At 39.2% G+C, this 144,179-nt stretch overlaps 1 protein-coding gene across 1 annotated transcript; it reads left to right on the top strand.

Moving 5' to 3' along the window:
• Window positions 1–29,390: 29,390 nt before the first annotated feature.
• On the top strand, window positions 29,391–137,934 carry LOC124995082 (cytosolic beta-glucosidase). Its single transcript, XM_047567528.1, has 5 exons — window positions 29,391–29,448; window positions 69,579–69,806; window positions 79,992–80,797; window positions 81,533–81,656; window positions 137,732–137,934. The coding sequence occupies exons 1-5, from the start codon at window positions 29,391–29,393 to the stop codon at window positions 137,932–137,934; spliced, it is 1,419 nt and encodes a 472-aa protein (XP_047423484.1).
• The last annotated feature ends 6,245 nt before the right edge of the window (window positions 137,935–144,179 follow it).

Genomic DNA, 144,179 nt, shown 5'->3' with positions numbered 1-144,179 from the left:
CTCTAGATTGCTGGGCGGAGTATAAGCAGCACCTCTGAATGATGGTAGAATGCAGGTTGCAGATTGCAGAAGGGAGAAGTAAAGCCACACCTCTAGATAGCAGAGTGAAGGACGCAGGATGCAGGATGCACCTTTAAAAAGAAGCAGCAGAACTAAGAAGATATAGATCTCTGAAGTGTAGTTTCTCTCTTAAGCAAAGTCTCTCTTTCTTTATGCAAAGCCTCTCTCTCTCTCTCTCTCTCTCTCTCTCTCTCCCTCCTCTCAAAGCAAGTGAACCTCATTTCCTCTATCCTCTATAAACAAGCAAACAAGCAAGAAAGCAGCCCACTAAAGAGAAAGATAGTAGAAGTAGCTCAGTTTCCAGTCCACCTCCAATAAATACCCGCGCAATTGTTGCTGCAGGCGGTAACAAATTGCCGTGGGCGGCGACAGGGTCCAGCACAAAATCAAATGCAACCCCTCACTTCCATTGAAAAATAGGTTAAAAAATGTTGAAAGTCCCGAAATATAATTTGATCTTAAATATCAGGATTTTTATAGCTTTCTCTCAAAACTTTATGGTGGTTTTTATTTGCCATTTCATGTATCCTGAGTAAAAACTACAATTCACTTTAAACTAATATCACAGATGTTACCACTTTTCTTTATATTGTGCAATGCCAATTACAAAGCAACTGTAAGAACCTTGAACCCATTGGTGGAAACACAAAAATTACATAATTTGAATTTTATAGTTTGTACATATATATCAGCAAAAGGAGTTGGACAATGAGAGGAAGAACACCATTGGTTCTGTGAGATAGTTCTTTGGCCGAAAACTCAGTTTATGAGCCCAGTAAGACACCTATTTGAACTTCTAGAGTTAACCATGGAAGATGGTAGGATGTCCAAAATCCCACAGGAATAGGTACTTCTAAAGACGGGAAATTTGGGCCATCTGTTAAGTATGATATCTATTTTACCTATCAGATAGTGAGCACTAAGGTAATTTGGGATAAATATAAAATGAAAAAAATGGAATAATAATGACTTCCTTATGTTTCTTTATAGATTTGTCACCAAAATGTGCACAATACCACCACAGTTACTGCTGCCTTTCTTTTCATATGCCTTATGAATCTCTCTGTGTTTAAATAGCTTTATTGGGGTATAATTTACATACCATAAAATCTACCCATCATAACTGTACAGTTCAAAGACTTCTAGTGAATTTATAGAGTCATACAACCAGCACCACGATTTAGTCTGAGCCTCTTGGTTAACCCAAATATTCTCTTGTGTCTAGTTAGGGGCTAACTCCCAGGCCCAGTCCTGGCCCTAGGCAACATTGTTTTGCTTTGTGTCTATGAATTGCTATTCTGGAAATTCTATGTAAATAAAGCAATATGTGTAGGTATTTGTGTCTGGCTTCTTTCGCTCAGCATAATGTGTAATGCTTTTCAATGTCATTCATGTTATTGTATGTCAACAAAATCCTTTTTGCTACCGACTAGTATTCTATTGTATAGATATGCCACGTTTTGTTTATCTATTCACCAGTTGATGAGTATTTGGGTTGTTCCCAGTTTTTCCCTATTATGAAAAATGCTGATATGTTCATTCACATCTTTAGGTGGGCTTGAGTTTTCATGTCTCTCAGAAACACCTAGAAACAGAATTTCTTTATTGTATGTTTAAAGTTTTAATAATTGCCCTATTGTTTTCTAATGTTTCAAGCTGTTCTCCTATCAGCAAAGATGGGAAATTCAGTTTTTCAATATCCTGGCTAATAGTTGATATTGTCAGTCTTTTTTATTACAGCCATTCTAGTTGCTGTGAAGTATTGTCTCATGGTGGTTTTAATTTGTCTTTCCCTGATGATTACTGGAGGTCAAATATCTTCTCATGTGCTTATCAATCATCTTCCTTTATGTATTCAAATCTTTTGCCCATTTTTTTTTTATAGCAGGTCATTTTGCTTCTTATTGAGTTGCAAAAATCCCCTCACTTCCCACCTACAACCCCTTCATCAGATATATGTACTACAAATATTTTATCCAAGTCTGTGTCTGTTACCTGTTCATTATTAAATTGTATATTTTGAAGAACAAAATACTGTAATTTTGATCTTAGTTCATGTTGTTTTTACAACAAAAATATCAAGGACTGTATACTTTATAGGAAAAAAGGTTTATTTAGTTAATGATTCTAGTGACTGAAAATTTGTAACAATATGTTGCTAGTGCCTGGTGGGGCCCCCTTGGAGGCATCAGAACATGGCGGAGAGGTGGGCACGTGCAAAGAGAGAGGTCAGGGAAAGAGGCAGGAAGCAAGAGAGAGGAGGGGGCCAGGCTTGCTCCTTCATAATAACCCACTCCTGAGAGACCTGTGTTCTGCTCCCATGACCTGATCACCTTCCACTAGCCCTACCTCCTAACCATCCACCGCCTTTCATATCATTTCATGTGGACCAAGCTTCCAGCATATGAATCTTTGGCGGAGAAACCATAGTAATATACAATTTATCAATTTTTCATTTTATGGATTTTGCCTTTAGTTTCATATCTAAGAAATATTTGTTTAATCCAGTCACAAGGATTACCTTCTATGTTTTCCTCCAGAAGCTTTATAGTTCTGGCCTTGACATTTAAGTTTATGATCCATTTTGAGTTAACTTTCTGATATGGTGCGAGATATGAATCAAAGTTTATCTTTTTGGCCTATGACCGTCCAATTGTCTTGGCACTTTCCTTTCCCCATTGATTTGCCTTGACATCCTTGTCCAAAATCAATTGACCATGAATGTGAGGGCTTAATTCTTTCTATATTCCATTTAATCTCCTTTCTGCTACATCAAGATTTCTGGTCTCAAGGCCACCGGGGATAAAGAATATCTCATATTTACACATGGGCTTATCCTGCATTATATACAGTACTTTCAGAATAACAAGACTAACATTACCAACACCAATATAATTTTCCATTACAGGAGAGAAAAGACATATCTCTTCTTCCCTCTTCACAGGTTCACAGCTGACATCCCTAGAACAAAAGACAGATTAACAAGAGAAAAACATCAAAGATTTATTTGGCAAAAATTTTACATGACACAGGAAACTTCAAGAAATGAAACAGTATTTCCATGGATCGTTGGGTGAAAGTGTAATCATAGAGGATGAAACGGATGTGATCTACTGGTGATATACTGGGAGGAACTTGTCAAATCTATTGGTTCAGATTCTTCTTGGCCTTTGGGTGCAGGACAGGACCCTTGGAATGAGGGTCTTGTGAGTTACTTTCAGGTGAGGTAGGTCAGAGAATGCTTTCCGTGGCCTCAGAACAGAAAGGTGGGAGAATGTCAGAAAAAGAGAAGTCAGACCTTTCTGCTTTTGCAGTTTTCTCAATTTCTTTTAGCATAAAATACCAGTATGCAAAGGTTCCATATTTTAAGGGAGCATTTCTTACATCACCATTTGTTTTTAAAAGTTACAGGCTAAAAAGCTGAGTGGAAGCCCTGGGTAAAGGTGGAGGTTCTCAGGTAGGGGCTTACCTGTGGTGTGATATGGTTGGGTGGTTTTGTCAAGGAACCCCCAAATGCCATTATCTATTGATCTGTTTCTCTCTATTTTTGGGTTCCTCTTAAAAGCCTTCAATTTCCAACCCAGAGATAGTTCTGAAAGACAAGAAAGGACTGTGCCATAAATACATTTCCACATGATCTCCCATTTCATGCAGCATTTCCTTAATTAAGCCTCATGTCCCTGAGCCCTACACTTCTCTGTAAAATGTATTCATAGATTTAAGCAGCCATTCTCTGGTTGCAGAAGAGGGACAGTTCCTCTACTGTTTAGCAGGATCAAACAAGAGCTGGAGCCAGTCTGAACCAGCTCTGGAAATCTGTGCCCAAGTCTTCCCAATTCTGTGTTCAGGAAAGTGTTACTGGTAGCCTGAACTTGGCAGTGGTGACAGTTCACACCAGGGAAACTGGCGAGCAGGGCTTTTCACTGGAGTGAGGTAGGGAGCCGATTGGCAGCAGGGTGTTGGATCTCCCCGCTTATTAGACACATATCAATAAATCCTCCAGGTTTCAGCACCTCCTGCAATTTCACTTTTAGATTTTGGAATTCCAGGGATCAAAGCAGCTTGCTTCTGGGCTGTCTCTTATTGATTTTACTTTTTAGATTAAAAAAAATACATTTATACATGTCAGTAGAATCTGTTTTGTTATATTTACACAAGCACAGACTACATCTTATTCTAATTAGGAGTCCAGTCTTGTGGATGTGCACGCTGCTGAGATTCACTATTGTGGAGTCATATATGAACACAGGAAAATCAGGTCAGGTTCATTCCACTGTCCTTCCCATTCCCATCCCCCCTCCATTTTCTTTGTTCCCCTTTGTCTTGATTTTCTCTGTTCTGCTAAATGCCCTACTACTTGCCCATTGCTTTCCATCTTCTCAAATTTTGTTGCTCTGGTCTCTTCTCATTCTCTTTGACCTCATCAGCGTAACCCTCCATTACTATTTGGAGTTATTTGAAAAAAGTGTGGATTGAGCACAAAGCAAATGAGTGTTCATTTTATCATATTTAACTTTAGTTCCTTTTTAGTTTAAAAAGTTCTCTTGGACTTCCACTGTGCCTGAAAATACATGGGGAGCTACCTCCCATCTATTTGCTCCCTTGGTTCTACTTTGCATACATTAAAAGGAGGTTTAATAATAGCCATTTGTGTCTTAGTGTCAAACACTCAGAGGGAAGATGTAATGAAAGGGGTTTCAAGTGTGCCAGAGAATAGCCGTGATGCTGACAGGATGTATCCTAAATGTTAAATTAACTACTCCAGAGCGGGATTCCTGTTTTCTCACTTTTGCTTTTCAGTCTTTCTAACGTATCTACAATAGTCCTTCAGTATTTTAGAAACAAGAAAAAAGCAAAAGTTGTTTAAAGTTGAAACTCACATACCTATAAGCTGTGCCTATACGCATTCCAAAAGAAACCAAAACATATTAAGATAGAATAATTTCAGAATTCTAGGGAGTTTATGAAGTTAAGAAAGGTGGATGGAGCCTTAGAACAGACCCCTCCTTCTGGTGTCTAACTGCAAGGCGTAGTGTGTATGTCTCTCATTCCCCCTCATTCCTCAACCCTATGCTCTTTGGGATTTCTGAAAGTAGAATATTGTTACAAGTATCATGACAGGAAGTGCCAAGTTTCAAATGGCTGTCACTTTCAGCCACATTCTCTGTGTAAACAGATGAAGACATTGCTGCCTCTTGCCCAGTGAGGTGCCTACAGAGGTGGGCACACACGTGTTTACCGCAGCACAAAAGCTTTCCATTTGTCACCAGCTCTTAGGTCTGTAATACCAGTTTCCCCTGTTCCATAACGTGGGCTTGGAATTCAGGTCCTTCATTCTTACTGTGAGGGAAAATTAGGGAAACAATAGATAGATAGATAGATAGATAGATAGATAGATAGATAGATAGATAAATAAATAAATAAATAAAGGACCCTCTAATTTTCTGGTAATTTCAATTTCCTAGACTTGGTCTCTCCCAAGGATGCTCAGTGATTCAATTGTAGTAGACATGTCTTGGCAATCTCTGCTGGCTATGGTTCTGCCAGTGGCCAACCTGATAGCTTCTTCCTTACTATTTAGTATTAGGAGCCCCAAATGAGAGTACATTTGGATGAATAGCCAGATTCCATTCTGCATGACAGCTTTCAATTTCTGTGGAAGATATGAAACCTAGACATTGAAACAGAACTTGCAAAGGTCAAGGACTCTGGATCTCTAAGCCAGCTGTTCCTAGGGGACCCATCTCTGAGATCCCCCAGGGACTAGTTACTGATATTCTTTCATGGCTGTACTCCTCAGGTTGAATATCAGACCATCAACTACTGGGCAGTACTGGCAGGAAGAGAAGGCGCTTTACAAAATTGGAAGTCTACCAAGGCCTCCCCAAGCAAGAAATTTGACATAGGGAAAAATCCTTGGTTAAGAGTAATAAATCTCTTATTTAACTAAGACGTGGTTGGGATGGTTATTTCGGTCTGAGTAAATCTCTAAGGAGAGAAAAAATTAATTCACTGGACCCCAAGGGGCAGGACTCGTAATTCCATGTGCTAAGATTAGAATCTAAGCCCTTAGCAGCCCAGCAAGAGAAGGCAGGGGGCTTGCGTGATCAGACAAAAGGCCTCCTGGCTCAGAACTGAAATAAGGAGCTTATTGGAATCACAGCTACCGAGGTGTGCTTGGCCTTGAACAGGCTGACAACGTGTACACGTTGTGATTGCTATCATAAGAGACGCTGTCAGTGCAAAGGCTTTGTGCTGTGCCAACGAGCAGCTGTCTTCTGCCATCTTGCTATTTGAGGGGTCCCCTTAACAGCTTCCAATCTTAATCTTTTCTTTTTCGTCTGGGCTTTTAATATATTCTCAAAAGCCAATCTTAATCGAACTTCTTAATCAGGCTAGCTTCTCTTCTTTGAAATGACTTCCCTTTGACAATATCTTAACGGTAACTAAGGCATCCATGCAGAAAATTAGAAATGCATTGCCTGCTCACCTCCCATCCTCATCCCCCCGCAGGAAGCTGGAACGGTGAGTGAGTCCTGTTGGCTGGAGCTCAAGGTTTTGAGAGAGCTGGGGAATGTCTTCAAGAAGGAGGAAGCCTTATTACAATCGTTACCTTCTTGGAGTCCTTCTTCTCTTTGTCCTCCTCCCCATCTCTCTTCCTGTCTCCCCTCCCCCTCTTTCTCAAATATTTAGTATGAAGCTACTAGGCAAGAGGTTCTTTGCTGAGTCGTAGGGGGAGACAGACACACCAGAGCAATAGTTTCTGTTTTAAAGAGCTTCTCAGACTGGTTGGGGAACTACTGAGATGTAGAAATTAAAGATTCAGGATTCACAGTTAGAACAACTTTTCTGTTACTGCTTTTTTATTTCCTGGGCTGAAAGCTCTTGGGCAAAGTATATGCCCTTACTAAACCTCTATTTTCTCATCTCAAAGATGGGTTTAATAACAATGCCCTTCTCATAGGGTTGTAGTTGGATGATTCAATGGCACAGAACAGATTCTGATACATATTAAGCACTTAACGGTGTTGGCAAGTTTTGGAGGGGATGGTTTAAAATAAAGATCATTTAAATAGTCAATATAAAATCATACTAGTGAAAAATAATGAAATGGCTGCACAGAATCAGTTGAGACAATTTTAAGGAAGGCACATTGCAGCATAAATCATAAGAAATGGGCAACTTTACAGTTCATAAAACACAAAACTAAATGAAGTATGTTAAAGGCTCTTCCCACGAGAGTCAAAAATAATAACGTGGTGCTTCATCTCCTTCTTGTCGACACCACAGCTCACTGTCACCCTCGGTGCTGCCATGTTTGAAGTGAGTGAAAGAGGAGAGTCCAAGATAAAGTGGATGCTGGGAAAGACACAAGGGCCTCCAGAAAGTGAAGTGTCTCAGAAAGGTGATGCTGTTAGGCTGTCGGGGCACACATGAGAGAAGGAAGCAGTCAGGGATGACCCACTGAAAGTGCCCTTTCTCTGAAATGGGGTGTTGAAGTCGTACACATGCCCTGGTGAGGGCAGAGCACCAGGGGATGAGAAGATTCAGGTCACCAAGGAAAAGCCATGGCCCTCAGTAAGAATATGCCATGCTTTCAGCCTTGCGCCAGGAACCCATGGGCTCTGAGCCTACCCTCTAACTCCCCTTTCCTCTGTATTTAAAGATAATCTATTTTCTCTGTGTAGTACGTGCTCTTGAAGGAAGGGAGCGTATGCCTCATCCTTGGCTTCATCTCGTCACGGAACCCAGAGAGGTGCTGAGCACCACAGAGATCTAGAAAGTTGAAAAGCCTGGTTCACCCACAGCTTCTGCTTTATAAGTGTCCAGCGTTAGGCCCTCAGCTAATGCCTGTGGGTTGATTGTAGGAATTGAGAAGGGGATTTAAGAAAAGAGGTCTTTCAAAAAATGTGAGATCCAACATTCTTTGTTTTGACTCACAGGAACCTGATGATAGATCATTTGTTCTCCTCCTCTGTAGATTACCTCATTGCACAAAAATAAACTTTAACTATTGGCTCACATTTATTTTCCAGTGCACTTACGCAGAGAAGGAATATATTTGATCTGGATCCTGGGATTCAATTTACAAGGACTTGGAGTAGTGGTGAAATAAAATCTCATCATTACATGAGTGACAAAATGTGATATATAAATGTGTGTATATGCATGTATATGATCTATCATCATTTATAATGATTGTGTCATCAGATCAAGTTCTAAACATTCACTGTAAGTGAAATAATTTAATTGTAGCAACTCTCTGAAGTATGTACCTATTTAATAAATAAGGAGATTGATGTATAATTTCTCCTCAAGTACTTCACAGCTCTCAAGGGAGAGTCTGGATGTGCACTCTTGGGGTAGGGACTGTGCTTGTAACCTTGAACTAATACACCTTACTGTTTTCTTTAAGACAAGAATCTTTAGGGGTCTTGGTTATTAAAAAAAAAAAAAAAAACTTTAAGTAAATTTAGCAGAGTTAGTTGGAGTAAAGTATTCATGAATTAAGCAACTCTGAACCAGAAGAGGTTGAGAGCTTGGTTCTAGCAACATGGGCAGTGGTATTATATAGGTCACCTGTGGAAGCAAAGCAAAGACAGAACCTGATTGGCTACAGCCAGGCGTCTGCCTCATTTGGATGTAATCTGGTGGAAAGTTCCTAGTTAGAAGTAAGTTGTAGGTTTCTGATTGGTTAAGTTTATATTTCAGGTACTGAATGGATTAAATTGGGTTTTGGTTTGTTCCATAGGACCCCAAGGCTCTGAAATTGTCACAGTTCAATGACTCTCAATTATTGTAGCAGTCTACATGTATGCAAAAAAGAAAAAAAATGGCATTTTCAAGACAACAGAACTATTTCTGGGCTAAACTGACTGACTAGTCATGACAATGGCTTAGAATGACACTCACCGTGCAAATCTACACAGGATTTATTTGAAAGTAATAATTCAGATTTACGGGTTTCCTGGTGGTTGTCAGGATGACCTTTGTAGCATTTCATCCTTTTATGAGCACTCTCCACGTGACCTCGAGTTGTGTACCTTCAGAGAAAGTACAAGGCGAGGATTCCAGGTGGTTGTTAGCTACCGTCAGTAATTGTCTCCATTCTTCATGTACGAACACGGTGAGCAGCAATAATCCCTAGGAAACTTTCTGACTCTCTTTCTTTGCTTTCTCTTCACATCATTACTTCATGAGCTGCTATCCCCACTGCCGTGTCCCTTGCCATGGCTACCAGCTCCAGCTTGCTGAGACATCTTCCTGGGGTGATTATACATCAGGAACAGGTCACAGGGCATGATGTCTCCGGGTCTGGGCTGGTCCATTTGCCGATTGAGTACTTTTGAGCCACAGGTGAATGACTTGTCTACCAAAGTCAGAGTTTAAAGTGATGAACAGAAGCATCAAGCTGCGAAAGAGCATGACCAAGACAATTCATGAAAAGCGCTCTCCCTCCCTCCTGCCTTCCTTCCTTCTTTTCCTTTGATGCTTCCTTCCCACCTTTCCTGCCTTACTCAGTGATACAGGAATGCAAGGGCAGGTTCTTTGTTATATCAGAGTGTCCTGTGTGTCCTCCAAAGGCTCATGTGTCGAAGGCTTGGTCACCACCCCATGATACTGCCGAAGATGGTAGAACCTTTAGGAAGTAAAGCCCAGTGGAAGGGAGTTGGGTCACTGGGGCATGCTCTCCAAGAGGGTATTGGAACTATAGCCCCTTCCTGTCTCCACTCTTTGCTTTCTGGCCACTGTGCTTGGCCATACATTCCTGTCATGTTCTATTACGCCACCACAGGCCCAAATTGATATGGCCAAGCATCCCTGGGCTGAAAGCTCCGAAACCATGAGCCCAAATAGATTTTACCTCCTTATAATTTGGTCATTTCAGGTATTTTGTCACAGTCACAGAAAGCTGACCAATACATCAAGATAGTTAAAGAAGGACCCAAGTACTCAAAGAGATTAATATCTACCTATGGAAAGAAATCACAAGCTTCTGCTAGACAAAGGAAGCTTCCTTAGGAGTTAAGTTTTTTAAAATAAAAGTGTCAATAATCCAGAAAATCAAAAGCCAAAGTACAGCGCAACAATGATATCTGTACTGGGGTGTCCAAAGAAGGGGAGGATGAAGCTCCTGGATTTTGGTCTCCAATGACTCTGACACAGTGAAAGTACCACTTTCCCACAGATTGAATCACTTCTCTCACCTGTCAACAGGAATACATAATCTCTCTCTGTGCACTTAGTCTCTTTTTTTACTAGCCATTCTTTGTTCAGAAAAATCTGAATTTTTTTTCCTGAATAAAAAGTGGTGATTTTTTTTTTTAGTGTGTCCTAATGAAAAGACAGACTGGATGGGACCTTAAGGTTGGTTCTCTTGCAAAGGAGCAAAAGAACCAAAGTCTCTACACTCTTCACATGCTGTAGATCAGCCTTAAGTGTTCAGTTGTTTAAGGAAGATTCTGATCTGGGGCAAAGCCAATGTGTTTTATTGTTGAATAGATCCCTATTTTACTCCTTTTCAGTTGGAATCAAGGAAGTTGCCTAACCCTGATGACCCTCCATTTCTAAATCTTTGAAAAGAGTCTAAGACTTCCCACCTTCAGGACTGTAGTGGGGAGAGGGTAAGGCAGTTTGACCAAGTGGCCAGATGAAGCCTGGTCTCTGTTTGGTTCCCTTGCCTCTCCCATCAATCCCTCGTTTCCCTATGGAGACCTTAGGACAAACGGACATGGGTGAGCCTGCCCGAGCCTGAGCTGGCGAACTCAAGTCAGATACACACTGTCAACAGTACAGAAAGAAGGATGTGTTAGCATGACGTGCCCCTATCCCTCAAACTATCTGTAGTTTATCTGTGAATTAGGTGTTTGTGAAGAGAGAGGAGATAAGCAGGTGGTCAGTTCTTGGCTTGAAAACCTGCCCTGCTCTCTTATCCAGACCCCTCCTTGTAGGCAGGACTGCAGAATCAGGCTAAGTTTTGGAATGTAAGTGGAAGTGAAGCAGAAGCGGGGAACTCAAGTGCTCTAGCTGACTCCCTGGGACTTAGAGAAGTGTGCCTTTTCCTGCCCATTGTTGGGGCTCAGAGCCCCATTACTCCAAAGTGTGGCACCTTGGTGCACTGAGGACTCTGGACTAAAGGAGACCGGAAGGGTCTCAGCAGTATGGTCTTTCTGGCTTCTCTAATTTTCCTGTCTCTGCGCCCTTTTAACTTCTTGCACCAAAGCAACACATAGAAACCAGAATTCCTCTCCCAAAGGACAGATCCTAAATTCTATAACCACCCTTCTCTAAACAAGTCCTGAACTGAGGAAGGGCACTATCTCCCTTGAAGACCTCATTTCAGAGGGTTCCTACCCCAGACATAGGAGGGAGGAAGGCTCACAGAGGCCAGGAAGACTCTGAAGGTCAGGCCTTGCTGTGTACCCATTAGTCTTATCTCTGTGTCTGCTTTTTACAGGATCATTCTATTAAAAAACAATTTTTTTTGAAGTATAGTGCTGATTCAACAAGTCAGAGTGCTGGAATTCTGGTTATATGTTGACCCTGGCAAGAGACGTCTCCCCCAAATGTACCGATCATTTGAAATACCCTCTTGGTTTGGAGACCCAGTTCACATTTTCTCGTCAGTGCGCTATCAATTCTTCTTGGGGTTGCCACAGCATCATGGGTTTCCTTCATTCTCATGGTTATTAATCCCAGGGCCAAGTAAATATCAGCACATATTTCCAGATTTGTTTCTCTCTGTGCAATTTTTTACATAGCAGAGAGAAAGGGAAAGGGTAGAGGGAGTAAATCTTTTTTTCTTTTCTTTTCTTTTCTTTCTTTATTTTTACAGGAATAGAGTGAGGAAACTTTGACCAGGAGTGTGGATTCTGTGATCCTTTTTGTTACTGTTGGATATATATGAGAAAGTGGCACCATCAAGTGATGACTAGTATGTGCCTGTATAAAGGAACAGAATTCTCTGATGTCCTCGCAAGTTAAAATATCAAAGAAAAATTTGGCCATCTCTCTTGGTGTAAGAACTCTAAGGTAGGAATGTGCTCTGACTTCTCGATAATAATGGACTGTATGTTCAGATGGAATGAAAACACTGGGAGGAGAGACGGGTCTTGGAATGGGAGACTTGGACTTGAGTTCTGGCGTTGCTGATGTGTAACTGCTTCTCCCGGCAATTCTCCACTTCTATTGTACATCAATGTTGTGCCTCATTAAATGACTTCTAATATTATTTCCTCCTCAAAAGACTCTATGGCCCTTGATGAGGATTCCTCTCAGAACTCCATGAATAAGCCTTTTAGCTCTATGTTTCTGAGTAAAGTGTTCTCCACTTTACCACTGGAGAACAGGAGGAGAGTTCTGGAAGGGACAGTGGGTCATTAACTACTATGCCATATGGCACAAAGAGCAGCTGTACTACCAACATATCTGCATCCTGAAAAAATAAGATATGCTGGAGTGGACAAAGAAAGATCAAACAGCAGAAGGGCCAGGGCCTCTGGAATCTTAGCTTTATTTAGCCCCAAATGATTGGCAGCCGGTTGTGACCTTATTACTCAAAGCATCTATGCTGCCATTCAAAACAGTTGTTGCCAATGCTCAAGCAGGAACAGTGGGTCTGTGTGGCTGTTTTCCTGTCTTCTAGCTGGGTAGACAGGAATGCACACACAACCTGCTTTGAAGAATATTAGTGTCTGTTGATGGTCTGCAGAATTTATATACTCCTCATGTGGTCTCATTTTAAGAAAAATGCTTTTCCTCTTCTGATATATTATGTACACTTACCATGGAACATTTGTAAAAACGCAAAAGTAAATGAAGATAAATATCATCATAACCTCAACACCAAGACAGCCACATCTTCAAAACACATCTTGTAAGAAATCTGTATGTTAGAAGCAGAAGAGGGATGGGTGGTAGGACACACACAACCAGGAAAACGGAGACCTGGAGAAGTCACCTCTGCTACATTGACAGATTCTTTGTGTCACATCATGCTGGCTCAGGGGCTCTGTTAAGCATCTCAGAAGAGCAAAAGCATTGTTGACATTCAAAAGCCAAACTGTGGACTTGGAATAAGGCAATTTTGTTCTCTGAGGGAAGAAAAGAATCACAGTGCACACCAGGAAAATAATTTTGGAAACACAGTTAATTGTGAAGGTAAGGCTGAGCCAGCTCATGGCTAAAGATACAAAGGAAACATTGTTCATTTCCCATAAATGATTTCCCATATGTAAAGTGGGGCCAATCCTAGCAGGTGACTTCAGAGATGTGGAAACATTTAACCACATAGGAATAAATCTTGCAAACATATTTGAAAAAATGCAAAGCATAACCTTTAAAATAAAATCCGTGGCTGTCACATTGAGAGACTGAAAGCTCAAAAAGCAGGGCTTGTTTATAACAACCACAAAGACTGGGGACCTGTGGTTTTATTGGATTTCTCATCCCAAGAAAATATTTACACTTGGAGGAGATGATGAATTTTTAACTATAAAAGCCATACGTAGCATATTTGTGGAAAACATTGCAAATAAAAATGTTATTTCCCCTTAGTCTGACAAAATTGACAGTTCTGCTTAAGGCATCAAAAAATAGGTAATCACAGCTTTTTAAAAATGTTCATGAAGCTTTTCATTTTTAATGGGGCTCTTTATGAATGGTTACCATAAAGGAAAATGATCTTTGGTGAGTGTCCTGATTTCTACTGACAAAATTATAGTCACTGAAGTTTTTGGAAGGATAGAGCTAAATAGAGGAAGAGAAAAGAGAACCACAGGAGAGAGTAAGAAAAAAATTAGCATAGACATAGTTCAATAGACCACAGGCAAAATGGAATGAATTTGCATTGTAGGGAAATAAAGAGAATTTTGAGGAGTTTAACAGTGTTTGCCTTTTAATCATTGACAACCTAATTATTGAAAAGGCAGCATTATTGATTTAGGGGTGAATTTGTTTGGAAGAGGAAAAAATTTTAAAAGCCAATATTAGTTTTATGCATTAGCCATTATGCCCCAAAGTAAAATCCTTATTTTTAGCTGAAGGCTTGAGGCTTCTAAATAACAGAGGCAGAAATAACACAAAAGCTGCATACATCTGGGGAGAGTGATCCAGAAATGGATGTGGCAACACAGACTGGTATTTTGTGTTTCCAAAAGTAATAGCCGAATGCACTAAAATAGAAGGTTCCAGATTTTGCCCTTAATGTTCTCTCTCTTCTCTCATTTTTAGAGCTTCTGATTGTTTCTCTGAAGAATAGGAGAACTCCGTGACAAAACCACATAAAGAACTTCTTAACTCTGCTATAGGGTTAAAGTCTCATTGCGGCAGCTGCTGTGGAGGAGGGGAGTGGATTCGTTATCCCGGGAGTGGGTTCTTCTCTTGCTCTCCTGCCCTTTCCCTCACTTCACCCTCTGCCATGGAGAATGCAACACCAAAACTCTTGCCAGAAATCAGCAGCGTATTCTTGGATTTCCCAACTTCCAGAATCATGAGCCAATAAATTTCTATTGTTTATAAATTTCCCAGTCTCAGGGATTGTTGTTATAGCAGCAGAAAACACATGAAGCCTTTACCCCCTTGGAATTCTGGCCAGGACTGAGAATTAAATGGGCATAAAATAGATGAGCAAAAGAAAACACACAGAATTAACACGTACATGGAAGTCCATCTTGGAAAACCAAGACCCAGCGAAATGGCAAAACCCAAAGGCTTATTACATAGTAGGTTGAACAAAGAGTGACGATTGTGGAAAAGTAACTTAGATGTGTGGGGAGGAACTTAAAAGATGGAAAGAGCTGTTTTAATGAGGTCCGTTTGTGCGATTATTTTCAGCTTCAACTCCCAGTCTCTCGTGACAAGAATCTTCTTTTCTCCTAGTGTAAGAAGGGTGTCTTTTGCACGGGAGTTTTTTCCTCTCTGAATGATTGGAATGTCTCTTTGCTCCTGGTACAAGGAGGGCAGACCAATCCTTTTCTTTCTCTCTTTCTTTTTTTTTTAAAGCATGACATGTTATGACTTTATTACTACTTTCTGATGTCCAAAGTTCTACATGTTAATTAGGGTGAACAGTGGTGAGATTTACAAAGAAATCTTTTTGTTTCTGATGTTAAAAAACATCAGAGGATGGTGGCCTCATTAAAAAAAAAAAAATGCCTTGGCTCAAAATAATCCTTATGCCCAAGTGGCATATTTTGAAAGTGCCATATTCTCCACCCGTTAGTAGTAGGAAACTTTCAGTGGGTTCTTAAGTTATGATGAGGTTCAGAACACACTTTCCTGAAACACGATACCTTGACATTTGGCAAAACAGCAGAGGCAGGAGGTTTCTTGCACCTCCCTTCACCCTTCTCCCCTGACGTAGGTCATGAAACCTAGGAAGGTCTCCATGACCTTTTGCCCTTTCCCCCAGAGCAGGTGATAAAGCTGGCACTTGAGGATACATTCTCTAAACCCAGAAGGAATAAATGGGTCTTATTTCTGAAGATAAAGGAATACAGAGAAAAATCTGAGCCAAAGCAGGACTTGTAGGTCCTCCTGGTTTCTTATCATCAGATCTTGGCTTGGGGCAGCTAGCCTTTTGAAGATGTAATAGTCCAAGGAAAAGAAGACCTGCATAAGCAGGCCGCGCTGTTGTCAATGAGGTACCCACCGTGGGCCTGGCCTTGTTCTCCGAGCTTTGTGCATATCATCTCATTTAATCTTTACAAAAATATTGTGATCTAGGTCTGATGGTTGCTATTTTAGAGATGGGAACAGCTTCTTCCTTTGGAACTGCCAAGAAATATGTCCAAGTTTATATGTCTAGGAACCTGCCAAGCCCTCATGTTGGGCTGGTCAGTTGATATCTAGCCAAGGACCCTGCTCCTGGCTATTTCAGAAAAGAGGTGTCACCTATGTCTTGAAAATGCCTACTTAATATTCTAATTCCAGTCCCAATAAAAATGACCAGAGGCAGAGCTAGTCAACACCTTCCTTCTATGAGAGTACACATTGAGATAGAGGGAGAAGTGACTGTGGGTTTTAAAAGGATGAGGATTTTTCAGACTCTTGGATGCCAGCTTTTAAATTCTGCCAGAGGTTTGAAATGCCTGTTGCCACTTGCTTTACTCTGGCTCAGATTTTTTTTTTTAAATTTAAAATGTATTTGCAAAGGAAAATTTATATCATAGTGGTGAATGGAAAACTAGTATCATTTGTTATACAAGAAAGGTAATCAGAGGAAATATATAATGTAAATAGGGCAAAGTCATTACATTGTGGCGCCCTCCTTTCCATGGCTCCCTCTTTTCTTGGATTTTCCTCTTCAGTTTCCAATGTCCTTTCTTCCTTCAAACTCCTTCTCTTTCAGGCCAGTGGAACAGAGGCTTTCTGTGGGAACTGGCAGGAGTGTTCTCAGGCTAAACACCTTTACAAGTGGATCTCAGCCTCGTTTGAAACTTCTCCAGTTTCTATCCATTTTTGCATGATCTTTAGGTCCTTCAGAAAAGTTATTTTTGGTGTTGTGTTTAGATTGACAACTGAATTTGAAAAAAGGGTAAATCTGTCATTAATAAGCTACTCTGGCATTATCAGAAGACTTAAATTCTGTTTTATTTCCCCAGTTGAGATTCTATTTCTCCATTTTCATTTGACTGTTTGATGTCTGTCTTTTCAATGAAACTCTACTCACATGAAGTGAATATCACAAAACAAATTTTTCGGGATCATCTTTATTTGTCCTAAATTCCCTCCCAATGATTGTGACTGCCACTGCATAGTTAATGGCCTCATCTTGATTTCAGGAAGAATATTAATACACCGTTCACCCTATATGAATTTTGATCATTGTAAATACAAGAAATCATTGCTCAGAATGTAATCACATACAACTCACATGTGGAATGAGAACATAATAATCTTTCATAGTTACTTAAAGTGGATGGATTAAGTTGTAGCTCTAAATGTTATGAATAGAAATGTCTTGTTGAGGGCTGGTGCCGTGCCACGTAGCATCGTGTAATGTAGGGTCCCTGATGAAGGAATGTGAGCACGTATCACATGGAAGGTAGGAGAAGGGGCTTCTAGGCTGAGTGTTGCCCCATGCAGCAAACTTTACATCAGCTGTGCTAAGACTGAGCAGTGTCAAGTGTGTGTGTGTGTGTGTGTGTGTGTGTGTGGTGTGTATGTGCACGTGCTCATGCATGCTGGTTTCGTGGTGCTAAGGATTGAAACCAGGGCCTCGCACATGCTGAGTATATACCCTTCTATTGAGCTACATCCCCAGCCCAAGCTTCAGTTTTTCTAACCAATTCCTCTAAGCAGCATCCTTGCCCACTTCCTGAGCCAAAATCCAAAATTCACTCCATCCTGTGCCCTCAAAGGACTTCTTTCTCCACTGAAGACCTGATGGGCACAGAAGAACAGTGCAATCCTCCACAGATTTTGGGGTACTCTTCCCTGTTCCTTTTCTATTCTTCTCCCCACTCTGGACTCTATAAGGTATCATGAGGAGGCGTGGCCAACAACAAACACATAGGAAACCTAGGTGGGGCTGGCCTTTCTCTCAGATTCTTCCTGTAGTAATCTGGCATAAAACATGGAATGCTCTTAAAACAAAATTAGTGTATTTGTCTGTTTTCTATTGTTAAAACAAACTGCGTTCGGATGACCTATAAAGAAAAGAGGTTTATTTAGTTTATAGTTTTGGAAGCTGAAAGCCTGAGGTTAGACAATGCTGTTGGTTCTGTGGTTGGCAGTATCTTACGGTGGACAGCAAGGAGGGCGCACATACACATTACGACAGGAAGCCAGAGAGATTCGGCAGCCAGCCTTGCTCGTTGTACAACTCACTGTAATGGGAACTAACTGGGCCCCTCAAGAACCACACTAATCCCTTCAGAGTGTGACAATTTTAAGAAAAAATATCCAGAAGAGCAACTGAGCCTTTAATGTTTAGCCTGCCTGATTAAAGTGACCCCTGTAACTCGGAGTAGTTACACACTGATTGAGAAGACAGACAACAAATTAAAAAAAAAAACAGTGATTACAGTATTGTGTTAAGGAGGCATGCAGTGGCCAATGGAAGCATTCAGCACAGAGTCTGAACTCATCTCAGGAATGTGAACTTAAAAAAGTAAACCTAAGCTGGTCAATAGAAGCTAAGTAAGAGCCAGGATAAGAGAGAAACAAGTTGTAGGTGGAGGAATTCGGAAGAATCAGTGCCAGACAATACTCACGTTGGAATCAGCCTAGATGCTCATCAAGGCAAGAACGGATAAAGACAATGGAGATCATTCAGCCAAAAGAACAAAATCATGTCATTTTCAGGAAAATGGGTGAAATTGAAGAACATCATTTTAAACAACGTAAGCCAGATTCAGAAAGACAAATATTGCATGTTTTCTCTTATATGTGGAATCTAGAGTGGAAAAAAAAATAAAAAAGGAAAAGACATGAAAGGGGCAGGAAAAATATCAGGGAAGGGAAAGGGGACAAAAGGGATGGAGAAGAGAGAGCAAGACAGTGTGATAGGGAGTGTGGATACAATCAAAACACCTTATATTCATGTATGGAAATTTCACGAGACCCATTACTTTGCACAATATGCACTCATAATCATGATAGAAATAAAAAAAATTGGAGGAAAAAAATCTGATGAGAAAGAGCATAGTGGATTTGAAAAGAGCATTTAGATTTGAAAAACTGGAAAAAGTTAAAAGAGTTAATGAGAAGAGCGCTGGTGTGAGTGTGAATGGAGCGTTCAGGAACCAGGTGGGGCAGGCTTTGCAGATATCAAGAAGTTTGAGCCATCCGGGGGTGGTGGCACACACCTGTAATCCCAGAAAATTGGGAGGCTGAGGCAGGAGGATAAGTTCAAGGTCAGTGTCAGCAATATAGGGAGGTCGTAAGCAACTTAGTGAGACCCTGTCTCAAAATAAAGATCGAGAGGTCCAAAGGTCTGGGCATGTAGCTCAGTGGTAAAGTACCCCGGAATTCAATCTCCAGTACTAAAATAAAAGAAGCAGCAGCAGCAGCTTGGACTGTTTGTGTGGGAACAAGGAATAGTGTGTGATATTTAGGCAGCTGCTGCTCAGGTGACAGCTGAGTTTGTCGTATGGGACAAAAGTAGGCATGGGGAGTCCATTTGGAGCTTTGTGGGCAGGAAAGAATTTCTGTTGACTTGGAGTAGAGAAGAGGCCACTGGAATGAGGTTAGACTGACATCTGTAAGATACATGAAGGAAGTGCAGTCACCAGGGTTGGAGGTGGGCTGCCTGGGGCAGGGAGGAGGAGGCTGGAGACGGGTCTGGAATAGTATCCTGGGTACAAGACAGCCTTTGATTATGATCCAAGAGAGAAAGGTGGAGGCAGGTTCTCTGCCATCGTCACATGCCACATGGCTGAGCTTGCTTTCCAATCTAGTTGATCTAAAACAAATTTATTTTCAGCAAAGTTGTTCTTCTTCACTCCGGTTTTGTTCTGTATTCAGCCGAATTCTGCTCTTGCGCTTTCTTTCCAGGTCACCAGCCTCCGGCATGTCATTTTATTTACTGTAGGAAGAAAATGCTTCTGAAGTTCCAAACCCAGTCCCTCAGCACACATCTCCCATGTGCAAACACGTGTGGATTTAGGTGGATTAGCTAGAGCCTTCTCCCGAGGCAGACGGCACACCTGTGTGCTGCCACAACAGTTTAGAAATAAAGCCAGTTTGTTGTCTATTGCAAAGCCTTTGAACTCCAGTATTCTCCTTCTGGTGTTTGACACCAGGGCTGGGACAGAGAGCCAGGACTTTCTTAAGTTTTTTCTCCCCAGAGGCACCTACTTGCCTTATCGTAATCCCAGCACACTGGGTCACTGGTTCACATACTCTTGGAATACAGAATGGAGTTCATGGTTTTTAGAGTATGGTTTTTAGGAGGAAGAGCTGAGTTTCTGACATAGCTGATGAACCATGATCATCATCTGAATCATGATGAGGTGGAGGAGTCTCTGGCAGCTGCATTGTGACCAGCATCCTGAAAGGTGTTACTGCTGTAACTGAAACCACAGCTGCGGGTTAGTGGGGAGGCTCCTGAGAGGAATGGAAAGGGCTCTGCTGTGTCTTTTATCCTTAGAGCTCCGTGCTCCACAGTTGGGTTCTGAGTGGTATTGAGTGGTTTTTGTGATTATTTGTATGCCATTGTTAGTAACAGCCTGTCAACACCTTGAAAGGCAGAGCATTTTTTTTTGTTTGTTTAGAAAATTACTCCATAGTAAATCTTTAATTATGTAGCAATATGGCTTTTTTTTGAACTGTTGAGTGAAGCACTGCTGTTGTTGTATATTTCTTTCATGCTAAATCTTATGGGGTGTGCAGTCTTCAATAAATAAATGCAAATAAAGTAATTGAATCTCACTTGAGTCTCCCATTAATTATCTCACGTATATCTTCATTTCCACACTGGTGATCTGTGCTGTGTTGTTTGAAAAACAATCTGGTATAAGTTCCTTTATTTGGAGAGAATTTATGATACCTAGAGATGCATGAACCATATGCACATGTAAGTACATACACACACGAACTTTCACGTTTCTGTGCTCATTTGTGCACATCTACATTTACATGAAACCACAGGTTTGGACAGACCTAACACAAGCACATAAATATGTCACACGTGTACAGGGAACCTTGAAAAATGTGTGGTTAGGGATGTTGACCCCTGTGCAGTGGAAAATCTGTGTACGAACTTTTGACTTCCCCCAAACTTAACTAATAGTAGCCTGCTGTTGACTGGAAGCCTTATTGATAACAAAACAGACAATGAAGCATACTTGTATATTATTATATATGGTGAAAGATAAGAAACACCGTGAGAGATCACTTTTGCTGAAAAATTTACTGGATGATGAACTGATCATGTGGATATGACTAGTGTCACATGGTGGCTTCAGCAGATATTTGTAACACTTGAGCTCCCTGCAGTAGCAACAGGAGGTGGCTAAAAAATTATTACAGTGGGCCAGTGCACACTACAGGTAATTTATGCATTTATAATTTAATACTGTCTCTTGACACTTGTTTACATTTCTCTTGACTGAACAGTGCCATGTGTTTGGGTGGGCAGGTTTTGATGAATTTTAGCTTTTCAAAATAGGTTGGTCTATATTTTATATTAGTAAATGACAAAACAGACTCCTCTCTATACATATTTTATGCATTCATGACATAATGTAATTTTTCAGGTTTTTTTCAATATTCCTAGGCTGCTGTTGTTTTATTTTTAAAATTCCAGCAAATCTCAAAAACTAAACAAAACAAATAACAGCAAATCTCAAAAACTACACAAAACAACCCAAATTCATGTGTGAAACTGTGCCATTCAAATCATGTTGTAAAAGGTTAACTATGTATGTAAAGTATATACTTATACGCAAGCATGTATGTGCATGAACACACAAACACACTGTATCTGAATTTTTTTGGTGGTAGAAAATGGGAAACCCAACCACTTAAACAGACCTAAACTGTAAAGGGAGTTCATAGGTTCTCGAAAGATTTTTCCCTTCCATCTCTCCAGTATGTCCCAAGGCTACTCTTCTTTGTGTTTATGAAGTGGCAGCCCCAAACTTTCCCACTGAGGTGTAGCAGGAGGAATATGCCCTTAAATAGCTTCAGTGGAAGAGTGAGAAACTTCCCTTTCAGAGACCCTGATGGACTGATGGACTTTCTCTCCTGTCATTGAATTGGGCGTGGAGCCCATGTCTAATCTAAACCCTGTAGCCAATGAGATGAGACCCGAAGGTAGACTAAGAGAATCCCTAAAGGTGGTGAATTATTGGGTGGGGCCCGGTACCAGATTTTCTAGAATCATGTAGGCTGCACAGGGCAAAGGCAGATTCTGTTATCAGGAGGCAGGTGACTGAATTGACAAATTGATAAATGCTCTTGGCCCCTGCTCCCACACATGTACACACGTGTACATCATGCCTGTCAGAATTCGCCCAGTCAGAGCTGCCCTTTGTTACTTATTTACTTTATACACTTCATGTTTTGATAGATTGTCTCTAAGAAACTGAGGACATTGTTATAACTAATTCATTTTTGCATTTTTATGCATGAGAAACTGGTATTACCACAGTGAGTTTATATAATTCTAGCCTAAAGCAATAAAATTGACATTTTTAGATAGACTGGGAGACCTCATAGGAAGTAAATGTATAATTATAATTAGAATTATTAAAAAATTAAAAATCGCCAATAACTTACAGGTGTCAGGTTCCCTGTTTGGAAAGCACTTTAGTAAAACGTTTTCTTTGGTTAAAATTTGATTAGATCTTGGCAAACTCAGAAAATGCAGATGAATAATCCCTTGCACAAACGATTGTGTAGGGTAGATTTGCCCTCCCCCAACTCTCCTCCCTGACCCTCCTTGACTTTCTAGTTAACTTCCTTTCTTCTCCAGTAACTGGAGCTCACTGAAGAGGCTCCCCTGCTGGAAGACAGTAATTTGAGGTCATTAAACTGCTTCACTGGGTTTTTTAAAAAAAATTTATAGTTGTTATTCAGAGAGTATATTTATTAGCAACTCCCCAGTCTCAGTGGTTTATGGCAAACTAAGAGTTTAGGTCTTTTTCACACCCTAGTCTGAAGTGGGTGGCCTGCAGGGCAGACACTGGTCCCCATTCCAAGGAGACTCCTGTCTAGGAGGCAGCAGAGCCTTGGAATTTCCCACTGGAGGGAAATGTCATCCCTTCCAAGGGTGAAAGGGGAGTACCACACATGATGACTGTGCAGGCAGGTTTTAGTGAACCAGCCTGCAAGTGCCCAGCTCCACTGCCCAGGACAGTCACGGGGCCATCCCTATCATACACGTGAGGAAACCGACCACTGTCATCCAACCGTGGGGCCCCCATGGAAAAGGAAACAAGGTGGGCTCTGACACACAGGCATCTTTACTGAAATAGTGCTCACTGAGAACTTTGCTTCCCCCTAATACAAATAAATAGGAACATTCAGTTTTGGAGTCTTTGCAATTCAAATTGGGAGGGTCAAGGTCAATTCAAATTGGGAGGATCAAGGTCATGACTAATGGAATTGAATCCTTATTATAGAACTGTTTTGCAGTTAACAGAGAAACAGGTTTTTGTAAGATTTTTTTTTTTTTTTTTAACCATACAGGACAGTTATTTATAATAACTTCACATTCCTGGGGACTTTGAAAAAGAGCACACTCAAAGACAGAATCAAAATGCAAGTAACTTTTATTTGCCCTCAGCTTGGGAAATAGACAGAGGTTGGTAGCTGTCCCCAATAGAAGCGAAGATGGCAGGAACTTAAATGGATCCGTGTGTGGTTGTGGTGAGGGTAGGTGAACATAAGACCTCAGGTTTACAACAGGGGAAGATTGTGTGTCTAAATGGCAGTCAGCAGGCCAGGAAATTAGCTCAGTGCTAGAACCTGTGCGCACCTGTGTGAAACCCTGGGATTGATCCAGCACCTCAACAAACAAACAAACAAACAAAACCTAGCAGTCAATGGTCTTGAAGGGACTGTGGTAGTTTCAGAGAGCGGACATCCTAGTGTTAATCAGTGTTAATCTTCCACATTAAAGGAAAATACCTCATTAGGAGTCTTAATTTTAAGAGTTAAAAAAGTCCTGACACAAAAACTGGGAGGCAGTGGAATAGGCATTGTAAAAAATTTGGTTTTCATGAATCCTAAATTTTCTTGTATGGTCCTACAATCAAGTAGAGGGGATCTGAATAATGACAAAATTTTCATCCAGTCTTTCCAAATGGAGCCACGAAGACCGAACTCTTTGTGTATAAAGAAAATAAAGATGTGCACCATTTGTGTACAATGAATCAAAAGGTAGTCTGTAAAACTAAACAAAAATTTAAAAAAAGAAGAAAATAAAGAAACACAGCGATTCTTTCTTACCTAAGATTAGGGCTGCAAATTCTTGACTTAGAATCATAAAGATCTTAAATCAGAGAACATAAGTGAGACGGGGTTTTGAAAGGTGAGAAAGATACAGAGGAACTACTTCCATAATAATACTAATACATGATTTTCCTTTTCCTTCCTTCTCATTCTTCTGTGAGTTAATACTGGTGTTTCAGAGGCAGCAAATTGAGTAAGAAGAAGACATGAACATCCCACGGTCTTCTACTAAACCAGAGTGATAGAATTTGCAAAAGTGTAAAATAATGCCACTCTTTTCACTAAATTTTTTTTGAATTATAAGATTATCTTTTATAAATATGTTATTTATGTTAATATGCTTTTTATTGTTATTTTAAAAGAGGTCAATTATATGTATATATATAAATTATCAGACTTAATGTCTTTTTTTAATGTTTTATTAGTGCATTATGGTTATACATAACAGTGGGGTTAATTCAACATAATTATACATGCATGGAATTTAATTTACTCCATTTCAGTCCCAGCGCTTCCTCTTTCCCTCCCGTCTTCTCTCTCCCATTCTTCTCTGCTCTGCTGGTCTTCCATTTATTTGTTGCTTTTATAAATTTATATTTTACTATATATTTTAAAATTTAATTTAAGAATCATGTAGTAGAAAAATATTGGAATAATCACTGGAAGGGTCTCTTTTGCATTGATCCTTTGCATTTTTTAATTCTCATTTTCATTAATATCATCTCTGGTCTTAATTATTTCCTATCTTCTGATTTTGGAATTAGTTTGTTTTTCCTTTTCTTGGGCCTTGTGGTATAACATTGGATTATTTACCTGGGTACTTTCTGTGTGTGTTTTTTTTAAATATAGGAGCTCATTGCTATAACCTTTCCTCTTAGACTTGTCTTCGTACTGTCTCAGAGATTTTAATATGTTGTCTTTTTGTTCTTGTTTCTAAGATTCTTAAAAAATTTCTCTGATTGCTTTTGTGACCCTTTCCTCATTCAAAGGTGCATTAGTCTCCAGGTATTAAAATGGGGATAGAAATGGAACAAATTTTACTCTATGCATATACTACTATGTCAAAATGAATCCTGTTATTATGTATAACTTTAATACACTAATAAAAACATTAAAAATAAATTAAACCTGAGAGTTTAAATATATATGTAGATATACATATATATTATTGACTTCTTTTAAAATAGCAATGAAAAGCGTGTTGAAATGGTTTCTTATTTGATCTTATTGTGGATTTCTAATTTTATCCTTTTATGATCTGAAAATATGCACATAATTGTTCCTACTTTTTGTATTTGTTAAGACTTACTTTGTGTCCTAAAATATTTTAAAGACTGTTACATGAGCAGTTGAGAAGAAAGTGATTTTAGTTGTTGATGTATGAAGTATTTTACAGATGTCTATTAGGTCCATTTGGTTAATAACATTTTTATTTCTGAAGAGTCTTAGTTTTGATCTGAATGATGTATCTATTAGTGAGAAAGGTGTGTTGAAATCACACATTATTATTGTATTGAGGTGTATTTTATATTGAATAGGTTTGTTTTGTGTATGTAGGTACACCGATATTTGGGGCATAAATATAATCATTATATCTTGTTGTATGATTCATTTAACCAGGGCGAAGTGACCTCCTTTGTCTGTTTTGATTAATTTTGACTCGAAGTTCACTTTGCCAAATATGAGAGTAGCTATTCGTGCTTGCTCACCTTCTCCATTTGTATGGTATATCTTTTCCCATCCTTTCACCTTCAGTCTGTGAATATCTTTGCCTGTGAGGTTAGCCTCTTGTAAATAACTTATGGTTGGATTTTGTTTTTTTTTTTTCCCTGCCAATCTATGTCTTTTGGCTGGAGAGTTTAGACCATTTACATTCAGTGTTAATATAGAGGATTTCTTTGTATATCCTGCTATTTTGATTTATTTTAAGTGCTTGATTTTCATTTAATTTGATTCTTCTATCTTTGATGTATCCAGGTACCTGCTGGCTTTCTAGTGGGTAATAGGAGATGGTTGCTAATTATCTGTGACTTAGCAGATTGGTTACTTCCTGTGAGGGGTGTGCAGTCTTATGTACCCTCCTGAAGAAAAGTTTCATACATCCAGTGCTGTCAAACCCAATGTAGGTTCCCCATGTATATTTTGGAGAGTGCAGTCTAAGATAGAGATATTGTAGTCTTTGATATAGCATTAGTTGGTCCTTGTGGGGGTATAGTGCTGCTGCCCACCTTGGAATGCATAGGTCACAAGTCAGTGGACTTTTATCTGGGCATACTGGATGGTAGCTGGTGGGATGCTCCTCTGCAAGATCCTTTGTGGGGTATACTGTGTTGTATACGTGCTAAGGTTCTGTGCTTGTTGATTGGAGGTTATCCTCAGGAATTGCCTTCTGTGAATCAATGCATCGGAATGAGAGATATCTGGCAATTCTGGGACTCACAGCAGTGGACCCCACTAGAGATGCGTGGGCACCAGGAGTGACTTCCCTTGTTGTTATGATTTTCTCACCAGCTGGTGCTTGTTAGTCAGTCCTGAGTCTGTGTGCCTGGAGGATGCTACCTCTGCTGGCTATTTCTGTTGGGTACGGGGAGTACTGGGTACAGGGCTCAGGGCTGCCACTGACTGCTATGGATTGCTGAATATCCACTTCCCTCCACAAGGTCTTCTTTGTGGCAGCAAAGAGCTTGGTGGTTGTCTGCAACTGTGGGACCTGAGTGCAGGTTCTCTGTGGGCAGTCTGTGGCACAGAAGCCTCCATCCTGGCTGCTGCAGATCTTTGGTGTTTTACCCGTCGCTGTGACAGGGTAGGGTAGTATTGGCTCATCTTTGCTGGAGTTCCTTCACAGAGGCTGTGGGAGTACTGGGCTGGAGTCAGCACTCCCCAGGAGTGATCAGTACTCAGGTCTGTTCCATCCTATTCCCCTTAACCATGGTGAGGAAGAGGGAACTCCAGTCTCTTTCAGCTAGCAGAAATCCTTCTGCAAGTTCCTTCTAGATGGATAATTGAGAGAACTCATTTCGGAGGTGTTCCCCCTAGTTTTATTCGTTACTATCTATAGGTAGGGAGAAGTTGTATTGACTAAATTTCTTCTAGGGAGACTGACCAGCTGTGGATGCCACAGTGACTGTCCTGCCTGGCACAGAGTTCAGCCCACAGTTTGGGTTGAACTGTGTGATCTCTTCACGGTCTTTGCAGCCCTGTCACAATTTAGCTTGGTCTGCTTTTCTCTACAACACTTGTTAAGGAAGTAAGCTTATGGGATTTTCCTCTCCTTTCTCTCTTTGTTACCCTGCCCTGCTAACCCCACCCGGGTCAGGGTTCAGGGTCAAGGAAGTTTGTTTTTATTTTCTCCTCCAGTAGTCAAATTCCACATCTGTCCAAGTCTCAAGCTGCCTGGTATTGTGTTTTCAAGCGTTTGCTCTGTCATCCATGTCTCTGCTCAGCTGTTCTTCCACAGTGCTGGACGATCTGATTAAAGTTGAGAAAAACTAAATTCTGCTGTGGAAAAATAACTTTAGAGAGTGTGGAGCACTCAGAAGATGGTATTTTTTTCCCCCTGGAGAAGCATCTTGAGAGAGCAGTAATAATGAGCGAGGGGCTACTGGCGTGCACCCTCAGTCCTGGTATACTAGTTTTTAATACCACTTCCCAAGTCGCTTGTAAACCTAAAAAGTTGCAACACTGCCATCTAGTGTTTCACAATGAAAATTTTTTTTCATATTTATTTTTTTCATTCCGTTAACAATAATGGCTTCAGAAATGAATGATTTGGGGTTATATTTAATAGCTTGACCTGCAGTTTTGCTGTTTTTTTTTTAAACCAAAAAAAAGCTTTTAAATATCTTTATCCCTTTCCTTCCACATTGAAGCTCTTCTTTCTTCTTAGGGTTAGAATAACTGGAGAGAGTGGTATTTCAATTCACTCTCCTTCCACATCTTCTGTTCACGAGTTTACACAGCCTAGTATGATCCAGTACCTACTTGGGAAAGCCGAAAGGAATGCTCCTCACTGATTATCCCCAGATCCTCTTCCCACTGGAACTTTTTCAAAAAAATAGAATTCATTTTGTATCAATTTTACATTTGTAGCAAAGTCTCAAAGCTGTTTTCAGTGAGTTTCTGTGGACCAGCCATCTAGTCTCTCCTGCCGTGGACACTGGACATTACTGTGTCACACCCACTGGGTGCCCAGGCCAGAGGAAGAAAAGTCCCATCCCAAGGCACATGTCTGTGAAATTTCAGAAATACAAGCTTGGGGGGCAGTGAGGGAGGGCTGGGGAACAAAACAGGTAAAATATAAAATATATAAAATATAAAATATCCGTTGTCATCAAACTTCTCAATAACTTCACCGGAAGTTAGAAAACCATCAACCAATGCCTTCAAAATTTGGATTGAAAATTATTGCCATGATACAGTCCAGTAGTAAGCAAACTGCTTATCAAGTGTGATGCTAGACTAAAGGCAATTCCAGAACTAAGGGGTTTTGAAATACTTCTCTCCCTTGTCCCCTTTTGTCAGAAAGTCATCAAGGATTTGTTTCTTTGAAAGGGGAGAAGAAACAAAGATGGGGAAAGACAAGGAGAGCGGGGAAGGAAACTCGCTGGAGGACATGAAGGGGACCGTGGAGTATAGCTCTGTAGTAACTTAACAGTGCAGAATGGGGCAGGGGAGAAGAACTGTTTGAACAATCAGAGGTTTATACTGGAGGTGTGGTTGGGATGAGTTAGTGATAGTATAGAGGCAATAAAATAAATATGAAGAGCAGAGAGTTGACCAAGTGCAGAGGAAATAGTTACAGGTGAGCATGGAAGTCAAATGTGGTCACAGTGACACAAACATCGAATTTATTTCATTAGGAAAAGTAACCTTGTGTAGGGTGAATGGAGGAAGGCGGTGGAGAGAGGGGAGAGGGAAGAAAGAGCAATGTACTAGATCCTGCACCCTTACGCTCAGAAGTCGATAGTTACTTAATTAAAAAAAAATTAAGCTGCAGCAGAATGAGCCTAGTATTTAAATTACATGAGAGTAAATACCAGAAGAAATGGCTGAAAATGGTTGTCTCTAGGAAGCAGGGCTCAGGAATTGGGAGAAATTGGCTAAAGGGAAATTCTAGTTGAATTGCATGATTTTTAAAAACAATGTCTATGTGTTACATGAAAAGGTAAAAAGTTAACTTGGTCCTCAGACTGACCAAGCTCTGTTCAGGATCAGGCAGAGCGCGGGAAGCAGGTGCAATTGTTCTCCTGTACAAAGTGATTTGGATTCTTCTAAAGGTGGGATCCTTTAATCTTGTGGCACACATATTTGCATTCTGGGACTTTGGCCTGAGGTGAGAGTTCACTTACTTGCACAGCTGTTTGGTGCCTCTGGCAGAAAGGGTGCTGAGTTCCTGAAGCTGAAGGCCAGGTTGACAGACTCAAGCCATGGCTTTTCCTGAGGGATTTGGATGGGGGGCAGCCACTGCTGCGTATCAAGTGGAAGGTAGGAGAAGCCCCCCTCCTTTGCCAGGGCTGGAATGTATTGCTTCTGGTGGGTTCCATATACCTGGAGATGAGGGTGGGACAAGGAGAAAAAAAGAGAAGAAAAAGTGTCAAAGAATCGGCAACTTTCTAGATGCAACTGTGCCCCTTTTCAGACAGTAGGGGCCGTGTTCCCCTCTCTTTCCTTAGGCACCAGGGGTGGGTGCAAACGTACTCGTCAAACTGTATTTTCACTCACCCCAAGTTCATCCCACACACCTGTTTTCACTGGACCAGCTGCTTTTGTGATTGGTTTCTTGGACATATTTTCCCTAAACCCTTTAAGAAAAGAGGAAAATTTCTTTTGCTGACAGGAAAAATATTGAGTAGCTTCCTCAAAGCGCTCTGCACTGTTCCTGGTGAACACAGAGCCAAATCTTATCTTGTACTTGGCACCCCATTTCCTGGGGGCAGCTGAGAAGCAAAGGGAACAGCTAATTATAAATGGTAAAGAGAACTCAGAATGGACTTGGAGTCTGGCCTGGCCTCCCTTCCCCCATGCCTCAGCATGTGAATGTGGTCTCCTCCTCTGAGTCTCAGTTTTTTCATCTGTATAGTAGGAAGATTAAGTTTTCTAAAACCCATCTACTTTTCCCCTAAGGAATAAAAGGTTAATTGCTTATCACAGGGAAATATTTATTATTATTATATTTGATCAAATAAGTGTGTAAAACCCTGGGTTAAACGAAGCTAAGTGAGTCTCTCAGAGTAGCTTCCTAGGGCTGCTGTGACAAATTACCACAAGCTGTGAGGCTTAAACAACACAAATTTATTCTCTTACATTTCTGGAGGCTAGCACTAGTCATTTGAAGATGTAATTAGCTAAGTTAAGATGTGATCATAGTGGAGTAGAGTGGGCACTTAATCCAGTATGACTCGTGTTCTTTTAAGAAGGAAATTTGGACACAGACAAGAGACCTATGAGAGGAACACCATGGAACAAAGGAACAATTATAAGCTAAAAAATTCCAAAGAAGGTGGCTAACCACCAGAAAAGGCAAGAAAGGACTCTTCCTAGAGTCTCAACAGGAGCATGGCCTTGCTGGACACCCTGAGTTTGAACTTCTGGACTCTTGAACTGGAAGAGAATGAGTTTCAGTTGGTTAAACCATTGGTTTGTGGCTCTTTGTTGAAGCATCCCTTAGAGAACTAATACACCAACAAGAACTGGTAATCAGTCTGTGAGAACTTCATGGCTTGTAGGATGTGCTGTTCTGATAACAGGATGTGGCAGTGAAGGGGTCTATATCAGTGTGGCTTCTTGAAGTTGGATGGTCGAGGAGACTCTGAATTAATGTCATTTCATCTAAAAATTAAAGAACCAAAAGAGAGTCATTTGAAGGAGGATGGGGAAATTTTTCAAGACAGAGAGAGAATACAAGTTGATCCTGGCACAACTCAGGCTGCTGCTGATTCCCAGCTTCTACGACTGTTTCCTGGGTGCACAGAAAGGGGAATGAGGAGTCCCCGCTGCACCTGCTGCAGCAGACGTGCAGAGGACGATGCCTATGGGAGTTGCACATTTTTGTACATACATGCTCTGTGACATGAGGCTCTTTTAAAGGGACGTTGAGGAATGTCCTGGTTAGCAGGGATGCCCCTGCTGCCCTTCTCACCACGGTATCTTCTTTTCTCTTGTCCCTGGTAGTTTCTGCTTGGTTAGGGTAGACACCTAAATAGCCTGGCATTCTAGGAGTAAAGAAAAAAAGAGATGATCTTTGTTAGTTTCGTTCTTGAAAGGGAGGTCAGACAGATCAGCGAGGGGGTGGTCGAGCAAGCAAAGCGCCCGAACACAGTGCCTGGGAAGATGGACTGAAGAGCCAGACTGCTTAGACTTGGTGTCTAGCCCTGCTTCTTACTGGTTTTGTGACTTTGGCAAGTTACGCAATTTTTCTGTGCCTCCTGTTAAAAGAGGAAAAAAGAAATTACCCCAACCTTTCAACACAATGAATTTATCAGCGTTTATTTGGATGAAAAAAGGATTCACAAATTGTACAGCATCCTAAACCTATAAAGGTTCAGAGAGCTCCACCCCAGCAATGACAGCAGGTGGTATTTACAGACAGAAAATGGAAATGACTTATAGAAATAGTTTGATGGGTTACAACTCAGCATTTGCCTTGTTTGGATGTGTCTGAACAGTTTGCAGTTGATGATTGGCTGAAAGTTTGGCTGCTATGATTGTCCAAGACTTTATTACTTGTTACAAGAATACATTCTCCAGTGGGTTGTGGTGTGTTTTCATATTAAATTCAATTACAGTTCTCTATGTATAGAGGAAGAATTGAGTAAAAATTTTTTTTCTCGGTATTGAGGATTGAGCCCAGGACCTCATACATGCTATGCAGGTGCTTTACCATTGTGCCAAATCCGCAACTCTTTTATTTTCATTTTGAGACATGTTCTTGCTAAGTAGTCCAGACTGGTATTGAAATTGAGATTCTCCTGCCTTAGACTCCTGAGCAGCTGGCCTTATGGGAATGTACCACCATACCCAGCGAGCTTTAGATAAATCTTAATTGAATCTAATTCCCCCCTTTTGGCAGGTCTATCAAAAAGTGACCAAAGATTTTGAGAGACCAGCCCATCCTTTCTGACATCCTTTCTGTCACTATCATATTGGATTTGTGTGGTTTCAGTATAGATTTCAGAATTCACATTGTCAAGTTAGTTGGGAGATTCTTTATGTTTTGTTCATGTTTTTGTTATTCTAACTATAATGAGATGAACTAACATACAAAAGATGACTGCATACAAGCATTTAAGACTTTTGAGTAGCAACAATGTACCAGGGAGAATATTATGATGAGTATCAGGAGAAAAGTACAAAGAATTAAAATGCTCTCCTTAACAGAAGTCTCCATGTACCAAACTTATCAAAATCAAATAATTCAAAGTTCAAGCAATAAAGATATAGCTCAACAGTATTCAAGTTCATCTGGTCACGATCAAGTCAGTTGTTTCGGGTGTGATGGCAATTAGGGGTCATAGTCACTACAAAATGACCTGATTTAAAGAGGTATTGATTTTTGTAGTTAGCCTGGTAATGAGGGTCATAGTAACCTGGGGATACACTACGACATAAAAATTCTCCATGCACTATTTAGAATGCCTACGAACTAATTCTTAGCTACTTCCCAAAGTCCATCATGTGTTCCCTTCTCTTGAGAAATTTTCTTAATGTATTTAGTGACAGTGTCTAATGTCCAGAGAAATAATAGCATCAGCCACCTTTTAAATTTAGCTTTTGATGGTAATAAGATCAGAGAAGAGGCAAGTATAACATTCAATTTGGTTCAGTACATACACAAACCCACAATATGGGCAAGGAGGAAATGTAATACTTCCTTGAGAGTTTTTATCAAACAGGAATGTTCTCATCCACCTTTCAAGGAGTGGTGTCTAACTCTCTGAACCCTAGGATGTCTGATCGGCCATAAAATCCAAGATTTTCCCTAATATATGGATTAGCTTTAAATTCCATATTAATGACACTCCACCTCCACTAAGAGTGAGCCCCCAGGAATCCCATCGGCACGTTCCCTCAGTAGAAACTAACTTATCTAATTTCACCTCTTTCAAGGTTAGTGCTAATTTTGGTTATTGGCCACTTTGACCTCTGATTATGGAGGTTTTATTGGAAGTCTCAGGGGAAGCTCTTTGGAAGGCAAGAGTAAGCCAGGCCAAAGAGCAAAACCTAAACCAGGGAAGAAGTCAAACAAGTAAGCAAATTCTCTGTAGACCAGATAAAGGCACCTGGTGACTGGAAGAGGGCCACCTATTGTCATCTGAGCAGAGGTCAGTTAAATTTGTGTGCTTAGTTCATGAACAAGGTCAAAAGGGAAACATAATTTCATGTGATATCTTAATAGTGTGCTGTAAGGGTAATTACCACATTGAGTGGAAAGAGAGATTACCGATTTAATTGATGACACCTTACAAGCAATGACTTATACCCACATAGGTGGCCTTGAGTATGGAAGGCACATATTTACATGAGTGTGGAAGCACAATGCAATAGTCTTCCATTATCTGTGGTCTCACTTTTCCTGGTTTCTGTTTCCTGAGGTTAATAGCAAGTGAAAAATGTTAAGTGGAAAATTCAAGAAATAAACAATTCACAAGTTTTAAGTGTTGCACTAGTCTTAATAGCAGAATAGTCTTTCTCCTAAATGTTTCATCTTCTCATTTTGGAGCACTAGTCATTCTATGTTAGGACAAAAATGACTCTATTTTATTTAACCAAAGCACATCTTACTTTCCTTGCATACTTATAGACAGAGTTGTTTCCATTATTATGTAAATTGAAGTTACATATATTACTTAGAATTCTTAACACTTTGTGTCCTTAATTTCCAGGGAACACTGGGAATCAAGTAAAGGTAAACTGTCTGTCATACCAGCAACCTGGCAAATCTACAAATGGTAACCGATAGAAGCATATGTTTTCCCATAGTATGGTTTGTCAATGTGGCACAGAACATTTTTATTAATGATTCCAAATATCTTTAGTTTCTCTGTAATAAGAAACTCCGAAGGAGGCAACATTTTATCTTAATTTTCCATTATTTTTGGGGGAGGTACTTAGGATTGAACTCAGCTGCACTCAACCACTGAGCCATATCCCCAGTCCTATTTAGTATTTTATTTGAGACAGGGTCTCACTAAATTGCTTAGTGCCTCACTGTTATTGAGGCTGGCTTTGAACTCAAGATCTGCCTGCCTCAGCCTCCTAAGTCTCTGGGATTAGAATTGTTTGCCACTGTGCCAGGCTCAATTACCCATTCTTGTGAGAAGAATACTAAAACCTTCTGGTTTGGGAAGGACATGTATTCCATGGGAATTTGATCTCACACCTCTATTTAACTCATTTTAGACAATTTTATTTGGATTGATTATAAAAATGAACTATTAAATAACCAGTCATCATCTTAAGTTATCTTTCTTGCTAACGAAGATTTTAATATAGAGATAACATAAATTTATTTTACCAGGAAACCTAGGTAGTAAAAGTTATGTATCTTCATCATATTTAGTACTGAAAACTCTGAAGGCAGGCCTCTTTTAATCAAATTAAGAATATTTTTATTTATTAAAATTTGCTCAGATCATGTGAACATGAAAGGAATTTGGGTTCATGATTATTTCTCGAGAAAATACATCATATATAAAGTTATTTTTCTTAAAGCCAATCCAACAGAGGTCTTTAAGAGTTTAATTTGACAATATCATAAAGAAATGGAAAAAATATGATGCGTACATATCATACATGTATATATACATAAATATACAGACAGAGCAGAACTCAGCTTTTTTTCGAAAATTTTAGCCATGTGCCAATTATAATAATGCAAAGCTCATTAATTTATTGAAGCATATCTCTATCCAAATTGTTTTTCTGGCCAAAAGAACAAAATTTCCTGCCCAGATGGCTAAAGCTTTTAAATACTATTTGTGAAAAAGACTTTTAATATTTTTTTTAAAAATTTGCCTTTGGTAAGGAACCCCATGAAGAGGTAATCTTTGATTCATTTAAGGTTTTAGGTCCTTCTATGTACCAATTAAATAATGTATCCCAATGTTTTTGTGGCATTTTGGATTTTGACTTTTATCATGAACTTCACAAATGATTAAAACTTCCCCACTGAGGCGACTGTAATTCTAACTTGTCCTTAGAAAGGTTAATCCATATTCCAAAAAAATACATGGGTTCTGGACTCTTAATAGCTATATACAATGTTAGCTAGTAATCTGCAAAGTGAGTTCTCAGACTCCTGGAGACACTGACTCCTTCGATTTGGGTAAACCCATTTTCACAGATGTCTAGATAGGACTCTAAATTGATTAATTCCAGTTAATTACTGCACCCAATACAATTATGGACACTGATCAGTTAAAAGCAATGCTCAGATAAAGTAAAAAACCTCAAAATACAAAAATCCATGGGACTTACATCTGAAAGAGAACTCTCATGACCCAAACTGCCACCAGAGATCAATGGGCACAATGGGTCCCTCTGGGCACATGTAGTCACCTGGTACTCCTGGGGCTTGCTGGATGTGTACTTCAGATCTCACTGCTGATACCAGTCTGCTAACCCAACAAACAAAGAAACAAGCTTTAGACAAATTAAATTTAGCAGAGCTTATTGAACAAGGAAATGATTCATGAATTGGGCAGCAATGTGAACCAGTGAAGATTCACAGAGCTCCACCTGACAAAGTGCACAGGCAGTGTTTATAAACAAAAATGCAAGTGACATACAGAAATAGACTGCTTACAATTCAGCATCTGCCTCATTTGGGCATATCTGAGTAGTTTGTGGCTTGTGATTGGCTGAAATCTTGGCTGCTATGATTGGCCAAGACTGGGTCACTTGTCGCAAGCAAGTGCTCCCAAGTTAGGTTGTGTTTATTTATATATTAACTTAGGTTACAATTCTCTATGTATGGAGACAGTTTTAGGACAAATTTAATTTAGTCTGTAATATGGAGATAATTATGGTATCTACTCTGTAGCAGAGTTAAGAGGTTTAAATAAGATGATGCATGCTAAGTTATTGGCACTTGGTAAGTGCTCAATGTATGGTATTCACATTTAAGGATGACATAAAAGACTGAGAATGACTCATCAGAGGACTCTACAGTTCACTTGGTTTAAGTCTGCAATCAGTTGTGCAAGAGAAAGGGTGGGTTTCAGTTATCAGCTTCCAGCCCCTGCTCACTTAGTACCTGGGCAACCTTAACCATCAGTCCTGACCTCCTAGCTTCCTGTGGTCTCCGTAGTAGTGCTTCACATCTTCTGTCTCCCTGGAGGCAGTTTGTCTCATGCTCTTCTGCAATGGGTTTGCTTCTGTGTTATGCTAAGGCTTTTAATTTGTGGTTCTTAACCGGCTAATGTATTGTTAAGGCTCTATCAACAGCTTCCAGGATGGGGAACTGGACACAACGTGCTCTTGTCAAGAGTTGTTAAGTGCCACCTTTGTCAATGGGCAGAATCATTTTCTGTGTATGCTAATTTACTACCCTAAGAGTGCTGGATTTGAATCTTAGCTCAAGCACTTATTAACTGAGCAGGTGCAAATAACTTTTTTAGGTCTCAGTTTCCTTATTTATAAAACAGGAAGATGGTCTTGCCCAGTCTTTAGATCTGTCCTGGGCTGGCATATGAAATGAACACAGGAGTGCCTGGTGTGTAGTGCTAACTAGGTACCGACACTAATATGCTGGTACTTATTCTGCTCTTGCTCTCTCTTTCTTTGGGGCTGCATTCACTCCTGCTCTGTGCAAATAGGAAGAGTTACCTCATCTGCTCCATCAGTGGGAATGGTCATTTCTAGTTTTGGCCACAAATTAGAATATACACCCTCCTTCTTGACTAGTTTTATCAGGAGATGCTGGCAGAGTTAGTGTTTAACCATCTTTTTCACCATCTCCTGACTTACAGAGGCAGGAAATCAACACGTGACTTTGTCAAATCAACGTGACCTGCGATTTAAAAGCCGAGGCCAGACTGTCCCTTTCTGATTTTGAGAATTTTTGAATTTCTATGCTGCCTGGCCTATATAGACTTTGAAAGTAATAGACATTCAGCAGAGCTGAGAACTGAGCATGAATTACATTTGTTAAAAAAAAAAAAAAAAAAAAAAAACGAAAACACTAATGTTTCAGTGATTTTTATAAAACATTACCACTGATTTTCAAATCAGTGTCTGTGTAGGTATATTTGTTCTCAAATATTCTCTTGAGAACTCTGAGAGAGCATCAATTCAACTTCCCCTTAACCTGTGCAAAAGTGGAGGTATTTGGTTCTTTTCTTTGGAATAGAGGACAGTGCCAGGGTCTTTGAAGTGCGACTGAGGGAGTGGGGTAGGGGCGAACCTTCCGTTCACAAGGCTTCCTAACTTATTAATGACTTGGCTGTGTATTTCAACAGACCCATGGCCCTTCCTTCTCCTGTCCATATGCCTCCTGCCTCTCCTCTGGCTGCTTTACTGTTTATGGTATTAAAGAAAAGTTTATTGTTTATTATATAACAGTCGGCATGTGGCGCCTTGAGCCTTTTGGAGGAAGGTACAATATAAATCTAATAAATAAATAATAAATAAGTGGTATAAGCAGGAGGAAAATTATGTATTTTAGGTGAGTTGTAAAGGACATTGTAAAACCTATAAAATGTATTTGTTAGGCCAAGAGGCAGGGGAGAAAATGCAGATAATCATTGTATATAGAGTCAGGGGTCTTCAGTATTTTTAAGTACAGAAAAATACCCATGAAATTTAACCCTATGTGAGGTCCACTCTGTCCATTGTTTGTGGCCGGAGGGAATGTGGAGCCCAGAGCCAGCAGGTGACTCAGTGGTATTTTGTTTACTTCCTCTATCGGCCACAGAAGAACTGTGAGAATGATGTTTAGAACCCAATTCTATGGCTCTTACGAGCTTGTAACTCCCAGTGATTTCAGAGGAGGCTCTTGAGAGTGAGCATGCTCAGTAAAATTCCTCACATCCTAAGCAGAGTCTAAGCTGCTCCACTAATGCTTCCTAGTGGGACCTGAGTTTTTGGTCTCAGGGAAGCAAAGGACCTGGTTTTATGAAAGTCATTACAAACTCTTGTGATGCCCCCGACACCAATACAATGCTTGCTCTTGATTTAACTTTGACTTTGGCTTTATGTTGGCAGAAATTGAGGGTTGTCTTTGGCCATCTCTGTTTTTCTTGGTGTGTCAAAGGTTGAATACTATAGATAAGGAATCGAAGGTTAGTTTTACAATTTTCTAAGAAGGAGAATGAACAGAGCAGGTGTTCGGGCTGGTTTTAGGTCAAGTGTATGATTCTATACAGACTGTTTTTCTTTGTTCCTTTTTTGAAACTCAGTTGGTTTGCACAAACTGGAGCTAGAGGCACCTTACATTTTCTTCCTGCCAGTACCAGAAAGAGTTCCCTATTTCCCTAGACTGCTCTCCATTTGGTTTTTCTGTTCAACCCTTTTTAACTCTGTGTTTTGCTCCCTATTTTCTGCTAAATTCTTTGGATTAAGCATTTAGTTTGGGACTTGATTTTTTTTTTAACCAAAACCCCAAAGCAAATATTGCATTTAATAGTTTATACCCGAAGGACTTAAAATTAGCATACTACAGTAATGCAGCCACATCAATGTTTATAGCAGCTCAATTCACAATAGCTAGATTGTGGAACCAACCTAGGTGCTCTTTAACAGATGAATGGATAAAGAAACTGTGGTATATATACACAATGGAATATTATTCAGTCATAGAGGAGAATAATATTATGGCATTTGCAGATAAATGGATGGAATTGGAGAATATCATGCTAAGTGAAATAAGTCAATCCCAAAAAACCAAAGGCCAAAAGTTGGATGATGAGATATGATGGGAGTGAGGGGGGTGGGGAGTGAGAGAAGAATGGAGGAACTTTAGATTATATAGAGGGAAATGAGAGGGAGGAGGGAGCAGGGGTCTGAAAGATGGTGGAATGAGACAGACATCATCACCCTATGTACGTTTATGATTACACGAATGGTGTGAATCCACATTGTGCACAATCATAGAAAGGAAAAGTTGTACCCCATTTCTGCATAATGAATCAAAATGCAGTCTGTAAAAATAAAAATAAAAATAAACTAAAAAAAATAAATAAAGGGACTTGAACTTTTAGCTGCCCTGGTTATTTTTCTATAACAACATGAGCTTGATAGATTTGTTCCTTGTCTGGGAAACCTAAGAAAGAGGGGGAAACTGACTTAAGCATGGTTCTTTATTTTTTGTAAGGAAAGAGAAAGATGGGAAGTGGGCATTTACTCATGAATTTTTTCATAGCTTGAAAGTTTGATGTGACAGACACAACCCTTATTCATTCTTCCAGTTTCAAATTTGAGTTCTGCAGCATCTCAAATTGCTTCTTTTTTTTTTTTTAATTGGACCATGAAATTCATAATGGAAGATGTGTAGGTGGAGGCAGGGATGGTTTTGACTGCTACACACTCACCAATTAGATGCCAACTGTAAGCCACAGGTATCGACTAGCCTGGCAAGGGCATTGACGGATGGGAATGGGTATAACCATTGGGGCCACAGTTTTACATCTTAATTGAATTTCAGCCTTGGTCTGAAGAGTGGAACACATCTGGTATATATCATTGTCTATTTATGGACTGCTGATGAATTGAATCACTTAATTTCTTTCTGTAAACCTCAGATTTATCATCTGCAAAATCCTAATGCTGATCTTTCTCCCTCCTTTAAATTCATTGAATGAATATTAGAGAAATTTTCATATATTTTGTGCTTCTTATCTGGAATGATTTTCTCAACCTTTTCTTCCAGATTACTATATTTTAGCTGTATTTGGATTTAGTTACAGTTCCTCTATTTTTCAACTCCTTTATTAAATATTTAGTTAGGGCAATGGTAATTCTAATTTTTAGGAATAAATTCATTAATTGAGTCTTTCCTAGGAAGCTATGCTGTGTTTTCTGGATATTGTCAATGCTGGGTCTCTTTAATAATGTTAATTTTTTTGAACATTTTCCATTTATTATGTAAATCTGCAGGTTTATGATAAAATTTATTCCTATTATTTAAGAAATCAAATTTTCAAAAACAAAAAAAGGAATCAAATTTTCAGTCCAGCAATCCTTTTCTCTGGCATTTATTCAGAGGGATCTGAATCAGTATTTTGAAGAGATATCTGCACTCCCATGTTCATCGCAACCTTATTCACATAACTAACATTATTCATATAACTAAGTGACAGAATCAATCTCTGTCCACCAACAGATTAATGGACAAGAAAATACGGTATATATGCATGATGAAATAATATTTAGTCTTGACAAAGAAAAAATCATTAACATTGATGGAATTGCAAAACTCTATGCTAAATGAAATGAGCCAGACACTGAAAGGCAAATGTTGCACATTCTTATTTGTATGTGGAATCTAAAACAATTGAACTGACAATAGAGGAGTGCAGAATGCTGGTCACAGAGGCCAGGAGTAGGAGACTGAGAAGATGATGGTCAGAGCATAGACAGCTTCAGACAGGAGGATTTTGTACATGTCCACATATGGATATGTACATATATATATGTATATATATACACATACATAAATATATGTATATATATACATATATATATGTATGTGTGTCATGGTAAATCAAGCTGGTGATGAATATTGCACATCTCAAAACTGCTAAGAGAATATATTCATATGTTCTCACCACAAAAAAAAATTAAGTATTTGAGGTGATGGATATGTTAACTAGCTTGATTAATTAAATCATATTGTATTCATGAATTATAACATCAATTTATATCTCTTAGATGTATACAATTATAAATTGTCAATGTATGAAAAATAAAAATTTAAGTTCTCTTTTCTGTGTCTTTTTTGGATATCATTGAGATTTTGGGCTGTTTACTTTGGTTCTCATCTTCCATGTTGTTTTTTGTGCAACACCTGATGATCCTCACTTAGGAGCTCCTTCGCATTCATGAATTCAAGAATATGCTGGTGTGTATTGGCAGCTGATTAGTCTTCCTTAAAGTTAGATAGCATGGCTACCTGAAACAGGGTGCCTCCGTAAGGAAGGGAGTTCCAGGAAGTGGTGGTAACAGTGGATGGACCTCTCCTGAAGAACCGTGAATGGGAGGAGAGAGAGCCAGGGTGTAGATCTCAGATAGCAAGGGCATTTAAGGAAGAGTGTGTTCATTCTTTACCTTTGTGTTTCTGTCTCCCCTTGTCTTCAAGTTCATGTTTAGCCCTCGCACCCATGATAGGAGTCCTTTCCAGTCACTCTCTCACTTTCAAGAAGTGATTTTTGGGACTTCAACATGAGGCAAAGCAGCCTCAACTTCCATCTTTATGGAGGAGAGAAACCAGCCAGGCCAGAGGTGAGAAAGATGGCCTTCTGCTTGGTCACCATGATGGTGACTACTATGAGATCTGACTTACTGGCTGCACTGGTTGACCCCGAGACTCTCTGGGGAGACATCTTTAATCATCACCTTCATTGGTGAGCTTCAGCAAGTAAGCTTGTGTTGTGAGACTTTGTCTTACCTTCTCAGCCAAATTGCTACTATTTTCTTTCTGTTTTCCAGAAGTTGTTGAGTAGATGTGGTCTTCTCTATTGGAAACTTCTCTTGTTTTTAGCAGTTGCAGGATTCCTTTAATTTGCTATCACTTCAAGGGGTTCATGAGAGGAAAAAGAATGAAATATGTATGCTTCACCCCCCCACCTGGAGCTTGAAATCTTTATTAACATAAAGTGATTTATTAATTTATGTTTGTTTGTGAACATGCATTAATATAAGCAAGTGCCTCATGGACTTTGAGACATTATTCAGGGTTAATGAATGAATTCCCCTCTTCTTTTTTACCATTACCATTCTCCTTATCATCATGGATGCACCCAACTTCTGGAAATTTTCTGGTCCTCTGCTTTTTAGAAAGCAGATGAGTGCTATAGACTGAATGTATGCCTCCCCTGCCCCACTCCAATTCATATTTTGAAAGCCTAAGCAATGTGATGACATTTGGAAGTTTGGCGTTGGAGAGGTGATCAGGTTATGAGGGTGAAGCCCTCATGAAGGGGATTCCTGCTTTATGAAAGAAATCCTAGAGACCTGCCTTCCCTCCTTTGCCATATGAGAACATAACCAAAATACAGTCAGTCCTCTACGAATCAGAAAAGGCCCTCACCTGATCCCTGGATCTAGGACTTCCAGCCTCCAGAACTGTGGGAATGAAGTTTCTATTGTTTATAAGCCACCCAGTCTATTGCATTATCTTATCACAGACTAAATAAACTAAGACAATAAGATAGTAAAGAATTAATGGAATTCCAGACAATCTAACAAGAGAAAGTGATATATTCAGACTCTGTGAGAAAAGCCACAGTGGAAGAAGGTTATTATGACCAAGAAGGCCACATGTGTGCCGGTTGCTTCTGAGTCAACTCTCTAAGCAATGAATTATTCATCATTTCTTAACTCCCTATGTTTCTGTTGAGCACAGATTCTTCATGTACCAAGTTTTCCTGTACCTCAGTTGCCTTCATGGGGAGTGCTGCAAACTACAGTACTACTGGTTTGTGTAGGTTATTTATTTTATTTTTTTAAATATTCGTTTTTAGTTGTAGATGGACACAATATTTTATTTATTTATTTACATGCAGTGCTGAGGATCGAACCCAGTGCCTCACACATGCTAGGCAAGTGCTCTATCTACTGCTGACTTACAACTCCAGCCCCTATGTAGGTTATTTATTGACAACTGTTGGACTGCTTGTGTGTTCTTTGTACTGGCAGGTTCTGAATAAAGTGGAAACTTATAGCATATGTTTAGTGAAAACACATTTTTGATTTCTAAAAGGAATACAAGGTCATAGTAAAACATTTAATAGATAAAAACAGCAAAAAATTTAAACAAATTAAAAATCAGCCAAAGAGGTATTTTTAAAATTTTGAGAATGAATTTTCGGTCTTTATCTATTCATTTATAAACTTAGGAGCACACATACACTCCCCCCACCCCTACAGGAATGTTCTGAAAAAGATTTTAATTTTCTTAAGACCTCTGCAAATATCTTGATAAGAGATAACATGTCTCTGCATCTATACCTTCTCTCCCTCTCTTTGCACGTGGATGTTACACAGAAAGCTATATGTGAGTCATATATCTGACCTTGATGAATAAGAAACAAATAGCTGAATCTCCATGACTCAGTTAGAAGGAGGGTGCTAGCTACATACTGGCCTTCATATTTGTTCATGAATTCTTTTGTCACTACTAAATCAATCAGCTGTGATAGGACATTTGTTTATTTGGATGACTATTCGCCAGCACTGAACTGGAAAAAGAAGCTCCTGGTTGGGTTGTCTTTCCTGGGCCTGCCCATCTGGTAGGGGTTCCTTTCCAGCTAAGCTCACTGGTGCACAAGGTTAAGTGATCCTAAAAAAATTATTAGGGCAGCACATAAATCTCTAAGTCAGAAATATGGAACTCATGTCATACTCTTTTTTTATGCTCTCTTTTATATTCAATTATTTTTTATTCTATCCTTCAAGCCTCTTGATTACACCCCGTTTCTTTATCACTTCTACCTTTCCTTCAGCTCTGGAACTTATCTTTTGTGTTGCTAACATCTCTCCTTTCCTCCTTTCTATTTTCTTCCAATCTCTCCTGCATATTGTTTCTAGTGTGGTCTTTTACAATTCTGATCACCTTATTATTTATTAAAAGAGAGAATGAACTCTGAAATCAAAAAGACCAAGTTTCAATCCTCACATCACCACTTACCAGCTGTGTGATCTTGGGAGATGCCTAAGCTTTGTAGGCCTCAATTTCCTTATTTGTAAAATGGGAACAGTAATAGTGCCTATCTTAGAATTACTAAGAATTTTAAATGTGTTTCTGAATATCAAATGATCAGAACAGTCCTGGCCAAGAGACAAGTGTTCAAAAAACTTTAATCATTATTAAACATTTTTTTATTATTTTATTTTATTTTATTTTATTTTTTTATTTTATTTTACCTTCTATAGGATATGTCTGAACTTCTTGCATGGCAGAACAAACTCTGTAATTTTACCTCTGCTTCTACCCCAGTTTCCTCTTTTGCTTCTTTAGTATCTTATTCTTTAACCAAAATGAAACACATGACATCCTTTTAATATGCCATGACCTTCATGCCTCTGTACCTTTGTGCATGCGATTCCCTTTGCTTGAATGCACATGTGACAATTGGCATGAATGAGACCAACAGAGGAAATTGGGAGGCCTTATTTCCTGGCCTGAGCTTTTCCTGCACCAGATACCATCTTTGTCATCTCTATTCTTTATGCCACTCTCCTAAGCGTGTTACTGTGTGCATGGTAGAGGTAATAAGGGGCTGAGTGTCTGATGGGGCAAAGGGAGCCCCCCAAAGAGCTTCTTCGTGTGTATGATCAATCTGTTACTATATTATTTTGAACAATATATAATCTGCATTTTTTTAACCTGGGAGCACTTGAACGTAACTCCATGCTTCTAAAAGTGACCAATACCACAAGAGGTGTCGACATGGATGTGGTAGATCTGTGTTTTTATTTTGAATGGGTGGTCCCCACTGGTTGCAGGTGGGGCCCTGTGTTTTCCTTCTACCATACTTTGTGGCCTTCTTCCTTGGGGTACTCTAAGTCAGATGAGCAGATCCAACTTGGTGTGGATCTTTCTCAAGGTGCCTGCTCTTCCTTTCATTAGTGTGGATAATCAGAATTTGATTGTAAAGTATGACCGGGCCAAATACAAGGGCTTTTAAAATTATCTGCTGTTTTAGATTATCCAGGCCACTGATTCCCCTTCCTTAGCATGGATAATTGAGAGTGGACTGGGCAGAAGAATGTTAAGCAGAACCAATTGACAAAATAAATGAGATTTAAAAACTCCTTTACATTTAAATAATAAAAAAGCTTTTTTTTTAATTTGAAAGAGCTTGTTTTATATTTTGAAACTGTAAATATATTTGATATTAAATTGCTGCAAGACAGGAAAATATTTCCTATGATGTGTTCATTTAAAACCTATTTAAAATGAATACTAATTACAATATACACTTAAGAGAATTAGGAGAAAATTGAAAATACCGACAAGAGGTCAGACAGTTTCATATTCAATGTCAAATCTTGTAAGCATGTTGATGTTTCATCTAGGTAACTGAGAGGGTGGGATCGACTTCAAATTCTGAAAATCCTCTGATAGTAGAGGCTTCAGTTCTTTGCCCCTAATAAGGAACAATCTTTTAGAGAAGGGCATGTCTTTGAACTCCTATTTAGGAATTAAAAGATTCTGATTTCTGAGAATATTATTTCTGTCTTCATTCTCTCATCTTTCCCCATTCACTGCTGAATGCAGGTAGAGATGTATTTGCATGCCATTTGACTGAGATTTTAGAGGGCATTTTCCCCAAAGGAACAATACTGTAAATGAGGGTTGGTGTCACTGAATACCCTTCAGGTGTGTGATGAGATAAATAGATTTTGGGGGTTGGCCTGGGAATTTGGAACATAATGTAAGAGGCAATGGTGAGTTTCTGGGCATGTGATGCATAAACAAGGTTTCTGAAACATTACCCATTTTTATGTTGGGAATTGCCAAGCTAAAGCTTAAAGTCTCCCACAACACCTATGAATAATCATTTAAATACTGGCTTTGAGACCTGGGGGAAAAAGTGTATTATTTACTCTAAAGACAATAATCTTACTTGGGAGTCATTGTAGTCCATCATACAGATGTATACTTGGGGATCTTTGAAAAAGCAACATTTTCTCTAGATGGTCCATTACTTTATATAACTTATAAATTATAACCCAGGGCAAGCTGGTAGGTACAGGGTAGGAATGCACATCAGCCATCCTGTAACAGAATGTGGGAGCTACAGCTCTTTCACAAGGAGAAATATTATGAAGGGACTTTGATCACTGTCGCTTGTGTTGGGGTGTAGAACAGGATATGGGAAGGAAGCGATGGGTCCTATTGTATATCTTTGGTTCCTGTGGTGCTGAGAACTTGGCACACAACTGTAGGCACACAAAAATTCTCGTTGCCCAACTAGTTTGATAAAGAGGGAACAGAGGGGTTCTTACCATAGATATCATATAACTAAAGCCAAATAGTTTCCTGAGATCATCCTGTAAACACATATTTCAAGTAAAGACCAGATGTAGCTGCAATAAAGCTATGATATCATTGGCTTGCTCGTGGGCAGTGCCTTTTCTCTTGATTTGAGAGAGATTATTCAATTAGATCCAGAAAAGATCCTTCTTCATGTTGAACTTGGAGACCTGTTTTCCTTGGTATGAAGTGGATAATTAAGTTATGAGTATTTATTTGAATTACTGCGGTATAGTTGTTAGTTTATCCCAATGAGATATTTGTCTACCATGAGGACCACAGCCTAGAGGTGTAAAGGTGGATAAAATGATCATTTGAATCTAAAATTCCGGTGGATGAGTGAGGTGTGCACATGACTGATAGGATGTGCTGTTGAACAAACAGGCAAAATGCTGCCAGAGCCAAGTCAGAGAGGTGGCAGCACAGGAATGTGTGTGGGAGGGGATTGTGATCTAAGTCGGGTTGTAAGAGATAAGCATTTAGTTTAGTTTTCAGGGAGAGACACAAGGAAGGGACTATCAGCAGATTAAATATTTTGAGCCAAGGCACAGAAATATGAATATTTATGTTGCATTTGGGGAACTGTATAGTCATGTCCTGTTAAGTAGCTCAATGGTTTTGAATTTAAAGTGTGTGTGTGTGAATCCCTTGAAGTTCTCATTATCATGTGGAAACTCCTATGAGACTGCACTACATAATAACAGGAGTGTACACTTTTTTGTATGTAACTTGTAGGATTGTTTTGTAAATGAGCGATACTTTGGTAAAGCCTGCCATAGTTCGTTTTCTGATAATAGGGTGAATGGCAGGATCTGAAGCTAAAAAGGTAGAATAGATTCATGTTGTGATGCACACAAAATACCAGGCTACTGAGTGGGTTTTAGGGTCATGTGCATTAGGCATTTGGTAGCCATAAAATGTAAGCAAAGGAAGTAATAGAACCAGTTCCATATATGAGAATTTTAAAGGCACTGCAGAGGAGGAACTGAAGGCAGAGGAGATGGAGGCTTGGGAACAGTTGTGAAGCTGTTTCAATGGACAAGGTGCTTGCTGCTGCTCCTGGTGATGACAGAGGAGCAGACCTGAATTTGGGTGGAAAGGACAGGATGAAGGGAAGAAAAGAGGAAAGAGACATGACTGAGGGAGAACCAAAAGGATATGTTCATGAATGCAATGTAGGGCATGAAGGAAATAGGAAGACCAAGATGTCTCATGTGATTATTTTTAGGTATCTGAATGGCTGATAATGCTACAAGTAGAAGTAAAAATGCCCTAGAGAAGGAGCAGGTTTGGAGGTTGTGTGGTGGAAATATAATAGGTTCCATTTGTGCTTGAGATTCCCTTTGGGGATTTTCAGGAAATGTCTGGAAGGCAACTGAAAATTCAAAGTTCCATTTCAGGTTGGATTTGCTCATAGTCACTGGTGTATATCTGATGATTGAAGTCATAAGGGAAAGAGAGTGCTTGAAAGGGAAACAGGGAGTAGATCAAAGATGAGCAAGTTTTCAATGTTTGAATTAAGTTCTGTGGAAGAATTAGAAAAACTTAGATGCTGACATTCTTACAGAATCTTACAATGATCAGAAAGAACTTTAGGAACCTCCTAGTCCAGTGATTTTTAAATGTGTTTTAATGCAGTACACCAGAGTTTCAAGAAAATCTAACTCTGGACTCTAATAATTAAAAGATACAGATGGAACTTCTCTTGTTGAAAGAGGGGAGATTGTGCCTATTCATTCAGAATTCCCTTCTTCATTTTTCCTTCACCACATGGCAACTACTGACTCCTCTCCAGAGAGCATTTTTTTTTTTTCACTCATTCAACAAACATTTATTCAGTTTTTTTTTTTAGTATTTTCATTTATTTATTTATGTCTTTGATAATGAATTGTCAGACAAAGTAATAATGAGGGACATACATTATGTATATTTATCACATATGCAAATATATTATGGCTTAAAGTTATTAAAGATTATATTTGAGTTTATATCCATTCATCTGTTGAAGGGCATCTAGATTGGTTCCATAGCTTAGCTATTGTGAATTGTGGAGAGCATGTTTTTTTTTTAGAAACATCAATATACTTTCTGTATTTTATAGAAACTGGAGCGATTGATTGACATGATCAGTGTCACACAACTCATTGGTGACAAAGGGAGAACATGTTGATTTGATTTGATAAGCTCCACAAGAAACAAAGGAACTAAAGGAAACAGGGAACTTACAACCACTATCAGTGGTGCAGGCAATATGTGGGTTTAAGGGACAGGGTAACATTCCAAGTTGTAATATTCAGGAGAGGTCTGCAGGAATGGTAGATTTTGAGAGTCTGGGAGAACACTTAGTGATTCAGTTTCTTGTCTATTTAAAAGTCAGAACTAAAGACTTGCACTGGGTTGGAGAAAGAAAGTGGGTCTATTTTAGTCAGATTTTGCATCAGTGTGACCAAAAGATCTGACAAGAACAACATAGAGGAGGAAAAGTTTTGTTTGGCTCATGGTTTCAGAGGTTCAGTCCATGGTCTGTCTACTCCATAGCTCTGAGCCCAAGATAAGGCAGACTATCATGGTGGAAGGGCATTGAGGAGGTAAGCAGCTCAAGTCATGGTAACCAGGAAGCAGAGGGAGAGCTCTGTACACTGGGGACAAAATATAAACCCCAAAGGCATATCCTCAGTGACTTTCTCCAATTATACCTTCCCTGCCTACCTGTGGGGGACACCTCTTATCAAACTCATCATAGATCTTTCCAATATCTACAAAATGTAGGCATTTTTCATATAAGTTGTGATGCAATTACTGTTCACATCCCATCCAAATTCTGGTAGCAGGGGAAGTTTTATGGTGGGACCGGGAGGTAAGTCAGAGTAAAGAAGAGCTGTAGCTTTCTTTTTCATGCAGAGGGTCTTTGGGAAGGCACCTTTGGGAGGTGATGTTTTGGTAATGTGTCTTAAAGCATCTTTGCAAAGCAAACACAGTTTTCCTATTAGCATGTGTATTTATCTAAAAGAGGTCTTTTAAGTGTTGCTGATGGCACATCTATTTTTGTTATCAATTGGCATAGAGTGGAAACAAATCTGTAGCTACCATAATTAGTGTCTAACATGAAACACCCAGAAAACTCTGCATTCACAGAGTCACTTTGAGATACTGGCAGAATCTGCCAAGACTGAACACTGACCCAGTGATTCCTGGGAGACCTTGAGGAAAGTCAATTAGTTTCTGAGTCAAAGGAATCTCAAATTTTTCTAAATGGCATTGCTGCCATCAGAAAGTTCTGTTCCTGAATTAGTAAGCTGCTACAAGTTCCAAGCCAATGTTCTTTCTTAGAAAGATGCTTATGGGATGTAAATCTTTTTAAGTACATTTTATTGTACCAATTGTTTTCTTTACAAAACATCCATTGGTTTGTTAATAAGTGTCTATTTAATAGTGTCAATAAATTCTAAAATCTGAGCCTGGGTATTGTAATTTTGGATGTTTTAATGGTTCCCATTGTCTAAGTTACTTGGCTTTGGATCACTTGCTTGACCTTTGTTTGCTTTAATGGTCTAGAAAAAGTCCCCCCAACTACACGAAGTTGGTATATTGACCGTTGATATATGTGATCCAAAACTGGAATATAATACAGTAAGTTATCAAACATTATGTGAATGATTAGAGTAGGTTTACACAATGAAAAAGTGGATAAATGCATGTTTCAGATGAAAATTTCAAGCAAAAATTCAATTTCTTATAATAATGTTTTAATATATTTATTATTTTATGCTAACTATATATAATAACTGTCTAGGAAGAGGACTGGAAGATTATGATGCAAACTGTTAATATAAAGATATAATATTAAGTCTTGATTACTGGCACCAGTACTTTATACTCTCCTGGCATAGGAAAAACAAAAATTTAAATTTGATTTCTTATTTTTATAAGCAACATGGTTTTATTACTTAATCTCTTCAAGAGTTATTCCTCTCAGGTGAATAACAATACCTTTTGGAATTTATTAGAAGGGAGACATGAAACAATTAGGCAAACTTTTAGTATAAGGGCTGGGATTTTTAAAAATAATTCAATAGGCGTTTATCCTTCTCATCATTTATCGCTGCCATCGCCACCATCGTTATTATCACCGTCACCATCACCATCACCATCATCACCACCAGGTGGTATGTTTCTCTGGGTCCTTTGAGAAGGAGATACCAAGATGTTAAATAAAGCAGAAGGTTATTAGGAAGAAATACCATGAGAGAAAATGAGAAAAAATCTAGGAGAGGCTGATATGCCTATGAAATAAGTGAAGGAGAGATAGAGAGAGAGAGAGAGAGAGAGAGAGAAGAAAGAAAGTTTGAATAAATCATTTAGACTGTCATACCATTAAAGAGAAGTTCAGCAAGGTCTTTATGTGATAGGTTCTTGATCTAAAGTTGCTTGTCAGAAGAATCCCTGTATTCTGGGAACAGGCCTGCTATAGCAGACATGCCCTAGGAAGCACTGGTTGGGATCATCCCAGGGAAGTGTGGCCTCAATGCAAACACTGTGAGGCTTTCAGGACTGGCCTGGTCAACCTTGAGGCTGGAGGTTTGCAAAATGCATTCAATGGCTGTCACAGACAGAATTGTTGGTAATTAAAAAAATCTTCCCATATTTTGTAGTTTATTAATTTTCTATGTTTAACCTGCCTTATTTTTAACATTTGGGAAGAGATGAAAATACAAAATAAAAATATTTCCTTTTGCTTGAGTAACATGAAATGTTTGTAACTTGACCAAATCTATGATCGTAGCCTAGCTTTTCACTGTGCTTGAATATTCTGGTAAGGCTGTGCTATTCCTTCAACTGGACCTTTCCATGAAAAGTTTTATTTTTCTGTTCTAACTTTAATTTCTATTTAGAAACCTGATTTGATGAGAGTGTGAAAGTTTAACTGTTTGTAACAGGATTCAATTAAAATAGGTCATTCTTGGGGCTTTGAAAATGGTAAGTGGCCTTGGGCAAATTGGAACAAAAGTTATAAAATTCAATTGGATGCATCACAACATTTAACATCCTTAAGGAAGACATTTTGCCTAATAGATTCAATTTAAAAATATTTAGTGTAGGTCATCAGCTTAAGCACCTAAAAATGTGTTTGTTTGTTTTTTTCTCCCTTTAGTTATAACTAAGATCAGGACACCTGGACTCTGATCGACAAAATAAACAATTTGTGGTGGGACCTTGAAGAAAAGTCAATTAGTTTCTGTGACTTTACCAGTAGGTTAAAAAGGAGATTGTAATATTGGTGAATAATGTGCTTAGCGATGTTTGCATAAAAGATGCTTTGTCATTGTAAAGTATTATTGAATATTTATGGTCTACCAGACTGAGCCAAATGGCCCAGAGGAAAAAACAGTCAGATTTATGTAAACCTTGTTCAGTGTCCCAGATACTTCAGGATGGGTGCTCTATATGTGAATGAATAAATAAATTGTATATATATTATTTTAAATTTTGAAGGTACATCAATATTATCTGGGGTGTTAGCCAATGTGCCTGACCTATGACATTGAAATGAAATGTCTGCCTCTGGGTATCTATTTCAATCTCATAAATATTTTTAAAGCCAGAGGTACTGATGGCAAGTAATGTTTTCTTACGGTTTTGTATCTGCAAATAAAGGTAAATTATATCTTTACCTAAAACCTACAAGAAATGATTGTTGCTCATCCATGGGGTTGCTCTTCGAATTCCTCAGCTGGAATCGTATATCTTATAAATCTTTTTTTCCCCTTTATTGAAAAAAAGTGTTCTACTTACTCTCTGCATAGTAGTTTTCTATCACCTTATCATGAGAAATCTGAGTCTCAGAGAAATAATAATAATAAAAAATATTAGCTGTAAACACTGCCCAAGGACTTGATGGCTCTCACTGAGCCACACAATGCAGATCTATTGGAATGTAAATAGGTGATAGGGGACAAGAGGCATAGAAGCAATTTGTTTGGATTGGGTCACTGCTTAATCCAAATGGGTTCAGCAAAAGAATTCATGAAACGTGACAGTGGGCCAAGAGGAACTTGCTGTGACATTTCAGATTCCTCTACCTCTTCTAATTAACCATTTCACATATAGCAAAACATACAGTACATACAGACCCAGGGAGCCCATCTGTACCAAGTACAGACCTGTCTGTGGGGAATGGATGGTTCTGTTCTCCTCAGGCAATGGCCTATGACTCAATCATACCTCAAGTTGAACTTTTAATTTCTATGATCCATTGATTCTGAAGAGCATTTTTCTGTAAGGCAAAAACTATACCAGCGTTGCCTTATGATATAGCCTGACATTAAATGCACTTGGATATATAGCACAGATCTAAATATACTGCAAGACTAACGAGATATTTGCAAACATCAAAACCATGTAGAGAGAAAGCTTGTCATCCTGATAGTGATAGGAAAAATAACAATAACAACTGCTTTAAAAAATTTGCCATTTGCCAGTTAGGGTGCCAGACGTTTTAAAAACATCCTTACAAAAACCTTGCAAGGTGAATACAATTATTCCCTTTTGACTGAGGAGGATGCGGGATCAAAGAGGTTAAGTTGCCCAAGACCAATTTGGACCTGGGTCTTTAAGTCCACATTCCCATTCAGGCAATTCCGGAATTCTTGCCTCATTAGTTGGGGAGGGTGGTTTCAGAATTCTTTAGGATGCAAGTATCTGGATATATGACCCATCTTTTTTCACGACAAACCCTTCAAGGAGACCTCTCCCCACCTTCCTCACTCTTCTTGGGAAATGGGAACTAGGATTTAAGCCTCAGAGTTATGCCTTAGTATCTGGAGCATTGTAGTGCTCCATAAATATTTGTTGAAATGATAAGAAAAATCCAACTGCCTCTGAAGACCGGGATTTTCACTCATCTAAAAAGGATACCATTGGCCTATTTTTATGAATGTCAAATTTATATAGCCATTCCAGAAGACATGCATCAAAATGGAATTATTGAAAATAAGATGTTCATGTTTAATCGAGTAACAGAATTCATCTATCTTGCCCAATTCATAAGATAGATTCAGGAAGTTAATTTTGGAGTTTAATTGTGTCATACGATGAAAATCTGCAATTCATGACTGATAGGAAAATAGTGAACATTGAGTTAGTTCTTATAAAAGTTTTGGACACAGGCCAGGCATATTCTCAGGAGTCAAGGCTTCTTGCAGTATTTTGTGTTTCACGGGATGTCAATAAGAAGTTACAGATTAATAGCACCTTGTAATTTCCATGCAGTGAAGGGAGGAAAGAGTTAAAGGGCTTAATGAAGTTTAGCAAAGGGTGATACTTCTGGGCAATGGAGGGTTGAATGTAGGGCACCTTATGCATTTTAAGCATTGTTGTTTGATCCCTTGTCCCGTAGTTATGTAATATGAGAATTTATTTTAGTTTTTTAGAAGGAAAAAAAAAAGCCCACTGAAAAAAGTACTTGCTGCCCTTGGGGACGGCTTTTTACACTGTGTTTTGTGTAAGAGCCGTTCCTCCTGCTGCAGAACCCTGAATTAGGATGAATGTCCTTCTTAAGGGCTGAGACCAGAACAATGACTGAATACCAGCCAAACCCGAGGAACCCAGAGATGTGTGGGCAGAACTCAGTGGGCTCAGCCAACAGGCCTGCGTGGTCACCAACCTGGAGCACCAAAACAGCTCAGCCATCCGCTAGTCCAGAAAAAGAGACGAAGTATTTTGTCCTTGAGAAGGCCAACTGGACAAGCCTGTTCCTTAAAGCCCTGGTCACCCTGAGATCTGACACTAGGGGAGGCAGCCCACGAGGGAGTGCAGCTTGAGTCCTAGGAACGAACTTATCATTAGCTCCAAAGACAATTATATACTGACTCCCAGTGGGCCAGTTTTAAAGGCTATGACTCCAATAACGCATCCCAAAAATTCACTCTGTCAACAGGAAGATCAGGTATTATCATCACTTGTGTTGTACAGATGAGGAAACCGATGTACAGGAGGCTGAGCAAATTCCCTAAGGTCACAGAGATTGTAACCCATAGAGAGAATTACCACATAGAAAATATTAATTACTATAGAAAATATTATTAATTGAGAGGGAGTCAAGAGCATGTCTTTGTTCAGTCCCACTTGACTTACAATTTTACTTCCACCAACTGCTAGCTCTATGACCTTCTTCAAATCCTTGAACTCAAGGAAACCTCAGATTCCTCATATTTAAATGCAGGGGGCAGGGTAACATTAGTAGTTATAAAGCATTTGAAGTGCTTAGCAAAGTGCCTACCCATTACAAAGGCTCAATATATGATATCTACTATTATTATCACGGTGTTTTCCCCACTATACTGTTCCATCTTTCCAAATGGGGCTCAGATTAGCATAGCAGCAATCAAGAGTTGTAGCCAGCATCGAGGAACACAATACTTTGAAGAAGAGTGGAGGTTTTCTTGCAAAGGCATAGAGAAAAGTGTCTTTCACTAGATAGTGTGATTCAATGCATAGAGACTTAATTGAAAGATAAAAGAATAATTGCAGTAGAATGGCAGAGGCAAAAGCGGTTAAGACAAAGAGCTGCATATATTAAACAGGACTAATGTAAATGAAGAAGGAGTCTCAGAAGTCTTTGTAGCCTAAAGACACTATGATCATCAGAAAACAAACTCTGCCACGGGTACAGGGTTGCAGGTCAGAAGGTCAAATCCCACAACAAAAGTTGAAATATTTCCTCTCACTGCTGATTTCTGTAAGAACTTACCACTGTTCTGAATTAGCAAACCAGTAGTTGCATTGCATTCTGTTCTGTATTGTACCTGTAAGTAAATGTAACTTTACTCTTGTTTCCCAGGGTCCCTCACACTTGCTCAGCAGGGAGAGCTCTTCCCTCCCTTTTCTTTAGAGGTGAACGTAGGTGGCCTCTATTTCTCTGGATGCTTTAAGGTCTATGACTTCCTGAATTTTTTCTGTTCACTTTTCCCAGGGCTGGGCCCTTGGGAGGTTCACTTACATGAATAGATCAGTGGGTTCCATTGTCCTGTACCTTCTGTGTGGACTTGATCAATGGGAAACACTAACGAGAGATGGGAGGGTTGAGCGGGAGGGAGAGAGGCCAAGTATTTGCTCTCCTGGTTCCCTCCCTGCTGGATTGCAGTTGGTCGGCAGTGTCCCTGCTCTTCTGCCAGGGAGCCCTGGGCGAACGGCGCCTCTCTGCTGGTTTTGGAAACCAGCTCTGCCCCTGGCCCCTTTATGGGCAGTAATGACTTCCTGCTGTTGCAAACCCTGAGGTGTGGCACCATCCCTGGTTGCTCTCCCCAAACCCTGCTCACACCATCGTAAATAGCCTTTTTTATTAAGCTCTCCTCAATTATCCAGTTTGAGCGCCATCTGTTTCCTGCTGGGACCCCGGTTGACGCATATGGCCACTTTAAGTTGTGAAACGTAGTCTAACTTTGGCATTTAGAATCATCAAACTATGAAATGGTTAAAATTTCAAAGTGGATTTAGGGGTAAGTTTTTCTTAGTTTTCCTTTTCTTGAGAAGGGGCTGAGGTCATCTCTTTTCCGTCCCTGTTCCTCTTATTTTGTCTTATTGACCATGGTCTCAATCTGGTGGGAGGTGAGATAACAAAGGAGAAAGTTTTTAAGGTGGCTTCACTTTCTCTGATTCTGGCAGGTATTTGGGGACGATTCTTTTTCCGCTGGGCATTTTTGTGGCCCCTTCTTGGGGTGTCTCCTAGTTCCTTAGATGCAGGTGATGCTCTGACCTCTGGCTCATCACTTCCACTCTCCTGGAGCAATCTGAACACTTACCTCAACTTCCATCGAAGTTGAATACTCACCGGCACAAGATATGTCTGAATCCCAATCCCTGGTTCTCATGCAGGTATTATTGAGATAATGATATTGAGAGGAAGTCATCCTGTATTTACCCAAATTCAGTGTGAGTGTCCTTGTAAAAAGAAAAGGAGACACTGAGACACACATAGGGGAGGCACAGGTGAAGACAGAGGCAGAAACTGCAGTGATAATTCCAGAATCCAAGGAATGCCAGGCGTTGTGGGCAGTCAGCAGAAGTTGGGAGAGATGCAGGGAACTAATTCTCACTTCTGTGATTCCAGAGGAGACCCATCCTGCCAACACCTTGATTTCAGACCTCTAGGCTCTGGAATCATGAGAAAATGAATTTCTGTGGTTTTAAGCCACTAACGTTGTAGTAACTTCTTAGAGTCATGCCAGGAGACAAATGCAAAGTCTATTTGTCCTTTCAGGTCTCCCTGGACAGGTGCTAAGTCATCACCATGGTTACTCCCTCCCCTGGGCCCACCTTTTTCCATGAGAAGCTCAGGCACAGTGTTTCCTTATTCCTCTCAGGGCCTGTCGGGGCTTACTAACCCCGCTGCAGTTTCCCATTGCTTCCTTTCTGTTCCTTTTCTCCTTCTCCTCCTTCTCCTTCTTCTCCTTCTCCTTCTCCTCCTTCTTCTCCTTCTCCTTCTCCCCCTCCTCCGCCTCCTTCTCCCCCTCCTCCTCTTCCTCCTCCTGGTGTTTCTTCCTCGTTCTAAAAGGACAGTTGTCTTTTTCAATTAACGCCCCTCTCTAACAGCCTCATTTAGGCCAACTGCCTCCTTAAACTCTTTGTTCAAATATAGTCATATTCTGAGGTCTGTGGAGGTAGGACTTCAGCATATGGATTTGGAGGAACACATTTGATCCATAGTAAGTGTTCTCTTCCGGATTAAGTTGAGAGGAGAAGGATCATTCCCCTGACTTGTTTGAGGCATGCAACAAAGAGCACACTGACAGTTCTCTTCAAGGGACTACTTCCTGAAGACCACCATTAACCTCCACTCTTCACACATTTATGTCTTTGATGTGGGTAAGAAAGTCAGGAGTTGTGACTCCTGTTTTGGGGTAGTGCCTTTGAGTGTTTGCAACTGGGTCTGGCACCCAAAACACTATTTTTATGTTGGTGCTGATGTTGACATTCTGTTTTGTCTTGTTACATGTGTGTCCTGTTAGTTACAGCTATGTCTCTAAGACTAAATGTTTAGTGTTCCTTAGCTTCATTCACCCTAGTGTTCTTTTTGTTTATCTCAATTGTTTTTAAATCTTATATTATAGTCCCACTTCAGTACTGCTAAGTAGAAGAATATCACAGAGTAAAGAAAAGAAAGAAAGAAAAAAAGAATGAATAAAGCCATTAAGCTAGCTGGTCTATAGTTTTTTGAATCTGCTGGATTACTGTTATCTAGATAATCCTTGAACTCAATAAATATTTACTTCAGTTTGGTCAATTTTAGTGATAGTTTTTTTTTTTTTTAATTAGACAAAGTTGTCAATAAACTTTGGTTATAACTCTGTCTACAGTGGGAAGGAAGAGAAATGGTAGATCTCAGTTCATCAAATCACTGCTTTCAAAATATTTGAAGAGTTTGGGATGTTATCTCTCATGAAGTAACGGTGTAGAGTTATCTTATTTCACAGATGGTCACTTGCACCTTGAAGAAATAAACTTAGTGACAAAACTGAATTCCACCTCCTTCCATCTGTCAAGTTCCTAGGGAGATAAAAACACCAAGGACTGAGTTTGAGTCATCCAGTCTGCGATTGTAATTCATGTTTCAAGTGCTGGCGACACTGGTCTTGGGAAGCCTTGGGAACTTCATTTCTCAGCAGAGAAATCCTGGGAAGTATCATTTGGGTTCCTGTGAGGGTTCTTGAAATGCTGAGTCGATCGTAGTTGCATGGCGTCTGTGAATGCAGTGGTCCAACCATGTGTTGCCTAGCCAGGCTTGTCTGTCTTCCAAAGTGGAAACCTCTAAAAATCTGCACAGTGAAGTCCAACTTAGGAAAAATTCATTTTAAAGCACTTGACTGCATCAAAGACGTTTGTCTTCGAGTTTTTGTTTTTCCTTAAGATGATGTTAGTAACACGGTAACACATGTTCCTTAAAAATCATTCTGCTTGCGACTGGGGACATGGCTCAGTTCATAGACTGCTTGCCTGTCAAGCACAAGGCCCTGGGTTCAATCCCCAGCACCGCAAAAAAAGAAAAAAAAATTATTCTGCTCATATTTCCTGTTTAAGATTTAGTTAGAATTAAAAAAAAAAAAGTTCCAAGTGAACCAATTGGGGAGGGTGATGTGTAGGCTGGTATTTTGCTGCTATTAGGTTTTCTTCCATCCTTCTTTCCTTCACGTCCATTCCTTTTCTCTTTTGGGTTTAGTTGTTGTAGAAGGTAGCCTGGATGAATTGTAATATTGTGAATTCCTCAAGGGTGTTAGAAAATAATTTTTTGTTGCATTCTAGTTTCTGTTTCTCTTGCTCTTTCACATGTGTAAATATACACGTCTATGTACATATACACATATGTGTCTGTACCATAGAGGACAAGCTTACAAACTTGTAAGTCAAATTATTTTTGTCAAATTCTGAGGAGGTCTCTTATTGTGTTAGTGGCACTTTTAACATATCCCTACACATATAGAAGTTTATTCTCATATATTTCAAAATTCTACTGTTAGGTACATAAAAGTTCATGATTACTATGTAGTTTTGATGGACTGTAGATTTACACTTATGAAAATACTACTGTTTACCCCATTCAATGCTCTTTGTATTCATTTTAACTAATATTAACATTGTCAATTCTGCTTTATTTTTGTTAGTATTTGCATGATGTTTTTCCTCTTTACCTTTATTAATTTATAATTTAATTTTTATCATTACCATTGTTGCATTTTTTCTTACATGTTGTTATTTCATATTTTCAAATGCTATTTTGTCCCTTTGTGTTTTCTGCTCTCTCTTCCACCCTTTCCTCCCTTTAGATTTCCTCTACACTCTTTCCCATCCAGTGGGTGGTTCCCAGGGGAGGCCCTCCTCGCATCCTACCAGGCTGTTTTCATGTCTGTGTTGGTTGTCTGCACTTGGCAGGCCTCAGTATTGACCCTGCCACTCAATTTCAGTATCTCGTCACTGGGACGACCACAGTGCCCTTGCTCATCCCTCTGTGGTGTCTAGGGGTGTCATACCACACTGCACAGCAAATTAGTGTTCCTTTGCTTGACACCTAGATCTTAGTTTTCCTCTCTTGGCTTATCTTTATAATTTTTCCTATTTAATTTTTCATTTTATCTTTGTAATATATGCACATAGATTAAGAACTGCAATACTACTGTGAGATTTACACCACCAACAAGAAAGAAAGGTCTTCTATGCCATTCTGTTGTACTTATTTATGTTTCCCAAGGACAATATTTTTTAACCTTTTCACTATTTTTTTTCTAGTATTTACTTCTGTTTCTAAATGTCATATATTTATAGCTATAATTTGATTTTCTAGTTGAAAATATAATATCAACTTATGTAAGTTTTTTATTTGTTTGCCTGCTTATTGCATGATGCAAAGCAAAATTTTTCTTCTGTTTTCCTCATTTGGTATATTTTGCTTAACTTCCCTTAATTTTCCCATAATTTTAGTACACATATTGTATACTACTGAACCAGGTGTGTCCCATGATTATCTTTCTTTAAAATATATATATATATATATATATATATATAAATATATAGTTTCGTCTGAGAGTTAATAATTCTCTTTGTTATTGTTGTTGCTTCTTTTCATGTGATCCTCTCATGAACTTGTTCCCACCCTGTCTGCCAGAAATGTAAATTGCTCCTTGATACGTTCAGATACTTTATCAATTTCTTTTTTTTTCCCCCCAAAAGGAGGCATCCTTTCTAGAACCTTCCATCCTCCTGTGACATGGTAATGAAATGTGTTCTGTATGGTATGGTGGTTCCCTGTGCCTTTGGAGACCCCAGGCCTTTTTGGATTAGTTTTGACCACAAGGTGCTGCTTCTAGATCAAGGAATCTTTGCTCACTACAATCTCAGAATTTCACATAGAATAGTTACATTTTATATACTTCATAAATATTAGTTATGAAAACAAATATTTTCTTCTGAAAGCACATCAGATTTATAACTGTTACTAGCAATTACTTAAATATTTAGCTTCTTTCTTTCTTTCTTTCTTTCTTTTCTTTCTTTCTTTCATATTGGGAACTGAACTCAGGAGCACTTTACCACTAAGCTACATCCCCCCTTCTTTTTATTTTTCATTTTGAGACAGGGTCTCACTAAGTTGTTTAGGGCCTCACTAAGCTGCTGAGGCTGGCCTTGAACTTGGGGTACTCCTGCCTCAGTCTCCTGAGCCACTGGGATTATGGGTGTATGCTACTGAATCTGTTTACATTCTATCTTAAAAAAGAATTAACAGTAATTAATTAGAACAAATTAAAAATTATATAAAAAAATTATCTGTAACTTCTAAGCATGAGGATGACATCCGCCTATCTCTGAAACAATAAAACGGTAAGCATCAACATTTCTATTTTACATGAAAGTGTGATGCACAAAAAGCCTTTCACTCAGCACATAGCATTTTCATATTCCATTCTTGCTCCTGGAGAGGCAGATGGACACGGCCTTAATGGAGCTCAAAGTAAAGAAAGGCAAAGGGAGATTAAAAACAACTCTAGCTCTTTGTGTTACTTGTGCAGTGTTGAGAGGGTGGTGTGGTTATGGTGGGGAGTCCAATATGCCCCTGAAAAGATGTCACATGCTAGCTTCATTTTGGGGATGTGAAGGAAGCACATACAGACGTAAACATCCACTTAATCTACTACTTACTTCTTGATTTTTTACTTGTACATGATTTCCTTTGTGCATATAGATCTCAAAGGACACTGTCATAGCAATAAAGTGACAGGATGTCATTTGTAATGATGTCTTATAAACCAGGAGGCTGGCGGCCCCATAGACCCACTCACACAAGCCAAGATACTGATTCTTAATCACAGGCAAGTGTGCAAATACTGTTGTTTAGAGTGTTTCCTACATGTGCACTCTAGTGTCAAGAGCAGGCCACACAGAGAAGAAAAAAAAACAGGTCATAACTGATTATGTTCTGTGTCAACCAGTTAGTGCTCAATGCATTGAGTCTAGAGGGGGAGAAGAGAATGAATGCTGAGAACCTACTATCTGCCATATGCATTTTTGCTTTGGCCCATTTGATTTTTGCCAGACCTCTGCGGAGTACTAGATATTAAACTCCTACTTTATATACAGAGAAGTTCCAATGAATAATAAGGGATGAAGACAGGACATAAACTTATCTGTGCTCCACTCTAGAGTCTCTGCAACTTCCATCATACTCTGCAAACTTGGAAGTCATTGATATGTGATAAAATATCAATATTTTACATTTTTGTGGGAGTCCTTTCTATAACTTAATAGGATGGAAATTCTAGAAACAATTTTATCTTTTTCTAAGTTACTAAAATGAAATACATGATCTTATCATTTCTGGTAAAAAATATTAGAATATTGTTAGCCAGTGTTTAGGCCCCTTGTGCCTTTCCTTCCCGTCATCCTCAGCATGGCACCTGAATTACAGATTTGCTTTTCTTCTTATTAGGTTCATTGTGAGAACTCTTACTAATTTTAACACCTGCCTTAAAATGTTTTCTTTTCGTCAAACCTACTCGGCTCCTAATGACAGTGCTAACTCTTGAATGCTTACTTGTTCATTTCCTATTGCCTTTTTTACATGGTCTTTTTTTTTTTCTTTTTTATTTGTTCTTTTTAGTTTTATATGGCAGTAGAATGTATATTGACATATTATACATACATGGAGTATAACTTCCCATACTTGTGGTTGTATGTGATTTGGAGTTATACCAGCTGTGTATTCATATAGGAACACAGGGAAGTTATGTCTGATGCATTCTACTGTCTTTCTTATTCCCACACCTGCTCCTTCCCTTCATTCACTTTTGTCTAATACAAAGAACTTCTATTCTTCCCTCTCCACCCTTATTGTGTGTAAACATCCACGTATCAGAGAGAATATTCAGTCTTTGGTTTTGTGGGATTGGCTTATTTCATTTAGCATAATAGTTTACAGTTCCATCCATTTACTAGCAAATGTCATAATTTCATTCTTCTTTGTGGATGAGTAATATTCCACTGTGTATATATACCACATTTTCTTTATCTATTCATCTGTCGAAGGGCACCTAGGTTGGTTTTATAGCTTAACTATTGTGAATTGAGTTGCTATAAACAATGATTTGACTGCATCACTGCAGTATGCTGATTTTAAGTCTTTTGGGTATCCCACCAAGGAATGGGATAACTGGATCAAATGGTGGTTCCATTCCAAGTTTTCTGAGGAATCTCCATACTCCTTGCCAGAGTGGTTGCACCAATTTTCAGTCCCACCAGCAATGTATGAGTGTATCTGTTTCTCCACATCTTCACCAACATTTATTGTTACTTGTATTCTTGATAATTGCCATTCTGACTTGAGTGAGATGGAATCTCAATGTAGCTTTAATTTGCATTTGTCTAATTGCTAGAGATGTTGAACATTTTTTTTCATTTATTTTTGACCATTCATATTTCTTCTGTGAAGTGTCTGTTCACTTTCATTTATTGATTGGGTTCTTTTTTTTTTTTTTTTCTTTTTTTTTTTTTTTTTGTCTTAAGTTTTTTGAGTTCTTTATATGTCCTGGGGATTAGTGCTCTATCTGTGCTGCAGGTGGCAGAGATTTTCTCCCATTCCGTAGGCTCTCTGTTCATGTTCTTGTTTGTTTCCTTTGCTATGCAGAAACATTTTAATTTGATACTAATCCCATTTGTTGATTCTTGATTTTACTTTCTTGCACTTCAGGAGTCTTACTGAGAAAGTCCATTCCTAAGCCAACATGATGGAGATTTGAGCCTACTTTTTCTTCTAGTAGACACAGGGTCTCTGGTCTAATGCCTAGGTCCTTGATTCACTTTGAGTTGAGTTTTGTGCACAGTGAGAGATAGGGGCTTAATTTCATTTTGCTACAAATGGATTTCCGGTTCTCCTAGCACCATTTGTTGAAGAGGCTATCTTTTTCTCTAGTGTATGTTTATGGCACCTTTGTCTACTATGAGATAACTGTATTTATGTGGGTTTGTCTTTGTGTCTTCTATTCTGTACCATTGGTCTTCATGTTTGTTTTCGTGCCAATACCATGCTGTTTTTGTAACTACAGAATACAACAATACAACTCTTAGTGTAGTATAAATATTTATTTAAATATTTAAACTAAACTATGAGATCTTCAAAGGAAAGTGGAGCAACACACATTTTCACGGAGTGAAACACTAATTCATGAAGCAAGACTTTATTTTTTTCAAGATTCACCTAGGTTGAAAGTTAACAGTCTTCAAGGAGCTTAATTCATTGGTATTGTTGTGGTTAAGACTGGCATGTCATGTTTTGATGGTCATTATCATCAGCTCTGTGATCTTGGGAAAATTTTTCAATCATTATGTACCTTAGATTTCTGCTAGGATTATTTGGAACAATAATCATACATCTTTTAAGGACTATTATGAGGAGAAATGACCTCGTTGAATTGATTTGTTGGTGTTGGATTGGCAGAGAGCTAATCCTGAACAAATGGCCTTTACTATGAACAATTAAATGTATTACAAATTTGTTCTGTTGGACACATGATGAATAAAATAATATTTGTGATTGATGTGCATAGTGTAAAAATGATATCCATATTCTCATTACATTTTCAGAATCCCCTCCAATATTGCCTCCCTGTGCCCAGAAGTAACCATGCAAATGAATTTTATATTTGCCAATCACCTTGCTGTTCTTTGTGGCTTTGCCACATAAGAATGTATAGCTAAACAATTTATCATTCAGTTTTACATGTTTTGGACACTGTAAAGATGGAAATACATCATGTACATATTCTACTTCTTTATCCCCCCCAATATCATATTTGGAAAATTTGCGCAGCTTGATCTATGTAGATGCAGTTCGTTCATTCTTACTCCTATAGAGTCTCTCATTGTAGGAATCATCTACAGTTGTTTATTGTCTGGATAAGAGAAATCTGGGTTGTCTCCAGTGGTTTTCTTTCTCTTCTTTATTTCACTTTGTTTTTGCAGATGAGGCTATATATGACTCCAGGTCTACATTTGTAAAAACAGAGCATGTGTTGGTACAAGAATTCTGGGTTTTGGTACACGATGTGTTTCTCAGTTTTACTAGATCTTTCCATGTTGCTCCCCACCAGCACTGTCTATGCATTCCTGCTGAGCAGCAATCTCTCCAGTGTTTCATATTGCCCAACTTTGAAATTTGTGCCAACTGTGTGGGTGTAGAATTGTATCTCATTGTGGTATGCATTTGCATTTCCCAGATTTTTAATTATCTCTTACATTTTTAAAAATGTTTGCTAAATGTTTGTTTTTCCTTCTGTGAAGGAACTGTTAACATCTTTTGTCCATTTTTTTCTGTAGTCTTTTTGGTTTTCTAATTGAAATTTCAAAATATAATTATAGATCCATCAATTTCTTGCAGTTCTATCAGTTTTTTGCTTTGTGCATTTTGAAATTCTGTTATTAAGTGCATAAATCTTTAGTATTATTATGTCCTTTTGGTCAATTACTTCCTGGAGTTATTTTGTCCTAAAATCCACATTGATATTAATATGGCTAGTCTAGTTTCTGACTACTGATAGAGAAGTTTATTTTTCTTCCTGTGTGTTTCTACTTAAATATCTTGCAGGTAATATACAATTGAGTCTTGTGTTTTTATTCAATCTGATATTCTCTGCCTTTCAACTGGGTTGTTTAGACTTGTTTATATTCAATGATATTATTGACATGGTCAAGTTTAAACCTTAACATCTTGCTATTTGTTTTTTACTTAGATCATCTGTCTTTTCTTTCTTTTCTCTTTTCTGACTATTTCAGATTATGTTTTATGCTTCTGTTACATACTCTTTGCTGACTTATTAGCTGTAATTCCTTGTTTTGTTATCTGGGTGCTTCCTTCAGGAATTTATAGTGTACATCTTTTAACCTGTCACTATCAAGTGATATTATACTACTCCATGTATAACCTAAGACTCCTAGAAACAATGTACTTCTCCTTTACCAGTCTTTATGTTAGTGTTGACGTGCAATTCATTCCTATGCAGGTTAAAACCCCTACTCCACATTCTCAGAACAAAAGCTTGTATCACTACCTGCTCATGCTGCTAAACCACACTTTCACTTTGTTTTCTGAACTACTTAATTTCCTGTCAAATTTAATGATGCACTAAAAACATATTTCCTATTTCATCCAGGATATATACTTGTTTTGAGAATGACTCAGATAATAGGGTTGACCCAGAAATGGCAACCCAGAAATGTACATCATAAAGAAAATCGTACTGTAGGATATGGGCATCATTTCAATTAGAGAAAATTCCTAATAAACAAATGAGTTCTTAATATTATTCTTTTAGCAATATTTGTGCTGAAGTACTATGAGTACTGGCAGCAATATGTTCTTATCAAAATATCAATTATAATTGTTTATTTTCAATTCAAAGCTCTGTTTCTCATTGCAGCAATGTTTAGACATGTTTTGTTTAATAAGCATATGTGGAAAACAAGCTAGTCCACATAACTGTGTTTTCCTACTTAGTAATATTTATTTCTTAAAATAGTCAAAACAGTTTTTGTCAAGTTGATGGACTGCTTTCTGACATAGATAGACTGTATTTTGCATTTCTGAGCCTCTGTACACTGAGGAGTATGGCATCAGTTGGCTCTTTATTCATTGCTCCAAATCTTTATTACAAAGAGCAGCATGATCAAGTGGAAGGACTTGGACTTCTAAGATCTGGATACAAATCTTGGCACTGTTACTACCCAACAGTGTGATCTTAGGCAAGTTACTTATCAGTGATATGGTGAAGCAGCTTGTGTTGGCTCATCAGAGGCTATTGTTCAGTTTCTGGCACTTTCATGAGCTGGTTCTTAAACACAGTCATTTAAAACAATAAACAATATATATGTATAAATAAATAATTCAAATTAAAAGTTAAGGTAAGCTGGGTGCAGTGATGTGTACCTGCAATTAGAGCTGCTTAGGAGCTTGTTTCAAATTCAAGATGAGCTGGGCAACTTGGTGAGACTCTATTTCAAAATACAAAAGTGCTGGGGATGTAGCTCAGGGGTAGCACATCCGCCCTTCCCTGGGTTCATTTCCTAGTACTGCAAAAAACCAAAACCAAAGCCTACTACTCATCTTCCTCCAACTCTGCCTTCAGTTCTAGCACGCTGGTTGCTGGAAATTGACTGTGGCCACCAATTCTACCACAAGTAGAGTTGCAAGTGCTGAAAGTCAGTATTTGTTTTATCATTGTGTTTGTGGTCTGGACCTGATCAAGAGTCAACAATTGTTACAGTTTAATGTGAGGTGTCCCCCAAAAGCTCTTGAGTGAGACAATGCAAGGAGGTTGAGGGTGAAATGATGAGATGATGAGCATTGTAACCACAGATAAGGATTAATGGGTTGGTAACTGTAGGCAGGGAGGGTGCAGTTGAAGGAAGTGGATCACTAGGGGTGTGTTTTTTAGGTTTATATTTGTCCCTGGTGAGTGGAACTCTCTGCTTTCTGATTGCCACATCCAGAGCTGCTTTCAACTGCCATACTCTTCTGCCATACTGTTGTGTCTCAAGTTGAAGCTAGACGAATGGACTCAGCTGTCTATAGACTGAGACCTCCGAAACTCTGACCACTAAACTTTTCCTTCTCTAAAATTGTTCTTGTCAGTGGCAAAAAACAGACTAAAACAACACTGCAGATTAAACTTAAAGTATTTCATATCTGTGGCTGTTGCATTGTGAGTAGCACAAAAATTGAGGAAAAATTCTTTTAGTATTTCAAAACTGTTATATGATTTAGTAAAGAAGTAGCTCATGTCACTGGTGAACAAGTCAAGGTCTGGTACATCTTTGTTATTTTCCTTTCAGTTTGCCTGTTTATTTAAGCAAAAATACTAACCAACTGTCATGTAAAAGCTGCGTGTTTATTAGTTTACAGCTGCACAATGACCACTAATGTAAAAATTAAAAAAAAAAAAACATTCTATGACAATCAATTGACTACATGGAATGTACAGCAAGGAAAATTGCATATTTTATTATTTGTAAACTGTGTCTATTCTTTGTATCAAGAAAATTGACAGTAAACCCATCTACATGTCTATGTGTGTTTTTTGAATATAGCCAGTAGTTAAATATTTACCAGCAAACCACTGCTTAAACTCTCCAAGATTAAACTCTTTCCTTTATTAAATCAATTATTCAAAACTATGAGTACCATACTTGAAAAAATTATATTTTCATATTTGTGTCTGTCTCCTTCTGGAAAGTACAATACTTTTTAACTAATCTGGACTTCTTTGTGTAGGTTTTAGTATCCTACTTCGAGATCAATGCTCCCTTTTGCTTTTGTCAGAGTGCCTCCTTTTAGAAGCTTCTCTTGTCTCCCCTTGTTTCTCACCCACAAATGCTGCTACTGAGACCACTACTACTTTCATATCCTCCCCCACCCTCCTTCTCCTCCTCCTCCTCCTCCTCCTCCTCCTCCTATTCCATGGATTGAGCCCAGAGGTACTCTACTCCTGAGCTACAGCCCCAGCCCTTTTATTTCATTTTGAGACAGAGTCTCCCTAGCTCTCCCAGTCTGGCCTTGAACTTGAGAGTCTCCTGCCTCAGCCTCCCAGGAAGCTGAGATCACTGCCTGTGCCCCCATCCCTGACTCATTCCCGTATCTTCTCATCTTCCATGTTGTGCTTTGTTGGACTGGTGACTATATCTAACCCTGTTGGAACTGTGCATAAAATATGAGTACAGAGATGCTCAGGGAGGATGTGAAAGATGTTCCTGTAATTGTTTTTGTTTACTTTGCTCTGACTGTAAACTCTTTTCTTGTATTGCAATTATGATGGGATATTTTAGGCTTATGTGAAGGGATTGTGGCTAACGTAGTGAACAGTCTCCTGTATGCCTTCTCCCTAGTTTAAGGACTGAAACACAGAAGGTTTCACTAGAGGCCACACGTACTCTTCTCTGGACCCACAGATCCATTTCAACCTGAGGACAACCACTAACCTGAATTTATCAGTCCCAGGAATGTTGGGACTTCATATATATATATGCTCAGAAAACATACAGATTATTTTATATTTCCTTAGGTATAAAAATATCAGAATAATGTATATATTCTTTGTAATAAAATTAATAGACTGTATTTCAGATCAATTTTAGGTTTACAGAGACACTGAACAGGGAGAGACCTCCTCAGACTCTACCTCACAATTGAGTGAATGTCCTTCCCTGTTTTCTGTGAAGGTAAGGGCCATGACACTGGTTGTTTGGCATTTGCCTCTTATGTAAATTTCCCAAGAACCTGAGGCACAATGTAGTTCGCCACGGCATCTCCTGTACTAGTAATAGTGCTTGATACAAGACATGTGGAATTGATGGAGGTATGAATAAATGAATTTTCAAATGCCAATATCATATCAACAGGGAAAATGAGTGACTTCCCACAGATAAGAGACTGGACCATTACAGGCTCCTCTGTCAGATAATAGGAAAATTGGGGTTGTGTTCATTAGTTTTTGTTGCTGTGACAAAATGCCTGAGAAAATCAACCTAACAGAGGAAAGACTTAGTTTGGTTCATGGTTTTAGAAATTTCAGTATGTGTTCACGTCACCCTTACTTTGGTCATGGGAGGGCAGAGGTATTCAGTCCAAGTCAGACAGGAAGCAGAAAGAGAGAGGGAGAGAAAGGGAAAGGAAGAGAGGGAGTGGGGAGAAAGGACTGGAGGGAGGGAGGGAGAGGAGAGAAGGGAGGGGAAAAGACACAGACCCCAAAGGAAATGCTCCCAAGGATTCATGCCCTTCCACAGGTTCCTCTTACTACGGTTCCACTTACTACGGTTTCCACCACCTTCCCAAATGGTCTGTTGGGCTCTGAACTCATTAGTCCACTGATGAAGTTAGAGTCCTCATGGTCCACAACTTCCCAGAGGCTCCGTCTCTGAACACCATGGCATTGGGGACCAAGTCTTCAACACACGAGCCTTTGGCAGAAACTCCAGATCCAAACCATAATGGATTCAAGTGTGGAGGGTCAGAGAAAAGGTCCCAAGACTCTGTGGTGTGCAAGGACATGGCGTGTCAGTAGTGCCCAGGAGGAATGCTCACACGGAGACCGTGTTTCGACCCTGAGTCCTACCTGTTACCAGCCCAGAGATCTTCAGATAATGAACCATGAAAGCCGGCTAGGCAGAGGTACTAATGCAGTGATTTTTTATTTGCCACTAGTCACTTCAGGGATCAAGGACAGCTAAACACATAACCCACTCACGCGTGTTATTTCAAAGGCGTATTTTAAAGTTATAAATATGGCACGTTGAGTTAATGAGGTATGTTCTTTTGGTGACAAATATTTACATTCCACATATGCCTCTCGATGTCAAGGGTGTAACTGTTGCATTTTCTTCTTTTTCTCAGGAGGCTGGGATGCAGATGGAAGAGGCCTTTGTGTCTGGGACACATTCACCCATCAGGGAGGAGAGAGAGTTTTCAAGAACCAGACTGGCGATGTAGCTTGTGGCAGCTACACTCTGTGGGAGGAAGATCTGAAATGTATCAAACAGCTTGGATTGACTCATTACCGCTTCTCTCTTTCCTGGTCACGTCTGTTACCTGATGGGACGACAGGTTTCATCAACCAGAAAGGCAAGTGTTTCTTAAAAATAGAAGGTTGCAGCTTTAATTCAAGGTTATTGCTGCAGTCTGGCATAATTAATCCAGTATGCTATTCTGCAGTGTAGCTTTGAAATTGCAAGTTTTCAGAGTGATTATAGGCTAAATTTTTTGAAATGGTTTTGCATCAGCTTTCTCAGTAATATTTTGGTTTTCCTTCTCTGTTGAGATCTTTCTTGGGGGAGGGAGGTTGAAATAAGTGTTTTACTTATGTAAGATGCTATCTGAGTGTTAACCTGAAGGTGAATTTTGAAAAGTTGTTGTATTAAACTATTTTCAGTTATGTAGCTCTGTGAGAAGTTATGAGAAGCCCTGAAGAATCTAAGATGATTCTGAGCATTTTAATTGAAGCTGAATTAGTGGGAACTAATTAAATAGCACAGGGGTTTAGCACCAAGGGCCCTAGAGTCCACTTACATGTTATGAAGCACCAGTTACCTCACTTACTATGTGTACAAGTATCTTTTGGGCACCCCTCAGTGCCTCAGTTTCCCCAAGAGTAGAAAGGAACATCTTTTGTACTTCAGAGAGTTGTTGGAAGATTAAATGAAATAATAGATTACAAAGTGCTTGACACATATAAACATTCAATAAATGTTAGCTTTTATTCCTATTATGCTTTGTAATTAAGAGGATCATTCACTGCCTAGTGAACGACTATTATTTATTAGGCATTTCTACACTCATTTTTCTCTAATCCTCACAATCAATAAGAAAGGTATAATGATAATATCTAACAGAGATGTGTGGCCTATTCACATATTTGGGAAGTGGTAGGTTTGAAGTTTAAACCTAAGGTCTGGCTAGCCCTTTCCACCTAACAGGACTGGAAAATAATGACCCGAGGGCCAAATCTGGTTTGCCACCTGTTTTCCTAAATAAAGTTTTATTGGAACAGGGCCATGCCCATTCATTACATATCGTCTATGGTTGCTTTCTCACTATGATGGTAGGATTGAGTAGTTGGGGCAGAGACCATATGGCCCACAAAGCCTAAAGTATTTACTCTCTGTTCCTTCATAGGAAAAGTTTGCCAACCCCTGCATTACAACATATGGCTTCTTAATAATGATACTTTATTACTACTTCCTCCTGGAAAAGATTTCACACTACTCACAGTCTGGGTCTGGGTGAGCAAGTGAGGGGCCTTGAGTGAAAATTTAAGGAGAGTCTCTGAATGCAAGGTAGGCAGGTGGATGACCCAGCGTGAGGGCACCTTGCCGCCCCACACTTTCCACACCCGAGCCTTCACTGATACCCAAGGATCCTTTATGAGCTAGTTGTGAGATCCCTATATACAACGACCCCAGAGGATGATTCCTCCGTGGTCGTGAGCACCTTCAGTGCTCATTTCATGTAAGTTGGGGTGATCTCCTCGGGACATGGAACCAACCACAGCTTGTGGGCCCACATGGAGCTCTGACCTTTGTGTGGCCTCCCCCACATAGGGACAGTGCAAGGTAAGCAGGCCCATGGCTTGGTTCTGAAGATATTGGCCCCTGACTGATTGCAGCTGGGTGAATGTGTACTTTCCTGACATCAGTGGTTCCTTTTAATTTTGACTTTGAACAGGTGGTAATTTGTTGTTTAGTGTAAAAGTGAACTCATAATTTTCTGCCTTCCTAATTCAACATCTCTATACCTTCCCTTCTCTTCAGTACCACTATACCTCAAGGTCTAAAAGATAAAAAGTAATCTTTGAATCCTTTCATTTCTTTGCTTCCAACATCTAATTGGAGGCCACATAAGGTCCATTCTCCTTGTGCCTGTTTATCCTCTCCCCTCCTAACTACCCCCACTGCCCTGGCTTAGGTATTTATCATTCTGACCAAGGGCTTTTTGTTGTACCCTGATGGGTCTACTTTCCCTCTCTTTGTTCTTTAATTCTTCCTATAAAATACCACTACTGCCATTTTCCTAAAGCTTGGCCTAAGTCATATTAGTCTGGATGATTTCTTGCTGGAAAAAAGCAAAATAAAAATTATTCAGTCATCTCATGCCTCAATATCCAGTCTCAACTCCTTCCTATATCATTGCAAGTTCTATTGGACTTAGTCTTCACTGACTTCCAAAGCTCTGCAGGCTGCAGTTTCTGTTTGCCTGGGTCCCATGTGATTCCTCCACATAATCTCCCTAGCACATAGCCACATCCTTATTAAAAATACTTTGCATTTTTCTGTTTTCTGCTTTCGTAGAGTTTGCTGACACTCTTCCTTCTGCCTGGAATGGCCTTTCCCTGACCCCTAACTGCACCTGCTGATAGACTAGCCTACTGCTTAGGTCTAGAAGCCTAGCACAAATGCTTCATCTTTAAAGTCTTCCTCTGTTCCAAGCCAGAGGAAATACACACACACACACACACACACACACACACACACAATTTTTTTTTTTCTATTTTCATAGCACTTTGCAAAGCTGTTAAGGTATTTCTCACACTCTTCATTGTTACTATTTTTATATCTACTGTATGGTTTTCAGTATCTTGAGTTTATTTCCATTCATTCAAAGTGCCTGCTGTGCATCAGGGACTGTGCTAAGTGTTCACGATGCAGATCTAAGGGACTCCCTTGAGTTGCTTACAGTGTATGGGGCAGATATTGTAACCACGTCCAGTGCCTTTTGAGGAGGAATTCCATAAACGCTTACTGAATTTAGTTGAATAAGGTCAATAGCAACCATAAAAAATCACAACTGAGGATGGTAATTTTTGCTTTTTATGGAATGTGTAGGATGTACAACTCACTGTGCCAAACATTGCACTTAACATTGGTCAATTTAATGCTCATAAGAGCCCTGTGAGTAAAGGGACTCTCAAAAGAGAAGGAAAAATGGCAACATGGGCATAGGCTGGGTGTAAAACTTCCAAGATGACACATTTAGTTAGGACCAAGATCAGCCTAGGTCTGTCTAACATCAAAACTCAGCATCCAGCTTAGAGCTCATTTCTAGCCTCATCAAAACACGTGAATTCTTGATGCTCTATTTCCCTCTTGGTAAAATGAAATGGAGGCTCCATGTCACTAAGGCTCTTTCCACTGATTCTAGGAGTCTGTTTTCCTGAGCCTCCATTTGGGTGGCAAACAACAAAATACTACCTCCACTTACTACTACTAGTAGTACTACTACTAATCACAATCCCCTTTGATATGTTACATAGGTCCACAATCCCTTATCTGAAATTCTAAAATCCGAAAGGTTCCAAGGATATTTCTAAAACTAAATTAGTACCACCAGCTGACCTAAAAATGGATGTCCAATTTTTTTTTCATAATCTTGGTTTTATTCTATTTCACAAGAATATTTATATATTTTGTTGCAAAAATATTAGGGAATATTGACTCTGTCCCACTGGAGCTGCTAATTCAATATGATCTATGCTTTGTGTTTCTTTTTTAAAACTGAAAATTCTGAACACCTTTTTTCCCCAAATTTTTAGATAAAGGGTTATAGACTTCTACCAATATGTCAGCATGGCAAGCTTTCTAGAGCCAAGTTAAGATGTAGAGAAGTCCATGGGGACACACTGTAGGTCACCAACCTAAGAGCAGGGAAGCAGAAAAACTGGAGCAAGAAGGTGGCGGAGGAGTGGCTCTGGACTCTTTGGAGTCACCGGAACAACACAGGAAATCACTCATGCCAAGCTCATGTGGCCCTCTGGTGCCTGCAGCACCGAGCTTTCTGTGTTTGGCCTTAGCTTTTGTAAAGCCACAGCTGATTAATATTACAGACTTTTCCCTGAACAAGAGGGCACTGGCTATGCTTCCAGGAGGCAGAATTTCAATAAGCAGTTGCTCATTCTTGTGCAGTGATCTGTTGAAGCGATTGGAACTGTTTTAACTCAGGAAGGCCATCATTTGTTTTTTTCCATTTAAACATTTTCTCAAAAAGCGTGGAAAGAATTAGAAAATCCCGTCCCTGTCCTTTGCAAGGAATCCCCACCCCCTTTTTTGTGTGTGTGTGTTTGACTACCCACTTTAAAGCTTGATTATGGGACATTTGGAGCCTTGTAAAATTCTATGTCCCCAAACTGGAAAAATATTTTACAAAGTGGAATTGTTACCTAGTCTTTCTCTTTCAAATGTTGAGTTTTCAAGGCTTAACAAGAAGAGATTGAGCGGCAACTGAAATCACATATTTCTGTATTTCTCAACTGTTCAAGTATATTTTCATATCTGCCACAAAAGTAAGTTTCAGGTGATTAGTAGGAGACCCAACTATTGTAAAGGAAAAAAAAAAAAAAAAAAAAAAAAAGGAATGTTTATGTGGAATTTCTTGTTCACTAGCACTTGTCAAGAATGCTTTAAATAAATTAACTAAACAACCATCAACCTCATATTCTATGTTGAGCGTTACATTAGGTTGAATAATAATCCCGCCAAACATGTCTTTGTCTTGAATATTAGGAACTGAGAATATATCAGCTTACCTGATAAAAGGGGGACTATACAGGTTAAGTTAAGGATCTCAGGATGAGATGGCCCTGGATCATCTGTGTAGTCCAGTGTGACCACAGCAGCCCCTTATAAGAGGAAGGTAAGAGGATTAGAGCCAGAGAGGGGAGATAGGAGAACTGAAGCAGAGGACTGAGAGAAGAGGTGAGGATGAAAATGGAAGAAGAGGTCACAGGAGAGAGCATGCTGGAGATCTCCCCAACCTGGAAAAGGCAAGGAAGTGGATTCTACTCTATAGCCTCCAGAAGGAGCCGCGGCATCATGATTTCAACCCATTGGAGAACTCCTTGGAATTCTCACCCTCAGAGCTGTAAAATGATAAATTTGTGGATTTCTGCCGCTAAGTTTGTGGTAATTTGTTACAGCAGCAATAGCTAACCCATACAGGCAGTGTGGCAAAAGAACCTAGGACAATTAAATAAATTAATTGATATGAATCATGGAAGAGGTGTGAATCAAAGTGAACTATGTATGGTATATTGACATGTTAGGTGCATGATCAAAATGAATTCTTGTTACGGTATTTATAAATTTTTTTTTTCTTTTGAAATTTGGAAGCATCATCTTTGCATGCTCTAGTCATCTCCTCTGCTAAGGTATTTACCCCTTTCTTTGCACTCTGTAATTCTGCTCCACTCCCAGACACTGCTGAGAGGACAAAGGAAAGCCTTCATCCCCTGTGATATACAACTCCTGAGACCTTGTGGGAAACGATGAGTTTGCCCAGCAATGTTCCCTCTCCAGGGTGTTTGCAACACAGACACTGAGGGTCAGAGTTGGTTGGCGGAGGGCACAAGGGCTCTGAGGGAACTTTGGCAGATGGTGTGGCCATTTTGAGACCATAGAAAATTGGGCACATAAAGTATTGGTTCTGAAATAAGGAGGTGAATGGAGCAGAGGCACTGAGAGGCTGCAGTGGGAGAGACCGTCCCCCCCACTGGACAAGACAAAGACTTTCTCAGCTTCCAACTTCAATTCCCTTGAGTCCAGCTGTCATTATTAATTTCTTTCTTCTTTTTTTTCCATCATTGGGTGTCTGATAACTCCCTGTCATTGCAGATAATACCCACCATACCTTGCACCTACCACCCAACTGCCCTCAATACGACCTTGACATTTGAGTTAGTCTGGGCTTGCTTATTTTTCCTATATTTAGAGAATTTTAATTCAAATATACTTTATGTTTTCAAAGATCAAACAAGCAGAAATGTGCTTAATAAAATAGATGCTTAATAAAATAGATTACCAACCCTGTCCTAAATATCCAGAAGCAGAACAGGACCCAAATGATCTCCAAAAGTTTCAAGATCCGTAGATTGGTAACTGATGATCATTGCAAAATTTATGTGTATTCAGAGAATTAAATAGCACTGCATGGTACCTGTTTGAAAGACATAAAGCTGAATGTCCATTGGCCATTTGGTCTCATTCACTACTACAGTCCTGAGGTGGTTCTGTGAATATTCCTCTATCACAGATGAGGAAACTTAGGTGTAGGGGGCCAAGTGATTTGTCCTAGTCCTTTGACTGAATTGTATGAGTGTGGGGCTCTGTGGTTTAAAATCCCACTCTATTTTACCTCATAGAAAAGTTTCACGATAGCATTGAATAAACTATACTAACCAGACATAAAGTGCTCAGACCTGGGGCACTTTATGCAATTAATATTAATTATGCAATGCTCTGTTACTTAAAATATTGATTTATTTTCAACACAACTCATGATTTTCGTGTTGTTTGAATTACACTGGTGGACCATCATTAATGATTCCTCCAAAAGAAAAAATATAAAAGACCTGGTATTGTAATCAGTTCTGTGATAGGTGAATGTTAAACCTAGTGAAACAGTCACACTTTTCTGACTCTGGAACATTAGTAAACATGAAAAGTGTGGTATTGCAATGGAGACACCTCTGTCTTTGTAGTGAGACAAATTGGGATTAAGTATTGGTTGTTCCATTTGCCAACACTGAGACTCTCTGAATATCACTGTTCTGATATACTTGACAGGGATAAAAGTGTCCATCTCTTTGGCTTAGTGCTAGGATAAAGCAAAAGCATGACACCTGGTATCTAGAGTATGAATTCAGTAAGGGAAAGTTAATATTATTTTTATGTTCAAAGCCATTGAAAAGAATTGACTAGAAAAACTCATGTTAACAATACCAAGATAATCCCATCATATCCCCTTTTGAGAGACCCATTTACAAATGAGGAAATGTGGGCTCTCAGGGCACAGGGATGGGTTCCTGAAATGCTCTTTCATTAAGAAAGAAAGGAAAATTTGGCGAGTATATTAGTTTTCTATTGCTACCGCACCAAATGACCATAAGCTTAGCTGCTTAAATATGTTACCTTAGAGTCCTGTGGGTCAGGTGTCTGACACGTGTCTCTCCAAGGCTGAAATCCAGGAGGGCTGCATTTATTTCTGAAGCCTATGTGGGAGAGCCTGGGTCTTGGTTGGGAGAATGCTGCTCCTGTGGTTGTAGGCTTAAGGTTCTCATTTCCCTGACGACTCTCACCTGAGGACCATTTCAGCTTCTAGAGGCCCCCTGCATTACTTGACGTGGTGGTCGCCTTCTTTCATCTTCTAAGCCAGCAATAGCAGATTGAGTCCCTCTCAAGCTGCCATCCTCTCTTCTCTTATTGGTGCACGTCTTTGACTTACTTCTTCTATTCCTAGGACTCATGTGGTTATATTGGGTCATCTGAACAGGCTAGAGACATCTTTCCATCTCAAAGTTCCTACCTTAATCACATCTGCAAAATCTCTTTTTGCTATGTAAGATAATATATTCATTCACTCCATGGTTTAGGGTACAGTCGTCTTTGGGAGGCAAAGGAATTATTCTGCTTACCAAGTGAGAAATAGTATATTAAGGCATCTCCCAAATATGCAATTGTTCTACATGATTCACACTGTCTTTCGGTTTGTGAAATAAATGAGGTATTGTTAAATATATCACTTAGGCAGAGGACCAACACATGATTGTGTATAATGTGGCTTCTGGTGGTCTTGATAACCTTCCCCTCTTCTTACTCCTCTTCTGGTGATCTGTACATTCACCTTATACTGAACTTACAGCCTGAAAGGGTCATACCCTTCTAAGAGAATTACAAATGATGACCAGACAATATAACTATAATTCTATATGAAAATAAAACTGTGACCTACATAAGAAACATCAGAAGCCAAATCACATCTCTGCAGCCCTCAGTCCAGAATAGTCAGGAATTGGTCAACTGCTTGTTTGTTCCACCTGCTTTCAACTCAGTCCCAATCAGAGAAAGCCAAATATGCTCCCCAAACCAACCATGTGGGATCACCACTATTTATCCTTCCTCCTGCTTCCTTACGCCAGCAACCTCCAGACTATACATGAAGATGTCTCCTTTAAAGAACAAACAAACAAACAAACAAACAAACTCTATAGAGTTTTTCTTCCTTTCTTAACCACTGAGCCACATCTGCAGTTAAAATTTCAAGAAGAGACAGGATCTCACTGAGTTACTTAGTGCCTTGCTAAGTTGCTGAGGCTGGTTTTGAACTCACAATCCTCCTGCCACAGCCCCCCAGCTGCTGGAATTGCAGGCATGTGCCACCATATCTGGCTGCTTTTCCTCTTTTCTGATGGCCTTTGAGTTGTAGGCCTTATGCCGATTGCCCATGATGGTTGCTGACTCCCCAGCTATAGAACACTGAATAGCCTATTTTTCTCATCTGGGTGCTCTTTATTTCTACATCTCCTTTGGTCTTTGGCACATTCCTTCCCCATTTTCCTCTTCCTGGATCACTTGTGTGGGTGATTTATATTCACCTTTTTAGTATCAGCTTAGTTGTCCCTAATAACAATAACAATAAAAATCATTTCTAGAATAATAGCTAAGCTGTACTAAGTCCTTACCAGATGCTAAGAGCTGTTCTAAGCATGTTCAATTTATCCATTCATGCCACTCTCATCATAATTCATTGAAATAGGTTTCTATTATTAACTACACTTCACAGAGGGGTAAGATAATTCAGAGAGATCAAGTAACTTGCCCAAGGTCACAGAGCTCGTAGGTGAAGGATTCAGGGTAGGATTTAGGTAACCTGTTGTTCACTCTAGAAGTCATTATTTATGATATTTTCAGAATGTTTCCAAATGCCCCAAGTGTAGGATGAGTACCCTTTACCACATTTTAAATTAGGACTCTCTCTATATATAATTTTTGGTACTAGAGATTGAATACAGAGGTGCTTAACCACTGAGCCACATCCCCAGAACCCCCTTTTTAAATATTTTATTTAGAGACAGAGTCTCACTGAGTTTCTAAGTGCTTCACTAAGTTGCTGAGACTGGCTTTGAACTCATAATCCTCCTGTCTCAGCCTCCCAAGCCACTGGGATTACAGGTGTGCGCCACCACTTCCGGCAGGACTCTATAGTTTATCTTTACTAGTAGTACCATGTTGTACTGGTTTATAAGTTTATCTCTAGCCCCTCCTGATAAGCTTCCTGAGGAAGAGGATGGGTTTTACCTTGCTCATGTTTATATGTCCAGTATGTAATAATTTCTCCATCAAATTACATTTAAACATTTAACAAATGAATAATTGGATGCATGAAGCAATTCCTAAATCTGAATTACTATTTTTTTTTTTTAATTCGAGGATACTAAGTTAAGGAGAAAAAAAGGAGGGGACCTGTCCTTTAGGCAAACTTTTAACATACACAATTCTGCATGTGATTTTATATCTCTGTTCAATCACCAACCTCTTCAAACAGGACAACTGCTCTTCTAAGATTCATTTTCTCCACACTTTTACACACAAAACCTCGTTGCAGTGCTCACATCTGTGTTGGAAATCTCTTCCCAGGTGAGGGTCCTCATCAATCATCAGGTTGGACACTATCTTCCTGACTATGGGTCCCAAGGCAGAGTCTCTTCAACTTAATAACACTCTTCTGAACTCAGCAACAGTCCTCAAAGCTTTCCCCAGCCCATGCTGAGACCCAGGGCTCGCTATGTATTCCCAAGTCCCCTGTCAGAATTTTTGAGCAAATCCCAGCCAGGTTCTCACAATGTCCCAAGCCTCTGACTCTCTGTGGTTGGAAGTCCATTCTGGGGAAGGATGCTGAGCTTGTTCATGCTCAGTGGGTTTCCTTTCCTAGACTTGTGAAGCTAATAGGTTTGTAAAAGCATTCAGACAGTCATCTGAATTAATTCTTTTACTTTATATCCAATACCGCCAAAATTAATTCATTCACTCATTCATTCACCCCACAGATCTTTATTGTTTACTAAATTTCTGATACTATTCCAGGACTTGGGAATCCAGAACTGAATTAGAAAGTCAAGACCCTTGCTTTCCTGGGGCTTGTATTCTAGTGGGTTTAATAGGTAAAGATTGGATACAAAGAACCAAATCAAATAATTTCAGCAAGTGTGAAAATAGCACAATCTTAGGTGACAGTGACTTGCCCAAATGTATCCAGTTTCAAAACAAGTATCTTCCCATGATGTCACCCCATCACGCTCCCACTCCCTGATCAGCCAGTCTTTTCTGGAATTCCACATTTCCTTCCAGCCTCTCCTTGATTATATTGGGGGAAGTAATAAACCTTATTGAATAAGAGATCCTCTTGACCCTTTCTCATTTAAAATTTATGGTCAACATACTAAAAATAACTTTTTGTATATTCTTTTTTCTCTCTCTCTCTTAGGAATTGACTATTACAACAAGATCATTGACGATTTGTTGACAAATGGGATCACACCCATTGTGACCATCTACCACTTCGATTTGCCTCAGGCTTTAGAAGACCAAGGAGGTTGGCTGTCGGAGGCAATCATTGAAGACTTTGATAGATACGCTCGGTTTTGCTTCAGTACTTTTGGGGATCGAGTCAAGCAGTGGATCACCATAAATGAGCCTAACATTCTTGCTGTGCTGGCATATGAAGTGGGCAGGTTTGCTCCTGGTATACCTCACCTTGGGACTGGAGGATATCGGGCAGCTCATAATTTGATTAAGGCTCATGCCAGAGCCTGGCACAGCTATGATTCCTTATTCCGAAAAGAGCAAAAGGGTATGGTGTCCCTATCATTGTTTCTTGTCTGGTTGGAACCAGGAAATCCCAACTCAGTGCCTGACCAGGAAGCTGTTAAAAAAGCATCTGCTTTTGCATTGGATTTCTTTGCTAAACCTATATTCATTGATGGTGATTATCCTGAGCTTGTCAAGTCCCAGATTGCATCCATGAGTAAAAAGCAAGGGTATCCATCATCACGGCTTCCAGAATTTACCGAAGAAGAGAAGAAAATGATCAAAGGCACTGCTGATTTCTTTGCTGTGCAATACTATACGACTCGCTTCATTAAGAACCAGGAGAATAAGAAAGGAGGACTAGGAGAACTAGGCTTTTGGCAGGATATGGAGGTTGATTATTTTCCAGATCCATCTTGGAAAGGTGTTGAATGGGTCTATGTGGTGCCATGGGGAATACGTAAATTACTGAAATATATTAAGGTAAAAGCATGATTTGTTTGTGTCTATGTATACCCAAATAATGTGAAGGTGGCAATCAGGCATATATATGAGTGCATATGGAACCTAAAAAAGGGTGATTTTAGATACGATCAGGTCCATTTGTTGTCTGGGAAGAACAGATTAGGGTGTGAGTTGATGAGGGTTAAGTAGCCAGAAATGGGGTTTCAAACCTGTAGCCAAACTTAAAATTTGTTGTTAAAGTCGGTGATGGCTATAGCAGCAGCTTGGACATATTTTTCCAGCTGGCGTCACAACAGTGATTGTTAAAGGGCATTTTAAGGAAAGGTATGGCTCAATCTTTCTTGAGTCTCCATTATGCTGGCTGACATCCAGGTGGCTGAAATTAAAATTTCAAGTTACCAGTTTTTAGGACCCCTCCTGTGGGGAATAGGGAATGTGGCTGCCAGCAGGACTAAGGGGTTAAGGTGCAGTGACAATCAGCAGATGCTGATGGGAAGAAAGATATTTCTGTCTTCTCATTATAATAAGAGTCATTTGACTGTCTTCATGGACATTTGCACAGTTTTGCTTTTCCATTGTTAGTCATAAAAGGTCAGCGTGTGGAAAATTAAGTTAATAGGGTCAGTGCAATTTGATGAAAACTAGTTTTGGGGTTGTAGCTTCAAGAAGATTGAGGGTAATGCACCTGATTTTATGAGCTTTTTTTTTTTTTAAACATCTGTTTGGAATAAAACTTCTGCTCTCTTGTTCTAGGATACGTATAATAACCCTGTAATTTACATCACTGAGAATGGGTTTCCCCAGCGTGACCCACCATCTCTTGATGACACTCAGCGCTGGGAGTATTTCAGACAGACATTTCAGGAACTGTTCAAAGGTACCATTTGAAATGATGAAAGATCAATTGTGCAAACTTAATATAATTTTCCCATGTACTTATTTGCATTCCACAAAGACCAATGATTTTAAAAGCTGAAATTCATGTAAATCAGTGTAAAGCCATGTAATTAGGAGAGGGGAGAAAAAGTATTTAGGAAAGAGGAAGGTGAGGATTTTGGCCTTCCTTCAACCTCTTGAAATTGAATCAAGTAAAAAGTAACTGTCTTCCGCATTTTGTGGCTCCCGGGTGAGGGTGGTAAGAATAAAAGGAGTGTTTGCTGTTGGGAAAGAACATTAGTTATTACAAAAAGATTAGCACTGCTCGATGACAACACACTTTTTTTTGCATATTTTAATATTCTCTGACTACCAAGAAATGAATGGACAAGAATTTTTAAGGACCCAAATTCAGTGTTTATGCAACAAACTTCAAAATGGCACAAGTCCTCCCTCCATGTATGTACCTTAACTTGTAACCAAGAACCCCAAAGAAATTTCTCATCCTAGCACTTTTCTCCTAGAGAATATGTGAATTGTGTTCAGGGTGATATTATTATTCTGGAAACTCTGTTCTTCCATGTAATTCTTTTCATATATGCAAATAAATCGAAAGGAATCCTATTTAGTAGGTAACACAGTTCTAAACCAGGCAGCCTCCCAGTTCCCTCCTTTACCTGCCTCTGGGAATATTATTGCTCAGAACAGTGTTGCTTCATAAATTTTGTTCCTTCTCAATCATATCATAGCAGCAAGATCACATGCAAAATGAGAATTATGATTTCCATTTTTTTTAAACATGGTAGCCATACTCATTTTTTATCATTTTATTTGAAAGGTCCAGGAATTATTATTCCTTCCAAGAATTTTCAATATTATACTGAAAAGAGTCCAAAGAAATTCTGGAAACTAATGGAAAGTGGTCTTTTTCTAAAATATGCTGACTAGATCTCTCATCTAGGCCTTGAGTTTATTGACAGAGGCAATTGAATTCCTACAATTTGGCCCAAGCAAAACAATTCTTTTGTAAATACACAAAATAGATTCTTACTTTGGGTGATCTTCCTCTTTTGATTAAGAGACAGAAATCTCTAGTTCTCTGAGATTCCTCCCAACTTTTCCCTGTAAATGGACCCTATTCATAGTTAACCCATTGAAGCTTTTGGATTTCATCAAGAAGGACAGGTAGGCTTTCAGGCAGATTTACAGATGAATATAGGGAGCATGCACGGTTGTCTAAGATTGCTTGTGTTATATTTGGAAAAGGAAAGAAAAATAAAAATTGTCCCTTTTTATTTCTAGCTTGGTGCTCTCTGTTTAGTGCTAATTATTTAAGGACATTTCATAGATTTTTAAAATAGTTTTAAGTATCTCTAATGCTAAAAACTCAGTGGTGGACCCCCAAACTAAGATGATTTAAAGGTAAAAAAAATATCAGAAGAGTGGAAATTGTGAGATTTGGATTTCAAAGGGGCAGAAGAAAGAAGAGAGCTGATCAACAAAATCTTGTTTCAACATATACATATCAAACCACATTGAGTCTTTAAATTATTTAATGGAACAAATACAGAGGGTCCCTTAGTTACAGTGGTTCAACTTATGATTTTTCAACTTCATGAAGGTGTGAAGTAGGTTTGCATGTAGTAGAAATTAAACCTTGAAATTTGAACTTTGATCTTTCTCTGGACTGGTTTCATACTATATTAGAAAACATGAAATAATTCTCCTGTGGTGCTGGACAGAAAAGAGAGCCATAGCTTCCAGTCAGATCTGCAACTACAAGGGCGAACATTCTAGACCACAGTGTACCATGTTTCTATGCTAGGATGTTCAGTTGTGTTGGGTGTATTAAATGCAGATTTGAAATAATGATGGGTTAATTAGGACAAAGTCATTATAAGTTAAGGAGCAACTATATCATGCATTTAAAACATCGTTTTCTTACCATTTATGTTTTCTTTGAATTGTAACAATAGATGATATTCATTGTGATACATAATACCATTTTTGCTTTGATTATAATATATATATATATATATATATGTATATATATGGCCTTTTAAGATGTGCAGAAATCTACAAATTGACAAAAACCTGTCTAAAAATAAGTGTATCTGTCTCTTGGTATACTGGCAGATATTTTTCATTGATTTTTGTAGTTAGCAACCAGTGAATCCTTTTGTGATAAAATGCTTAGTTAATAATAAAAAAAAATCCCTTCTTTTCTGTGAACCATCGGTCTCCTCCTATCCACATGATTACCACAGCCACAGCTTGGCAAGTGGGATAAAAATCTGTTCCCCTCAACAGATAATTGACTGGTCTAGTTGTAGGCACATGACATGGTCTGAGCCAATCTCTGTTCTTGCCTTGGACTTAGAACTTGAACCAGTTACTTTGAATGTTTCTTAGGGGTGAGGGTGTGTGCAATGTTGTGAACCAGTGGTGGCTTTACTTTGCCATATGTTTCCAAGCAGTGAGAAGGGGAGATACTTAGGCATTACAGAAGTGGAGACAAGAAAGAGGGACAATTCTCTAATTGCTCTTGAGCCTCTGATTCCAGTTTTTCTTGAAATCCAGCAGCAGGCATATTCTTGATAGACGATATTTTTTTACTTACAATGGAAGGTTTACTCTTCTCTCTCATCTTAACCTTATTCTGAGTTTTAATTAATACCACCATCTCACGTCGTTCTCTAAACAGTGAGATGTGGTCATTACACTTTATAAAAGAAACTAAGAGGCTAAGACATTTGCTCAAATCATAGAATTACTAAGCAATATTTACTGGAATAAGAGCTGGTACATTATTAATATTATTGATTATTTTGGAATCAGATATGATGTGTAAGTTCAGGGCTTTCTGAGTCAAAGTGCCTTTTTGTCTCTGCATAGAACTTCTTCCTTACATTTGGCACTCTGAGCTTGCACATATTCTTTAAAATTAGTTCTGCTGTCTCTAAAAGGGACAGCAGGGTCTATGACCTTGGACAAAGCTCAGACACCCCATATCATACCTCTTATCAGAAGAGCTGAGCTGAATTTACTGCTCCATTTTCTGAGACTCTTTTGAGGTTGCACTGATGATACTAGTTGGCATGAACTTTCCTAGTAGGAAACATCCTATGAGCAATTAAAAATAATAACAGATCAAGGAATCCATTAGTGGGAAGCACTGCAGGTGGAGCCCACCAGAACCAGGTGTCAGATAGATGATGTTTTTGTGACTTCCACAAGCAAGGCCCCCTTGCAATATCACACTCATGAACGGACACCTAATGACACTATAGCTGGATCAATTATTCCCTTGGAGGGCTCACTGGTCTCTTGAGGTCAAATTCCATAGCAATTAGTCAAGCAGTAAAAAAGTAAGTTAATGTTTCTTTTTCCTTTTGGGAAAGGACAAAAAAATTAGAGAGAGAGAAAGAGAGAGAGTGTCTTTTTATCATTGTGTTGTTTAATTATCTTTAAATAGGTTGTATTTTATGATTGTAGATACCGAGAAGAGTAAAGCAACACCAAAAACTTAAAATAGCATATAACTAGGCTTGCAGGCTAGTTCTGAAAATTTTTCAATGAGAGGCCTTTGGTAAGTTGCCTGACCTATCTAACCCTCTGTTTATGTATAAATATGGGAATAAATCTTCTCCCTTGGCAGAATTATTATAAAGATTGCATTTAATGAATGAGTTATATATAACCCACAAGCTATTAACTTATATCTAGTAGTTCCTTAACCAATGCTAATTATTATTATTATTGTTATAAAATGTGCACAGTTAAAAATGTTCCCATCATCTCTAAGTCAATTTCCTTGTTATTTAAAAAAAAAAATGCCATTCAAAGACTTGTTCTTCTATCCTTTCCTCCCCCTTCAAAGCTGTGGCAGAATGTTTCCTCTTAGCTGCATGTTTTTCCACCATTTTCTTGAGAATCTTCCGGATGTGTGTTTTAAAACTGACCTTTTGGCCATTTCCAGGCTGAATGGTGTGGAGAAGAAGCAACAACTCCATTATTTCCATCTGAGAGGTTTTCAGATGAGGTGAACAAGCAAATCACCGACAGCAGAAAGAGCTGCCATTCACCTGGGAATTGCTCTGCCACATGAATTTTTGTATGTCTGGGATTCATTGATCCTCAAATAGTTAAGTTTTCTCACATTGTGTGAATCTTTATGATATTCATAAAATTAACAGCAGTGCTCAGACTCCAGGGCAGGGGCAGTGAGTTCACATGTAAACACACACAAATGGATGGATCTCTCATCTCAGTGTTGTGGAGGTCAGGAAGTGAGGTACAACAGGGAAGTTACTCCTGAAGGGCAAGACTCTACTTACCACATAAATCTATCTGGAAAGGGGGTCCAGCTGGTGTCCAGCTTGTTCCTCCTCCATGTCCAGCACGTCTGCCTTGGGCTTGATTTCCGATCTTTCCTCAACCTGGAATTCCATGATCTTTCCTTTTCCTTGCCCCAATTCTGTCATTTGGAGCAGATGAATGTGCCAGGCAAGACATGGTTTTGGGATCTGGTCCTGACAGTTATGGTCTCAATGACTTTGGGGAAAATCTTAAGCAGACAAACTTCAGTCACCTAATTTTCTAAAACGGGGTTAATATAAACATCTGTCTTCTGATGGGTGGTAAAAACATGAACGAGATAATGTTTAGAACACCTAAAGAGGCTCTGGCACATTACTAAGGATTCTGTAAATGATGGTTAATTTTTCTGGGGGCCCCATGAATCCTCTAAGGACTGGAGCTGTGTTTTTCATAATTAGATCTTTAGCCCCGAGCACTGAGCCTGTTATATAGTAGTGTTCTACACATGTTTGCTGAATTTGGTTGTCTGTCAGGGAAGGGTTAGACCATAGGTAATGAGAAATAAATGATTAAATGAGTGGGAACTATATTTTCTTTTCCTAAAGAAATATACCCCACACAGGAAAAAAAAAAAATATGCAGCCTTCTGGAAAGTTTCTGAGCCAGCCCAACTTTCTAGTCGGATCCATGCCTGAGTTAGCACAGCGGTGGATGATTGCAGAGAAGGTTTGTTAATGACCAGCTTTAGGCTTTTAATGACAAAACCCCTCAGCAAGATGTCATCGAAGTTATTGAAGACTTCACTGAAAGTGTTGAAGCTGATACATTGTAACAAGAAGGTTATAAATCTTGCAGCTTGGATATACCACCAAGACAAGATGCTGAGCACAGAATCACCCTGCTGGTGTCTGTCAGCATTATCCCTCCCCCTCTCTCTTCCCCTTCCCATGGAGAGCCCGTAAAGGAGAAATACATCCATTTCCCAAAGTAGTGCAGACCTGGCAGCCACCTGCCTATGCCAATTTCAGATCACAGAGGCCCATTTAACTGGACAAAATGTGTTAAGCACCTGTGTTTTTCTAAATGTGCATAAAAACCTTAAGAATTAAGGTTAAGATCTCAGAAGTTAATACACTGACCTTTTAGAAACACTAAGCAATTAAAAATGCATTGTAATCTCAGAATAGAGACCCAAATACCTGAATGTAGATTCCCACACTGTTTTATTGCTTCTCAAAGGAGAATTTTGTCACCTTGGCTCCTACAAAGCAGTTCATCTCACAGCTCTAGAGGGTTCATATAAAATATCCTTGTGTGGTGTTGGGTATATGTTGGGTGGGATGTTGGATTGACTGGGTACAGGTAGCAAGGCTTCTCCCAGCTGTGCCAGATGGATGAGAGAAAAGAGGAGCCAGGTCAAAACAGAGAACAAGACTGGAATTCAAAGACTGTGTGCAATAACTGTTAGTGGGTATCAATATATAGACTTGTGAGATTTTTATTAATTTTACAAAATTGACAAAAATTGTGTTTGTCAAGTATAACATTTGGCTTTGAAATATGTATACATTATAAAATGGCTAAATTGCACTAATTAACATATACATTATCTCACATATCATTTTTTGTGGTGAGTACACTTAAAATCTACTTAGCAATTTTGAAAAATACAATACATTGTTATTAATTACATCTTCATGTTGTACAGTAGATCTCTCTCCTATCTGACATTCTGAACCCTTTGACCAACATCTCCCCAAATCCTCCCACTTCCTAGATGCTGATTACAGCTATTCCACTGTCTTCTTCCATGGGGTCAACTTTTTAAGATCCCACATACACGTGAGCACATGTAGTATTTGTCTTTTGTGCCTGACTTCTTTCAGTTAACATAATGTCCTTCAGGTACATTCATGTTGTCACAAATGACAGGATTTCCTTCCTTTTGAAGATCATGCAGCATCTCATTTTGCACATATAACACAGTTTTCCTACCCATTCATCTGTTGATGGACACTTAGGTGGATTCCATGTCTTGGCTATCGTGAATTGAGCTGTAATGAACTTGGGAGTGCAGACGTTACTTTGATGTGCTAATTTCATTTCTTTAAGTGTAATCCGTGGGATTGCTGCATCTTATGGTAGTTCTAGTTGTTTAAGTTGAAAAGCCAGGAATAAAACACTTTCTAATATCTGTGTCTTACCAACCTGAATACTCAGACCACAAATATACTCAGCCAGAAATTATACAGGTTACCTTATCATAGGTGTACTGCATGACTTCCCTCTATTTCTTTTACCCTACTTCCATCCAGTGGTGTTCTGAACTTTCCCCTTCTTTCCCCTGTGAATTCTGGCCAAGTAGAAAGCGTGGCAGTAGAGGGTCTGCAAGGTTTGGAGAGTAAGGGCTGGATGGAGTCCTGTGTTCCACTGGTGTGCCTTTGGGAAAGTCATCATTAGGACTCTGTGAATGTCAGTTTCCTCATCTATGAAATGGGGCCATGTTAATTGCTATTCTGCTTAAGTCAAAATCAGTTGTGAAAATAAAATGAGATCATTTATGCCTACATATGCTTTGAACACCTAAGATGTTTGATGTTCTTCTCATATTCGACATTTGTACTTTATACTTTTGTTTAAGGTCATCCATCACTTGGTCCAGATGATATATTTTATACCATCTGGATCTGTATCTCAGTGTTCTCTACTGTGAAGGGAAGGATTTGAAGGAGTTAATACTCTTTATTAGGGTTTTTTTTTTTTTCCTCAAAATCTACAATGCTGAAATTCTATGGTTTCATTTTCTTGCACATTTCTAAACGGCTATGATGGTGTTACCACTTTAAGGGTTTTTAACACACACACACACACACACACACACACACACACACACACACAACATGAGTTACTTTACCAGTCCTGGCCAGGTGATTCTTGCGTTGATGTGACCTGAGACACCTGCCATTTGTGGGCACATCTTCTTCGAAACAGAACCTGGTGCATAGACTTAATGGGAACAGGTGTCAAGGAGTTGCCCATAAGAGAAATGACTAATTTATCAGAGAATTTGCCCTTGTGCTGAGTGGGAAGAACCACTGTTTATTTTCTCTGTCTATAGTATTGTAATGCCAGTGCTGTGTCCCAGTTGATGGACAGCTTTAGACTGAACTTGAAACTGAATTGAGCTTCAGTTTCAACTGAACTTTTTAATTCAGCTCTAATGGCTCTGAGATTATAATTACTTAAGTCCTCCACAACTCTAGGCCTAGTGGATTTTAAAAAAATATTAAAAGTCTTCAAAAAGAAGAATAAAAAAAAAAAAAACAATTTCAGGTAATTCCAAAAGAGCTCTCCATATTTTAGGACAATTTGCCTGGTAGTTTTTGTGTAATATGGCAGCCAACAGGAACTCAATTTTATTTTGATAACCATAAAAAAGACCTGCAATTAAAACAATGGACGTTTATCTGAAGAAAACCTACCTTTCCAATATGTAGAGTAGATTGAATGAAAACTAGAAAAAGAGGGGAAAAGAGGAAAAGGATTCAAAATGATTTTTATAAACTGCTTCAGGAAGAGCAACTTGGCATATTCAAAGTGACTAGAGTGCTACTAGAATTAAAAGAAGGTGGATTTCTCAGTCCCCCCCGTCCCAGGATATAGATGATGATAAAATCAAGCATATTTCTACATTACCTTTATTTCTGGATCTCCAAAATAATCTGATTACTCCCTAATGTTTTAGTTACAGTGAAAAAGCTCTGCTTTGTTGCAAGGCTGGTAGATGTCATCTTACTATGGGTGTCTCAGGCTGCCTGGATAACTGTGCTAAGGATCGTTTGGGTCAACTGGGACCTCATGGTAAGAATGGAGAAAAGTGGATAGTCAAGTGCTAGTCATTCCCCTGGGGAAACTTAATGTGTGTTTTCCATTGGGGGAAAGATATATTCCCCATGATAAGTTAATACATTGGTATTAAGTTTTATAAGAGGAAATTGAGTCAGTTCATTAGAGGGGATTAGCTCCTGAGACAGTGTAGAAATGACTCTCTGGATCTTGGGTGCTGATTTATCAGCTCTCAACAGTGTTGGTATCTCCACTTCTGTCGCCTTCCTCTCTAGGTCTTCTTAACTTCTACTTTCATAACTTCAACATTGCTCCTGCTGTTCAATTGTGCTACAGTGATATAAGTATTGTTTCTGTCAATTTTCAAAAACTTGTAATAGTGTGAATTATTGGTTAACTACATCTTATTTTTTCACTAGTTAGCCTGAGAGTACCTAAGAAAGTCAGCAATATTATACATAAAAACATTAAACTTGGTGACATAACTGCTTCACGGGTTTCCTGGGAAGCCCTGTCACAGTTAAGTACTTGCTGAATAAGACAGTTGACTAGATGGAATTTGAGAGACTCCTTGAATTTTGAAGACAATGCCCATTATAACTCTTTAAAGGAAGGAAGAAAATCATTTTCAAGAGAAAATGGAAGTTATTAAAAGGTAAAAAGCACTCATAGGCAGAAGCAGTGTGTGTAGATTTTATTCACCATTTTTGAAAGACAAACTTCTGACAAGAATAAAATTTTGGAGTTTTGAGATAGAAACTTAGTATTCTGTAAATGTGTCAGTAAATGTTTAATGAGTGGCAAGGAGATTGGGTCTAGATTAGCAAGAAAACTGAATTACTTCTGGGAATTTTAGTGAAATATTAAATTTATACCACCATGTTTTTTAGTGATTTTTAAGAAGTGATTGATTGTCTTTATTATTATGAAAACAATTTCCATGCACTGGTATTATGCTTGGGTGTTAATTATCCCCTTTTGATATTAAATGGGGTAACAGTAATTTAAATGCACACTAAAGTTTCAAAGTTCTCTTTATATAAATGCTCTTAGCCTTTCTGTGCCTCAGTTTCTTCATTTAGAACATAAAAGTGTAGAACTATTTGGTGCTTTGGGATCCTGCCAATTTTAAGAATTTTGTGACCCTCTAAATATTCTTTCTGGAGAGGTATGTAACAGATCACATTTTATTAGAACTCCTGATAATTTCTTAAGCTATAAAATTAAGTCTAAGGAATTGTAATTAATGGGCTTTTAAAAAAAAACCTCTCTTCGTTCTTCTTAGCCAGTTACTTAATTTGAATTTTAACACCTATCTTACATGAACATAAAATTAGACCTTGCTCCTCATTGCACTGTTTCTATTGATATTGATTCAGGTTCCAGGTAACGTTTCCTTGACCTTCAGTCTGCATGTTTCTTCTTCTATTCAGTCATACTGAAAATGAACTTCACTTTTCTTCTCTTGAGAAAGTTATCTCTGAGTTGATAGAGTCACAAAGACACCTCACATTTCAGTTTCACAAAGTTACTGTAGAGAACAGAGAATCTCAGAGAGGAAATTGGATGAACAAATCTGTTTCAGGCATTAGTCTAAAATCCCCAGCTGCACAATCCCATAGTAGTTACAGTCACCAGCATGACATCACCTTTCAAACAGGATCATGGCAGGAGTCACCTAATCTTTCAAGTTTTAAGACAGTTAGTGTGATGTTTCCAACTTTGCTATAATACATAATTTAATTCAGTTAGACAATGCAGTAATTTGAACTTTCCTTAAATTTAATATGACCATGACACTTTTGTCTCTGGGCAAGATCCGGAATTAGAAGGGGGGATCAAGTCGAAGCACTTTTGGAATGACTGTTCCACCGTAATTCTGTGTGGAGACTTCACACAGAGGAAGTCTGTTTTCCTCTTCTGATTCTTGAGCACAGGATTTATTGCCTCAAATTGCTGTTTAGGTAGCATTTTCTTCAATACAATGAAAATATCAGCCTGGTGCTGGAGACGAAAATAGTCTCTTTTGGACTAGAAAGTAATTCTTAAAGCTTATCTGGAAATGCTATGTGCAGGGGTGGGGGAGGGATGTCTGACTCTTTGAATAGGGTCATGTCATCAATAGCAAAGTCTCCTGTGTGTGAATCAGATTAGCTAATGAAACCGCATCGTGGCCTGGGACTACTTTGTGCCATTCTTAAGTTCAGCTACATTTTCCTTCTTGTTTGGGAAAGCCCATTAGAGGAGTTACCGCCTGTTTTAGAGATAAGAGAAACCATAATGGGTGGAGGAAGAAAAGGCACTGGAACCCAGAAGAATTTTAATTGGTGCTGGTGAGTGAAGGGGTTTCAGGTTGAAACGTTAATAAGCTGAGGATTAAAAAGTAGACCCCGGAGGTGTTGGGATGGGATGGGAGGAGGGCATTACAGTGGTTGATGAAGGAACCTTTTGTCTGGCCTGACAACAAGTGGAATTCATTGCTTTAAAAGATTTAAACCTAACTCAAAGTCTTAGATAATTTTAAATGACCAGGTTCTTTTATAAGAAAGAGTCCAAATATGTTTCAGAGTTAAAAATGAGTAGGAATACAAGAATTAGATGATTGCCTAAAAGATGAGTAAATGAATCTATTTGAAGTGTGTACATTCTTTACTAGATTAGGTTTACGATGTGGCTGAGACTATGCTGGTTTTGCCTCTTAAAAGATTTTCTTCCAAAAATGTTCAGGAAATGTTCCTGATCCTAACTCGGCTGTTGGTCTTTTGTTTAGAAATAACTTCGAAAAATATTCATGACCCAAGTCTGCTGCCTTCAAGAATATATAGTACCAATGTCAAGGATGGCTCGAAGAAACCCCTTAGCACTTCTAGAAATGCACACAATTGACCCGTAGATTGTGTACACATTTTGGATAGACAGGCAGAAAATTTCTTGGTAATTTTACACAACAGGGCCTTGCTCATTTGACACAGAGAAAGAACATATCCTTCAGTGACAGATCTGTGTTCAAAACTTAGCTTTGATACCCTTGCATGCTGTGAATCTTGAGCAAGTTATTCTACCTCCATGAATATCAGTACATCAATTCTGAATATATATATTCATCGAGGATTAATGATATACTTTCTCTGTTAGAGAAATGCCTAGCACATAAATCCTTCAAATGATAGCTTTTGCAGTGAAGTCTTTGTTACCCAGCATCTATTAACCAGGATTTTAGAAAAACTGTGACTTCCTGCATAGTCATCAAGCACTGATAATTTATGCTTCTCTTGATGACCCTGAAATGCATTCTGAATAATTAGAGAAAGATTAAATTATAATCAGTTTAGTTTCAGTGTTAAGTGTATTTTAATTTATTCTCATTCTTTAAAAATTTGTAATCCTTCTGCATGTGGTAACAATTAACAAAAAATATTTGATTAGCTGGAGCACTACATTTCCTGACTATCTGACAGATAAAGAGTTTATTGTATATTGTTGGAATCCAAACTCTGCCCTGTGAACACACTACACATTTGCTGGGTGGATTCATTTAATATTGGTCTCCTATTTATTTTCACAGCCAATGTGTTGCCTGTTGGAAATTCTAGAATTGACATTTAAATATCCTTGAACGGTCATCTCAGGGCCTATACAAGTCCCTTTTTGCATATTGCTTTGATGGCATATTGCCATGCTTTCTGATTTGGTGCAGGTGGTAGCCAAAATGTCTACTCCAGAGGTCATTTACTCTTTCCCACGGTTTTCTAGCGGTGGACATCTCAAGCACTGATAAACTTATTAGCAATCAACCTAGCTTGGTGTTTCACCAACCTTTGCTCTTATGCAATTATGTTTTAGACTCGTTTTCATAAGACCTTATATTCTATATAAATGCCCTGATGAAATTTTCACCACCCTCTTGATCATTTTTGTGTTTCTTCTTTGAACTTTCCATATTTTTCTCCATTGGTGCCCCTACCATGCCAATGCCATATGCAGCTTTAAAAGACAGTTTAGCACCTGATATGAGTTAAAAATAAAGGCTTTAAAAACTCATCAGTATTATTGTTCTTTGGTGAGCTCAATTATTATGGTTCATTTTCAGGCAAGCAGATTGATTTTCTTGGTTCGGCTTATCAGCATAGGACATAGCATTTGTCAATTCCCTTGTCTCCCTTCTTCTGCCTTTCTTTAAATCTCCGCCCCACATTGAAATCCCTCTTTGCAATCTGTCAGTTTTCCCTTCCATAGTGTCCTTCATGTTCTAGCTGACTTCCCTGATGCTTACTGAGTAAGGTGAAGAAGAGGCTGATGGTTTCCTGAAAAGGGGGAGCGAGGCTAAGGGACAAAATGGCTGATTATGAGTTAGTTTTGCACCCCATGCCCAGACCACTTTTGGCCCTTGTGAGAAGGGCAGGATAGGCCAGGGTGCTTCCATAGCTGCTTTCCCTGGTGATATCTAGGTGGTTAGATAGGTTAGGGAGCCAGGGTGCCTTCTGCTATAAACCTATGATTTCTGAGACTGAACTCACTGGGTAATTATAGTTTGATTGATCAGGTAACTTACTTGTTGCTATTCCTGTGGGTAATGTCCCCACCAAATGATTTTTCTTCTCATTATATAGATGTATATTAAAAGTAACTCAGTGGTATAGCTACCACTCAGTGTTATTCTAGTGACAGCACACCTTTATCTATTTAATTACTGCAAGTATGCTGAATGTCTCATAAACCATATTTATATTATAGGGCCATTCTGAATCTTCTGGAAACTCTGATTTGAACTTAGGTATGTTTGAGTGGTCAAGTGCAATGCTTGATTGAGTTGGCTTCTGAAACAAAATGTGACATTTTCATAAGTCTAATGGGAGATCACCTGGAGGAACAAATGAATTTCTGTTAATGTAAAATGTTAAAATTTAAAGACTATTATGGTTAAGATATTAGGTGTCTCCCAAAAGCTCTTGTGTGAGACAATGCAAGAAGTTTTAGAGGAGAAATGCTTGGGTTCTGAAAGCCTTAACCCAATTAGTGAATTAATCCCTAGGTGGGGATTAACTGAGTGGTAACTGAAGGTGGGTAGGATGTGGCTAGAGGAGGTGGGTCGTTGGTGGCAGGACTTTGGGGTATATATTTTGTATCTGGAGAGTGGAGTCCCTCTCTCTGCTTTCTGATCATCATGTGAGCTGCTTCCCTCTGCCACACTCTTACTCAGGCCCTGAGGAATGGGGCTGGTTGTCTATAGACTGAGACCTCTGAAACTATAAGCCCTCAAGTAAACTTTTCCTCCTCTAAAATTTTTATTGTCAGGTTTTTAAGTCACAGCAGAAAAAAGCTGACGAAAACAAAGATCCTTAATGAAATTGAAGTTAAATTATCTCTACTAGCTCTCTGTACCGATAAATTATTAGTTGCAGAAATGCCTTATTAAATATGCATGCTAAAACAGTAGTCGAAGGATGTTTGTGAATCTTTAACTTTTGAAATTCCTCATACTAGGTTCTTTTATAAATACGTTCAATTACACTCACCATCAGATATTTAATGTTTTCTTTTATTTAAGGGAGATTTACCTTTTTACATAAGGGTTTTTTTGGTATGTTCCTATTTTTTAAAAAATTGTTTTACACAAGTTCTGTTAAATCTTTGTTATTCAGAATAATGATAGAGGGGAGAGTTAAGGAATGCCAGTTAAAATTTGGTGAGAGGTATTAATTTCTGTCAATTACTGGAGATGGGTGAATTTATTATATTCAGGTTTTGATAAAAAGAAAAACCAGCTAGTAGACCAGGAGCAGGAAGGAAGAGGGGAATATATGTCCAAAGCACAGGATATACACAGGCCAGAGGAGATTCACTGCCAGTCAAACCAGTAGTTTTCGAATTGTGCTCCAGGGTGTCTTGGGTTCCTGAGAGATATCTTTGGGGACTCAGTTCGGTTGCCTGGAGGGAGAGGCAGAAAGCAGGGCTCTGGGGCACCTTCATTTTTGTTGGTTGTATAAATTAGGAATCCATAAATATTTTCATTTAAAAGCAAGACTCCTGTTAAAAATAGAAAAAGTGGAAAACAACTGAATAACAGGCACCTCATTATCAAAGGGGAAGAAACATAGCTCCTTTGGAGAAATGAAGCTTAAATTTCTTTCTCTTTCACTTAAAAAAAAGTCATTTTCAAAGATACCAAAAAATATAGGTACTTTAAGTATAGCCAGTTAATATTTTGCTGCCAAATATTTTATATTTAAAAAGAAAGCATTATTATTGATCCTTCGTTCTTTCCTCTCCTGGAGTAACCCAGATCTTGAAATTGATGTATATTTCTGTGCACTAGATACACATTTTGTTTTTACAAATGTTTGTACCCATAAACTGCTTGTATATAATTTTCTGTACTTTAATATTTACATAAATGGTGTCACACTCTCTGTATGTGTTTTTGGCATTATTTTCCATGGGATTTACCCATGTTGGTACTTTTGATATTTTAGTGGCTCTGTAGTATTCTGATTTGTGAACAAACCACATTTATCTACTCATCCTCTGGCTGATGGTTATTTGAGGTCTTGCCAGTTTTTTTTTTTTTTTTAACTTTTACAAACAGTGCTACATTGAGTATCTTTGAGGAGCTCACATACTGAAAATTTATTTCTTACTCCTGTTACTAGCCTTTGTAGTATCTTTGCACAACTGAACATAATGTTCTCTTTCCTCAAAGCAGTACATTTTCCAGAAAATGGTGGCAAAGACAATTCAAATCTACAATGACTTTATACCTAGAATGCACACTGGAGTTATGCAAACAAAACCCAATAGAATTATAGAAGTTCTGTATGTAGGAGACACTGCAATGTAAAAACCTATAGGAGGTAAAGAGTTTGGGTGAATTTGTGGGCTTGACAGGTTAGAGACTAAGTTTAATAAAAGATTTGTGCTTTGTCTTTACTTGCAGATTTTCTAGCTATAGGCAGAGCTTGTGGACATTGCCCTCTTTTAGAGATAATCTCATGCAAATAGAGAACACAAGAAGAATATATAAGGCTACTGAATTTTTTTTCTTTCAGGTCACAGACAACCAATGGCAGGGCCAGGCAATGTTGGGTATGCGAATAATCCTTCATTTTCTCCCCTTTCCTGAGCGCTGCCCTCAGCCCCTTCCATGTAGACCTGGATCAGCTCAGGCTTCCATGATAGAATGCTACTTATTGCCTGAGGAGGGCACACAGGCCCTTGCTCTTGGGAGGACGTTTGAATTGTGTCTGACCAAGGTGGCAAGCTGTGATCTCAACAAGATGTGACTAGTGTTGTACATCCCCATAAATTGAAATGCAGTCCTCTAAGTTCCTTTGTCCTTGTGAGGGGCCTTTCCCAGGGCAGGAAGTATCCCCAAGGTAGCATTGCTGTGTCTGCCCTCTTGTTCATGGAAGTTCAGTAGGGGATGAATTTGGTCCTGCTTTGGAAATTCTGAAGATATATTCTTTATTTTGCAAAATTCTTGTAATTAGATGTTGCAGAAGACAGTCTAGTAAAAAAAAAAATCTCTAGGTGCTTAAAATTTGTTTCTTCTTGACCTTGTCCCATGTAACATTTTAATCAATAATTTGGGTCTAAAGTGTTTAGGGGATGCCTTTCAAATTTATAGATGACAAATTAGGAGAGAGCTAAAACATGTTTGTTGCTGCTTTTACAGTGATTTGTTCATTTTTATCAAGTGGATCTTAGCTTAAATTTTACCTTTTTATAGAGGCTTTCCTAGAGAATCTGTGTAGGGCCTTCATTTCCTATCAATTTCTATTTGCTTCTTTATCTGAAATTATATGCCTTATGTGTTTACTGCTTCCCTGACATACTTCCATGGATTATAAATTCTACAAGAAAAGAAATCTCATGCCACATTCATTTCTGGCACCCTAGGACATAGACTATTTCCTGGCACATAATAGGAATTTAATACATTTTTGGTAATGTAATGAAAGTGGTGAGAATCACTGATGAATATCAAGTGAGGAAGTGGCCTGATCAGATTCCTGGTTTAGAAACGAAATTTGGAAGGAGTCAAGACCAGATGCCTGGAAGAATGTGTTGAATATACCTCATGGAAGCAAATACATGTGTTGTAGTCATTTAAACATTTGCCTAAATTAAGATGTGGTAGCATCGCTCTCAGTTTATGTCTGGAACATTATCTTCCATCCTCAGCCTCATTGAGCACCGATGCTAATATTCACACTCTAAATCATACCCAGAAGACAGTCTCTAGGCTGATCTAACATAGGGGAGAAGTCGGCTAGTTTTGTTAAAATTCTTTCAGAGCTATCGGGTAGAAAGACTCATTTTGTGTTGTTTGACAGGGCAGAACTCAGGCCAGTGGGGACCCATTACACCCAGGCAGGTTTCAGTTTAGCATAAGACAAAGCTTTCTAACAATTAGAGGGTCTGAGTAAGGGAGCGAGTGTCCTCAGGAGATCATTAGGTACCTGTCAATAGACGGCGTGGTAGCAGATACCAGACGCCCATCTGTCAAAGATGCTGTTGAAAGGACGCTGCCCTGTGGGGGCGGGTCATTCCACAAGTGTGTGCAAACACCTACTATTTATTGAGGACCCACAGTGCACTTGTTTCTGTTGGGGGATACAGAATGCAGGAGGCACAGCTGCTGTCTGGATGAGATCACCTCCCGATTCTAAATTCTGTGAATCTCAGGTCATTTTAGGTTGAAATTCTCCCAGATTCCACTTCAGAGCAGTCGGGGCTAATGAGGTCTCACAACACTGCCAACCTACCAGTAATGTTTAACCTTATGCCCAGGAGGAAGAATATGGTGGGGGACATGACTACACAGTTACGTCCTACTTTTGTCCCCTGATTTAAGCTCTGGCTTGGCTTTTGCGACGTGAGAGATTATAGCATATAAAGAAGTTAGTTTCTTTCCTTTGGTTCACTTTTCTTTCGGTTCTGAAAGTTAATATGATTTCTGAGCTGAGGATGATGTGTGTTAGCTTTATTTAGTGAAACTCTGTCAAGGTAAATATTTTTGCATTAGAATTGAATCTCGGTAATTCCCATTGATGACAAAAGCATGAATTATAAAGTAGAGACTTTATGGAATTAGAAGTAAGCATGCTTAATTCTTTAAAGTCAAGCTTGGCCCAATCAATCATAAAGTGTTTGATTTGGAAGCCTCCTTCAGTGCAGTAGAGAACATTAATAAATAAATATCAGGATGGAACAGTTCAGGAGTAGATCTGGAAGTTACATTATGAACCTGACATGCAGGTCTGAATAATTGGGCCTCTGTCAAAGACATGCCCTCAGATGCAGCATGGACACGGATGCTGTCTGTCACATGCTCCAGTGCAGAAGATCCCACTAGTGCTGAGACCTTGCTAATGCCTGTAATGCTTCTTGTCACTCCCTGACCCACATGTTGTCAGGGTGACCTGAAGACTGAACGTGTTTCTTTCTAGGCTACATAACACAGCATTGGATCCGCTTAGACTCTCAGTAGACTACAGCTCCAGATTTCTAATGATGCTTTCATTATTATATTAATAAAAATGCAATATACTTGAGGGATCATGGAAACATTCCTTTGTTATGTAGTCAGAGGTTCTAGTCATTTTCTCTGTGGGTCAAAGTTTGTGTGTGTGTGTGTGTGTGTGTGTCTCCTTGTCATCTGTGGACCCTGGAATAGGTCCAGTTGAAAACAATGCTGTTCAAACGTAGTTCAGACTATTACTATTCTGAGGAAGAGATGTAGGACTGAGGGAGGGAGTCTTTGATGGAGACCACTTTCCCAAGCGGTTGCTTTGGAGTTTCTAAGGGCAATCAGTCAGCAAGGTCCAGAGTGTTCCTTTAGTATGGCATGCAAGTATTTTAAGAGATGAAAAGTAATATGTTGGTCAAATTAGAAATATTAATGTGGAAATTTACATCATCTGACTGGGGAGGAAACATTACCCTGGATTGCTCCTCTTTAATTTTCTATTTTCGGCACTACAAAAGCAAAGATTTGGAGCACTACTTCTTACTCCTGGCTATGTGTTCACTTCACCTGGGGAGATTTAAAAACTACTGACACCTGAGTTCCATCTTCAGAGACTTTAATTTATGTCTGAGGTGTTGCCTGGGCATCAGGGATTTTATGAGTTCCTCAGGGGATTCCAATGTGCAGATAATGCTGAGAATCACTGATCTGAGGGCCTTGATCTTCTAATATTAAAGAGAAATCTAAAAATTTGCATGCTGTTATTTGAGGAGGATCGTTTGTGTGGACATGGATTGCTCATGGATCTGAAAATTGAAAAAGACTCAGTTTCTAAGAAGTACTTCAATCTGCTGTTACCATTTATGTTGAGTAATTGTGAAATGGTGTATAACCTTTCTGAAAATGACTTCAAGAATTTTTTTGGGGGGGTACTGGGGTGCTCTACCACTGAGCTATTTTATTTTGAGATAGTCTCAATACATTGCTGGGATGGCCTCAAACTTGCAATCCTCCTGCCTCAGCCTCCTAAGGTGCTGGAATGACAGTTGTGGCCAGAGACAATTCTCCTCTCCCTCGCTGCTTCTCCTCACAGAAGGGCAAAGTTATTTAAATATAAGAAAAAAAAAAAAAGAAGAACAGGTTTAGAAAATCCAAACTATCTGTAAAACTATCTTCTTCCTCTCCCCTTCTGGATTCTTTTCCTTTTCTCTTGGACACTACTGCTGTGCAAGAGAAGTCTGTAGATGGACTGTTTGGTTTCTTGACAGGTGATCAAACATCTACATGGGTACTTATAAGAATATTTGTTTTTGAAACACATGAAGATGATTCCTACCTTTTTAAAATGTCAGTAAGCCATTTGTAGCAGTATTTTCAGGCATTTAATAAATTAAGGAGGATTTAGGCTATTTTACCTTAATAATAGGACCTGCCTTGTGAATACCATGACTGCCAACAGAGAGCCTAATTTTTACATATGGAGGATTAGATTTTCTGAACCTCTTCTTTTTGTTTTATTTTCCCCTCATATTTAAATCTTTCTGTGAGATTTGGATAGACTTCCAACCATGTCTTCCACATTCCTAATTTGATTTTCACCTCTGCTCAAGTTTTTGATTTCGACCACCATGGTGATTTTTGATTCAGCCAATTATTTTCTCCCTCTGTTTTTTCCTGATCTCATGACTGCTTATTTTAGCATCATGCTTATTATAAATGCTCACATACTTTTGACACACAAAAAAGGAGATTTCTGAATGCATATTTTTCTTCCCCTGAGTCTTTTTCAGAGTGAAGCTGTTTCTGTAACTTTCAGGAGTGGTTCTCTTCTGAGATCAGGACCTTTTCAGGAGTCCACTTTGTCTTCTTTTGAACTGAGAGGAACCCAGTCTGAGGGCTTCCTGCTGGTCATGACCCTGTCCATGTGGGTGCCCTCTATTTCTGTCCACATGGCTTTGTCTTCTTTTCCTCTTTCTCTCTGTGCCATCTCCCCTTTCCTGAGCACCCAAACCAGAGACCTTACTTTCTCTTTGGCCAATGGACAAAGTCTTTAATGGCTTCCAGAGTGAGTGTAGGTTCCAATTATTGCATATTTTGAAATATTCACGGGAACCTGGATGGTAGAAGTAGATGCTTTTGCTCGCACTCACACTGGGAGCATTGTTTTGGAACCAGTTTCCATTTATTTCCTTAGGATGAAATTCCTGAAATAAAATTATTGAATCAAAGGATACGCACTTGTAAAAGCACTTAGATATGTATTTTCAAGTTGATTTTTTTGAAAAAAAAAATTTCTTAGTATTTGTTAGGGTACCTATTTTGTCACTTCTTCATTAATACTGAGGGTTCCCTTTGAAACACACACAAATGTGTGCAACAAACACATGACTAAATATATAGGTATATATCATGACTATATATATGACTATATCTATAGGTAGATGTCATATTTGCATGTTTATTTTTATAGATTTAACTCACATTTAATTAATTACAGAGATGACTAAGTATTTTATTCATTTATTAGCTATTTGAATTTCTTCTGTGAGGTGTCTGTTTATGTCCTTTGATCATTCTATCGTGGTTGAGCTTAGCATGTGCTTTAAGAAATCAGCAGCCATGATAACAAATGAATGTCATTTCTCTCGGCAGTCCCTAGGAAGTTATTCAAAGGCAATGATGATCCTAATATATGGAACAAAGTCTTCCATTTTATTTATATTTGTAAACATCAAAGCCATTTATTATCATCTTTGAGACACTTTTTACAGACGTTTTAAGGCTTAAGGTAAGGTTTTAAGATGTCACTAGATAAATGACATCCTGGGAAGACATCCAAGAGGACGAAGTGGGGGAGACTGGCTCTCAGGTCTCTGCTCTGGACTGTGACTCTCTGATTGAAGCACAATTTAAGAACTAGAATTTAGAGCATCTCCTTTTCTATTCTTGCTAATTGAACATTTTGGTATCGTTTCACTGTAACTCCAGTTGCCCTGAGCATCAGCAAGTCATTCCCACGGCTGCCCACGACTGTTTCCATCATGCACCACCCTTGTGAATTTAGCTTTATGATGGAGACATGATGATTACTAAACACTAATTAAAACCAAGGTTGTGTGTCTGACTCCTTAAATCGAGGCCGACTTTTACTCTAATCTCACATTCATGTCTCAAATAGAAGGTAAACACAAGTGTACTGTTCTGTCTTTTCCTGGCTGTCTGTGATTTATGTCCTCTCTGGATGAAAATATGTTCCTATGAGTTTGCAATGGTGATAAATTGATGGTGTGATATGACAAGCTTGGATTTGGAGCAATAAAAACCATGAAAATTAAAGTTTCTATTAAAAAGCAAGATTATTTTGTGGCTGCCACCAAACCTTTTATTTGACAATCAGGATATTTTAATATAAAAGACACAAAAATGTTTAGTTCCCTGGAAGATGACAGTTTGCTAAACCTTGTTTTAATTTTCCTTGCTTATTCTATGATGACACCTTTATCTCCTTGATAGTCCCTTCCCTTTTCCTCATTTACCTCCCTGTGTTCACTATTATACTTTTACTCCTAATGTTCTTTCAAGTTCCAAATGGGGAAACTATAAGACTGGAGGCTCAGTTCAGCCCAGCTTGGAATAGCTTTGTATAAATAAAAGAATTGTGTTATATGCTCTTCAATCTTAAGAAATAAAAATGATTCTCACTTTAGTGAAAAGAAGCATCACCATGTTTTAAAATTATAGGCTTTTAGAGCTGGAAGGAGCCATGGAAATGACTGAGTCCATCCTTCTCGTTTTATGGATTAAAAGTGATCACACAATCATTCTGTCAGAGGTAAACTGCTCTGTACTTCATACATCCTGCCTACCATATTTCCTCAGATTAAGTTTAGCTGAAGTTAGACTAAAGCTTAGTAGTTAAGAGCACAAGTTTGGGGTCAGAAAGGTATGGGATTAAACCAGCCTCCGTCTTTCAGCAGTATTAGATGGTGGGCAAGTCACTTCACCCAACCAAACTTCACCTTTCTCACCTGCAAAATGGCGGACCCTACCTACTCCATGAAGTTGTTTTGAGGACTGAATTATGTCACATGTGCAGAGTATTTATCTCAATGCCTGACACAAAATAAATACCTAAGAAGTGGAAACCTGCTTTGACCAATGTGCTTTTACCTGTCTGTCTCCTGTCTAGGAAGTGAGCTCTCAGGGCTGCCATGTTTTTTGTGCCCGGAGACCAGTGTCTTGGCCTGGTTTCTCATTCAATGGCAGCTCCAAGTCTCCAGGTGCTCGAGGAATCAGTTTTGTCTCTGGGTTTTCCTTTGTACTCCTCCAGACAATAACTCTGCAAACACAGAGGTGTAAAGCACCACCGTCTCTTTCTGGATTCATGGACTCCCACTTCTCCATTTATAGCAGCCAGGTTCACCCTCTTAAAACACAAGTCCTATCATAAATGTTCTGCTTGGAACTCTTCAAAGGCTATCCATGTCACACAGAGTAATAGTGAAAACACTAAAATGACATACAGGGTCCTACACGGTCCCATTCTTATTCAGCCTCTTGGATCTCACCTCTGTTGGTCTCTCTTACTACACTCCTGCCATGTTTCTTCCTGCTGTTCTTCTGGAACACTCCAGGCATGTCACTGACTTGATTGAGAATTAGCGTCATATTTTTAAAGAAAGGTGGTTGTTAGTCCTTTTGCATTTCGTTTGCACATTACAAGTTAACTTCTGCAAACCATCCTATTTTTGGTGGAGAGGGGATACCAGGAACTGAACTCAGGGGCACTTGATCACTGAGCCACATCCCCAGCCTTATTTTGTATTTTATTTAGAGACAGGGTCTTACTGAGTTGCTTAGCACCTTGACTTTGCTGAGACTGGTTTTGAACTCGCGATCCTCCTGCCCCGGCCTCCTGAGTGACTGGGATTACCGGCACATGCCGGTGCCTGGCCCTATTTTTTTAAAGGAGTATTTTAGAACCTGTGTGACTGCTTTAACTCAGGAGTGATGGGGACTTAAAACAAAGCTAACCTGTACAACTAGGCAAGTTAGTAACGGAAGGCTCTTTTTGTTTTGTTTTTTTTTTTTCTTCTTCTTCTTTTAATTTAAGCAGAGTTGGGAGATTAATCATATACTCACAAGGATAATGGCAGAGGGCTTACGCTGAGTTTCCAGGATTGCTGTCCTGCTCAGCAATTTCCTCTCTAGCTTTTGCTACCTCTAGGCAGCATGATATTCCCTCCTATTTTATTGTGATCGTTGCTGCCTCCAGTATAATGCACTGTTCTTTTTAATTTCTTTACTTTACATCTTGCTAGGATTTTAATTAGCTCATCCCAGGTATGGCACACAGGACCCACCCCAGATCCTTCTCTCCACATGCCCCTACATGGTATCTTCTGGTCAACTCTGCCTGAATGCCTACCAGTTCTCCAAGAGGCAATAACAGAATCATCTTCTGATACTGAAATCAATAACCATTGACTGAAGAATTTATCAGTAACTTACTGTGTGCCATTAAAAATGAGAATCCATGTTAATTTCGTACTAAGTTTTCACTTGATCTATACTGAAATGTCATGGCATATATGAAGTCATGGCATTACTAATGTAAGGAAATCGAGGACCCATAAGAGCAACTGTACGTTAGTTAAGAGCTAGTTAGAGCGTCTCATCTTTAAGATGCAATAAAATTTGTACATACATTTGTGGAGGGAGAACTGTAGATTGGGATTGGATGTGTTTTGAAATTTAATTCATTTAAGAATAACTGAAAGCAAAGGAAAGCACGTTGTAGAAAATATTTTTGTGTGTGGATATGGCACTAATTTTGATAATTCTAGGGCACCATTGCAAGGAAGCAAAAAGAACCTTAGATTTAAGATAAGAATCCTGGGTTCTGTTTTTGCTAAGAAATATGTGACAAGACATTTGAGATTCTTTGTCATCACCTGTGAAATGGATATTCACTATAGGTCTTTATCTGCTGGGTGTCTTTTGGCTACTTTGAATGAAGCAGCTATAATATTTCAACATGCAATGACCTCTTCTGTACTCCTGATTAGCATGGAGGCTGATCCTTAGCAATGAGATCGACCTTGATGCCCTGCACTGCTGTTATAGTTTGAAGGGCACAAACAAAAGGGATGATACCTAAAGTCCAGCCGGACAGGTGGGCAGTGCCCTTTGGAAGACACTGTCATGGCCAGTCAAGGCCATGTTCTACAGCATTGTTCAGAAAGTAAAGTGTTGTCAGCATTCTGAAAGTACATCATTTCTCATGGAATAGATTCATGTGTAGCAACTTGCAAGGCCCTGAGATATAAACCAAAATGTCGATTTATTAATTTATGATTTGAAACGCAACTGCCAAGGACATAGGATATCGATGTCCATCAGGTGACATATTCTTGAAAGAAATCGACAAGTGAAGCATAAATAAAGCTTAAACCGTGGCCAGGTAGTCATGGCAGGGCAAGGACTAGATTTTGGTTCTACCAGAATGGTTATTTCTACTTAGGGCACAAAATATTGTATCAATTGCGCTTGGTCCCTGGTTGTGCTGTATACACATGGACAAACTGCCTGATTCCTGTTTTCCTGACTGAACTTCACCTTTCACTTGCTCTGTCCCATCTATGGTGTACCCCACCTCACTTCTGCTTTTGGTCAGCCCTGACCTGCACTGGGAGAGATATGCTGCGAGAGAGGATTCCAGCGGCAGCCACCATGTGGTGAATGCTTTTCTAACTCATCCATTTCTGGGCATGTCTTTTCTTCTTGTGTGTCTTGCTTGCCCACATCATGCTGTGGGATTCTCTCTACTGTATATTTTGGCAGTAACAGAAGGAACTCTCCCCAGGATCTGCATTCCCATGGCATGAGCTATTTCCAAGCCTTAAATGCTGGGGGAGGGCACAGGGAAATTAGATGGAAGAGGATGAAGGGAAGCCCGAGGGAAGAGGCTACTCCCAAAGCCAGATAATGTGTCTTTGCTTTGCCCTTGCTGGGCTAAGCCCCGGAGGATAGATATTTGGTATTTAGTAACACTCACAGTAGTCTGGGACTCTTTTTTTTTCTTTTTGCAGAGCTTGAGTGTTTTCCCCCCTTAGGGAAAACTGGATTCTCCAGAGTAAAATGAATTATCTATTTGGCTAATTAGCTAGGACATGAAAAAAATTCTCAGGAGGATCACCCCATCTGAGGGTTGCTCTAATGTATGCTTGGTTTTGCAGAGTCTATCTCTGCTCATTTTGGAGCCTGCCCATCCTGGAGCTCAAGCCTCACAAAGGAGGCAAAATTGTCAAGTAGGTGAAACCTCTTTCTCTTTCCTGCCTTCCTCAACGTGCTGTGCCTCCTAACTTCCGGTGCTCACAGGTGACCTAAGGAACTACATCCTTGTATTTCAAGCTCTACCAATTGTGCACTTCAGGATATGAAGAGTGCCCACCTGCCCAACACTCAACCGGAACACCTTCCCTCGACATTCTTCTCAGGCGCCACAATTGAAAATCAGTGAATATACCAATCATTTGATAAGGCATGAAAAACTTCAAATGTAATTTTACACTTTTCTAGTGGACACAGGTTAGCTCTTCCAATACTCCACATTTCCTTTAAGCAATTTTTCTGTCCCCATTTCAGCCACCTAATTGTGGCAAGAATGCTCCACTCTTAGCTTCAGAGAAGAGTCCTGATTAGCTCAGTTAAATCAGAGAATCTCATTCTTGAGACACTGATAAGAGCATGTGGGATGAATCCCAGAGACAAAGAGACAAAAGGAGACATTTGTTGGTGTTTTGACAAAGACAATTTTACTCTCTTCCAGGAGAGTTATTAAAGGACATCTTTGGTTTTTTCCCATGGGGTATGAAAAAGAGAAATCTGAAATTCTGGCAGCTGTATTCACTCACAAAGGGAAAGCCTAGATCTTTTGGGGCACACTGAGGGAATCATGAAATTGAAGCAGATATTATGGAACTCATCATAGACTAATGGAAAGAAATTGGATCCATGGCATGATATCTGAGCTGAGAGATTGAATCTTACCTTAAGCCTATATGTCTCTAGACTTTTACTTTCCTATGCCTATCAGTTTTCTTTATTGTTTAGGCCTAGGTTTCTGGTGGTCTCAAAAGAAAGAGTTCTTGAAGACACTCTTTGGTAATTTTAAAAGGCTTGGTGGAATAGAGCAGAGCCATAACTCAAAAGAACGTATCCTTAATGATATAATTATATACATTGTAACAGACTTCACAGGATCCCTCAGCTCAGGACTTGTAGGCCACACTTAGGTAGCTCTGACCATGAAGAGTGAATTCAGTGAAGCATGTCTCCATCAGACCCTATGCAAGTATACACCTGGACTCCATTAATTTCTGACACTGAGAAAGCCATATGCCATATGGTAGCCTTACCTCTGAACCCACCCTAGATTAATATTTATAAAGTACTCATATTGTCTGCAGTCAGGCTCCTAGAAATAGCATGGTGTAGCAAAGATTAGCATAGATTTTGGAGAGAATATTCTAAGTCTCTAATTCATTGTGTTATTAGCTCTCTTAAAAAGGGGGGTTCCCAAAGGAAACTATACAATGGAGTGAAATAGTTCCTTTCACATGGAGTGGATAAAAAATGTATATGTACACAAAGTGTTGTCTACACACACGATGGAATACTATTCTGCTTTAAAAAAGAGAAGGAAATAATGCCATCTGAGATAGCGCAGGTGAATCTGGAGGACATTATTTTAAGTGAAATAAGCCCAGGCACACAAACATGGTGTTATTCATGTGTATAATTCAAAAAAGGAAGAAGGAATTCTGCCTCTAGTCTTCCTTAAGCTGCAACATCAACTCTCCCTTGGGTTTCTAATTGGAGTTCATAGTCCCCATAATCATGTTAGCTAATTTCTTAAGAAAAATGTCTCTTCTCTTTCTCTCCCTCCACACATATGTGCTTGTGTGCACGTACAAACATACACAAATTGGAAAAACATGCACATAGTCGTCCTTGATCTGTTTCTGAACCCTGACTGATATGGCAAGGTCAGAGATTGGGGCATAAGTCAGACAGTGTTTGTAGAGGTTCATTGAAGATAGGGTCAAGTGAGGTGTCTTAGAAAATCACATTCTCAGAGTTATTATTTATGTATGTATTAGTATGATTTCTTGTATATAAAATAAAATATATTACTGTATGTATATTCTATTATAGTTTTTGCTATTTTCATCTTCTGTATAAGATATTTGTAATAATCATATTCTATAAAAAACTGGACTCTCGCATGAAAGAAATGAAATGGTTAGTTTTTTTTTTTTTGAGTCTGGTATATATAGGCTTCTTTTTTTTAACTTCTACAAAATTTTAAAGGCATAAAATATTCTGCAGACTATGCTTATAACTGAAAACCACACAGTAGGCTCATAGTAGATTTCATTGTCTATTACATAAATGGTGCGTTAATCAGCTTCCCATATATTACTATAATGCAATACCTGAAATGAATAATTTATAAAGAGAAAAGGCTTACTTTGGCCCATGGATCTGGACTTTCCATTCTAAGACCAGGTGGCTCATATACTTTGGTTCTCTGGCAAGGGCAGCACATCATGGCAAGAAAGTGTGGTAGAGCAAATCACTCATCTCATGAGCCAGGAAATAAAAGGAAAGAGATCCCACCGTCCCTGTTGAGGTCTCATCCCAGTAATTTAAGGATGTCCAGTAGGCTCCACCTCTTAAAGGTCAACAGCACCTTCCAGTACTGGCAACCTGGGGACCAAGCCTTTTACACATGGACCTTTGGGGGACATTCACCATTCAAACTATAGCAAATGTTGAGAACAAAGGCTGGCTAGAAAGGAAGCCTCAGGGGCCTTTAGAGTAATGAGAGCTGCCAGTGAAGTTTCCTTGGCCCATTGCGTGCTGTATCTGGCTTATTTTATAGCTAATAGATCCCCAAGGTGCATGATTTAGTCTTTCTCTAACTTTCATATTCATAGTAAGTTTATTCTTTAAGAAATTGTGTTTCAAAAGCCCCATTGCTTAGTTGTGCTGAGGGGAGAGAGAGAACTCATACTCCATCATCCCCGGCAGTGAGATTTTTGGCTAGGTTTCCTAACCTCTTCAAGACTTCATTTCCTGACCTTTAGAATGGGAATGATAGAGAAATAGAATACAGATCCATGCTTGGCAAGGACTGGGAGGAGAAGCAATTGGGGAGTTCTACTTAATGGGTCTAGATTTCTTTTGGGGATGACAAGAACATTTGGGAACTAGATAGAAGTGGTGGTTGAATAGCATTGTAAATACACTAACTGTTTGTCTTTCAAATGGTTAATTTTATGTTGTGTAAATTTCATTGCAGTAGCAAAAAAATGGGAATGACAACGAATGGGTAATCATGAGGTGTACAGCTGTCCACTTCTTAGCACAGAGCCGATAAACAGAGCGCGTTCGTCTCCTCTTCCTCCTCCTCCTCTTTCCTTTTCCTTCTCTATCAACATCAGTATCCTCATTTTCATAGTCATTCTAGAAACAATTCCTTCTCAGAAGAAAATGAGAACCCAGTTTCTCTGCTTGTGGAAGGAGAATACTGGGAGACAAAGCTGGAAGATTGGGTTGGAACTATTATGGGAGATCCAGAATGGATGTGGTAGATGGTGAGAAGCTTGCGAAGATGTTCCCATTGGAGAGCAAAGGGGATCTGACTGTGCTTCGAACCAGCTATCCTGGGAGCAACGTGTATGCTAGCCCAAAGGGGCAAAGGATGGAGCAGGGGGACACGGTGAGCAGGTTACTCTCCATGGAGTCCTTAGCTTTCTCTTTCCTATTTCCTCCTCAATCACCTTGGATTTGGCTGGCTACATAGCAAACACTTAATAAATACTTGTGGATTAGTTATTTTACACTTGTTTAATGCCTTCCTTTGAAGTACTTCCAGTTGAGATTACTTCTACAAATCACATAATGCAAGATAAAATACCCTATATATCTGTCAGTTTTCTCTAAGACTGTTTTCTAAGTATTATATGTGCTTGGTTCAGGGACTGGGCGTTCAGTTGCTGGAAAAAAAGAAATCACCCCATTAGTCATGCCTCTGCAAATTTCACATTTTATATTCCAACTTTGTGGTGGGTGATATTTAAAGCTTTATTTATTTATTTATTTTGCCAGCTATTGTATCACTACAACTGTATATTGCTTGTGGACATTTTGTGATCTCAGATCTAAGGAAAATGATGATGTTCCATTTGTTATCACTTTGAGGGAAGCACAAAAAGACCTAAAGTGAGAAGCAAAGCTTAATTAGCACATTGGTGATTTACATTACCCAATGTGAAGTCTCTGCTGGCACTAAAGGAAGGATCAAAACAAAAGGAATCTTTTGGATTTTTTCACATTGTTTGGTCTTACTCAGAATTCACAACCTTATTTTCCTGTCTCTAATCTGCAAACCCTAAAATGTAACATCATTGTCTCAAAGTTATCACGTTTCACAATATCAGGCCAAGGAACACAGCTGTGCGTTGATTAATCTCTGAGGACAAATGTCTTTTGTGCCATTTTATGTTCAGGTTTACACCTTGATTTATGTAATGCCAAAGCTCTTAAACATCACAGAGTTTTAGAACTTGAAGGGACTGCTGAAATTTTCTAATTTTTCTTGTACTATATATTGATTGAAAAAATCCTAATAAAAACCACTTAGAAGACTTTTATAGTGATTTATATTTTATGTAGCACACTATCTACATATATTATAAAAATATTTGAACATCTCTGTATAACACTGAATAATTATTCAGTCTATAAACCATGCGTATTAGATACATATCTTTCAATTACAAAGAACTTATCAGAAACTGGTTTAAGAAACAAGGGGATTTATTTGTTTAAGTGACTGAAAGATCCATGGATAGTTCTTTAAATTGTTAGAACTTATGTTCAACAGCGTTCTATTTCTTCTCTCTTCCTTGCCTCTGCGTTTCTATGGATTTTCTTCAGCTTCTGGGCTCTCTCCTTGCACCCACTAGAAGATCCAGGCTTTTTTTTTTTGCATCCTCTAGGTTCAAGACCAGATGAAAGAGCAACTTCTTTCTACTTCTCCAGTCAATTCTTGTCTTAGTTCTGACTAGACAACTTGAGTCAGGAGTCCATCTTTAGACCAATCACTGTGACTTTTGTGTGAAATAGTGACTTGCCAGAAAAAAAGTCTGTGTCCATACCTGGAGTCAAGGGAGGGAGCCAATCTCATCTAATCCACTATATGCATTCATTCTGGCCTACTTGATGTCTCCAGAAAAACTGAAGTGGTTGGTGGGAGGTGGATGCATGAGAAATAGGCAAAACCAGTCAGTGGATACCCATAATATGGTAAGTGGATTCCAAGAGATTGTGTAATAATAACAGCATGGGATGAATGAGGTTTTAGGAGACTCTCCACCATGGACTGTAGAAATAGATTAGATTAGAAATGCTGTCTATATTCCAAATCTTTCATGAGAACATAAACTCAGAAAAGCAAAGTAACATGTCCATGGAATCCAGTTAAAATGGCAGATGCAGGTTAATACCATTAAAATGCTCTTCAAACAGACAAGAATATTTCATAGGTATATGTGTATATTTATACACACATATACCATAAGTTGTTTCAAATATATATATACATATATATGAAAAATAAATTTTCAGTTTTTGAAGGTGATATTTTCACCAAATTTGGAAAATTTGGGGAAGATTCAAGATCAAGTGAATATCATATGTGTATGTGTATCTATGAAAACCTCTGCTGAATTGTTGTGAATTTGAATTCTGTAATATGCGAATATGTATTACAGTATTTATTCAGAGACTCTCATAGTGACATTTTTTAATGTAGGAAATTTTCAGTGGTGCATCTTCACATTTTAAAACATACTCATGGAATGTCATGTTTACATATTCCTCCATGAACTCTCACTAGAATTACATTATTATTACACAAAAAGCTAAAGTTTTAGGGTAATGAACTTCTTACAGTCTTTCTCAAAGCCCTCTGGTTAGCTTCCCTTCACTCACACAGTCATTTTCAGTGTAGGCAGGTTCCTAAAGGGATCCCTTTTACATGTGCTTATGGGAGAGACTTGTTCACATTTACACCATGTAGTCTTCTAGCCCAGGACACTTAGCTCAGTCTTGACCTCTTTCTGCTACCTTCAGCCAACACTGTGGGCAAACCACATATCCCATGACCCCTTGCATCAAGGTGTTCTTACCCATCAAGTAGCCCTTTTGGGAATGCTTAAACTTATCCATCTACTGACATCTGGTCCACCCAGTGGAAGTCCACATATTCTTGCACAGTAAGTTTTGGCACTACATCGTGTTTGCATAACACTTCCTGTCTTACCTCGGCCATCCTGCCTCTGCTTTTGATCCAGTATCTCTGCAGTACTGAGACTCTGAGGATCCCATTGCTCAGACCATCAGACAAGCAATGATCACAGTCTCTAACTTTGCAGAAGTGAAGGAGAAGAGTTGGGTTTCCTCCTCCAGAAAAGGGGATCTTTACTTCTCCATAAGCTGTAACAAGGTGACCTCTTTTCCCTCCTGAATCAGATCAGGTCTATTGGGCTTGATGGAGGTAGTGGTAGTGACCATTGTTATGGGTGATGAATTGTGGTCTTGAATGAAGCAAGCTCTGGGAAGGGACTGCCTTTTACTACTGGTAGTTCCTTAGATGGTAAGGGAGTCAGTACCTTTTGACCCTTACTATAACTGCTGCAGTAACATGATCTTCTCTTGCCCTTGACCCCATCCTGTCCTACAAATTTTGCCTAGAGAACAGCAAGAAGGCCTAAAAACTCTTAAGGTGATGAGTTTTTTTTTTGTTGTTGTTGTTTGTTTTTTCAGTTACAGACACATTTTTTTTTATTTTTTTTTATTATTGTACACAAATGGGATACATGTTGTTTCTCTATTTGTACATGGAGGTGATGAGTTTTATAAGTAGATTTTTAAGAACATTTTTCTCTCTTTGTCTGCCAAGTTTTCCCATCAGAATCGCACCCATTTGTCTGTCTGTTCCTAAATGTGGAATATTGACTGATGTCCTTCCCTCTCATACACTAAACATTTTCTGACTATTACCTGTGTGCCAAGATTCAAGTAGTAATAATAATAGGGACCATCTCTTGGTCTTTCTGTCATGCCTTTTATCAGGTGTCATATACCTACTACTGATAATTCTTAAAATAATACTTTAATGTGAGTATTATTCTTCATATGTGGAAATGGAAGCATAAAGATATTAGTAACTTTCTGAAGTGTTTACATCCAACAAATTTGTGAGTCACAACCTGTGTCTGATGGGGAATTCTACTACATTTACTTCAACATTTCTTTAAAAATAGGAATAAGGACATAGTTCTTGCCTTCAAAAAATTTACTATCTAGTTGGCCTGATTGTGACATTGCAATTTTTCTTTGGACTAACAGCACAATGTGTGTCTAAGAAATTATCATTTTTGAGTTAATTTTTGTGGTGTGGGAAGGTTCCTCAAAACACTGAGCTATTCATAATCCTGTCCTGTTCTCTCATGAAACTATTGTGGCCTTTCCTTCCACACTTTAGTGAAGCAGTTCTTGGAAGCACATCAATGACCTCTAACTGCCCAATAAAATGGAAATATTCCTGACTCCTCTATAACTTTACCTACAGCAGAATTAACATACTCACTTTTTTTCTTTTTGAAATAATTTCTTCCTTTAGCCTCTGACAGGCAACTTTTTGTCACTGTGATTGAAATACCTGATGAGAACAACGTAGAGGAAAAGAAATTTATTTTGGACTCAGTTTCAGAGGTTCAGTCCATGGTTGATCAACTGTATTGCTCTGGGCCTGAGGTGTAGCAGAACATCATGGCAGAAGGGCATGAAGGAGAAAAGCTGGTCAGCTCATGGCAGCCAGGAAGCAGAGAGTGTAAGGAACCAGGGGAGAAATATAATTCCCAAGGGGACACCCCCAGTGACCGCCATCCTCTAGCTGTTCCCTACCTTTTACAGTTACCAGTACAAAAATTCTTTCAAATTATTATTCCATCAAATGGATCAATCCCCTAATTAGGTTACAGCTCTCATAATCTAATCACTTTTTCTCTCAACATTTCTGCATTGTCTAATATGAGCTTTTCGTATCCAAACCGTTATAGCTTCCAAGTTCTGTTTAGTTATCAATCTTTTCATTTTCCTCCACTGGTAGCTTCTTCTCAGCTTCTGTGTGGTATTTTCCTCATCTCTCTGGCCTCTAGCTACTGAAATATACCAGGACTTAGTCTCTAGAAATGTTCTTTATTCATGATCACTCCCTGGATGGTCTCATCCAATTTCATGGCTTTAGATCACTCTCTATAACCTGACAATTCCCATTTATATAATGCCACTATAAACGGTTCCCTGAACTCCAGACTTGTATGTTCCACTACCTATCTAACATCTGCACTTGGATTCTTAATAGATACCTTAAATTTTAACATGTTCCTAAAGAACATGTTTTCTTGCATTTTTCTTTGCTCCAGTAAGTGACGATTCTAGTTACTCAGGTTAAGAACCATGGAGTTATTATTGACTATTCAATTTCTGTTATATCTCATGTTGATTCCTCTCAAATACATCCAGAATCCTCATGATCGCCATTGCTGCTACACCTAAGTCCATTTCACCACTATCTCATTTGGTTGGTGATAATGACCTCCTAGCATCTGCCTGCCTCACCCTTGCTTCCTAGCCATGCATTCTTCACATGTTAGCAAAGTCAGATCCTGTTATTTCTCTTCTAAAAACACTGTCAAGGCTTTCTCTCTCACTCAGAATAAGATCCAAAACCCTTGCTGTGGTCTCCAGGACCCTTGTCTGATCTAGTCCCTACTGGCTCCCTCCTTCTCTACCACTCTTCTGCTTATTTAAAACTAGCCTGACCTTCTTGATCCTCTGCATGTCAAAAATGCTTTCACTTGAAAGCCTTTGCAACATACTGTTCCCTCTGCCTGGAATGCTTTTTCTATTTCTTACTTATTGCTTCCTTTGTTGTTTATCTCTCAACTGGCTTGGTCAGTGAAGATTTCCTCAACCATTAGCTGCATAAACTAGCACCTTCTGACTATTTCTACTATTACTCTGATTTCATTATGTTGTCTGTCTGATATATACACATCTGTACTTGTTTAGTGACAGTTCCCTCCCAGTGATTCTCTGCTTGGTCCACTGGCATGACCCTGCAATTGGTGAAGTGCCTGACACTTGGTTGTTCTTGCTAAGTATTTGTTGACTTAGTGAATGAACAAATGAAGGATGCAAAATTGAGGTGAAACAAAGAGGATAACTTTGTTTTGTATTGTTGACTAGTTTTAACTGGACATAAATTTTAAATCCCCAGCAGGAAAGGCATCTCCTCTCTTCATCTTGACACAATAGTTTTGATTGTTTCCATCTTTGTAAGGAATAACCATGGAGCTGCTGAAATGCTGAGAAGCCCTGTGGACACTGGGCACTGGACGTCCATTTCTTCCTTGTGGCAGGGGGGATGTTGTGTTCCACATCTTCACTCCCACACTTTTCCATGATGGAAGCCACAGGTAACTGGTAGGTTCTCTCTTTGGCCCATGCATGTCTTCTCCTTCCACTCCACTCTGTGTGCACATTGGCACAGGCATTGTTACTTTTTCCTCATCTGTATTGTTCACCTGCTCATAGCTTGCAGATGAGCCTATTGTGGTACATGATTTGGAAGACAGATCTCGACTGTGCCTCTCAAATGTGAGCTAATGATGGCTATAGAGGCTGGTAATTTGGGAATATGATTCAGGTAGTGTGCATGAGGCACTTATTGTTCAGACTCGGGCTCTGTTTGAGGCTATCAGTTTTCATCTGTAGGGCTATGTGGAATTTAGGGCTCCAAGAGCCATTAAAAATGGCTTCTCTTCCTTTAGTCAGGGATATTTGCTGAGGCAATTGCACAATTAGTCTCTGAGGCTGTTGACAGGAAACAAGGGGACAGGGCTTTTTCTATAAACAGTTCTCATCATAATTTTCAGACTCTCATTCTTGGCATAGGATTTTAGTCTCACTTTTGCCTAAAATCAATACAGTTAAATTTGTCTGAGTCTAGTAAGATTATTTGTTTTTATCCCCCTCCCTTTTAATTCACATAGGGTGGGAGGAAAAGGATTTTATGGTTAGGCTGACAGAATGTCTGGATTGAGTACATTCCCAGAAAAGCAAAGCAAAGAAAGAAAAGAGAGAGAGAGAGAGAAAAAAGCCCTTACTTGGAAGAAGAAAGTTTATTTAGAACTGGAATGAACCTGTCTTTGAACATGATAAATACCATACTTTTCAAAGGTTTGTTATGGAATTGATTTCTTTCCATATGTTTCTGGAGGTTTAATTTGATTGGCATAGCAAAATATTGCTGTTTGATGTGGGAAAAATAATTTTTAAGGCACAGGACTATAGGTGTAAATTTTATTTGTGTTAATAATGTTGAATAAACTGCATTTAGGTATTGGGTTTATTCTTGGCTACTGTGCTACTACATAATTCGATTGTCCAGTTTTCAGACATGGATTTAAATCTTTACGCAGCTGGGAATTACCTAGTCATGTTGTATTTGCTTCTGTTTATAGAATAAGGAAAATGAACAAACTAAAGAAAAGATGCTATTTCAAAGTTTCCTTATATTTCTTTAAAATACAAAAATATTTCCATAGAAACTTGATAATGAGGAATAACTTCACTTTTTCTCTAAGTTGACTGGAGCAACAGGTCTGAAGGTATACAGTTTGGCTTCCTCATTCTACTAAACAAAGATGTAATACTTTTTCTGTTTTGCCTTTATATGATTTAACCTGTCCAAATCAACCTGTGTTTATTATTTTTAAAAGGTTAAATAATAATAACTTTATAATGCTATTATTTTTGATATTGACCTTGACAGCTGTAATTTTCAATCAATAATAATCTAGCATGTAATCCTTGAGGTGGTTATGGGATAGCCTTGTTTCAATAATGCTAAATGAATAGTGTTCATGTGCATGAAGGTTTGCCTAGAATCAGTGACAATTACAGTTAATTCAGGCAGAACTTCAATTTATTTTGGGGGGTGTATTCTGCTTCTTAGGCTAGCTGTTGTCCAACCCAATGGAGTTAAGACCACAAAGATTAAAGTATTCAGATACTTTGTTAGGTAGTATTCATAACTTTGTTATGAAGTGCTCATAGAATAATCTACCTGGGGTTCATGAGAAGTATATTTTTTTGTCTCGGCTTAATTCAATTCTTTTTTGTTCTATGGGTCTGTTATGGTTTGAATGTATCTATTTCCCTGACCCCCAATTCATGTAATGGAACTTAAGACCCAGTGCAGTGGTGTTAAGTGGGAAGGAAGCCGAAGGTCCCTCACCAGGCACCAAATGCCAATAACTTGCTATTGGGCTTCCCAGTCTCCAGATTTTAAGATCCCCTCCCAAAGAAGTAAATACTCATGAGCAGTACAGTTGACTGGTCAATACTCAGTCCAGCTGATTTTCATCAGCAATGATGGACATTTACTCAAGTACATGTATCAATGAACAAATCTCTATTGAATGACTGATACTGGGGGGCATAAAGTTACATGGAACCAGTTTTTCAAGGAGAATAAAGGAGAATAAAATAAAACTGATGAGGTAATTACTCCTGATAATTATCTAATGCTCAGATGAAAAGTTGCTTAGTTACATAGTAATAAAAACTCATAATAAAGTAAAAATTAAGGCCATTTGAGGGGAAGGAGTTGACTTTTAAGGAGAAGAGCCTGAATGAATTTGTTTATTCAGATCTGAGTAATAAAATCTGAGCAAATTTATTTTCTCTCCACCCACCTTTTAATATTATATTTCTTGGATTAAGGTGGGTTGTTGCACATAAATAAGTAGGGCAGTAAATAAACTATAGGTCAGAAGTGGATGAATTGCTACCTTATTTGAGACTCCTAAGTCCTGGGAATGTTCTATTATCCCCAATCCACAGATGAGGAAACTGAGGCCTGAATAGCTTGCTGAAGTCTGTGAACTGCTAAGTGTCATGCTGGGATTTGAGCTCAGGCAGCCTGGCTTAGAGTTTGTGGTCTGCTTTACTTCCCTGCCCGGCTTTTCCCTTATGACTGCCCCTGCCATGTTCCAGAAGGGAACTGTGGTTTCAGAGAGCTAGCTCCTCACTGCAAGTGTATTTCGCAGGGCTGCAATTAGCACACCAAATGAGCTCATTTACTAAACAGGCTCTGAGTAATTGGCCGATGGGGTTGGGGTGAATGGTGTCCTCAGGAGGGCTGTTTCCACAGCTTGACGCATCGGGCAGTCAGACCTGCCGTTGTTTATCCAGGACTGCACAGCCCAGCACGCTAATGCTGCAGGAAAATGGTGTCCTATTTAAAAACTCACACTGGATGAAGAGTCCTGGCTCTATCGTTCAGAAAGTCACACAAGGAACCCAGCATGGAGGGTTCTGTGTCGGCATGGAAGTGGAGGCCATGAGGGGCCAGAGTTCTCACCTTTCCCATATGGCTTTAAACCAGAGGACTGTGTCAGGGCTTTTCCCAGCCTAGAGCCTCCGAGAGAAGTGTGGCCTGGGAGGGACACACCCACGGGCCAAGTCACCGAGGATTACCGTGTGGTCTCTTCACCAGGATCCTAGATCCTCCCCACAGAGGAGGCTGCCACAGGCAGTTATTATTTGTCCCAGCTGACACAGCTTGTGGCCAGCACCTCTCTGTACCTCTCTGTGAAACTACTAAATGGGGCTAGCGATGGCGCCTACCTCATGGGGCTGTTGTGAGTGTTAAACGAGTTAACAAAAGTAAGGTTTGCAATAATAATAAATGCTGGTGAGCATGTGGGAAGAAAGAAGCATTTATACTTGGTGGAGCTGTAAGTTGGTGTAACCACTGTGGAAATCAGTAATGGAGGTTCTTCAGAACTAGACATGGAACCACCATATGACCCAGTTATACCACTCCCTGGTATTTATCCTAAAGAATTAAAGTCAGCATGCTATGGTGATCCATGTATGCCCGTGTTTATGGCAGTACAACTCATGATATGCAAGTTATGGAACCAGCCTAGTCCCCAACTGTGAAAGAATGGGTAAAGAAAATGTGGCAAATATATGCTATAGTTTTGGAAAGCCATGAAGAAAACCAAAATTATGTCATTTGCTGGTAACTAGATGGAACTGGAAAACATCGTGTTAAGTAAAATAAGCCCAACTCAGAAAGTCAAGGGTCATATGTTTTCACTCAAATGTGGAAGCTAGAGAGAAAAAAGGAGGAAAAAAGTGATTTTCAGAATTGTGACCAGTAGAGTAGGAGATGGGAATCGGGGAGAATGAGGAGAGGAAGAAAGTGAAGAGAATACTGGGCAATGAAATAGATCAATTGTTATGTGTATATGTAAATATAAAAAAAAACAATTTTGTATGATTATAAAGCAACAATAAAAATAAAATTAAAAAAAGGTTTGTAGAAGGGTGACAGGTTATAGTGGTCATTCAACACAGAAGCCATCATCAATATTATTTTGCCATGACTATTATTTATATCAGATCATGAAGTAGAATAAAATGGAATTTGGAAAGAGTTAAAGTTCTGATTCTTCCTTCCATGTCTTTTGGGATCCTGAGTAAGTCACTTGCTCTTTTGACTCAGTGTTCACATCTCAAATGAGGAAAACACCAACCTCATAGGGTAGCTTATAGGAATAACAAAATGATTAATGTCGGTAACATAGGCCAACTACGAAGCCTCATGTTTACTATCATCATTGATTCTCCAAACCTGGTCTTTCTGCTGAATTCTCTTTCTTTTCAATGCAAGTAGCATAGCACTAAGACTCAATTTCATCTTAAGTTCTTCTTCCCATCTAGTTGGTCTGTAAGATTGGATGAGGTCACTAGTTTCTGGCCCTCCTCCTATCTCATTGCAACTTCCCTGATACAAGGCATCAGCAGCCTCCTAATGGAACTCCTGACCTCCAGTCTCCAGTCTGGCAGAAGCATTGTACAAACCCAAGCTCCTCTGTCTCCTACTTAAACTCCCTATTGGCTTCTCATTGCCTTCAGCATAAAATTTCAATTTCTTAGCATGGCAAACAAGACATTCCATGATACGGTTTTTTACATATCCCTAAGGGTCACTCTTACCCTTCTGCTTTTACCAGTGCCTTGCGTCACAACAAATTAGACATGGCTCCCAGGATGTGTCTGTGATGGTTAATTTTGTGAGTCAACTGAGATATTTGGCTAAACATTCTGGGTGTATCTGTGAGGATATTTCTGGATGCGATTAATATTTGAATTATAGTCTGAGTAAACAGATTTCCTGCTCAGTGTGGGTGGCCTCATCCAGCCTATAGAAGGCATAAATGGAAAAACAAGTTGAGTAAAGGAGAATTTGCTCTCTCCCTGTCTTTGAGCAGGACATTCACCTTTCTTCTCCTGCCTTCAGACTTTAGACTGGACCTATACCATTTGCTACCCTGAGTCTCCAGCTTGCTGACCACAGATCTTGGAATTCTCCAGCCTCTGAAATCACAAGCCACTTCCTTAAAATCTACCTGCCATGGATAGGTAAATGGATAGGTCTCCCATTGGTCTTCTCTTGAGAATTCTCACTATTGCAGTGTCCCTATTTTCTCTTGTTCTTTCTGGCTTTACCCTTTTCATTATTTTCTCCCTTCCTTTCAAGATTCCAGCATCACATACTGTATAGCACCCTTGGGCGTTCCTTCACCCTCACTGATCTTGGCAGAGCACCCAGCATTTTCTCTGATCACATTATATCATAGTTGCTTCTTTATGTGTCCACCCCTTTATGGATGTGTTATTCAGTTTTCACTGCAGGAACCAAAATTTCTGACATGAACGACGTAAAGGAGGAAAGATTCCTTTTGGCTCAGGGTTTTAGAGGATTTATTTGCGGTCGGTTGTTTCCATTCCTTTGGATCTGAGGTGAGGCAGAACATGGTGGTGCAAGCGGGTAGCCAAGGAAAGCTGTTCATCTAGTGGCAGCCTGGAAGGAGAGTGGGGGACAGTGAGGAGGAAGGGACAGGGACAAATATAGTCCCCAAGGACATGCCCCAAATGAACTATTTCCTTCAATCATGACCTACCTGCCTACAATTACTTCCCAGTCATCCCAAACATTACTCCATCAAATAGATTAATCCACTGATGATCAAATTATTTCTTAAAAGCACCACCTCTAAACCTCTAACCTTGCCATATTGGGGACTGTGCTTTCAATACTTAGGTTTTTTAGGGGACAGTCTAGATCCAAATCACAATAATGGAGGAACCCCTTGAAGATTGGGGTCTCACTCTATTTGTTTCTACACTCCCAGTAGCTTAGAAGAAAATCAATGCATATTGTTCCCTTTAAAATATTTTTTAGTTGTAGATGAACACAATATCTTTATTTATTTACTTTTATGTGGTGCTGAGGATCAAACCCAGCACCTCACATGGATGAGGCAAGCACTCTGCCACTGAGCCCCAGCCCCAGCCCAATGCATATTGTTTTAATGAAAAAATAAATATTATACTTATCCCCCATAAGATGAGATAGTTGTCCTTTGAGAATTATCTGGAGTTTACTAATCCATTCCACTCTATAAGAGGAGACTATACTATAGATTTGTCAGCAAATGGTCTTGGGCAAAATGACACAGCCTCCTTGTGTCTCAGTTTTCTCATCTTTTAAAATGGGAGCAATAATAAAACCTACCTTAGGGGATTGTTGGAAAGAGCAAGTGAATTTTGCATATAAAACTCTTCAAACAGTGTTTGGCATCCTGTGAATACTCAGTAAATGTGATTTTCTACTGTTTAATTAGCTCCAAAATGGAGTCACTATCACCCTATTCTTCATTCAGGAAAGTTACTCTTGGCGGGTGTCTGTGAAATGGAGGGAGAGGTGGTCTGTGAGTTTCCTGATGTCAGGGAATTAGTGCATAAGAGAGTAGATGTATTAAAATCCCAACAAACCAATATGTACATGGCAAAACAATGGAGTCTGAAGACTTATGGAGTCCTGGCATGAGCCAGAGAAAACTAAAACTCTGGTGATTTCATTTCCTTTTTGTCTGATGGTTTTCTCTGCACTGCAGTTCACAATGAAATACAAGGGTGTCAGTGCCCATGCACATTCTCTAATCTTTCTTTTTTCTGTGGATGCCTCTTAGGAACATCTTGTCCTTTTAATACACAAACCTGTAAAGAATAACTGATATATGAAAGACCATAAGGTCGAAAAAAAAAAATAGAGTGTACTTGGACATACCACTGCCAGTCACGTATTGGTGCAGGGCATCTGCTGCAGCCACCTACAGTGCTGCGATCTAGAGTCTTTGAAAAAAAACAAGAAAAATGGAGAGAATAATGGCAATTCTACCTCCTAAGCAGGGCTGTGAACTCTCATAGGAATTAATCAGGGAATAGGAAAGATGGGGTCTGGGAAAGCATGTGGACTTTGGAGGCAGATGGTTGGATTTCAATCCCTTTTCTGTCACCTGTTTTCTTAATCACCTGGAGCACATTTACTTTCTCTGAACTTCATTTTCTGTGTCTATCTAAGGGACATAACAGCATCAGTCTTTTAGGGTTGTTGTGAACCATGTGGCTTTCAGCAATAAACAATAGCTGTTCTTTCTAGGTGCAAGGGAAGCATAAGATGCCGCCTTTGGTAATCCTCTGAGGTTCTCCTTGAGTTTGATAAAGCTTGAAGGATAATGACCTGGATACATGCTTGTTAAGGTCCCGGAGATAAAAACAGATTGGAGATACTTCTGATTGTGTAAATGGATGCTCCTCCTTCCCTCGATGCCTCCCTCCCTTTCCGTTTTTCACTCCCTTTCTTCCTTTCAATGCACTTGCCTGACAACAGCCCTCAGTTGAAGCAGCTCATCCTCATGGGTGCCTGAAGGCAGCATTGGCACCCCCAGGGAGCAACGGTACTGTCATCTTCAGTATGTCTCCAGGTCTACCATGTGATTTCATAGTTCATCTATCACTGTTGGTCCTACATTCTTTATTTTGAAGGCCAAGTATGACATAATGCTTCTAGGATACAATTTAAAGTCTTCTTTGATGTTGTACCAGAGGCTCAGGGGGAATAAGACAGAATCTTAGCAGGCCAGTCTCAGCCACTCTGTAATTCTGCATAATAATTAGGATAAGCCATCTTGTATAAATTCCATTCCTAACATCCTGAGAGGTTCCACTGTGTACTGTATTTGAGTACAGACATTTTTAAAAAAATGACTTCACAAAGATTGCTAGTTTGAAGAACCCTAAAGAGAGAGATTCTAGTGCCAGTGGACCTATAAAGAAGATCCATTTCAAACCAGTTGTGGAAAACTCTTAAACACGCCTTCTTCATGCATCAACTAATTAGAGACAGGGATGAAAACAGGACTGGGGACCTTAGAGGGTATCACAAGGCACAAGACCTTAGGAGACAGAGGCCAGTTCAAATGGCCTTGATATGGTGCACTTCTCTTTCAAAACTAGCTGGCAAATTCTTATTTATTTTTGAAATTTCTATTCAAATGTTTATTCCTCTGGAAAATTATTCCCTATCTTCCCAGAGGGTTAGGCTATTGTTGGTGCAGGGTCTTTCATAGCCCACATTCCTCCATATTCCCAAACTAATTCTCTTTTGGGCCTATCTTCCCAATGAGACCATTAACTCTGAGGGCAAAAACTTTGTGCTATTTATCTCTAGATGACCACACTTAGCCTGGAGTCTGGCACATAATAGATGCTCAATGGATATTTTCTAAGTGAATAATGAACAAACTGTGTTTCTCAAATATTTGGATTCATAGGGCTCACTTGTGAAGAAAAGCTATTCTTTGCCCCTGATATTATTGATAAATGAAGTCTGGCTTAAATTCATGTCAAATGTTTACATGTCTTTGCAGGGCTGCAGGGACTGAATTCCTTCCTTTCTTTTTGGGCAGACTGGAGAGTTTTGCATGTAATAATATTGGAATCCCCGAAGTTTAGGAGGAAAGTATTTCATGGTCCTCACTCCGAGGCCTACAAGGAATTTTATTTTCTGAATAAGTATTGATCGCAGCTTACAAAATACTGCAAACCCATATAATTAAAAAGAATGAGACCAGTCATCGGTGGGCAGTGCATGTCTAAGTGTGAGAGAAGACAAATTCTTCAGGTGCCTGCGATTTTATAATTGTACTTGCTTGGGAAGCTTATTAAAGGCTTGCAGGTGCAATGTTTCATCCAGAGTAGTGAACCTTTGAAAGATATGCATAATAAACAGAGTTTGAAATATGTTTTTATTCCTGGCCATATGGTCCTGTCTGAAGCTCTCCTGGATCTTTGGGTCAGTTCGTTGTTGAAAGATGGGCTTGCAAGGACCCACCTCTCCGAGCAGCTGTCAGAGCCCTATCAGAACGAATCTGCTTTTGCATGATTATTTATTTTATGTGGCTCTCTGAAATAATCCCAGCCTTGCTCAGGAGCTGAAATGTGCTGAGCAAAGTTTCTCCCCTGAACAGCTTGTGGCCATATCACCAAGCAGTGTCCTTCCTTGTCCTTAAAAAGCAGACTAGCGAGACTTGTACATTAGGCCAGGATAGGCAGTCTGGGTGAGGTGTGCCCACCTGGGCTTGAACTTGGTGCCAGCAATATGAAAATTTACACTGTAGCATTTTAAAGAGGTGTCACTGTTCTTTCTTCTTAACTCTCAGTTGCTTACTTTATCTCTCAACTCTCGGTAATTACAGGGGCTGCTGTACACAAGCATCTGAAGAGAATTTGTGGTGTCAGTGTGGGGAGAAAGATGCTAACACTTGCTCTCCCTTGTCATTACTGGAAGGTGGCATTGATGCCTCTGCTTTTTAAGGGGCATTTAATAAAATTTATTCAGCACTTATTGCATATGTATAGGAAATCACTAACTGCCAAGTGCCTTGGCCCTGGGGTCAATGGAACACAACAAAGTGGTCCCGACCCTGATATACAGAATGGGTACTGTGCAGGGGGTTGATCCAATTGGGAGAAAAGTAAGTCCCATACGCTTTCTTGTTTATTTGTAAAAGTTGAACCTGAAGTTGAATTTGACATCTTGGTGAACAGAAGTAATCTTGCTGCTGAGGAATTTCTTTTTCTCTACTCTTATGTGGCTGGCAGTATGTTTAATACCATAGTATGTCTATGTGTAGTTATTCATTTGTTTAAGCAATATCCATTGAGCACCTGTCCTTCATCAACCACTGGGCTAAGACTTGAGAGTGAAGGATCCACGTGATTCCTGCCTTCCTGGAGCTCTGTTGTAGTTTGGATTCGAATTATCTCCCAGAGTCTCATGAGTTGAAGGCTTGGTTCCAATTGTAGCAATGTTCAGAGGTGGGGCTTTTAGAAAATGATTTGATCACGAGAGCTTAGATCTTACCAGTGGATTAATCCATTTGATGGATTAATAAGTTGTATGAACTCCTTGGATGTGGTGGAAACTCCAGGCAGATGGGGCATTGTTAAAGGAAGTAGGTCACTGGGGGCAGGCTCTTGAGGACTCTATCTGGTCTCTCTGAGAAGTTTCCTTCCACCATGTCCTCTCACCATGATGTTCTCCCTCTGCTCAAGCCCAAAGCAATATAGCCAACAGTCTATGGAACCAAAATGAACCTTTCCTCTAAGTTGTTCATGTCAGGTATTTTGGTCACATGGATGAAAAGCTGACTAACAAAAGGAGAAGACAGACTTTGGAAAAAGAGTTACATGTTTCAGGCTGGGGTTGTAGCTTAGTGGTAGAGTGCTTCCTTAGCATGTGTGAAGCACTGGATTGGATTCTCAGCACCACATGAATAAATAAAGGCACTGTGTCCATCTACAACTAAAAATATTAAAAAAAAAAAAGAGTTACCTGACTCACACAGGTTACATAGAGGAAGTTAGGGGTACTGAGTGAATGAGCACTGTAGGGAAACCTGTATGTGTTCTTTGCTCTTATTGCCTATTTGCAGCTTAAGAGCAAAGACTAAATATTTTTTCCCTGTATGAGGATCACTCACCTAAAATAATAATATATATAGTAGTAAACCTTTAATCAAGTATTTATAAATGTAAGAGGAGAATGAAAGATAAAATTTAAGCAGGGAGTGTTAAGATTCATTATTATTATTATTTTTTTTTCAGTTTACACTTTGTTGAACTACAATTTGAAAGCCCTAAATCAGTTTCAGAGTAAAACTACATATTTTTCTTTGGTCCCCACTTTCAGTGTTTTCTTTCTTTCTTTCTTTATTTTTTTTTATTTGCTGAGGTAGCTATATTTTTGTTTCTAAACCTATAGATCCTAGAAATTAGTCTTTCTTATGAGTAAAGAAATATTTGACTGTTTTTTTTTTATTTTAAAGAGCTGCTCTTATGTGGTCATAGTTGGCAGAGACGAGATCTTTCTCTATGCAAGTAGATCAATATTCTTATGGACTAAAAGAAGATGTCTATGCCAAAACGTGTTGTTTGGGCTAGGGATAAGAGTGTAAGATGAAAGGTGTTTTCTCTCGGAGCATCTATATGGTGCCCTAAGGTACTCCAGAGACCCTGGAGTTGTTCTTCAAGTTTAATGCTGTGCTCCAGGGGAGAGCAATGGAGTTGTTCCTGAGCATCTAGAACTTTCCAAGTTAGCAGAAGTGCTGCCCAGAAATGCAGCCAAGGGCCACACGGGGGTTCAACACAGGGAATCACAGGCAAAAATCTGGTAGCAGCCACAGAGAGTGGGGAAAGCTTTGGGTAATGTCAGAAAGTGGGTCTTGAATCCGGCTGAGTGCTATGGAAAACAGGGTCAGCTTGGAGCACTCCGACATGCTCAGGTGTGGGGAATCAATGGCTATTGAATTCCTCATTGTTCATCCTGGAGATATGATTCTAAGACCAATACAAGAATAGTGATACCAGAGTTTCATTAAGAATGTATTAAGCTGTTTCTCCTTCCTTTCCTCCTTCACTTTTTATCTTCCTTTCCCTCTTCTTGTCCTCCATGTCTTTTTACCTTCCTTTCTCCATCATGACTTCAAACAAGTCCTTATTTGGCATCTACCCTGTGCTAGGTACCCTTCTTCAGGTGGAGCATATTGAAAGGACACGCAAGGAGTATTTTTCTCACGGGACTTTCAGTCTTCCAAAGGAGATGAACAAGAAATAAATAAATGAATAAACATATGCACAATACATTTTCATTTCATAATAATGATCACAAAACAGTAGTATAGGATGATATGAGAGAGAATGAGGTGTTTGGGACTAGGATTTTAAATTGCGCTTCAGAAAAGACCTCTTATAGGGGCGAATTTGAACTAAGACCTGAATAGCACAAAGTTCCATTAGGTAAAGATCTAGAGGAACAAACTGGACAGGTGGAAATGTTAGTATAAAGGCTTTAAGAAGAAATAGTATGCCAGTGTGCCTGGAAAATGGCCGGGAAAGGACAGGAAGATGTAGAGGGTGAGGCAGGGATTTGACCATATAAGGTCTTAAGCATCTAAGTTGGATTTTTATTCTTAGAAGACTTATGTTCCAGGTGCTTCTCCCATATCCATCCCTTCATGCTGTCCACATGGTCTGGCACTCCATGTGCTTCCCATGGTGACTTTGATTCTGCATGTCACTTACGATCCTTGTGTCTAGACTTGCAAACTTTCCATGTTATGCTGATGAAAAAATCATGGGCTTTGTAGTCAGATAGCCTTAGGTTTCATTCCTGAATTGTCCCTTCTAGTTGTGTGACTTTTTAAAACTATACCCATAGAAAGTGTACCCTGTCACTTTATCATGTCAAAACATGAGACATTTCTGTCCTTTTCTCAATCTCCCTTCCCACATTATCTTTAAATATTAGAATGCTATAAGACGTGCACCAAAGTTTTGTTTTCTAATTCTTCATTCAAAAATCATGATTTTTACTACCATCTCTGGGTCATTTCTCCAACATTATATCCCTATCTCAAATTCTACCTCAAGTCCCTTTTCTGTCTATCCAACTACTACTACCAATGGAGAGTTGTTTAACTCTTCATTTGGAGGTCAAAATAGCATCCTAAAATCATCACAACCAAGCTTAATCCATTATGTTCCCTGCCTTTCCTCTTAAGCTTGTCTATATCCAGTATCCCCTAATTCAGAGATTGAAAACATTATCAATTAAATTATGCTCACTTTGCTTTCTTATTTCCTTCATCCTGGATAGCCCAGTGAATTGCTGGTTTTGTCTGAGTGTATTTTGCATGTGTCTGGCTCTCTCCATCTTCTTATCCCACTCCAGACTCCCATCATCTCCTCTTGATTGACTGCAGTCACTCCTAAGTGTTCTCTCCAATTCCATTCTTGCTGAACTCAAATGTATCTTCACAAATATCAGAATCTTTAAAAAATGCAAATTAGTTAAAGTCACTCCCTCCCTTAAAATCCTTCAAGGATTTCCCATTGGTCCTTAAAACCTTTATCAGGACCTACATCTCTGTCTGAGTGTCGCCTGGGACCTTCCCCATCATTCTTTATTATCTATTTTCTTGTGTTAAGTTCCTTGCATGTGCTGTGAACATTTCACAAAGCTGAGTTTTCACACATGCCATTATTCTTCTTGGATCACTCTAGTCCTTCTTCTAGTATAGTGGACATCTGTCAAGTTCCCTGGGCTTCCCAGCACGTATCCAATATACTTGTTTCATACAAGTTTTGTCTCTCCAAGGGAGAAGATGAGATTTTTGGTTTCTTGGAGTGAGAGTTGCAGACATGTGATTCACCAGTCAGCCTCATTCCATGTGAGAATTTCATTCAAAGGTGAAGATCTGGGCTGAGGCAGAACTTCTTATTCTAGTGAGGATGGCAGCAGAGTCATTTAGGAATGGTGACTGGGAATGACAATGATTGCTATGGTCTAGTTTTTGATCTAGAAGTCACCAGAATGCTGATATCTACGGGGGTGGCAGGAAAGTTAGACTTTGGCAGCAACTTAAAATATGGGATTTGGTTCTCATTAGACCTTTAGAATTGAAGCAGTTTCTCCAACCAACCAGATTTGTGGTTGACTTTGAACACTGGCCCTGAAAACTTCATTGGAGCCTATTTCTTCAACCCAACCTTTTTAGTGCTTCATTGGCCAAGTCAGCTGCTGTTAAAATTGAGAAAGAACCTTGGCTGATAGGGTTAGGTAACTCTAACTCATCCTTGGGCTCTGGATTCTATTTCACTTCAGAAAATTGCTCCACTCTCTTTTGGTCCCACCCTGCTGATGAAGACAGATCTACCACAGAGTGCAAGCAAGACTCAGTACGGTGCTGTGACTTAGTCTGCAGCCTCTGCTGTTAACCTGCTAGGTTTCTATCTCAACCCTCCTTCTCAGTTGCTGCAGGAACTTTACCAGAACTAATCTTTCTGGGCATCAATTCTCTATTTCTGAAATGGGGACCATGACAGTATCTGTCTATCTTATAGGTTGATGGTAAAGATTGAAAGATTTGATGCATACATGAAACCCTTGAAATGGTATCCACATTTTCAATATGTGTTAGCTAACCTATTGTTTCTCATGGTTCCTTCTTCTTTCTTTTCATTCTGCTTTTTGCAGACTGTAATTAAAAGCTCACAGTGTGACAATGTGATTAAGATATGCCCTCACATAACCTATAATTGCAATGAAAGAGGACTTTTGTAAAACTTTGTTCACCTTTATATTTCCAATTGCTAGCATGACATGTATTTATTTAATAAAGACGGAATAGGTGTTACCACAGGGTCCTGGGAAAATTGAGTGATAGTGTCCCCATCCTAGCACATGGAAGCGGGGGAGCTTCAGCAACCCTGGTGCTCCTGGAAGCATCACCCTAAGTTCCACTTTTCTATTGGTTGTTTTTCATGACCCACAACTGACCACACCACAAAGTATAGCCCTGTCCAGGATTCTGCACTTTCCTGGATGTCCTGGTTTCTCTGGTTCTGAGCACTGGTGCTCAAAGCTGACTCTGCACCCTCTGAAGGGTGTTTGAAACCAGATGGGAGAAAGAGAAAAAAATGCTTCATTCATTACCCTCCCAGACTCCGAGAGAAATAAAACCAACAATGGCAGCCTTGAAGTAGTGTGTGTTAAGTGTTCATTAAGAATTAAGCATTATTCATAGAGCTTGATATCTACCTAGTTATTTAATACTCACTACAATCCCACAAGAAGACACTGTTACCCTCATTTTACAGAAAAGGAAAATAAGTCCCAGAGAGAAAGAAAGGAAGAAAAGGAGGGAAAGGAGGAAGGAAGGCAGCCTTTTTGACCAGAAAGAAGTTCCCTGGATGGGAAAAACTTTGGTTCTTATAAAACTTTTTTACTGGAGTGGAAATGACTGTACAAGAAGTATAGATGGAAAAATTATAGGAGATAACATGGACAGGTACCTATTCTCAGATCAGCTTTACAATTTAGATATTTTATATAATGCCTTCAACTCCTTGCTATTTGCAGTTTTCTCCCCAAAGTGTAATATAAGGAGTAGGAATAATACAGTTAATTAAGAAAACTACGCAGCTCATTTCTGGTTAATTGGCATTTTCCTATAAAATATTTAGAAATTAGCTTTTGGTATTCAAAGATTCTCTTTTCAGAGAGTCATAGCTTTTGCTGCCGAGAGTGTGCATCTGCAGGTGGGGCCTCCTGTGTTGGGACTATTTGCACATTTTCACAGATGCTGCCCAGCTACTGCTATTCAGCTGGAAGTATGTGTGGGGGCTTATTGTGCATATTCTATGTTTAGATCTTCCTGATGTTGTTTTATTTTATTTTTTTCCGAGGGAGGGAAAGCAGCCAGTGTGCCAGTTCTCTTGCAGGAATGGTTATCCAGCTGAAGACACTTTGCAATTGTAAAGACCCTGGTGCTTTTCAACCAAACTCAGAAACTCATTTTCAAAGTTAGTGTGGGGGGCAATTGCCAGAGAATCATCTTTGAGCTGTGTCCCCAGAAGGCTTTCTCTCATTGGCTTTGACAGACTTGGGGGGAAATTCTCTTAAGCTCCCGGTGAGATCAGGTGGGGATCTGCCAACTAGAGCTCAGTTGGCAACTGCTCTAAAAGAACATGGGGCATCAGTTTTCTGTGACTGCTGTAACAAATTACCACAAACCTGGTGACTTTAAACCACAGAAATATATTCTCTCACAGTCATGGAGGACAGAAATCCAAAATTAAAGTTACAGCAGGACTGGGCCTTTTGGGAAGCTATGGGAGAAATTTTGCTCTGTGTCGCTCATTTGGCTCCTGGTGGTTGCTGGCCATCGTTGGTGTTTCTTGAATTTCTGCTTGTGTTTCAGAGTCTTCTTCCTGATGTGTCTTCTCTCCTTTCCTTTCTCTTACAAGCATAGTCGTCCAATTTAGGGCTCACCATTATCCAGGGTGGTCATCTTGAGATCCTTAAACAAATTACATTTGCAGAGATCCTTTTTCAAATAAGGTCATGTTCACAGGTTTTGGATGGACAAATCCTTTGGGGGCCTCCATTTAACCCACCTCACAAGATGAACTGAGAGAATTTCTTCTGATCAATGGGAATAAAATCAGCCTTCAACAGAGCAGAGGGCTGAAAAGGAATTTCAGGTGGAACTTTTAAGCATCCAATATTTTCATATTCTTTTCATGCTGATCCATTTCTGAAAGGTAGTATGGCCTGGCTTAGATATAACTGTGTCCCTTAGCACAGGGCTTCTCTAGCTAGAACTCTTAGGAAGAGGAGTTGGAGACATTCTCCAACACACAAAAATCTCAAAAGAGATGCCTCTGTGTATAGAAACTATATTTAAAAACCACAGTGGACTGCCAAAGTATTTTCTGGGCCTGGGAGTTGGACACTTGATTAGGCATAAACATCACTCAGATATTTGACTAAAATAAGTTCTCAGGCACCAGCCTGATGTTGCCATAACAAAATGTCACACACCAGGTGATTCAAACAGCAGAAATCTATTTTCCCACAGTTCTAGAAGCAGCAAATCCAAGATCCAGGTGACCACCAATTCGGATCCTCCTGATGTCTCTCTCTTTGGATGACAGATCATTACCTTCCAGCTGTGTCTTCACTGGTCTTTCTTCTGTCCATGTGCATTCCTGGTCTCTATACCTCTTCTTACATTTTTACCTTGGATTCTTCATTTTTCTAAGGTGTGGCAAGATGAGGAAAGCTACAGAAACCCAGCATGCTTTGGGTATTGTGCTGTGGTCTGTGCTATCCCATTTAATCTTGACAGCAGTCCTAATAGGTATCAATGTCTCCATTGTGAGCTTGAGAAGAGAGACGCTCCTTTCAGCTAGGAACTGGTGTATCTGGCATTGAACTTGAGCCTGCAGAAGTTACCTTTCCAAGTATGCCCCTTCAATACACACACGTGTGTGTGTATATATATGTGTGTGTATGTGTATATGTATACATATGTGTATTTTAGTTGCAGATGGGCATAATACCTTTATTTTATTTTTAAATTTTTATGTAGTGTTGAGAATTGAACCCAATGCCTCACAAGTGCAAGGCAAGTGCTCTACCATTGAGCCACAATCCCAGCTACCCTTTCAGTTTTATGAATTCTTAAACTCTGAAGATGTTTAAAATGGGTATCTATGCATTAAGCACAACGAACTTGGTTATTGTATAATCTGAATGGCATTCTCGTAACTGAGAATTTTGTGAGTTTATTTCTGTTTCCATTAATTTCCTTTTTTTGATCATTTTCTACATTTGCCTGGTTATATTTATTTGATTATGTACAGTGATTATATTTTAAAATAATCTTAATAACAATTAGAAATTTTGGAATATAGATACTGCCATTCAAAACAAAATTGGATGTGCATATACCATGCACTTGGAGTACTACTGGTCTGGGTTCCAATCAATCCAAGTTTCACAATAGATGTTTGCTGACTTGATATGTCCCAACGACAAGCTTCCCCTGGACCACTCTCACCTACCCTGAGGGCTCATTCCTTCAGGGTTTTATATTTCTGAATATGGAATTTCATTCTAGACTTCCAACCTGGTGTGCTTCTGGGTTTAGACACGTATCCTTACCTCAGAAGAACAAAAACAGTTCAGATTTCTGAGGACTGGAAAATTCTATCAGGCAAAAGTAGCTTCCATGTCTATCACTCTCATTTTTCACTTCTGAGACTTGACCCAATGGTACCTGCTCAACTGTTAGCTTTCCATTGGTTTGAGATTTATTGAAAATATTTCATCTGGTGTGTTTTGTTTGTTTTCATTAGGAAGATTGTTCAAATAACGTAGCTTGCCATTACCTGGACATGGAAATCTGGAAGTCCATGCTTTTCTTCCTGCATGTTCCTGGGGCTTTATTACTCACATTTTTCTCATATTGCTGTAAGGCTACCTTTTGCACCATGTTGAGCCTCTCCTCTTATCTGGTCATGGGTTCACGTCTGTGGATCAGTACTTTGTCTGATGGCTTCATTGTCTTGGCACATTTGTGCATGTCCTACAGCATCCTAGAAAATCCTGTGGTCTACCTCTTAATAAATTGTGAGCAATAAACCCATTGACCCCTAGTTCCCAATTTCTAGACATTTGTAATTTAGTGGACACAGGCATAATTATGGCATTTCATAAACCAGTAACTTGAGAAGATTCCTCCGACTACCATGAATAATGAATTTCTAAATTAAGTGTGTGTGTGTTTGAGTGGTATGCATGTATGTAGTAAAGAATTTGATTTTCCCCTGTGAGTGGTTTGGCCCTTGCTCTCAGTTTCTGGGAGGTAATTCTTGCTGTAATTAGCAGGCATGTGTTTAGGATGGAGATAGCCACACCCAAAAGATCAACCATGTGATTTGGGTCTTTGGGTCACCAGCTCACCAGGAAACCAAGTTCGTCCACATAGCAATCAATCTATCAATCAATCATGTCTATGTAATGATGTCTCTGGTAAAAACTCTGGACAATGGAGCTCCGGTTTTCTTCCCTTGTTGGCATTGCTTTATTTGAATTGCCCCATGTCAGCACCTGTACAGAATGTGTCCTGACTCCTAGGGAGAGAACAATGAAACTTTGTTTAGAATTCCTCAGACTCTGCATCAGGAATCTATTTTTTTTTTTTTTTAGCTGATGTTCATCTCTACCTTCTCCTGTAACAATCATAACCCCGAGAATATCAGTTTTCAGTGAGTTCCATGAGTGCATCCAGCAAGTTACAAAAACCCAGGGTGATGTGGGGAGCCTCTTGAACTTGCAGGTGTTTTCAGAAGTGTGAGGGTGGTCTTATGGTTAAGCCCTCAACCTTTTCAGTTTGGCTAATTCTGGGCAGCGTGTGCTCATGCACGTGGGTGTGTTTGTGCACACGTGTGTCTGCGTGTGTGCCTGTGTAGAACACAACATTAGCATGGGATTCTAAATGAGAATAGCCCGGCTGAGGCAAGACTTCGCGATTTTTCTCCTTGCATCTTTGCATCCTGCTGGCTGTGAGACCCTTTCCACAGCCTCCCAGTTCACACCACACTCTGACTTGAAGATAAGTGCGTTTTTTATCCTCGCGTGCTGTGCTCCAAAGTTCTGTCGGTCTTTGTTGGGTTTGCTCCCAACCCTGGCTAAAGAAAGAAAGCAAACTCACAGAAGTGTTTTTCCCTGCCAAGATTTGGGACCTCATAAATCATGGTGGCTAGAAATGTGATGATGGTCTCTCTACATTCCCGAGGAGATTGGAGGAGGAGAAGCGTGCAGGTTCCAGGGTGGTTTTGTCATTTTTCCCAGCGGTGGTGTGGTGAGGATTCCAGCAGGCTAGTTTCTCAGCCCTAACTAGGTAATTCTCCACTCGAGTGTTCCTGCAGCGAAAGCGCAGAGACATCTACCAGTGTCACTCGGGCAGTTTAGAGCTTGCTGTTGAACTCCTGGCAGTTAACAATGAAATTGTCAAGATTTCCTTTTTGTTCCCTTCCAAGCAGGCAGGGCCTCATTTTTATCCCTTGGTTTCGCACATGAATCACTCCTTTTATGCGTGATCAGTGGAACTGTGTGTTTCCAGGAGCTGCCTGGCTATATACCTGGTGGGCTTTCTCCTTGGGTAGTAGTTCTGCAAATGAGGAAGAAAATATGCAGATTCTCAAGTATCCCCAGGTTGAATTACAAAGCCAAGTGAATTATTGTTTTCTAGCCTGGTATTTGGCTGTTTTGGTACTTAGATGTCATTCTGTCCTTAAAGTAGGTCTCTAAAAGTAAATTGTTAAATAAAATGATATTTCCAGATTATGAACAGAGAAGGGAGGAGACACACATGCACATGACAATAGATAGAAGAAGAAATAGCTAGTAAATAATTTTGATCCTGTAAAACTTCATGTGCATGAATGCTAAATTTTCCTTTTTGTTCCAGTAGTACTTTATTTAAAAAGAGTCAATCCAACTCGACTCAATTCCCCCACTTAGGGCATTTATAAGGTCCTCTCTAAGCAAAAAGCACCATGCACAAATGTGGAGGGGTTATGTGTCAATCAACCTGCCAGGGACTTTTTGTTTATATAATATCCTCAGTCAGAAAAACAAAAATCCCAAGATATGGAGACAAATGCACGCTTGCTAGAATATGGGTGCAGTGTTTCTAGGATACCCGAAAAATGCAAATTGATACCAAAAGAAAAATTGAAGAATGGATCTTGCTTTGTTGAAAGTTTAGCTAGATGAGTCACTTTGGTTGAAATCAGCCCCCAGTACAATTAAAATCTGATTTATTACATGAATGTTCATTTTCACTCAGCTTATTTAGGAATAGGGCCATCTTGTGAAACCAACCTGCCTTTCATTTAATTTCTACACTGAGAAATGGATATTAGTGTGTTGCATTGATTGAGTTTACTTATTCTGGTTTTAAAAAAGAAAATGTTCCATGCAAAGACTCACACAACCTCTGAGCTTTACTAAACTTAAAATACTAATAAAAAATGAGCTCAATTTCTTGACTAAAACAATGGAAATCATTGTAAAATTATTTAGAGAATTCTCCACACTGATGTGGAATACATGGATATGCTTAAAAAATTCACAAATGACATTATGTGGAACATCATGCTTATGAATATACACAGTGGGGGAGAGTTTTTTTTTTTTGTTATTAAAGGGCTTAAACATGACTCTATATACTGTAGAATGGAAGTTCCATCTTTCCTAGGTTCCTGGTGATATCTTAGCCCACAGTGAGATGGCATTCGGAGATAGGGCCTTTGGAGGTGATTCTATTGTGAGGACAGAATTGTCATGAATGAGATTAGTGACCACATCAGAAGAGCCATGAAGCAGTTCCCTTGCTCCTTCTACCACATGAGGACAAAAGCAGTCATCGATAAACCAAAAGACAAAATCTGCTACCACCCTGATTTAGGACTTCCCAGCCTTCTGAACTGTGATAAATAAATTTGTTGTTTATAAGTCACCCAGACTATGGTATTGGGTTGCAGTAACCGCACTGGACTGAGACAGGAGCCAGAGCAGTTTTGTACTTAGTCAAGGAGGCAGGTGTGGCTAGAGCTGTGTGCGGACCCTTTTCATTTTGGTGGTTCTGTTTCCAAAATTGTAAGACATAGCTTCGTCATGGGGATAGAAGTTGAGGTCTAGGACTCCCTCAGGCATGTTGCTGCTACCTCTTCCAACTCACCAGTGGATTTTCTGAGCTATTGGAGGCTATACTGAGATGCTAGGTAGTGTCTTTACTGAATACTCTCCTAGGTACCAGGGAAGAATGTGTGTGTGTATGTGTGTGTGAGAGAGAAAGAGAGAGAGAGAGAGAGAGAGAGAGAGAGTGTGTGCGTGTGTGTGTGTGTGTGTGTGTGTGCCAGAAATGTCATAGGTATTAAATAAGTGCACTGAGTAAATAAATGAATAAAACAAATGTTAAAATGAATAAATGGTTACATAATTAAAATAATATGTAATTTTAACTTCTTGAATGAAATCCTGTTTGGTTCAAGCAGAAAACTGGAAAAGGGGATTATTTTTTAAGTTCACAAATTAAAATTGTATATTTTTCAGTGTACAACATAATGCTTTGATACTATATATGTGTATGTGTGCATATCTGTGTGTACATATATGATTTATATATATAAATACATATGTGTGTATATATGTATGTATGTAAATACATACATACATTCACACACAGTGGAATGGCTATATCTGGCTAATTAACATATGCATTACTTCATGTGCCATTTTTTGTGGATAAAGAGGTGAGAGCAGGTTTGCTTATTCTTATTCCCATGGAGATCCCCAGCAGACCAGGAGAAGAAGACCCAGAGTACTCATTAGTGATTTTGCCTGTGTTCTCAAAACTTATCAAGAAATGGTAATTTTTCTTTTTTCAAACTTTCAGCTATCCATGTTGATAAAGTCAATCTTCAAGTGTATTGTGCCTGGTCCCTTCTGGATAACTTTGAATGGTGTGATGGATACAACTTACGGTTTGGTCTTTTTCATGTTGATTTTGAAGACCCAGCTAGACCTCGGGTCCCTTACACATCAGCCAAGGAGTATGCCAAGGTCATCCGAAGCAATGGCTTGGAGGGGCCTCCATAGAGATGGTGGCTGGGCAGTGTCCCCTGGATAGGACACTTCTGCTTCTGGAAAGGAAATCTGCTTCGGTGACAATCTCTCAGATGACCTCGGGTTGCCTCTGTACCCACTGATCTGTGATTATGAAGTCTGAATTTGTTATGCTTGGGAATGTATTTAATGACAGCCTCTATTTGTATATTGATTAATGAGGGTTTTAAAAAAGTAAAATAGAAAACCACTGAAATTGATTTTTACATTAAAAAATCAGATATATATGGAAACTTCAATTTAAATCCTTAGAAATTTTTCTAGGAAATAATGGTGCAAAGTTTATAAAAATAATATTCCGATGATTTGCAATCGTAATGACAAACCAATCACAAGGATAATTTTTAACCAGCTTACATATTCCGGTTACATCGCTACTTTTGCTTAGTCCATCCGTTTTGTGAGAGCTCTATAATTTTGTCACTATTTAATTTAGAATTAAAAAAAATAAAAGTTAAAAATCATGTTATGTAGTCATGCATTCTTTTTTCACAAAGGAATTAATTGACATTCTATTTAATAAAATGTATTATTGATATGTCTGACACTTAGTTTGTCTATGCTTAGACAAATACATCTTTCTGCTACCTAATGAACTTTTGGAAAACAATAAAATAATACAATGATTTAGACATGGAGTGGTAGAAACAGTCTTTTGAGTGCTGATTTTCAGCAAAAAGCAGATCCAATTTCAGAGTGGCAGCAAATTAAAAGCAAGGTAATGAGCAGAGCAGGGTCTCTACTTTTGAAGGTTTCTCTTAGATTTTAGAACCTGGTGAAATAAGCACATGAATCGAGTCACCAGAACAGTGGATGTGCAGTTGGAGTGGGGACTTCTTACCTTGGTAGTTGAAATGTCTGAGATGCACACAGGACTGGAGGAAGCTGGAGATTGGACTGAGTTTCCTCAGGAGGGGTCAGTAGTGGATGTGGGGATTGCTCTGGACTCCATTTCTCCTCTCCAGCACTTTTCATGTAAGGGGAGTTTGGTCCCTGACACCCATATGCCAGTAGCATTTAGCAAACATCCGTGAATTGCATTGAAGAGGTATTATCATCCCATTTTGCAGACTGGCTCTGCAGTAGTGCGGATGGGCATTTTCTTGTTAGCCAGCTCAGGCACTGCCTTGCCACCAGCCCTTGCCCAGCACACCAAGGGCTTGGGGTGCCATGGGAGGCTTCTTTGCATTTTTCAAAGATAGAAAAAGAAAGCAAACAAGGTGCACAGTTGATGACCCAGGTGGTTGTGGGGAGCTGATTTCTGTGCTCTGCTCTGCTCCTGGAGGAAATTGCCCACACCTCTGCCATCCTTGAACCCCCCACCCTGCCTGGCCAGCAGACGCTATGTCATTTTTTTCTTTTATAAACTGTGGTCAATTTCTGGATCATTTTCATGTTCATTATCAGGGAATTATTTACAGCAAAGTGCACACTTTCAGCAACTTTGGACAGAGTAAGAAAGAAATGGTCATGGTAGTTCAATAAACGTGGTTGCACTGGGGAAAATTATATTAAGATTAAAATGGTATACACGGGAAATTCTATTACATCTTTGCCACTGGTTTGTTATTTTTATTGTTCAATGAGACATTATCTCACAATTTGTGTTCATTTAAGAAGCACATTTCCAAACCTTATTTCATCCCTCTCCTATCCAGCCTGTCTTTTTCATTTTTGCCATGTATCTTGCTTACAATTTATGTGCCCTCTTATATTGCAAGACAACTGAGTTTTCCTTTTAATTAGGATGTTGCTTTGAGTATTACTTATCCTACCGGGCATATTTACAAGTTTTACAACAATACAAATGAACACTATTTTCCTTACCAAAACCTGAAAATTAATATTCGCATTGTAAATGAAACAATCTGTCACATTTGGTCTACCACCCGAAATAAACATTCTCACTGCTAAGATCCAAGCTCCCTACCCGTGCTGCGGCCTTCTGCAGCCCTCTGATGGGTTTTAAAGGTGAGCTCCTCCACCCAGAGATGGATCACACGAAAGGTGTTTCCCTAATTAGTCCTCGAATTAGTATTGCCAGGAGGTTAAGGTGAAGGAGCATAAAAGAAAGAAAAACTCCCATCAACCAAAAGTCTAACAGCCCCTGCAGTATTTCAATTAATGTTATTTTTAATTGCTTATATTAGCATTTGAGAACAGGATTGATTGGCTTTTGCCTGTCAACGAAACAGAGCTTCAATTCTTTAACTGGAAAAACAGGAGTTGTTAATTATTCTTAAAAATCCATAGATACTGTACTTAGATGTCTTGAAGGTCATCTGAGGCTTGTAAAGCACATGTTTTATGTCTGTTTTATCTAAGGAGAAACTCGGATATCACAATGATGGATGAGATCTGCTGGTACTTCTCTATTTCTTTTTTTTGTGGGGGGTGTCAATGTGAGCACAGGTTACTCACTTTCTGGGAATTATTTTTAAGAATTGTTTTAGTTTTCAAGTAGTTTTTATTTTAGAACAAGTCATTTCTGAATTGCTATAAACCCATAATATGGGAGTAGGCCTTTTGACATTTTTTTGATGCGTATCTTTGAGTTTTCTCACTCCTGGGAATGCTGGGAGGAAATGTCCACCTAAGCCCTTCATTCAGTGAAGAGGTACAAGGTCTCATTAAGAAACCCAGAAAATAAGAAGCTGGCAAAGTTGGTACTTGGCTGTGGAACGCCAGTCAAGTTTTGATGTTCTAGGAATTTGTGTTTGGCCTGTAGTTTTTAATTATTTTTACAAACTAGAGAATAATGAAAACTTTTGTAATATATTGGAAAAAATTTCCCAACATTGGCCCCCAAAAGTAGATTGATCTGGTAATCCTTAAACAACAATTTTGTTACTCAATACCAGGTGGAAAAGAAAATAGAGTTGTGAGTCTTATTACCAAGAGAGCGGATCATAAATCAAAGCTGATGGGATTAATACTGTTGGATTACTAGCAATTCCGTCACGTGGAGAACACGTCTTCCTCACACATCACAACGGTTTAGGCTACGCTGGCCTGGGTGGGATACGTGCAGAGCCCAGAGCACCAGGAGTTTAAGGAATGGCATTAGCAGAGATTTTGATGGAGAGACATTTTACTGTGGCCTTTAGAAAAATGGGTAACGGGCAGCTCGAAGGGAGAAAAAACCTTACACATGAAGCAGTAGGTGAGCTGGGGAGATGTGGTCCGAGGGCCAGGGGAGGGCGTCGGAAGAGCAGTTCCTTTCTGTGAGAGGTGAGGAGTGCTGCTCACGCCAGGAGACCCACAGGCTCACCCAGCAGCCCTAGGTGTCCCAGCCAGTGGCTGGCTCCTGCTATCTTGAGGGCATGGCTATTGGCATCTGGTATTAGACAACACAGTGTCAACACCAAGACTCTGGGCTCTGGGGCCAGTTCACCTGGATTGACATCCTGGCTCTGACATGTATTTGGTAAGTGATGTTAGGAAACGGAAGGAATTTCCCTGAGCCCCAGTTTTCCCATCTGTGAAATGAGGATAAGGCTCTTGTGAGAGACGATCAGCGGATACATATATGGTGTTTAGAGAGGTTCCTAGATGTGGAGAGGGCCTGGGTAGCATGAGCCATGATCTTTAACTCTCAAACAGGTTCCCACTGAGCTCCCAGCAACTCACTGGTTACAGCGTAGGTTTCCTCTTGGTTCTGGTTCCCCCAGAGGTGTCTCTTTGTGACTTTCTGCCCTGGTAAGATGTCCTGTGTCTCTCCAATATCAGTGGCAGTGATTTTCCTTTCAATCTCAATTCTCGGATGGATCTAAGAAAAGACCTTAATTTTAATTTGTTTGGCTTTGTGGTTGCCAGGGTGGGAGTGACGGCTTGCACTTCCCTTAAGTGTTGGACCACACGCGAGAAGGTGCCACTGTTTCATTATCATTGTGTTTGAAGGTGACCAGCAGCTGAGTTGGTTCATGATCCCTCAACTCAACCAGGCAATACTTGGTAGAAATGCAGTGCTGTGGACGAGATAGTTCTCCAAAGAAAATCATGGACTGGTTGGGAACTCAGATATGAAATAATAACAAACCATACCAGGTAAATTTCCCAGAGGGTAACAGGTGTATAGAGACAGGAGGGAGTACTCTCTGCTAGCTGGAGTGGGCAGGGAGGGCCTCATGAAGAAGAAAATATAAATAATATAAGTTATAACATGATTGCACAAAAAGTAGTAGTAAAAAAAAAAAAAAAGGAAGAGGAAGTTTAAAACCTCTGGGTAGATGGGAGGCAGTTCCCAGGCCAGTTCACATTAGGGAAAAGAGAAGGCAGACCAGGACTACATGTGGAGTCTGGTGCTCTTCTGAGAAGGTTAAGCTTTTTTTTAGAGCAAGGCTGAAGTTTTCCGAGTAGGATGGTAAAGAAGCAAAAGTAACATGTCAAGGGATAGCAAAGGAAGGGGGACACAGGAACCAGACAGAAAGCTTTACAGCAGAAAGCACCTGATGTGTTAAGGAAGCTATTTGGAATGGGGAGTGCACACATGAAAAGTTAATGTACAATTGGACTTACTGTATCAAAAAGACATGTGGACTTAAATACGACATGGGCTTTTAAAGGATCAGATCCTGAAACAGAAGAAAGAACATTGGTGGGAAAACTGGGAAATCCAAATACAGTCTATGTTTGATTAATAGTACTTTACTGATGTTATCCTTGTAGTTTCCATAAGTATCCATGGTTACCTAGGGGAACCTGGGTGCAGAATAAGCAAAGCTTATGTACAGTCTCTGTAACACTGCTGTAAACCTAATGCTATTCTAAAATAGAAAGTTAAAAAAATACATGAAAAAATCTTAATGACATATTCAGAGATAAAGTAGATGTAGATGTGTAGTATAATCGACATGTACAAAGATAACAGCTGGGAAAGAAATAATGTCCTGATATTTTTTTTTCTCTCTCTGAGTTGTGGTGGTAGAGCTACTTTTTTTCTTTATAATTTATCTATATATTTTCTGCACTTACCTTGTATTTTCCTCTATTGTCAAAGATATATTTTACAAGACACTCTTTAGTGTTCAAGATGATCCACGAGGTGTTTGGGTGGTGGAGATGGACACATCAGTGATGGCTCTGTGAGGAGCAATGACACATGGATGGACATTGGTCAGCATGCACCTTGCTCCTTCTGGGTGCCCATCCCGGCAATAGGCATTGTTAAGTGCTGATTGCAGTTTGGGGATATTTAAAGATATTTTTTCACTAGCTTATAATCACTAACTTACATTTCCTTCACACTTAATAATTTTCTTTTTTTGACCAACATCTCCTCAATCCTTCTTGCTGTCCCCACAGGTAGTTTCCAGCAACTACCACTTCACTTTCCACTTTGATAAGTTCAGTTTGTTTGGAATCTACATGTGAGTTAAGTCATGTAGTGTTTGTCTCTCTGTGTCTTACTTCCTTCATTTTTCATAATGTTGTTCCAAATGAGAGATTTTGTCAGAAATTCATTTTTTCCCGTATCACGTGTCCCAAATGACAGCATTTTGCTTTTTAATGGCTGCATACTATTCTGATGCATATAAATACCACATTTTCTTTATCTTTTCATCTGTTGATGAGCAATCAGATTGATTTCATGTCATGACCAGAATGAACAATGCCGTGATAAATGTGTGAGTACAGATGTCTACTGATTCCATTTTCCTTGGATGTATTCTCAAGAGTAGGATTGCTGGATCATATGGTAGTTCTATTTTTAAATTTTGAGAAACCTTTATACTGTTTTCATGACTGTGCTGACTTACATTCCCACCAACGATATGCAAGTTGTCCCTTTTCTCTCTGTTCTCATCCACACTTCTTGTACTTCTTTTTTGATGAGAGTCATTCTAACAGACTGTAAGGTGATAGATTTACTGGTTTTAATTATTTTGTTTCTTTGCTCTTCCACAATAGTTAACAACTTGAGGTCTTATTCATCTTTATATTTCCAGCACATGGTATGATAACTGGCATCTTTAAGTAATCTCTAAATGTGTAGGAAATACTTAATGCAATAAGTGATAGTAGTCAAATTCTTACTTGCAATTGAAATTTAGGATGTAGATTGACTAATTCCAGAAAAGATCATATGGGGTAATTCTACAAGAATTTCCTTATTTTGCAGATGAGGAAGTTGAGGCAGCAAGGAGATCCGTTGTTCTGTGAATCACTGAGCTGTTAAGTGATGGAGACAGTACAGAAAGCCATCCAATCTGTTTGCA

This window comes from Sciurus carolinensis, chromosome 10, assembly GCF_902686445.1.
Source record: "Sciurus carolinensis chromosome 10, mSciCar1.2, whole genome shotgun sequence".
Classification (NCBI taxonomy): domain Eukaryota; kingdom Metazoa; phylum Chordata; class Mammalia; order Rodentia; family Sciuridae; genus Sciurus; species Sciurus carolinensis.
This window is presented reverse-complemented; position numbering and strand designations above follow the sequence as displayed.

Bases quoted from the DNA above. Each gene is read 5' to 3' on its own strand.
- LOC124995082 (XM_047567528.1), top strand. From the start codon at position 29,391: ATGGCTTTTCCTGAGGGATTTGGATGGGGGGCAGCCACTGCTGCGTAT. The intron at 80,798-81,532 runs GTAAAAGCATGA...CTCTTGTTCTAG, and splicing joins AATTACTGAAATATATTAAG to GATACGTATAATAACCCTGT. The intron at 81,657-137,731 runs GTACCATTTGAA...TCAAACTTTCAG, and splicing joins ATTTCAGGAACTGTTCAAAG to CTATCCATGTTGATAAAGTC.